This window comes from Mustelus asterias, chromosome 10 (genome assembly GCF_964213995.1).
Source record: "Mustelus asterias chromosome 10, sMusAst1.hap1.1, whole genome shotgun sequence".
Taxonomy (NCBI): domain Eukaryota; kingdom Metazoa; phylum Chordata; class Chondrichthyes; order Carcharhiniformes; family Triakidae; genus Mustelus; species Mustelus asterias.
The window spans coordinates 53,517,040-53,661,218 of record NC_135810.1 but is presented as its reverse complement, the minus strand read 5'-3'; the positions used below and the strand labels follow the sequence as shown (position 1 = coordinate 53,661,218).

The window sequence follows — 144,179 nt, the reverse complement described above, 5'->3', positions numbered from 1 at the left end:
ACGTCACCAGACCTCTCCAGTTCAGAGTTTATGATGAAGGAAGGTCATTAATGAAGCAGTTGTTAATAGTTGGGTCTTGGACATTACCCTGAAGAACTCGATGACTCCTGCAGTCTCTTTCTGACACACATCAAAAGGGGACGGCTCCAATTGCAGGTTCTCAAGGAAATCTTTCTCCCAGCTCGAGCATCATTTCAATGTTGAGTACCAATGCAGTTCGAGGGTGCCCCCTGAAAGCAACCCAGTCCTGGGCTCCTTCCACACTTCTCAGACCCATGCTGTGCAGGCTTTGATTTCAAACTGTAACAACTTCAGGCTATGGTGCTGCAACCTTTTTGTTTAAAGACGAGCTGCAAACCTCTCCTTGTCACTTTTCGGGTTCCTCCAAATTTCCTGCAACTCCACAATTGTAGGAAAATGTCCTTCTGGTTATTCTTATAAGGAAAGGTTCGGTAGAGATGTGCGGGGGAAATGTTTTACACAGAGTGGTGGGGGTCTGGAATGCACTGCCAAGTGAGATGGTTGAGGCAGACATGTTAGCGACATTTAAGACTTATCTGGATAAACATATGAACAGCTGGGGAATAGAGGGATACAGACGGTTGGTCAAGATAGAACAACGTGATCAGCCCAGGCTTTGAGAGCCAAAGGGCCTGTTCCTGTGCTGTACTGTTCTTTATTCTCCAGCTTCCGAGTAACCCGAGATCCCATTGTAATTGTAATGAACATTTCAGCCACCTGAACTCATCAATACCATAGGTCATGTCCCATGTAGACCTCACCCCTCCCAATCTTGAGGATCTGTACACTATCATATACCGAGGACAACGCGCCACACACACACACACACAAAGTTTGACTATTCCTCTTTATCATGTTTTCCTGATTTACAAGCTCCCCTAACCGTACCATCTGCAACTCAGTACTGAGCCAGACAAGCCTATGGCCACTGATGGTAAGACCATGTTCATGCCCTGCATACTAAGCCGTACCTTATCCAAATTGAGCACTTAAACTTTGTCCCTCCCTGGGATAGTACAGTAATGTACATGTCTTGCATAGTGCTGTAGCCTGGTCCTGGAAGCCTCAAGACTGTCTTTAACATCTCACCGAATGTGAGGTCGACTCAGCCCAACAACTGTTTTTCATTTCTCACCTTGATCCCCTCGCCCTGACTAGTGATTATGACTTTCTTTCAAGGAGCTCTCCACTTCCTCTTTATACTCTCCCAGCCCCCACCTCCATTTGTCACTGTGCGATCTATCTCACCAGCCGCAGCAAACCTTGTATCGACCAATCTAATTTCTCACTAAGGTGATGCAAGATTAGAAGGTGGAACCAGCAAATAGACTTATATTGAGTATTCATGACATGGTAATGTACCCAAATGGCATTCCTGTCATGGATCAGTGGGAAACCCAACTCGCCATTTGTCTACCATGAATGTGGTGAGGGGAAAATTCCAAATTAATTTCCTGCCAGAAATCTGATTTTCGGCTTCTCTCTGTATTTTCTGCTCCTGCCCAACATGAAACCCGCCACAGGCAGGACCAGAAAATTCAGCCCTATGAAACAGAGTGACAATCTACTAAATCTTGTACTTGTTCTTTAAAATGTACATTTGTGAGAAGTTGCCTGTATAACATTGTTCTGTTAATATATATTGATGAGATAATTTGAATTATTTTTAATGTGTTGACTTGTATGTATTGCAACTAAACAGAAAACAACGTAATGCAAGAGAAGAATTTGACAAGTCAAAGTTTGAAGAAGGTGAAGGAGCACTAAATGAAAAAGCATTACATCAAAGCTCCAATGAGATACCTTTACGTGATCATCATCGCCATTGCGGCAAGGATACATCCCTTCATTCATTTGGCTCAGTTACATCTGAAAAATTAAATTACAAAAAGTCCAGCTCAGTTTCTGATACCTCTTCTCTTAACAATGCTTTAAACGGTGGTGGAAAGAGCTGTATCGCCTCATCAGACTTGAAACAAAAATGCTCAGAACAGAATTTGTTCGAAAACTACACCTCGATTGGAACAAACACATCTGACCAGTTCTCTTCTGAAGAAATATGGAGGATGACTCTGAGCATTACATGGCGAAGTACTGATGAGCAGTGCACAGTTACGAGTAATACTGTGTATGAAACCTTGAGTGAAATAGAAACATCAGGATGCATGCCATCCTCCTGTCTAACATCCCCACCAGGCCAGACCTTGCTTGCCTCCACAGCAATAATTGACAAAATAAAAAGCGTGCCAGTACAGAATGATTTTATAAACAATAATTACACTAATGGTCTTCATGTAACAGTCTTCCCAGACTCAGAGACAAAACAGATGGAATCATTAGAAGTTTCTAACTTAAAGAACCAGCTACCTTTGCCTGAAATTTACCATTTGGGAGAACATGAAAAATATGCATTGGCAAGCAATACTAATTTTCATGTTTATCCACGCATTCAGAAAGTTGCTTTGCTGACCAAAGAAAATGTTGAAAAATTTGAGTTACTTCAGCTCAGAAGAAAACTTCATTCTGTTTCAACACCAGTTACTGAAGAGTTGGAAATTGACAAAAAAATTCAGGGAGTGAATGGAGAAGTTCAGCAAATGGAAAATGCGAATGATCAACCAATACCTTCAGTTCCTCCAAGCTTACCTAATAACCGGGTTGGTACTCTTGAGCTGAATGTTGCTCAGATGGCATTAGAAGGTCAGTGGGGATTGCCATTTATGCATAAGAAGTCACTTTCACTGATACTGCTTCCACTGTTATCCTTACCTAAGAAATCATGTATTGAACTCATCGGAAAGGATTTGAAAATGCCAGCCCTTCTGGAACCTGACATTTATGACTTGGAATTTAATTTGCAAAGGAGGATTGGAATTCATCAGTGGAGACCAATATTAATCAAGGGGGTTAACCTCATAGATTCTGTTAATGTGAACATAATGAAGTCACTTCCAGAACCATTCAATGAAAGCCATGTATTGATTATTCCACCAGTCTCCATTTTTAGCACTCAGACATTGGTTAATTTAAAACCTCAATCTCTTGATAAGAAACAGGCTCCACCATCTGTGACCCAAGCAATGGATTCTAAACAAATTAATTGTTTTGATGAGATCAAAACAGACAGAGCTGAATTTAGAACACAACAAAAAGCAAGTAACAGCCATTCATCATTTCAGTTTAGTAAATCTTGCAGCACTGACATAGCCATGCCGATAGAGAAGGTTCAGAACATTACAAATGAATCTGAAATGTACGTTGCTGAGGAACAGTTTGAAATTCCATCTGATATTCAAGAATCAGTCAGCAGTGTTCACCCAAATGAAATACCTTTAATTAACTTTACTCCTCTTGATAGAAGAAGTCAGAGGCCAAGGCCGCGATGTGTATCATTTATTGAGCAAGATGCTGTTGATTGCTTGGAGATGAAATTAAAGCAAAGACTTATTTCCCATCTCTGGCAATATCCAATTTCCTTTGAAAATTCAGTGAGAAAGGTGACTCCTAAAGAAACATTCACAACCAAGGCAAATGATGCCCAAATAAAGCCAGTTCATGTGGAATCAGTTTTCATTGATGACAAAACAAGGGACAGTCTTGAATGGCATGTTACACAGGGACAGCTCGAACACAACTGGGATTTATCCACAGATTTCCAGAAGCCAGCAGAAGCATCCCTTTCTTCAGTTAATTTGATTTCTTCACCGCTAAGTCTAATTGATACGGTTACTACCACCGAATTACCATTCGTAACTCCAGAACATAAAAAAATTGAAAGAAATGTGAATAGAAGAATTACAAGTAATAGGTGGAGTTCCTCCAGGTTTGTCCAGCAAACCTTAAATGGTTATAACGTTCCTGCACCGCTACAATCAAAAAGCACTGATAGAAATAATTCAGTGTTCAATAACACTGATATATCATATTCTTCTAAAATCATTCCCTATCAGGAAAACATGCTTCAGAATGAAAGCAAAAGCATGCTTCTGTCACTTGAACGTAATCGTAGGAATGGAGAAACAAAAAACTTAAAAGAGGGATTTGCTGTTACCAGCTTCAGGCCAGAATATGAAAATAAATTAATTATGTGCTTAACAAAACAAAAGGTTGAAATGAAGCTAAATTGTTTACCAAATCCGGTATTGGAATCGTATAATGATTCCTATTTTCTAACGTCAAAGAAACGTTTACCAGTATTGATTAGAGTTGGAAAAGGATATAAAAAGTCAAGGCCATTGTATATATCTTTTATGGAACATGATGCCGTTGCTCGATTGGAGGTAAACTTAAGCCAAAAGCTTATTTCAAGTTTGTTGGGATTCCCAACTTCATATGAAAAGTCCTTGGAAATAATGATCCCTAAAGCACCACCATTACCTCCACAACTTAAGACACGTGCAACTAAAATAGAACCCACCAGTACAGAAACTACTTTCCTTGAAGATAAGGTCAGAAACTATCTGGAAAGGCACGTTATACAGATAAAACTTCAGTTTAATTGGGGTCTACCAACAGAAATTCAGAGATCAAGAGATGCACTCATTCCACCTGCACCAAAGTTGATTTCTTCCCAGCTAAATCCACTGCCTTGTTCACAGTTAGCTGTTGTCCTAACTGAACTGACAGTTATAAGTGATAATCATAAGAAAATGTTGGACTGCAATATGAAGAAAAAGATCATTAATAATAGACGGGGTCTCCTTCCCAATGTTGTGCAGAGATCGTCAATTAATTTCTTTGATTTTAGTTTAATAAAAGATCTCATTGCCCATTCAGCCATTATAAAAAGAAAAGCAATGTCTGTCAGCAGTGAACATCGTAAGGAGATACTGCAATACACCCCACAATTGCCATTTCTAAAGAATAAAAGTAGGAGGAAAAACATAGATCTCAAGAAGATAGAACTTAAAGAAGTGTTCATGTGCATAGCAAAACAATGTTTAGCCATTAAAATGGATTATCTTCCTAATATAGTAAAAGAGATGTACAAAGTCACATATCCTTTAGAATCAAGAAAAGATTTACCAAAATTAATTACATTTGGCAAAGGTAATAAGAAACTACGGCCATGTTATATAGCTTTTTTTGAGCAGGAGGCAGTCGATCGCTTGGAGCTGAACCTAAAGCACAAACGGATTTGCCATCTCTGGGGGCTTGAGACATTACATGCAAAGTCATTACGGATGATGATTTCTAAGGTACTACCTGTTCCTCCAGTAATCAAGGCAACTGACGCTACAATACTACCTACGGCTGTAAAGACTTCTTTTATTACTAATAAAGCCAGGTTGATTTTAGAGTGGCACGTTACACAAAAAAAACTTGGAAGTAACGGGAGTTTTCCGTTACATATTCAAAGATCACAAGAAGCATTCATTCCACCTGCTCCAAAACTAATTAATTCACAGATCAACCCATGTCCTAATTTTGATGTGAATGTTGTTACAATTGATCCTGCATTTCTCGACGTTGGAAATAAGAAACGAATGGAACTGAATGTAAAAAAACGGATCATAAATCATCATTGGGGTCTCCCGAAGCTTGTTCATTTGTCTTTAGAGAGTTTTATGTCTCATGCACCATCAGTAAAGGGTATCAAGTCACAGTCAGAAATATCAGAAGAAAGTGAGGTTTTGTTAAAGAGTAAGTTTAAAACAAGTTGTTTGCAAAGCAAGTTGATACAACTCAAGAGAGAAAAAACGTCTGCACCATTCTGTGACCAAGCTATCAAATTAATGAAAGTGAAGAGAAAACCAATGTTATCTGTGATTGCTACCCTGGAATCGCAGCATAAAGATCAGTTAGATATGTGTTTAATAAAACAATGTCTCGAAATAAAACTGGACAATTTACCAGCAATTGTACAAGAATGCTACAAAAATACATACCCCCCAACACCAAAAAAAACTTTAACAAAATCTTTTCCACCTGGTGAAGGTTGTAAGAAAACAAGGCCGTGGTATATACCATTTTTTGAACAGAATGCTGTTGATCACTTGGAAATGAATTTGAAGATCAAACACATTTCCTACCTATGGGGATTTCAAACTCCACATGAAGAGTCAATAGAAATGATGATTCCCGAAGCTCCATCTGCACTTCCAGCACTCAAAGCAAATCGAGGCCAAGTACTGCCTGTGTCCATGGGAACCACTTTTATTAGCAAAGAAGTCAGAGATAAATTTGAATGGCATGTTACTCGAAAGAAACTTCAACACAATTGGGGCAAGCCATCATATTATCAGAAGTCAGTAGAAGCATTCATTCCAGTTGCTCCAAAGTTGGTTCCATCTCGGCTGAGCCCAAAAGCTGATTCTGTTTTGGTCATTACTCTATGTGAGTTGCCATTTGTAGATGTTGAAATTAATAAAATGTTGGAGCTGAACACCAGAAAAAAAACCATCAATCAAAGGCGGGGTCTCCCTAATTTTTTTCAGTCATCTTTAAGAAAATTTGTTGCTTCTGCACCATCAATGAATGATATTATGGAGTCAAAAAACATGGCAAGAAAGAAACCAAAAGCCAATAACATTGAAATAGAGAATAATGAAATGAGCTTTCAACAGAAAATGTTTGTACAACCACAAAGAGAAAAGACGTTCTCAGTACAATACAGAACAGGTAAAAGGAATTCAAAAACAGCTAAATTAGGTGAGCAGTTTGTCTTTGCTCATCTGAAACAAAAAGTTAAAAATAAACTGGATGTATGCTTGATGAAGCAATGTCTAGAAATGCGCATGGACTGCTTGCCAGAAAGAGTGAAGCAGTTTTATAAAGTCACCTATTATCCGACCTCAAAGACATCATTACCACAGCTAATTGTACCCAGAAATGGATTCAAAAAGCCAAGAGCAATGTATATATCTTTTATGGAACAGGATGTTATCGATCACTTAGAACTTAATTTAAAACACAAACAGATGACCAATTCTTTGGGACTTGCAACTCTGTATGAGGAATCAGTGGAAATGATGATTCCTAAAGCACCACCTATGCCACCACCTTTCAAGATGAATGGAGCTCAAATAGAGCCTGTGGGCGTGGAAATTAATTTCTCCAATGATGAAGTTCGAAAAGACCTTGAAAGGCATATTACACAGAAAAAGCTTCAGCAAAAGTGGGGTTTACCACTACATATTCAGAGATCACAAGAAGCTTTAATTCCACCTGCTCCAAAACTAATATTATCTGAGTTAAATCCCCAGCCTAATTTTGTGACTGTCTTTGCCCCGCCTGAGCCAACATTCCTTCACAATGAACATAAAAAAAGACTGGAGTTCAGTCTAATGAAGAGAGCTGTAAATCAGAAATTAGGCCTACCCAAGCTCATTATGTCATCTTTAAGTAATTTTATGGCTCCTGCTCCATCAGTGAAGGACTTCATGCTACAAACTGAAATAATTAAAGACAAGAAAAAATTGAGCAACACTCCCATTGAAAAGGTAAAGAGTGATCTGTTTCCTCGAGGCATATTTCCACTGCGCATTCGAAGAAAGATTTTGTTGCCACAATCTAAAAGAAGTAGTAATAACAAGACATCAAACAAAATAGATGATTTTGCTGGTCTGAAATCAGCACAGAAAGATAAACTATGTATATGCTTAACAAAGCAAAGCCTACAAATCAAAATGCACAGTGTTCCAGAACTCGTAAAACGTTTGTATAAAGATACCTATCCTGTGCAATTAAAGAAATGTCTTCCAAGGCTAATTACACCTGGTGAAGGATTCAAAAAGCCAAGATCGTTGTATATATCTTTTATCGAACAGGAGTCTGTTGATCGTTTAGAATTCAACTTCAAGCACAAACAGATTATTCATCTCTGGGCACAGGACACACTGTATGAAAAGTCAGTCAAAATGCTGGTTGCTAAAGGACCAAATGTGTCGCCAATACGTAAATCAAATGGAGTTCAAATTGTAACTGTAGGTATGGAAACATCTTTCATTAACAATGATGTTAGAGACAAAATGGAATGGCATATTACGAGAAAAAAACTAGAGAATAATTGGGGCTTTCCATTCCATATTCAGAAATCAATGGATACATTTATTCCATCGGCTCCGAAATTGGTTTCCTCTGAGCTAAAGCCACATTGTATTCATGATATAATTGTGACATCAACTGAACCACTTATTATAAGTGCTGAAGATGGAAATAGATTGGAAATGAATACAAAGAAAAAGATCATAAATCAAAAATGGGGTCTCCCAAATCTTATTCAGACATCCTTGAAGGACTTAATTACTCCAACGCCATCACTACAAAGTGACACATTACAGTCAGGAAGCATAAAAGGAAGTAAAACATTCACTCACAATGTCATAGATCTTAATTCAAAAATTACTGCAGGGCACAAGAAGGAAAAGTTCCCTTCACTGCTTTGCCAGAAAGTTTATAAAAGAGCAAACTTTAAGAAGATAAGTGCATTCCCAGATTCTTCCAATCTCAAATCAGAATGTAAAGATAAACTAAATATGTGTTTATTAAAGCAAACTCTTGATATTAAAACACATAATTTACCTGACATTGTACAGGGATTTTATGAACGTACTTACCCTACAGCAGCAAAAAAAGAATTACCAAAACTTATTGTTTCCAATGAAGGTTGCAAAAAACAAAGACCATGGTGCCTACCATTTATTGAACAAGATGTTATTGATCATTTAGAGCTGAACTTAAAGCACAAGCAGATTATCCACCTTTGGAGACTTGAAACTGTATATGATAAATCAATCAAAATGATGATTCCGAAAGGACCACCTATGCCTCCTGCAATCAAAGCAAGTGAAACTAAAGTAGAACCTGTGGGTATGGAAAGCACTTTCATTGAATATGATGTTAGGAGCAGAATAGAATGGCACATTACACAGCAGAAACTTCAACAGAACTGGGGCTTACCGTTGCATATTCAATTGTCAGCAGAAACCTTTATTCCACCTGCTCCAAAACTGATTCCATCCCATCTATATCTACAGTTTAGCTTTGAAGTAATTGTTGCTCCAACTGAAATGACATTTCTAAGTAAAGGACTTAGGAAATTATTAGAACTTAATACAAAGAAGAAGATAATAAATCACAAATGGGGTCTTCCAATACTTATTCAGTCTTCATTAAGAAAGTTCATAGCCCTTTCTACATCAAGAAAAGATTTAGTGTTACAGTCAGGAATAGTCGAAGCCAACAAAACAGAACCCAGCAATATTGATAGAAGAAGTAGGATGAGAATTCCTTCGCAAATGCACAAAAGTAAAGATGGTAGCAAAGACACAACACCGAGCAAAACAGCTGAAGTGGCCATTTTGTTCAACTTCAAACAAGAGTATACAGATAAACTTAATATGTGCTTCGGAAAAATGTGTCTAGAAATTAACATGCATTGTTTACCAGAAATAGTAAAAGAATCTTATAAAAAAAATTATCCTTCCATGTCAAAGAAGCTATTAAGGAAGATTATTGCACCTGGTGATGTATATAAAAAGCCACGTTCATTATATATAGCGTTTATTGAGCAGAGTGCAGTTGATCGTTTGGAGCTGAACCTAAAGCATAAACGCATTTGCTATCTCTGGGGACTTGTAACCCTAAATGATAAATCATTGGAAATGATGATCGCTGAAGTGCCACCTATGCCTCCAGCAATCGAGTCAAGTGGAGCTAAAATAGAACAAGTGGGTAGGGAAACAACATTCATTGATCGCAAAGTGAGAGACAACTTTGAAAGATATGTTATGCAGAAAAAACTCCAGAAAACCTGGGGATTACCATTAGATGTTCAGATATCAGAAGAAGCATTTATTCCACTTGCTCCAAAGCTAATCCCATCCCAGTTAAAACAAGAGCCTGCTTTTTCAGTCGTAGTTATTTCACCCGAGCTGCCATTTCTTCGTAATGAGCATAAGAAAATATTGGAGATGAATACAAAGAAAAAGATGATCAATTACAGATGGGGTCTTCCTAATCTTATCCAATCCTCTTTGAATAAGTTTATAACTACTGCTCCAGATGCATGCTGCAACATTAATGTGGGCAATAAAGAAAACAAAATGTTTCTTCACAACACATTGACAGCAATCAGAAGGGGGAAATCATCAGCGCTACAATATGAAAAGAATAACAAAAGCAAGAAAACTAAAAAAATGGATGAGAAATTTTCACTTGCGAACTTCAAACCAGAATTGAAAGACAAACTTGAAATTTGTTTAACAAAGCTGTCTCTAGAGATTAAGACCGGGTGCTTACCTAAAATGTTAAAGGAATTTTATAAAAATAGCTATCCTTCGCAATCGAGGCAATCTTTGCCAAAGCTCATAGCACTTGGTAAAGGACTAAAAAAGCCAAGACCGCATTGTTTACCATTTATTGAACAGAATGCTGTTAATCACTTGGAGATGAATTTAAAGCACAAACTGATTACCCATCTATGTAAATTTCCAAATCTTTATCAAGAATCAATTGAAATAATGATGTCTAAAGGTCCATCTGAACCTCTAATCATCAAGAGAAGTACAGCTCTAGTATACCCTGTTGGTAAAGAAACAAGGTTCGTTGATGATAAAGTTAGAGACAGACTGGAATGGCACATTACACAGAAGAAACTTCAAAATGGTAATTGGGGATTACCATTACTTATTCAGAAATCACAAGAAACATTTATTCCACCTGCTCCAAAGCTAATTCCTTCGGAGCTAAAACCACCGCCTGGTTTTCCTTTGGTTTTTGTTTCACCTGAAATGGTTTTCTTAATCTCAGAACATAGAAAAAGACTTGAGCTGAATACAAGAAAAAGAATCCTAAATTACAAGTGGGGCCTCCCCAGTGCTATTCAATCGTCTTTAAGTAATTTCCTAGCTTCTCCTATGCTGCAATCTGAAGTGTTGGAAAAAAGCAAAATATCTTCCAGCAGTAGTCAAATGGAAGATGTACAAGTCGATGCCTCAATTAACACATTTTTACAGACGAAGAACATAAAACTGTCTTCAAAACAGAGTCAGAAATATAGCAGTAATCTGAAACCTTGCAATGTAGAAGAGATACGGCTTTCCCCTATACTCAACCAAGAAAGTAAGAACAAGGTAGAAATATGTTTGATAAAACAGTGCCTTGAAATTAAAAATAGTGGTCTTCCAGAAATAGTGAATGAGATGTATAAAGCCACCTACCCTTCACTGTCAAAAAAGCCTTTTTCAAAACCAGTTGCCCCTGGCAAAAGATTTAGAAAGCCAAGATTGTCATACATATCTTTTATTGAACAGGATGCTGTTAATCATTTAGAACTGAACTTAAAGCACAAATTGCTTACCCATCTCTGGGGATATACAACCCAATATGAACAATCAATGGCAATTATGATTCCAAAAGTACCACCGGAGCCTCCAGTGATCAAAGCAAATGGAGTCCAAATAGAATTTGTGGGTCAGGAAACAACCTTCATTGACAATAAAACTAAGGACTTAATAGAATGGCACATAACACAGAAGAAACTTCAGCACAACTGGGATTTTCCACTCCATGTTCGAAGATCACAAGAAAACTTTATTCCACCTGCCCCAAAATTAATTCCATCACAGTTAAAACAAGAGGTTTTTTTGGTGAAGATCTGTGTGCCGGTTGAACTCCCCTTCCTTAGTAATGGACACCGGAAAATACTAGAAAGGAATACAAGGAAAAGAATTATAAGTTGCACATGCGACATTCCGAAGATCATTCAGTTATCTGTAAAGAATTTTATACCTGTTGTCCCAAAAACAGAAGATTTAATTCTACAGCCACAAGATGCGGCAATGCCCATTTTCATTGTGCCTACTTCAGACAGTATTATCCAATTAAGAAAATTGCCTTTATCAAAGTATCAAAAAAGCACAGAAGTGGAAAAAAATATCGAGGTATTTTCTTCTGATAATCACGGCGTTACATGTAGAGGTTCTATAGATTTCTGCTTAATAAAGCAGTGTTTAGAAATTAAAACAGAGCACCTACCTGAACTGGTAATGAATACCTACAGTGCTCTCAATGCTCAGACATCAAAGAAGATTTTGCCTAAAGCTATTTTACCTGGCATAGGTTTTAAAAAACAAAGATCAACATATATGCCTTTTATTGAACAAAAAGCAATTGATCGTTTGGAATTGAATTTAATGCACAAACAGATTACACATCAGTGGGGATTTCCAACTCCCTATAAAGGATCATTGGAAATGATGATTCCAGTGGTACCAGCATTGCCTCCAATAATCAAAGCCAGTGGAGCTCAAATAGAGCCTGTGGGTATGGAAAACAACTTCCTTTACAAGAAAATAAGAGACAAGCTCGAACTGCACATAACACAGAAGAAACTTCAGTACAATTGGGGCTTACCTTTGCACATTCAAAGATCGCTAGAAGTCTTAATTCCACCTGCTCCAAAACTTATTCTAACCCAGTTAAATTCCCAGCTTGATAGTGCAATAGCTGTTGCTCCTTTTGAACCGGCATTTGTTACTGACGAACATAGGCAAACCCTGAATCAAAATATAAAGAAAAGGATCATAAATCAAAATTGGGGTCTTCCAAAAGTTATTAACTCATCTTTAAAGCAGTTTATGGGTCCTACTCCATATGATGAAAGCTTCGTCCAACAATCAGAAAATGTTAAAGAAAGCAGCACAGTATTCAATAGTGCCAATTTGGGTAGAAGTTATGAAATATTTTCTCGGGGCACAACCTTGCGACTGAAAGGAGGAAAATTAGGTTCACAATTTGGAACAGACGAAATGCACATAAATAAAGTGAAAGAGATAGCTGCCAATGTTATCCTTAGATTGAAGTCTGACAAAAACCTTGATATGAGTGTGCTAAGGCAGTGTCTGGAAATTAAAACTGAATGCTTGCCTAAACTGGTAGAAGAGTTCTACAAATGTACCTATCCTTCAGTGTCAAAGAAATCTTTACCAAAGCTTATTGCACCTGGGAAGGGAATTAAAAAATCAAGAATCAGGTATATACCTTTTACTGAACAAGATGATATTGATCAGATAGAAATGAACTTGAAGCACAGGCAACTTTTATATCTCTGGGGACTTGAAACACAGTATGAAAAGTCAGTAGAAATGATGATTCCCAAGGGACCACCCATTCCTCCATCAATTAAGGCTAGTAGATTTCAAATTAAATCTGTACCTGGACAAACTTCTTTTTCTGATGAAACCAGCAACTTTCTAGAATGGCATATTTTGCAGAAAAAGCTTCAGTGTCCTTGGGGTTTCCCATCACATGTTCAAAGATCAGCAGAAGCATTTATTCCACCAGCTCCGAAGCTGATTTTAGCCCGGCTCAATCCAGGGTTTAATGTTGAAATAGTTATTGTTCCAATCGAGTTAGAATTCATGAATGATCAGCTGAAAAAGGCACTAGAAGTTAATATAAAGAAAAGGATTGTAAATCACGTATGGGGCATTCCCAGGCTTGTTGAGGCATCTTTAAATGAATTTATGGCACCTCCTCCACCTATAAGGGATTTTGTAGAACAATTTAAAATTAAAAAACAGCATAGAATGAAGTCCAGAAAGAAAGGCTTATCAAATGCTGATAAAACAGTTTCTTCTTCGTGCACATCTCTTCTGAACAAAGAACAAAATAATACTTCATACTATGGAAGTTTGAAGGGAAGTGTCCAAATGAAAAAGAGAGAAAGGAGGAAGTCTACTCTTACTGAACTTGTACCAGAATGTAGTAATAAGTTAAATATGTGTGTGATAAAACAAAGTCTATCTATTAAACTGGATTGTCTTCCTGAACTGGTGAAGGAATTGTACAAACAAAGTTATCCTCCAGCATTGAAGAAATCATTACCAAAGCTGAGAACACATGTTGAAGGATTTAAAAGAACAAGATTACCATATATTCTGTTTGCTGAACAGGATATCATTCATCACTTAGGTACAAACTTAAAGCACAAACAGATTAATAACCTTTGGGGCATTGCAACTACATTTGACAAGTCAGTAGAAATGATGATTCCTAAAGCACCATCTTTGCTTCCAGCAATCAAACCAAGTGAAGCTAAAATAGAGCACATAGGTATGGAATTAGCCTTTCAGTCTACTGAAACCATTGAAATCCTGGAATGGCACATCACAGCAAAAAGATTTCAATCCCATTGGGGCATACCATTGCATATCCAAAGATCAATAGACAAGTTCATTCCATCACCTCCAAAACTGGTTCTGTCCCAATTTAGCCAGTATCTTGATATTGATATTGCTGTTTCTGTAAATGAGCTAATATTCCTAAGTGAGGAATTTAAGGAAGCATTGGAAATAAATACAAACAACCGGATCATAAATCACACACAGGGTCTTCCCAATATTATCCAGGCCTCATTTAAGAGCTTTATAACTCCTTTTCCATCAGTAAAGGATTTCATGCCACTGGTACAGACTGGAGAAGGAAGTACAACAGCACTGAATAGATCTGAACTGAGCAAAATTGATACAGATGTATCTGCTAAACAGAGGTTATGTGCAAGCACAGTTTCTTCACCAAATTGTAAAGATGGTAAAGGCAGTGTAAGTAGCATGGAAACATTTCCAGTCAATCCAAACTTGGAACCTAAAGATGAAGTGGATACAGATATGACAAAGCAATCTTTGGAACTGCAATCAGTGCACAGATGTTCTTACACAAGTAAATGTTTGCTGAAGCTAAATACCCCTTATAGAAGATTCAAAAAACAAAACCGAAAGAGTAAATGGAGTGATGATTGTCTTGAATTAGAGTGTTCCATAGCCTCACCCAGTTATAGGCCAAAATGCATGAAAACTGTGGGCTCTTCAACTTGGACAACAGATCCAAAATTGGCTGATTTGACATATAAACCAGTGACTATTGTGGGACTGTCTTTAGGTCCAACAATGATGGGAGCAAATGCACCTTTATCCCCCATGACTGTGCAGGAGGATTTCAACATTTATCTGAAACAAAACATGGGTTCCGTTTTATTGCCACGTCTCATTCCTTCTGCTGATTGTGAAGAAACCTCATCAAAAAGTGCAAGAGAGATTGGGAATGATGTGTCCTGTTCAGAACAATTGACTGAGGAAGCAAAAAGTCATATTCAACAAGGTGAAGAACATGGATATGTTAAAATAATTGCAGGAGCTATTGTTAAAAATCAGAATGAAGAAGAAAAGGTGCAAGTTGATCTATCGGAAATAATTTGTGCACAGCGATCACCTACAAGACCTTGTGACACCTTGCAAGAGAGAATAATGATTACATCTCAAGATCCTGATGATGGAAACTACTTGTGTGTTTCTGATGAGGAAGTCTATGATGATTATTATGAAAACTTCAATAAATCATACCATACTTCCAGAACCCATGTTGCGAAGAAAAAGTCCAAGAAAACTTTTCAAAGTCGGTATTCAAATCAAACAAAGCTAGATAAAACTTTGGTGAATTCAAAGAGTAAATTTTCCAAGCCAGACTGTCAGAGATCAAGAATATTTAAACATGAAGAAGGGAGAAAACCTGAGTTATGTAACCAAAGCACTCTTTTTGTTAGCCCAACTGAAGAACTGTGTTGGTCAGACACAGACCAAAAGGAGAAATGTTCCTCTTACTCCTCATATTGTGACCAACCAGAAAGTCCAATGTCAACAAGAGAAATTTCTCACAGTTGTAGACATGATGAAAGGTCCCCACAAAGTTCCACATCTCATAATCCAGGATGTCAGCAAGTATTGTCGCATGAGGATTCTCCATTTGCAACAAATGAAGACTGTGAAGGTACAGTGTAAGATGATGTTTTTGTCAGACAGTTGAATGATATAAACATGTACAATTGACTTATTTTTTTTACTTTCAAAGTTTGTATAAGTAAAATGTAATTTAAGATATTTAGTTGTGAGCATCCTAAATTAACTAAAATTGGTAGACATTTTATGTTGTCCTAATTTGGAACTATGATATGGATAGCTTTATGTTGTAAGTGTTAAGAATTGGGGAAAATTAAGATTAACAGATGAAATTGGAATATAATACAAGGGAATTGATAAAGGCACCTGTTTGAAGGGATGTTTTGATGGGGAAATTAGCATCAACTATGTGACTGGGGGAAACAATGGGGTGTAGAAGAGGTGACTTCACAGTGGAAAGATAAGGGAATTGGCACTGTCAGAGGGTAAGAATGACACATCCATAACACAATAACTGGAGAAAGGCAGCAGTTACTGTTCACAGCCACACCCTTTAAAAACAGAGATGAGGAGGAATTTCTTCAGCCAGAGAGTGGTGAATCTGTGGAACTCTTTGCCGCAGAGGGCTGTGGAGGTCAGGTCATTGAGTGTCTTTAAGACAGCGATAGATAGGTTCTTGATTAATAAGGGGATCGGGGTTATGGGGAAAAGGCAGGAGAATGGGGATGAGAAAAAAATCGGCCATGATTGAATGGCGGAGCAGACTCGATGGGCCGAGTGGCCTAATTCTGCTCCTATGTCTTATTCTATCTTCATTAGAATAGTTAATACAGCTTGCACCGATTTCTGGTGTGGAGCTGAGAGGTCCGGAAATCTGGCGGCCGGACACTCGTAGAGGCCATGGCACCCAGCGGGGAACCTGCTAAATGGCCTCCACGTGAGTCTCTCGGCAGCGCAGCGGGCTGGGAGAATTGCCCACCCCTTCTCCTGGAGTCCTGTGTACACTTTTGGTCTCCTTACCAAAGAAAGGGAATACTGCCCCAGAGGGATTGCAGTGATGATTCGATCGGCTGATTCCTGGGAATCAGGATTGTCCTATAGGAAAGATTAAGTAGCCTATATTCCCTTACAGTTTCGAAAAGTGAGAGATGATCTCATTGAAACATGTAAAATTCTTAAAGGGCTTGAAAGGTCATTGCTGGGAAGATGTTTCTCTGGCTGGAGAGCATAGAACAAGAGGTCACAGTCTTAGAATAAGGGAATGGCAATTTTGGACAAAGATGAAAAATATTTACTCAAAGAGTTTGTATCTTTAGAAACTCCACCTGAGAAGGCTGTGGATGATTGTTGGTTGAGTAAATTCAAGTGAGAGATCTTGGATACCAAAGAGTTAAGGGGTATGGGTTACTCACTGAAGTTGTTTAAAATCTCTCCTGTTAAACTTCCAGGTCATATACAATCAATGCATGATTACACTAATAAGGAAGAACTAAATAAATGTCTGTATCACTTCAACTAATAGGTAGACATTGATCTTACCAGTACTTAAGTGATGAGGATGACTTTCATAGTTTGCATGCGTATCAGATTTCTTATCACACACCACCCTCTTTGGTATTTAGTTGCTGTCTCTTCATTATAACCTTTAGGTCTCCTGTACCAGTGGGTCTCCTTCTGGGTCTCTCTCAAAGGCACTGATCATGTTCCCATTCTCTGCCTTGGGAAACCACAGTTCCGATGATTTCCATATTGTCTCCTTTTACCATCGAATTTCAGTGCTAATTTTCACATTCTAAGATATTCTATTCTCTATTGGTACACTAGCTCTCTGGAGAGACATTTGTTTGTGTTACTTCACTTCTTACAGCACTCAATGTCCGAGTGAATCTATGCAAGTCTATCACGCCACATATGTTAATTTACTGGAGCAGGCATTGCCACACCTGCATTGCATTCTTTTATTATGTCAATGAATTTCTAACTCTTCAGGACTTACTTTCTAAATTATCAATCTGATGTATCATTGCTGCATATTTTATTTATTTTACGATCTAAGGCACCCAATCTAAATTTATTTCTTATCCTGTAGTGTACTTTCAGGATAATAAAAAATGCCCCCAATGACTGTATGCATGTACTGATGTTGTATTCTTGAGCCTTACTTTCGAGAAAGGTCGCAGATAACATCACTGAATTGTATTGAATCAATACATCTCAGTTTAACATCTCATCCGAAAGACGATTGAGTAATTACTTGCACCATATTTATAGTGTTTGCATCTTAACCCCTTAACCTCACTTTAAGCCATTGAATGTAATGTCGAACAGAATTAATTTGATGGCATCAATAACATGAATGAAAACTATAGCACCTTTAGAAACTAAGTCATGCAGACTGTACATTATTTTGAATGGCACAGAACTTGATAACAGATACAGATTGCATCATAGATTTGAGTTCATACTTAATTTATATTTTTCTGTTTTAGTCTATTACCGATGTGAGAGTCCAGTGGTATTTCACACAGTACACGAGGAAGAATAAAACAAGAAAACGTGAAACGGGTAATGTATGTGTAATATTCAGTTTTTAATAGCCATTTATTACTTGCCAGAGTGACATCCTAATAACATGGAAAATTGTTTTCTTGAATTGCAGGTTCATCAGCAGGATTTCACAAGACAGGACATCGATGAAGTAAATGAATATCTTTTTGCCTGCTGATATGATTTCATATCATCACGTGTAACATTTCACTTGCTTCAATAAACATCAAAATGGCAAAGTGAATCATTCCTGATCGCCTTGTAGATCATTGCAAAAATAATTTGAAAAGAGATTGTGAATGCGAAATAGTGACAGTCAGTCTTGAAACATTCACATACCAGCAACTTAAATTTTCACATAGGGTGGAATTTTACACTCTTGCTGACAAATTTGGAAGGGGACGTTGATGATGGGGGTTGTTAAATCCAACTTGTAGTCTGCCTACATGGTCCCTCGTAATCATAATTATGTGAGGAGAGTGGGGGTTGATATATATGCTGGATCATGCCCCTTTAAGAGAATGGGTCAGGTGACCTGGAACTCAAGCTCCACCCTGGATGGTGCTTGCCTAGGCAGAATGTGCTACGATGAAGATTATTGTCATAAACTGTTCCACTCACTCCCACTCACCTGACGAAGGAGTAGCGCTCCGAAAGCTAGTGGCGTTTGCTCCCAAATAAACCTGTTGGACTTTAACCTGGTGATGTTAGACTCCTTACTGTGTTCTTCCATTGAGCCAATGTCTAATCCAATTTACTACCTCTCCATGTATCCCGAGCGACTGAACCTTCCTGACTAAACTCCCATGCGGGGCCTTGTCAAAGGCCTTACTGAAGTCCATGTCGACGACATCCACTGCCTTCCCTTCATCTACTTTCCTCGTAGTCTCCTTGAAAAACTCTAATAGATTGGTTAAACATGACCTACCGCGCACAAAGCCATGTTGACTCTCCCTAATAAGTCCCTGTCTATCCAAATATTTGTAGATCCTATCTCTTAATACTCCTTCCAATAATTTACCTACTACTGACGTCAAACTTACCGGCCTATAATTTCCCGCATTACTTTTTGATCCTTTTTTAAAGAACGGAACAACATGAGCTATTCTCCAATCATCCGGCACCTCACCCGTAGATACCGACATTTTAAATATATCTGCCAGGGCCACTGCAATTTCAACACTAGTCTCGTTGAAGGTCCGAGGGAATACCCTGTGCGGTCCTGGGGATTTATAGAACATAGAAAAGCTACAGCACAAACAGGCCCTTCAGCCCACAAGTTGCGCCGAACAATTTCCTTACCTTCGAGACTCATCTATATCCCTCTATCTTACTAACCTCCATGAACCTATCCAAAAGTCTCTTAAAAGACTCAATCGAATCCGCTTTCACCACCACTACCGGCAGCCGATTCCACGCACCCACCACCCTCTGAGTGAAAAACTTACCCCTAACATCTCCTCTATACCTACTCCCCAGCACCCTAAACCTGTGGCCTCTCGTGACAACCATTTCAGCACTGGGTAAAAGCCTGTGAGAATCCACTCTATCAATACCTCTCAACATCTTATACACCTCTATCAGGTCACCTCTCATCCTTTGCCTCTCCAAGGAGAATAGACCTAGCTCTCTCAACCTATCCTCATAAGGCATAACACTTAATCCCGGCAACATCCTCGTAAATCTCCTCTGCACCCGTTCTATGGCTTCCACATCCTCTCTGTAATGAGGCGACCAGAACTGGGCACAGTACTCCAGGTGGGGTCTGACCAGGATCCTATACAGCTGCAGCATTATCTCCCGATTTCTAAACTCAATTCCTCTTGATGAAGGCCAGTATTCCATACGCCTTCTTAACCACAGCCTCTACCTGCGACGCCGCTTTGAGCGTCCTATGAACCCAGACCCAAGATCCCCCTGTTCTTCCACACTGCCAAGCGTCTTACCCTTAATATATTCTTCCATCCTATTCGACCTGCCAAAATGAACCACCACACACTTATCTGGGTTGAAGTCCATCTGCCACTTCTCCGCCCAGTCTTGCATCTTATCTATGTGTCGTTGCAACTGCTGGCATCTCTCTGCACTATCCACAACACCTCCAACCTTTGTGTCATCAGCAAACTTGCCAACCCACTTCCACTTCCTCATCCAAGCCATTTATAAAAATCACAAAGAGCAAGGGTCCCTTAACAGATCCCTGGGGCACCCCACTGGTGATCGATCTCCACTCTGAAAAAGACCCATCTACAACCACGCTTTGCCTTCTGTGGGCAAGCCAGTTCTGAATCCACAAAGCAACGTCCCCTTGTATCCCATGCCCCTTCACTTTCTCCATAAGCCTTGCATGAGGCACCTTATCAAACGCCTTACTGAAATCCATATAAACCACTTCTACCGCTCTTCCCCCGTCTAAGTGTCCAGTCACATCTTCAAAAAGCTCAAATCAGACTCGTAAGGCATGATCTACCTCGGACAAAGCCGTGCTGGCTACTTCTGATCATACTATTTCTTTCCAAATGTTCATAAATCCTGCCTCTCAGGATCTTCTCCATCAACTTACCTGCCACTGAGGTTAGACTCACTGGTCTATAATTTCCTGGGCTATCTCTTCTCCCTTTCTTGAATAACGGAACCACATCCGCCATCCTCCAATCCCCTGGAACCTCTCCCGTCTCCATTGACGATGCAAAGATCATCGCCTGAGGATCAGCAATCTCTTCCCTCGCCTCCCACAGTAACCTGGGGTACATCCCATCCGGTCCTGGCGATTTATCTAACTTGATGCTTTTCAACAGCTCCAACACATCCTCTTTCCTAATGCCCACATGCTCAATCTTCTCAGTCCACTGCAAGTCTGCGCTGCAACTACCAAGATCCTTTTCCACTGTGAATACTGAAGCAAAGTATTCATTGAGTACCTCTGCTATTTCAACCGGTTCAATACAGACTTTCCCACCGTCACATTTGATATGTCCTACTCCTTCACATCTTATCCTCTTACTCTTCACATACTTGCAGAATGCCTTGGGGTTTTCCTTTATCCTGTCTGCCAAGGCCTTCTCATGTCCCCTCCTGGCTCTTCTAATTTCCCTCTTTAGTTCCTTCCTACTCGTCGTATACTCTTCTAGATTTCGAACATTACCTAGCTCCCTGAACCTTTTGTAGGCTTTTCTTTTCTTCCTGGCTAAATCCGTTACAGCTTTCGTGCACCGCGGTTCCTGTAACCTCCCATAACTCCCCTGTCGCACTGGAACATTGCCGTGCAGAGCTCCAGACAAATTTTCCTTGAAAATTTGCCACATTTCTTCCCTACATTTCCCTGAGAAAACCTCCTTCCAATTTATGCCTCTAATTTCCTGCCTAATCGCATCATAGTTGCCCTTACTCCAGATGAACACTTTCCTAGCTCGGCTGATCCTATCTCCCTCCAATGCGAGTGTAAAGGAGATAGAGTTATGATCACTATCCCCAAAATGCTCTCCCATTGATAGATCTGACACCTGCCCAGGTTCATTCCCTAATATCAAATCAAGCACAGCCTCTCCTCTTGTAGGCTTATCCACTTACAGTGTCAGGAAGCTCTCCTGAACACACCTAACAAACTCCTCTCCATCTAAACCCCTTACCCTAGGGATATTCCAATCGATATTTGGGAAATTAAAATCTCCCATCACAACCACTCTGTTATTATCACATCTCTCCAGAATCTGCTTCCCAATCTGCTCCTCCACATCTCTGCTACTATTGGGCGGCCTATAGAAAACACCCAGTAAAGTTACCGACCCCTTCCTGTTCCTAACCTCCACCCACAGAGATTCCGTAGACAGTCCTTCCGTGGCATCCATCTTTTCTACAGCTGTGACACTATCCCTGATCAACATTGCCACTCCCCCACCTTTTTTGCATCCTTCCCTGTCCCTCCTGAAACATCTGAAACCCGGCACTTGAAGTACCCAGTCCTGACCCTGAGATAACCAAGTCTCTGTAATGGCCACCACATCACACTTCCAAGCAGCGATCCACGCTCTGAGTTCATCCATTTTGTTCACTATACTCCTTGTGTTAAAATAAACACACGTCAACCCTTCGGTCTGAGAGCTCCCCTTCCCCTTCACCTGCCTATCCTCCCTCTCACACTGCCGACCAGCCCCTCTTACTTTTACTCTAACCTCCTCTCTCCCAGTCACCACATTTTGATTCCCACCCCCCAACCATTCTAGTTTAAACCGTCCCCAGTAACCTTAGCAAACCTTCCCGCCAGAATATTGGTCCCCCTGGGATTGAAGTGAAACCCGTCCTTTTTGTACAGGTCGCACCTGCCCCTAAAGAGGTCCCAATGATCCAGGAACCTGAATCCCTGCCCCCTGCTCCAATCCCTCAGCCACTCATTCATCCGCCACCTTATTCCGTTCCTTCCCTCACTGTCTCGTGGCACAGGTAGCAATCCTGAGATTACGACCTTCGTGTTCCGTTTACTTAACTTCCCACCTAACTCCCGATATTCTCTTTTCATAACCCCTTCCCCTTTCCTGCCTATGTCGGCAGTACCAGTATGCACCACAACCTCTGGCTCCTCTCCCTCCCACTTAAGGATTTCTTGAACCCTGTCGGAAACATCCTTGATCCCGGCTCCAGGGAGGCAAACCATCATCTGCGTTTCTCGACTTCTTCCACAGAAACGCCTGTCTGACCCCCTCACTGTGGAGTCCCCACTCGCCTTCCGACTCCTTTCCTTTCCTTTTTTTGCTACAGGGCTGGACTCCGCACAGGAGGCACGACCACTGCTGCTTCTCCCAAGTGGGCTGTCGCCCCCAACAGTACTCAAACAAGAGTACTTATTCTTAAGGGGCACAACCACTGGGGTACTCTGATCCACCTGACTCTTCTCTTTCCTAACTGTGACCCACTCGCCTGACCCTTGTGGCCCCGGTGTTACCACCTGTATATAACTCCTATCTATCACCTCCTTGTTTTCCATGACCAGATGAATGTCCTCGAGCTGCAGCTCCAGTTCCCTAACTCGGTCCCTTAGGAGCCACAGCTCAATACACCTCGCGCAGATATGTACCTCTGGGAGGTTAGGCGACTCCACGACCTCCCACATCCGGCACTGAGCACAGCAAGCTGGCTTCACATTCATATTTCCCTTTTTCCTCAGAATCCGCAGGGGAAGAAATAAGAGTTAAATGTTGCAGGGGGGGGACCTACCCTGCCTCTGCCTGTTTACGCTGAAGCCCGCTGAGCCAAAGCCTTTCAGCTCTCACTCTGCTCCCTTCTCACTCCACTGCCCGCTCTCAACGTTGCCCACTGTATACTGCAGCTTGCTTTTTAAACCTCCTGCACGCTTAAAAAAAAACTAAATTCCTTCCCAGGTCGCCCCGCGGGCGGCCTACTTCCGCTTTTCAAATCTAAACTCCTAAAACGACAAACCCCGCGAAAAGGTAAGTAAAAATAATCAATTTCTTACCCCTTTAGCTGAACACACAAATCGCTCCTCTCTTCTTTGCTCCTGTCGAACTCCTCCCCTTTAATCTGTATAGGTTCCATGACTTGTTTGCCTTATTTCCGTAGATTCCATGCCAGTTTCCTTAGTAAATACAGATGCAAAAAACCCATTTAATATCTCCCCCATTTCTTTTGGTTCCATACATAGCCGACCACTCTGATCTTCAAGAGCACCAATTTTATCCCTTACTATCCTTTTGCTCTTAAAATACCTGTAGAAGCTCTCAGGATTATCCTTCACCTTATCTGCCAAAACAACCTCATGTCTTCTTTTAGTCCTCCTGATTTCTTTTTTAAGTAGTTTCTTGCCCTTTTTATACTCCTCAAGCACCTTATTTGCTCCCTATTGCCTTTACATGTCATACATCTCTCTCTTCTTTATCAGAGTTCCAAATCCCTCGAGAACCAAGGTTCCTTATTCTTATTCACTTTGCCAGATTGGCATTGCCCAGGTGCCAGGGTGGCACTGCTCAAGGGGCACATCCCCTTGCCCTTGGCCTCCCTGGGGAGCTCTGTGGCCTCCAGTTCCAATGGCGAGGCGAAGTTGACTGCTCCCCTTTCATGGGGAGCATGTCTATTCCTCGCCGACACGAACCTTTCCTGGCGAGGTCATAATGGCAGTAGAACCCGGACGATTGAGCACTGGACTCGATAAGCAGATGTTGAACAGCATTTAAATAAATTTAAATACATTAACTTGCTTCTCCTCCATTTCTGGCGAGAGGTTGACCGCGCCAGAAATCCGGCGCTCGTAAAATGGCACCGGGCGCGCAAACTAGTGGCAATCGCACTAATCACTTTACCCCCCACTGTACCGCGTCCAAAAACGGGCACAACGGGTAAAATCACCCCGTCAGGAACAACCTGGAGCCCCAGTTCTCCCTCCACCTTTTGCACTTTCTTCAACAGCATCTCCAGAGAGCACCTTCGACTGACAGCCAAGCAGCACAGCATCTCCAGCTCCTTGTATCTCGTGACACGTACCATCGGACTGACCAGACCCACCAGATCACCCGGTGAGATGACCCGAAGTCCAGAACCAGCCCTAGACAAGAGGGGAAGCTCAAATGGACAAACTGCAGATCCTGAAACATCAGCCAAAAAGACGGAGGAACAGCCTTATTGAACAGGTATTACCAGTCTTTTCAGACAAATAGTTTAAATGTAGTAATAGGGATCTTTGGATAGGGTGCAGCACACTGTTTACTCAGAGATTTAAGACTATTTACTGAAGAGTCCTGTAAAAAGAGTGATAGTTTTATAATTTAATTAAGTACAATAGTAGAGTCTGATAAATATTGGGCGGTATTTTACCATTTTTTGTGCAAGTGCTGGGCGGACTTGAAACATGGAGAATTTCAGATCTGTCTTTTGAGCTCGTTGTTCGCGTCCAATCCTCGTTGCAGAAGCCTGTGGGCAGGGATTAACATGCCCAAAACCCTGCAGCTTCAATCAGAGTCTCCAACTGCGCACGCACAAAAAACAAATAATGCTGCTCCCCTGCCAGATCCCTCCCGGGCTGGATAATGCCTCCCCCGGCCCACACGGACATTGGAACCCCCCCCAACATTACTGACCCCCTTACTGCCCGCCACCCAGACAGATCACGCCCATCCCCCCAGTGATCGCAGACAGAGTGGCAGTGGACCCTCTCATCCCCCCACCGATCACAGGCAGAGTGACAGCGACTCCTCCCACCTCCCCCCCCCCCCTACCTTGGACCCTCCTGCACAAGGCCCCCATCTCCCCATGATCCCCATGACTCCGATCACTGTATGCCACCTCCCTCTCATCATAGAGGCACAGACCAACACGCACATCAGCACACCTGCAAGTGCTCACTTGCTTTCCCATCAAGCGAACAAGCAAACTGAATTTAACTTGCTGGAATACTCTCCCAAACTGTCTGCAGCTGATCTGCCCTAACAAGGCTCCAAAAAACCCCAAGGATGGACAGGCAGGCAGACAGTGCAGGAACAAGTGGCAAAGTCAGCGCCCAAATTCACTGAGGGCGACCTCAGCAGGTTGCTGAATGCTGCAGTGGCAAGGCAGGGCGCACTCTTCCCCCCAGCAGGAGGCAAACCCAGGGGAGCTGACGGGAAAGCAGCCTGGGAGGCAGTTTCTGCCTCAGTGCCATGGCACTGGTCCCCAGAACTGCGAAGCAGTGTCACAAAAAGGTCAATGACCTCATCCGGGCAGCAAGGGTGAGTGGTTAACCCCACCTAACATCTTTCCCCAAATTGCCCCCAGATCCTCCTATCCCCAGCACCCTGCATGCTTCCAGCCCCTGACCCCAAAGCATCTCCTCCCTCCCCCCACTCCTAAGAGTACCACTGCGCTTGCCCTCTGAGGACCACCACTTGATACTCTGCAGGAGTCACACCATCATTTATTTCATGGCTCCTATCTCCACAGGAGAAGAATGCCCATAACACTCATGAAAGGGCGGACAGGGAGTGGTGATTCTGATCTCCGGGTCCTCACCTCCTTCCTTCGAGGAGTGCGTGCTGGTGCTATCCAGAGAGGAGGACATCCGAGTTGCCAGTGTCAGCATGGACGGGCTGGAGTCGAGAAGTGAACACCTGCCAATCTTCCATTCAATTTAAGTCAATTATAGGGGGCATAGGTTTTGGGTGCAAGGGGCAAGATTTAAAGGAGCTGCATGAAGTATTTTTATTTACACAGAGGGAGGTGGGTGCCTGGGACTCGCTGCCGGGAGAGGTCGTGGAAGCAGATATGATCGTGACCTTTAAGAAATTTTGAAAAAAGTTTGACAAATACTTGAATGGGATGGGTATAGAGGCATATGGTCCCCGGAAGTGTTGGGAGTTACAATTCAGATGGCAACATGGTCGCTGCAGGCTTGGAGGGCCAAAGGGCTTGTTTCTATGCTGTAATTTTCTTTATGCTTTGTTCTCCGTTCAATGGAGAAATGTGAATCAAGTTTTTTGAATCCCGGATTCCTCTCCTTCCCTTGCACTTACCTTGTGTACAGTATTGCAGGAGCAGATCCGGATGCTGCAGAGCCATCTGGAATTGAGGCCCCTACTACAGCTCCAGCCCATCCTGAGACTGACAGCTCCAAAGACTCCTTGGAGGAAGCGGGTGAAGGGACCTCCGAGGGTGGCACCTTTTTGGTGTAGCTTCCACTTCACAACTCACGATTCCAGATACTCTCACATCGGTGGGTCCAGTTAGTGTTGAAGTTTCTGGGTCACTCTCTGGTGAGCACGACACATCTGATAAGGTAAATCGGGTGAAAGAGGGAACGTTCAAGACCTCTGGCATGTGGGGGCCTGCTGGAAGTGAGGACTCAGCTGGCCCCAGGCTTCTCTCTCAGCTGCTGGAGATGCAGCAACAGAGCCAGGGAATGCAGGAGGCGCTGACAGCCACACTGGATGGACTGCGAGGCTGTTGGGAGGAATCTCAAAGCTTTCAGACGGACTAGCTATTGCCTGTCTTGCGTGGTCCCCAGGCCAACGCTGCAAGGGTGGCATCTGCGGTGGAAAGCCAAGGGCAGGGATTCCTCACCATGAGTGGCAGGCTCCAAGTGATGGCCGAGTTAGAACAGATTCCCAGAGGGCCACAGCTGAGGGATTCAATAGGCTTCTCGAGGTTCTGCGGCCCATGGCTGAGAGGTTCGAGAGCTTGCACAAGACCCAGCGGGACAGCACTGAGACACAGAGGGCAATGGCAGCAGCCCTTGAGAATGTGGCCCAGTCACAGAGGGTCATGGCTGAGGGACTGCAGAGCATGGCCCACTCTCAGAGGGCACTTGCTGCAGCCATTGACAGGTGGGCCCTCGACTCAGGTGGCCATCACAGAGAGCTCGACCACCATGGGCAGAACGTAGGTGGACTCCAGGTCTGGTAGGGCCAAGTGACGCCAGAGCTTCTGGAGCTCACTGCAGAAGCACCATTATCCCATGGAGTGACCCAGGGGCCCACAGGAACCCCAAGGGAGGAGGAAGGGCTGGAGCCTATTCCGGAGCCTTCCAGCCACGAGGCTGTGGCTGCACCTTCTGACTCCCCCCTTCCTGACACCGGGGCATCTCAGGGGCAGCGGGATGAAGAGGGTGTCACGGGTACATCCCAGACACCTGGAAGCCGGCCAGGCCTTCAAGGTCCAGGCCCTCCAGAGGATGCCCACCAAGCACATCACAGGCCATGGGGCAAGGTAGGCAGCTGGCCCCCTCCACTTCGGATGTACATTCTGGGGAGACACAAATACATCGTGGTAAGCCACGTAAGGTTAGGAAGTTGTAGTTGCACTGAGATGGCACAGGTGAAGAGCTGCACTGGTTACATAGATTTTTAAGCACCTTACAGTTTTCTGTTCACATGTTTTTCTGTTGGCACTTTTTATTTAGACACTTATTGTAAACAATAAATGTTTTTTCACCACCCACCTGTGACTAATTTGTCTCAGATTTGCTTTGAATGGGGATGCAGTTACCCTGACAGTCGCCGGTGGGATCCTTCATGTTGATGTCAACTGGGGAGGCCCCTCAATGCTGTGTCACTGAGAAAATGAAGCCATTGGTTCCCCAGAACCCACGAGCGATTCCCTCCCCTCCCCCACTCCACCCGCCCCGAGACTCCTGTATGGGGGTTCACTGATCCCTTACTCACTACACAGACGTGGGCCCAGGTGCCAGCATGCATATGGAGCTCAGGTAGGAGTCAGACTAATTTGCACCAGGGCATCATCATCATGGTGCTGAGCGAGTTGATGTCAACCTCCTGCCTGCCAAAGAAACTTGCTAACACAGCATACCCAGGCTCACCACTCTGGTGTTACAATGTTTCAGGAAACAGTAGGATTTGGGGGTGGGGGCAGAATGGAACCCACGAGCAGAAACACAGGCCCCTTGTAAGCGAAGCACCTGGTGATCAGGTCCTCCCTCATCGCCCTCGCATGTCTGAATCTTGCTGCCAGCCCTCCAGCGTCTGGGTGATGTTACTCGGTGTGGTCCTCCTCCTCTTCCTCCTCCTCTTCCTGCTGGGCAGCCTCCTCCCCAGCGACGCCCGGCGGGTCAGCCTCCACGTCTTCTTCTTCCAATAAGTCAACTCTCTGCTGCGCCAGGTTGTGAAGGACACAGCACACCACCACGATGGTGGAAGAAATCAGGGGGGCGCTGTATTGTAGGGCCCCGCCAGAGTGGTCCAGGCACTGGAACCGCATTTTCAGGAGCGCGATGCACCTCTATTATAGAGCGGGTGACAACATGGGCCTCATTACAGCAAGTGTCCACCTCAGTCTCAGGCCTCCGCACCAGTCATCAGTCAAGTCCAAAGCGGGTTACCAATGTCACCCATGAGCCATCCCTGCACCCTGGGCTCCTTCTCAAAGGCCTCCAGTATGTCTGAGCTCCTCAGAATAAAACTGTCATGCACGCTGCCGGGGTTTTTCGTGCAGACGTGCGTGATTTCATCTCGTCACAAACCAACTTAGGAAGTGGAACCCCTTTCTGTTGATGAATCGTCGTGGATTCCTGACCAGGGCCTTGAGGGGAACGTGGGTGCAGTCTATAGCCCCCTGCATATTGGGCATACCTGCAATGGCCACGAATCCTGCAGCCCAGGGTTCCCGCTGAGCCTGATCCAGGTGAAATTTGACATATTGGCCAACCCGGGCATAAGGGCATTCATGACCTCATTGACACAGGTATGGAGAGCTGATGGTGAAATGCTACATACAACTCCGCTGGGAGTCTGGAAGGAGCCCGTGGCACAACAGTTTAAAGCGGCTGTCAATTTGACAGCCACCGAGAGTGGATGTCCACCCTGCCCCAAGGTACCAGATCCTGCAACAAGTGGCACAGGTGTTGCACTGTCTCCTTTCAGAGCTGGAACGGTCGGTGGCACATGGTGTGCAACATTTGTTCAAACGACACTCATGTGCGGAATTACTGGGATCTTTGAAAGCTATCCCGTTCGTTTCAGGCTGGGTCCTGATGTTCCTGGCTCCACAGTAGTAAAATAAAAATAATATTTGGTCCCTTTTGTGTAGGTGTTACCAATACGTTTTTGGTTAGTCTGCACTGCATGATGTAAATAGGGAGAGCATTGTCAGAGCATACTCCCAACTTAAGTTAAAATTTGCAACCAGAGTCTTGCAGCAGCGCACCATTCCTATTTTCATATTTGAACATACTTCGACTTCAAATTATTGGGCATGCTGTTTTCCCATTTACAGGTAGCTTAAAAATTGCATTCCGGAGAAAGGAGCAGTGATTGCCCCCATAATGTGAAGGAGATGCTGAAGCATATTATTAAAAACAAATGTACTTTCAATGAAATATTGCTTTTAATGAAAGTGTCCACTGTCTGATACATCTGTATAAAATCCACTTGTAAGACATGAAAGTTGAATTATTTTATGCTTGAATTTTATTTCTCAAAAAAAGGATTGTAGAAAAATCTGTAAAGGTCTGCTTTTATACTTTGCTAGAAATATGCACTTTTAGAGTGAACTTCTATGAATATTACAGTTGTTACTCTTAACGTTGCTTTTGAACAGCAAAGCACTAGCCTGGTAAACATTTACAATTATGTGCTGATTAAGAAGCAGTTTTAAATTAACTTATAAATTGACCACAGGAAGATAACTTCTATTTCTAATTCTTGGTAATCACACTGTTGCATAATCACAAAGACTTAATGTAATCACATATAAATTACAACACCGAAACAGGCTATTTGGCCCAACTTTAGAATATGGCATGGCCGATAGCAAAGGTGTCATTTACTGCCATCCCTCGTTCTGAGAAAGTGGTGATGGGTTTTCTTCCTGAACTGTTGCAGTCCCTGTAGTAAAGGGACTCCTCGGTGCTATTAAGTAGGAACAGGAAGTTTCGAGGATTTGGATCTAGTGACAATGAAAGAACGGTAATTCATATTTTCAAATGGTAGGTAAAATAACATTATAAAAGATATAGCGAGATTAACATGTAATTTAAAGGACCTTATCAGAGTAAAGGTAGAGAGCTTTTAATTTTAGAAAGCATGAACTTTGAGGAGATCTTTAAAATAATGACAGCATTAGTCTTGGCCCATATGAACAATAATTTGAGGTTGGTAGACTTTGGAGGACCAGATCACATAAATATTATTTGGGGAAGAAGTAGTTTAGATATCAAGAGGTATTTTTCCCACTTATTGACCAATAGAACAAGTTATAATCCAGAAGACCAGGTGAAGGATAGAACTGAAGCCAATCGTTTATAAGCATTAATTTACAGAGATATACGTTATACAGTTACCTCCTCAGCCAAAAACCACAGTTTCCGTCTGTTTCTTTCTATAGAGGCACAAATGAATTCCCCAGTTAATGTATACAGTGACATACAATTAATATACAAGCTATTGTATGCTCCAATTGTTCAAAAAGGAATTGAAAGATTTTTTACTGTGGTCAAGTCTATATATCGGTGAATCTGTCACCCAACCATAGATTGCTATTAAGATTTGAAGAGGTGGCATAATTGTTGATACATTAGTCATGATTCACGATAGTCCAAAACCATCTTGATTCATGAACTGACCCCTTAGATTGGAAAACTTCCAATTTCACTCCATTATTTAGGAGAGTTAAACTAGGAAATTATAGGTCATCAGCCTAACGCTGTTTTAGAGAAGCTACTAAAATAGAATGAACAGAATCCCGACAGTCGAGTCTGCACCGACCACAATCCCACCCAGGACCTGTTCCCGTAACCCCACGTATTTACCCTGCTAGTCCCCCTGACACTAAGTGTCAATTTAGCATGGCCAATCCACCTAATCTGCACATCTTTGGACTGTGGGAGGAAACTGGAGCACCCGGAGGAAACCCACACAGACACGAGGAGAATGTGCAAACTCCACACAGAGTGTGGAGGCCGGAATTGAACCCGGGTCCTTGGCTCTGTGAAGCAACAATGCTAACCGCTGTGCCATCCCCATCTGTTAATGGGGTAAGATGACAGAACATCTGGACAAATATCGATCTGATCAGGAAGGGCCAGCATGGAACTGCAAATGTTGAACAAACCTCGCAAATTTTTGAGAAGGTAACTGTCATGATAATTGAGTGATTGTTGTCGTGGACTCTAATATTAGGTACAATATGGTACACTCTGCTTCACAGGGTTCCCTGACCTGGGGTTTGAAAGTCAGAAAGTACAGGTAAGAAAAGTTGTAACAAGGCTTCAGATGCTTTGCAGTTGTGTGTTCATGTCTTGAAAATTAGTTCGTTTACAGCAATGATGTCGGTCATCCTGCATCATAAAAACAAGACGGGGGGTGTAATTTACCCGGCCCGCTGTGCTGCTGGAGTAGCGCGGTGTGATGGGAAAAACCGGCGAGAAGATGCCGGTCACGACTTTCCAAGACTGTTTTGTATGGCACAATCAGTCTCGCGCCAGGATACGATGCGAAGCTGATTACCCGATTGAAATTGACATTTGAATCGCATTAGTGAGCCCGTGGCGGCATTGTCTGGGCTTGCTCATGTTTCTGACTCTGCCGGGGGATGTTCCCATCAGTGGGGATTAAAGCTCGGGGCGGATCCAGTCTGCAGGCAGACCGATCGGGGGCGGGGGCAGGAGGCGGGGGCAGTGGCGGGGGAGGTGGGGAGAACCGCTGCTCTGTGATCAGTGGGGTGAGAGGGGGATGATCAGGGCTGGCCATGGTGGGCGGAGCGGGGGGGGGGTTGCGATCAGGGCTGGTCATTGGGGAGGAGGTGTCGGGGCCGGCTATTGGGGGTGTTCTGGAAGCTAATGGGAGGCTGGCAGTTTGGGGGGCAGTGCGCATGTGCCAATCTCCCTACCGGGCCGCAATCCCCCGCCCCAGGCAGACTCTGTGAAGCATGGAGTGCTGGAAATTCAAACAACTAACTTTGCCCAAAAAACAGATGGGAAAATCTCCCGATTTTACGCCCGTCGGGCATGTAGTTTTCTTTTGGGAAAATCGCCCCATGGTGTTGGAAGTGAACTAAAGACAAAATGGACGCTCTGAAAAGACAGACAGAGCTCAGTTTGGAGGGTAATCTTGCCGACAACTGGAGGAGATTCGAGGAGTGCTTCGACCTGTACCTCACAGCGACAGGCAGTAATATGAAACACTCGCAGGTACAGTTTTTTTCCTTTCTTCATGTAGTAGGGAAGAAGCCCTAGAAGTTTATAACACATTCACATTTGAAAGTAATAGAAAATGAAATTACTTGAAAGAAGGAATGGAAAAATTTAAAGCTTACTGCAGTCCTCAGAAAAACATCAGATGTGAAAGATACAATTTTTTTGTGTGCATGCACGGCAGTACGTAACGGAGTTGAGAAGACTAGCTAAATCCTGTGAATTTGGAGAGCTTGAACAATCACTCGTCTGAGATTAAAACATTTAAATGGAGTTGATGTGGAACAGACCATTATGTACATAGTTGTCCAGCCTACGGAAAGCAGTCCAAGAACTGTGATAAACGAAATCACTCTGCGAAGATGTGTAACTCAAAGAAAGTGCACTCGAGTGCAACTGATGTCACAGACACTGAAACTGAACCTTTGGTTCAGTAACAGCAAATTCTATAGACAAATGGAAGGTTGGTTTAAAAATTGTCAAAAATTTAACATAGAAGCAGCTGCTCCTCATAGTTGAAGGGTCAATAACAAAGGGGCATAATTTTAATATGTGGGCAGGAGATTTAGAGGAAATTTGCGAAAAGCTTTTTCACTCAGAGGGTGGTGGGAGTTTGGAATGCACAGCCTCGGAGGGTAGGAGAGGTGGGAAACTTCATAACCTTTAAAAAGTATGTGGATGAGCACTTGAAACGTCATAACATTCAAGGCTATGGGCCAAGCCCTGGAAAGTGGGATTAGTGTAGATTTAGTGTAGTTTCGTTGGTGCAAAGTTGGTGGGCTGAAGGGCCCCTTCTATACTGTATGACTCCCAACAGGATGGTGAATTTCAAGCTTGACACAGGTGCACAAGCAAATACCATTACCATAAGCTTTCATTGTAAGATAAGTAAAAAAACAGCTAACTAAAACAAAAGTGAAGTTGTCTACCTACACAGGTGCAAAAGTTGCTGCAGAAGGCGAATGCACACTTCAAGTGAACTACACAAAATGGTCACAAGCACTTCCATTTATCGTAGTAAAAAATTATTCTTCGAATCAAAGCTGGTGAAAATCTGAAGCCAATCAAGAGAATAATGACTGCCATGTCTGCTGACACCCTGAGTAAGTTCAAAGTGTGTTCAAGGCGATTGGTTGCCTAAAGGGAGAACACACCATCAAGGTTGATTAAACTGTGATACCCAAAATACATCCCCTCAGGAAAGTACCAGTAATGCTGAGAGTTGGACAGAATGGAGAAGCTTCCCATCGTAAAGAAAATTGAAGAACCAACGAAGTGGGTAACCCACTTGTTGGGATTCAGCAGGTCTGTCTGGATCCCAGAGACCTAAATTGGGCAGTAGAAAGAGAGCATTATCAGTGCCCACAGTAGAAGAGATCATGTTTAAGCTTGCTGATGCTAAATACTGTTCAGTCTTGGATGCAAGTTCAGGGTTCTGGCTGGATGAACGCAGTTCCTTTCTCTGTTTGTTCAATACACCCATACAGGCTACAGATTTTTATGTTTACCTTTTGGTGTTAATTCAGCTCCTGAGGTGTTCCATGGGACAGTGAAGCAGCTGTTTGAAGGGTTAGAGTGTGTAGAAACCTACACTGACAAATGTGCTGGTCTGGGGAGCTATACAAGAAGAACATAACCACAGAATGAGGTGGAGCTGAGAAGAGCAAGAGAAAGGAACTTCAAGTGGAAGAAGCAAAAGTGTGAAATAGCTCCCTTGGGACATGTGCTAACAAGTTAGGAACTGAAACCAGAGCAAAATTGAAGCAGTTGTGAAGTTCCCACCCACAACATGTAAGAAAGACTTGGAGAGGTTTTTAGACATGTTGATCTGTCTTGGAAAATACATTCCATAAATGTCAGACCTGACAGCACCTCACAGAGTTTCCACAAAATTATGTGGAGTGGCATGGGGAACAATGTCACCAAGAAGCTTTGATCAGTCTAAAGAAAACACTGACCCAGATACCAGTGTTAAAATATTACAATGTCAATCAACCAGTCAAGATATCAGCGGATATCTTGACAGGCTGATTGAAAATGTTCTGGGAGCTGCCCTCTTGCAAAATAAGACAGAAGTGGTGGTATGCTTCAAAGGCAATGACTGAAACAACAACATTATGCCCAAATAGAGAAATAAATACGAGCAATTGTGTTTGGCACGGATCGTTTCCACCAGTTTATCCATGACAAAGACCTGGAGGTAGAGTCTGATCATAGGCCTTTGAAAACTATACTTAAAAGCTCCTGAACTGAAGCAAGAATCCAAAGGTTAATGCTGCATCTGCAGAAGCACCAGGTCTGATTTAAATACAAACCAGGCAAAGAAATGTACATCGCAGACAACCTGTCACATGCATATCTATCCATCACGGAAGAAAAGGACAAAGAAACGGAAGCGCATGTTCACATGCTGACAAAACACTGACCTGCGACTATAACCAAACTGGATGAGATCAGGGAGCGACCAAGAATTACGCCATCCTTTGAAGATGGCAGTGACTTGTACAAATTGGCTGACTCACAAGCCAGAGAAGAACCTCTTCTTCTGTACAAGAACTTTTGCGAGGAACTTCATGGAGCAGAAAAGATAGTAATTCCTGTCACACTGAGGAAAGAAATGGTGCAACACATACATGAAAGTTACCTCAGCATAGAAACATGCAAGAAAAGAACTCAACATGTAATGTATTGGCCTGGAATGGGAACACAAATTGGGGAAATGGTGAACCCTTGTGCCGTGTGCCAAAAGTACGCTAAATGACAACAAAAAGAACCACTTCAACCAAACACTGTTCGAGAAAGACCATGGCTGAAAATTGGAATGGACCTGTTCACATTAGACAACAGTTGAGTCCCTACTAGCTGTTGAGTATTACTGAGTTTTTAATTTATGTTGTTAAGAGGATAGTAAGAGCATCACTTTTTTTTTGCTCACCATGGCATACCTGAGGTGCTCATCTCATGTAACAGTGCACAATTCTCAGGCACTGAATTTTGCAAATTTGCACAGGATTCAGAGTTTTGGCACAATACATCAAGTCCCAAATATCTACAATCCAATGAAATGGTGGAACATATCATGCAGACCTTAAAACATCTGTTGAAGAAGGCAAAGGTAGACAAAAGAGACCTCGACCTATTGAATTGAACATGGGAGAGACACTGAGGATTCTGCAGGAAGGGATCTGGAATCCTGCCGTTGTCACAGGAATCACAGACCAAGGTCTTGCATAGCGGAGACTCCAAATGGACAGCAGTATAGGAGAAACTGGAAATTCCTATGGACAACAAAAGAAATGTGACCCTGCTCTGAACCAGTACATGTAGCGAAAGATCAAGAAGCAGAATCCACCGGTGAAGCAATAGATAACCAGACAAAGCCTGAGACTCCTGAATAATACCTCAGAACATCCAGTGAAAGAACTGTGTAAAAACCACAGAGATATTGAGATGAATAAAAGATCAAACAGACTGATCAAAACAGTGTGAAAGAGTAAATAAGAGATTCTGTGTACACGAGTCGGCAGTATTCACAATCTATTTTGTTTTAACAGAGACTCGCCAGAAGTGCTTCTGGTTTATAAAAAGGAAATATTATGATAATATGTGGATTATGGTTGTGGACTCAAGTATTAGGTACAATATGGTCCACTCTACAGATCAGGTAACATATGTGAGGGAAGGTTGCAACAAGGCTGTAAATGCCTTGTCATTGTGTGTTCATGTTCTGAAAATGTTATTAATAAAATTGGTATCAGTCATCCTGCGTCATAAAAACAAGACAGTAACAAATGTAAGAATGGAATACCAGTGGATTTTATTTATTTCAAAAAGTTTGCAACAAGATCCTCATAAAAAGATCATTAACAAAACTGAGAAAGCATGGATTGGCAACAATTTATTGGCTTGAATAGGGAGTTTGTTGGGAGTAGGAGACAGGGATAGGGATAACGGCTATGTATTCTGATTGGGAGGATGTGATCAGAGGGGCTGGATTTTACGACCCCGCCAATAATATGCTCATCCATCACACACTCTGAATAAAGAGTTACACACATCACCCTATTTTGCAGTCCCAGCAGCACTCACTACTGAGCACTCAGCACTAGAGCTGTCGGCCAAGATTGGACTGCAGCGGAAGCTCTCATGGAGGCAACTTATTTCTACTGAGGAGCAGAAGTCCGACTCTCATCTTGTTGAGGATGCTCAGAGTGAGTTGTGGCTGTGGAACAAGCCTGGTTTAAAGTTGGTAGATTTGCAGGGAACAACTTCCAGAGTGATGAACTAAACACCCTCCCCCCACTGTAAAATCCAGTCCATGGTGGGGGATTTGTGCTGGGGCCTCAGATTTTCAATGGGAACTGAAAATGTAGATTTGCTGGCAGTACTGAATTAGATGAAACATTAGATTATGTAAATAGGAGCAGAAAATTGCAAGAATACATTGATACATTTCGTGAAAAAAATTGTGGTTGGTGGCGCTTCTACTCTCGACCGAAGAAATATTGTTGTACTTGCTAAGAGGCAAAAAACTAGAAACTGTAGATGAGCAGAAATGTTTACATGTCCAATTTAAGAAACAATGAAACCCTGGAGCACGGGTACAAAAGAATTCAAAGGCCTGATAAAATGTCGGCCCTTACTTTTAAGAGGGTTGCAATACAAATGGATGGCAGAGCTCTGGTCAGACACAATTTGTCACAATCAGGCACTGTTTTAAGACCTGGGCTGAAAGGCCCTCAAGAAGGAAATATTGGCCTTGGATGGAATGCAATGCAGATTCACCCAAATTATTTAGGATCTAAAAGGATTAAAATATGAACATAGATTGCAAAAATTAAGATTGTATGTCCTTGACTATAGAAGATTAAGGGCTGATCCAATTTGGGTGTTTAAGAGGACCAAGTATATTTAAATAATCAAATAAATCGGTAGGATTCCCTGTTCTGGATTCCCCCATCAACTCCTCTGATGGGGGAATCCAGAACAATGCTGCATAATCTTAAAATCAGAGCGAGATCATTCAAACATGGTATCAGAAAGCGTTAATTTTTTCCACAAAAAGCTGTTGAGACTAGGTCAATTAAAATTCTGAAACTGTGATTTGTAGATCTCTGTTAGGCAAAATTATAAAAGTTACAGAATCAAGGTGAGAAGATGGAATGAAGAAATGGAAGAACCAAGACCTACTGGAATGACAGAGCAGGCTCAAGAAACTGAATGGGCTACTGTTCTTATGTTTAAAATTATTCACAAAACATTTTTCCTCTTCTGAGTGGCCCAACAATTTCCAATTATTACATGCTTTTTCTTTGTCACTATGTTTGCAGCACATTTTGTTTTAAGTAATATAAGTAAGCCGATCATTGCTGTTTGTTTCTTCTTCAGTCATTGATTGCAGCCTTAGTATTGGGATAAAAGTCTTCTGTCAGTTGTGAAGTTGCTGCCTGATGTGGGATAATAAGAGTAGTGAGATTTTTTTAAATCAGTACACATTAAGGCACTGACAGAATTAGCAACATTCAGTTAAATGACTTGAAAATAAGCTGGCAAGAAACAATTTCCACTTATGGGATGCAGTGATTGATTCAAATAAGTGATTATGATTGTAAAATATTTAATGCTGATAATTTAAATATTATTGTTGATTTTGAGGAATATTGTTCACTTTGGTCAAAAAGCATTTTACACCAGAGAGCAATGTGGAAGGAGGATTATGCAAGGGGTGGGGGACGGGCAAACACTAAGGGACTATGTGGAAAGAGGGTTGTGCAAGGAGTGGGGTGGGTTAAGGGTAAGGGAACCTGAACCAAAATGGGACCAGCGTCCTCGCAGGGAGATTTGCTAATACCGTTGGGGAGGGTTTAAACTAATTTGGCAAGGGGGTACGATCGAGAGAGAAGATTCAGCCTTTTGGAGGTGTACCTCCAAAATTAGAAGAGACAGCAAGTGAATCAGGAAGGCATAGAAGTTATGGACCACTTAAGGAACAAGGGAGTTTGGCAAGATTTGATGGTATCTTAATGCAAGAAGTCTGACAACAAGGCAGATGAGTTAAGGGCATATAAATTAAACATGGGGGTATGATGTCACTAAAACAGAGGTAGGATTGACAACTCAATATTCTATATCGGATCTTCAGGCGAGCAGTGAAGGAGGTGAAAAAGGAGGGGGTGTCATAATTTTGATAAGGAAGTCAGTTACAGCAGTAAAGAGTTAGTGTCTTCAAATGAAGCCATATGGGTAGAACTTAAAAATCAAGAAGAAGCAATCAGATTGCTGGGAATGTTCCATAGGCCCCCTAATAGTCTGAGAGAAATAGAAAGCAGATATGTAGGCAAATTTCAGAGAAGTGTAAAAATAATAGGGAGTGATAGTGAGGGATTTCAACTTCACCAACGTTAACTGGGGTAGTCATAGTGTGAAAGATTTAGAGGGAGCGGAATTTTTAAAGTGCACCCAGGAAAACCTTTTAAGCCAGAATGTAGAAGATCCTACAAGAGAGGGGACGATGCTGGACTTCAATTTATGTAAGTGGTTGAAGTATCAGTAGGAGGATATTTTGCAGACATCGATAATAATTCTGTTAGATTCAAGATTGTTATGGAAAAAGACAAATGGGCCTGAAATCTAAGTTCTAAACTGGAGAAAGGCCAATTTTAATAAGATCAGATATGATTTGAGCATAGTGGAGTAGTAGCAGACACTTTTAAGTAAATCTGTGACAGAAAGGTGGGACGCATTCAAGAAGGAAACAGAGAGCATATAGGGCCAATATGTTCTAAGAAAGAAAAACAGTGGGACCAATAAATCCAGTGAGTCCTGGATATCGAGGGACATAATACAGCATTGGATAATGAGAAAAAGAGAGGCTTTTGGTAGATATCAAGGTCTCAAAACAGCAGAAGCCCTCGGGTATAGTATGTGGAAGAGGGAACTTAAAAAGGAAGTTGGGAGAACAAAAAGGGGACATGAAAGGATACTGGCAGATAAAATAAAGGAAAATCATAAGTTGTTTTACAAGTACATTCATAGTAAAAGGATAACTATGGAAAGAACAGGGCCCATTAAAGACCACAGTGGTAATTTGTGTGTGGAGCCGGAGGATGTAGGTAAGGTTCTAAATAAATACTTTGTGTCAGTATTCATGAGTGAAAGGGACATTGCGGGTATAGAAATCATGGAAAAGGACTGTGATACAATTAAAGTAGCCCCATCCCCAAGCACAGCACCCGCCATTTTCGCAAGGTGGAAGGCGGGGGGGGGGGGGGGGGGGGGGCAGGCGGGGGGGGGGGGGGGGCAGTTTTGGGGGTGGATTCCAAGTTGCACATCTGTGGCTCACTGAGGTTGCTGCCCATATTAAACAACAGCTGTCTCCAGTCATGTCTGATTTTTGTTAGCCAAGAGAGAAAAATAGCAGGCAGATCTGATAGGAGCCGGTCTAAGCTTTGTTGAGTTGCTTGAATAGGTAGGACATTCTTTTGGTTATGGTCACAGGACACCTTGGTGGTCAGGTATCCTTTTGTGTTGTTAAAAGTAGGTATGAATATATGCAAAAAACAAACTCATTGGAACTATCAAGCAGATTTGAACTGTCAAAACCAACTGTCTAAAGGAGCTGTTGAGGTATTTAAAACTCCCATCCTTTATTTGTGAATAAAACTGGAGTGTTAAAAAAAATCAATGCTTGCTATATCACTATCTTGACTTAAGCCTGAGGATTATCATTACTGGATTAGTGCTGCATGAATGATTTAATAAACTTCCATTATCACAGTGGAGTGTCTGCCATTTCAGTCATTTGACAGTCCTGAGTAGTTATCACCTCTTTGAAGTGGGACTAGGAATACTTGATTTTATAAGTAATTAAAGGAAATTAAATGTTTTTTAAAATCAGCATTTTCTTTTCAAATAGTGAATTCTTCAGTAGACCCATAAGAACTTTATTTGATCTCATCTTAACACAAATCCTGAGGTCTTTCTATGACAGATACTGGATGGATTGGCATAGTGTAAAGAAAAAGGATGGTGGGTGGGGAATGGAATGCTATGAGTTGGCATAAAGGGGCTATAAAGGGCCATGTAGAGTGGATGGAGGAAATAGCTTTCCAGAGATGCTCTAAGGAGCCATGGGAGGTGGGTAAATGACATGGGGAGTGTGAAGGTTGGAGGGATGTTATTGTTTTCATTTAAAATGTCAACGCAGTGCTGGAACACTGAGGCAAGCCATCCACCCAGCCCACATCCACACCCAGCAGCCTCTGCATAGTTTCCAAAAATTATGGCCTGAATGTTTGCTCTCAGGTCAGGTTGAAAGTGCACTGAATTCCCATCCCCCTTCTATTAAGTCCTGAGTCAGAATGCTTGTAGGCTACCTTCCCACCTAAAAGCTCCAAATCTTGTTGGGTTTGCCTGCGGCTCTCTGAAGTGGAGAGGTGGTCCCTCGTTCAAAGACACTATGTGCCCTACTGAGGTACCTGGAATCAGGAAGGTGGGGCCTCAGAGTGAGCCATCCTTGCTGGTGATCCCACACCTCCCTCCCACCATCTCCAATGACCAGCATTCCCCTTCCAGGGAACCCCACTTACCTGATTCCAGAGGATTAATTGTTGATTCCCAGTGCATTACTGGGAGTGGGCAGCTCTCCTCCTGGTGCTGCCGAACGACAAAGCTGCCAGCCTCAAGAATGGGATTTCTGCCCGACGTGAGCCTTACTTCAGTGGGAGCCCTGATGGTTTCGGAATAGTATCAAGCCTCCTGTGTAGAGGTAATGTGGAGCTCCCATTGGTTCTCCATTGGGTGGTTTCCATGTCCCTGCTATTAAATTTCACCCATAGCTTTGTAAAAGGTACTGATCTATTGAAGATTAAATAATCACTCATCAGGTTTATAAATCAACCGTCCATCCATATTAGTTCAGGTTTTAAGAATAGCAACACATGATTTTTATAACAAATTGCTTGGATTAAAGGGTTTCTCTCGATTTGAAATTAATGTTCTGCCTTGTGGTGCCCAGAAGTCCGAAATGACCATGCTATTTTAGACAAATGCAGTAGCTTTCATCCAATGTGTTGCAAATCAATGTTATTGTTGCCATGGTGCAGGTTGTAGTGCAGAGTGAGTGATGTGGTATTTGACAATATAGTTCCTAAATCATTTTAGAGTAATATAACAATATAACAGTACAGTTGGCATGAGTGTGAATTGATCCCCGGAACTCTTTGTATTAAAATTCTCATCGGGAACTACATTGATTTGAGGAATTTGCAAATACAGAATGACCAATTTTCTATGCAACCATTCCCAGACAATACAAGCCAAATATTATCTCGCTCCTGTTAGTGTATTTGTTTCAGAAATTGTGAAGCAAATAGGTTAAAAGTACACTTCCATTGATGTTTGACTCTGTATTTCTTAAATCAGTTTGTCGCATAACATGTTTTCAGGTTCCTATTCTTTTGAAATAACTTCCTCTTGAAAGAAATTTGAACCCTAAACGTGTCTCTCAGAATATGGTGCAAGTCCTGTAGGTGTCCTGTTCCTCTGACCCTGACATACTGTTTACCCCTGACCTTGCCAGCGCACAATGCTGTGCCTCACTCACTCCCTCTTGGTGTGTGTGATCCCTGTGCTCGCTGGAAGGATCAGCGCGGGAAGGCGAGCAGCTGAGATCAAGCTGCACATTGGGCTCCAGCGGGCGGGGGTAATGGCGCTTCATCTGGACGACTCCTTCCCTTACCAGAGTCTGCTGCCGAAGAAGGCGACGGGCGCCGCGTCTTTCCTCGCCCGGTACCCGGAGTACGACGGCAGGGGGGTTCTGATCGCTGTCTTGGACACGGGAGTGGATCAGGGAGCACAAGGACTGCAGGTAAAGGCAGGCGATCGCAAGCTAGGCCTCGTGAAGCCTCGGCCTCTCGTACACAACACAGCCACGTAGACTTTTAGAAGCAGCATTAAATCGACCACCATTCATCTTGGAAACAAGATATTATTATCTTACACCACATTTAATACATGTAAAATAGCATTTGATTACAACCCGGATGTGTTAATAAATTATTGGATGGTGGTGATGAAGACTTAACTGGCCTCTTTCAAATGTGCAGTTTTAACACTTTGCTCCTCTCATCACTGTGAGGTTATTAATTCGTGCATATTTATTCACTCATTTTGATATTCCCACTTAATTAGTATAGTATATTAGATAACTGGCTGGACCAAGTATACTGGATATTGAGTTCACTCTTTGAGACCAATTTCCTCTGTGCCATGAATAGTATAAGTTTATTATGACTGTTAGAAGATTGTGGAGAGATGTGTGTATGCATATATATACATACACACACACACGCCCTTGGTCAGCTGGCATTTGGGGAAGGGATGTGTATTATAACAGTACTTGTGCTCAATTTCCAGTGACCGGAAACTACAGGCTTTCCTCTTGACAGTGCTATGACAATGCACAAGCCGAATTTCATGTTTGATCTCGAGTGGAATTTTGCGATATAAATAATTTTTCCAGTCACCCTTTTATTTCTTAGCAAGGTACCAAGGTTACACTTTAATGTACGGTTAAAAAGTTGTATGAATTATTTCATCCTTCATTGCATATTGTTTATAATTGCCCGTGGAAGCAATTGATCTATTATATCATTTTGGAATAAACAGACAATGCAGTTTCCAATATGACCTCAAGAAAAATAAAGTTTTTTTTCAGGTTCCAAAGAATATTATGTCACCCTCTCCCCTCCACCCCTCTGCAAAAAAAACCAAACTTCCCTGCCTGCTGATAAGTCAGAAAATGAAGGGAGAGTGACAGCTTCCAAAAATTAGGATACCTTTTAAATGTGTTAATTAGGAACCCAGTTGTGTACTACATACAGCAAAATGAAGAACTGGATGTAGTTTGATCCTAAATTTCTAAAATTAGATTGGTAAGTTATTAAAGTGAAGTTGAGGTCATCATAGACTTTTGACCTTTTCATTTCACTCATTTAAGCACATTTTAAAGTGTAATTAAATTAGAAGGCCAAAATCTTGTTTTTAAATATTTTTACATGTATTGAACTGGAAATAATGCCTCATACACAATTATGGTTGATCATTCCAGTTACTTTCATGTAACTGTCACAGGACATAATGGATGTGAAAACTTAGAAACATTTTTGCTGCGGAAAGAGCTCATTTGGTCATCTTGGCCATGCCAATTGGGAAAATTGTCACCCAGTCCAATCTCTCCTTCCAGCTCTTGGTCTCGAGCCCTGTAAGTTAAGACGTTTAAAGTGCATATCCAGATTTTTCTTAAATGTGATGTTGCCTCTACTATGCTTCCAGGTGGTTAGTTCCAGAATCCCATCACACTCTGGTTGGCAAAATTGTATTGCCACTTTCTCTAATCTATAGAATGTATAGAACGTTGGTTCGGCCGCATTTGGAATACTGCGTGCAGTTCTGGTCGCCACACTACCAGAAGGACGTGGAGGCTTTGGAGAGAGTACAGAGGAGGTTTACCAGGATGTTGCCTGGTATGGAGGGGCTTGGTTATGAGGAGAGATTGGGGAAACTGGGGTTGTTCTCCTTGGAAAGACGGAGGATGAGGGGAGACTTAATAGAGGTGTATAAAATTATGAAAGGCATAGATAGGGTGAACGGTGGGAAGCTTTTCCCCGGGTGGGTGGTGACGTTCACGAGGGGTCATAGGTTCAAGGTGAAGGGGGGGAGGTTTAACACAGATATCAGAAGGACATATTTTACACAGAGGGTCGTGGGGGCCTGGAATGTGTTGCTGGGCAAGGTGGTGGAGGCGGACACACTGGGAACGTTTAAGACTTATCTAGACAGCTATATGAACGGAGTGGGAATGGAGGGATACAAAAGAGTGGTCTAGTTTGGACCAGGGAGCGGCGCGGGCTAATTGTTCTTTGTTTCTCGTTTCAAGGCTTCATTCTATGATCATCTTGCTGGTGCCAGTACAGAGCGAGACTGCGGATAGTTGGGAACCTGTCTCGGGGGCAGGGAATTCATATGGTGTTCGTGGAAGTGGAAATGAATAGGGTTGGGAAGCATTTTCCGATCAGGGCCAGTGTGATCTCCTGGACTCGTTTCGATCGCCTCAGGGGGTCGGAGAGGAATTTCCCAGATTTCTTTTCCCCATATTGGCCCTGGGGTTTTCACTCTGGGTTTTCGCCTCTCCCTGGAGATCACATGGTCTGGAATGGGGGGGTGGGGGTGAGTTAATAGGTTGTGATGAACAAAGCATCGTAGCTGTGAGGGACAGCTCGGTGGATAGGATATTAGTATGTAGATAGGCTGGAAAATTGGTCGGGGATCCTGGATTCAGGATTCAATCCTGGACCGGGGAGCGGCGCGGGCTTGGAGGGCCGAAGGGCCTGTTCCTGTGCTGTATTGTTCTTTGTTCTTTGTTCTAATCCTTCTGCCAATTTATGCCCCCTGGTTATTTCTGCAAACAGAAATTGGTCATTCCTATTGTTGGAGTAAAATTGAGACTGTTCAAGCCATTATTGTGACTTATAAAACTTTTTAAGCCATCATTGTGAATGTAAAACTTTTTAAGACAAGAAAAGTTGTGTATGTAACTTTTGCACTCTGTGGTTAAGCACAAACACTCGAGCCTTGACTAGTGACAAGCTGGGGTGAGCCATGTCTCATTTTTAGTGTAAAGGTGCAAAGCAAGCAGGAATAGTCAGACAGCAAAGGACAAGAATAGTTAGGTCGCTCAGGGGCAGATGGCCTGAAATTGGCCTAGAACAGTGAGGTATTTTCAACGAAATGTTATTGATAACTAACTATTGTCAAGGGGCACACTTGGCCAAAGTATGTAACCGCCGACGGCTGGATGCAAAACTGCTGATGTTTGCGATGTTTTAACGGATGTAAATGCACTTGCTGCCAAGCCAGATTGAGGAACTCTGCCCAGAGATCCTCCCAAAGCTTCGATTCAATAAACTGCATGTTGAATCTCAAGTCTGATCTCCGAGTGGTGACTTTTCCCACAACACCTATCGACGCCATCTAGGCTCTTCATACTTTTATACAATTGAGTTAAATCTGCCCTTAGGTCCTATTTTCCAAAGAAAACAACTCTAGCTTATCTCAAGGAGCTAATTACATAAGCTGATGTAAGCCTGCTATTCAAAAAGGGAGTTAGAGAGAAAACAGGGAACTATAGACCGGAGAGTCGAACTCTAGTTGCTAGAGTCTATTATCAAGGATTTCATAACTCGGCATTTAGAAGGCAGTGGTATAATCAGACAAAGTCAGCATGGATTTACAAAAGGGAAATCCTGCTTGACGAATCTATTGAAATTCTTTGAGGATATAACTAGTAGAGTTGACCAAGGAGAAGCAGTGGATGTGGTTTATTTGGACTTTCAGAAGGCTTTTGACAAGGCCTCACATAACAGACTACCATGTAAAGTTAAAGCACATGAGATTGTAGGTAATGTCTTGAGATGGATAGAAAACTGGTTAGCAGCAAGGAAGCAAAGAGTAATAAATGGGTCTTTTTCCGATTGGCAGTCAGTGACTCGTGGGGTTCTGCAGGGATCTGTGCTAGGACCCCAACTGTTCACATATATTAATGATTTGGAAGAGGGAACTGAGTGTATTATCCCCAAATTTGCAGATGATACAAAGTTGGGTGGGAGAGTGAGCTGTGAAGAGGATCCAGAAGTGGGGATCAGGATATTGAATTTGATGACCAGCCGTGATCAAAGTGAATGGTGGAGCAGGCTCGAAGGGCCGAATGGCCCATTCCTGTTTCTATGTTAATCTTCACTTGTAGCTAAAATTTCCTGTTCTTGGACTACATCAAATACTCTACCCTAGTTGACTCTCCTTGTTATTTCCTGAACAAGTTGAATCATATTAGTCTGAAATGAGACCTATCTTTAACAAATCCACGCTGACTGCCCCTGGCTGATGAGTACCTCGAAATGACAATTTATTCGGTTTCTCAGAATTCTTTCACTTGCCCACCATTGAGGTTTGGCTGACTGGTCTGTAATTACTTGTACTATCCTGTGTCCCTTTTAATACAGCAGTATAACATTAGCAGTCCTCCAGTAATACCCCTGCAGCAAGAGAGGATTGGAATAAGATGGTCAGAACCACTGCTATTTCTTCCCTTGCTTTAGCAGTCAAAGCAAAAATTGAAAAGTTTGACTGGTCCATTGGTGATGGTATTATTTGATGTCAAACAATTTTATATGTCTCTATGTGTATCATATCAGTTGTCAGGTACCTTTATATTTTTTAATTGTTATATGATGCAAAAAGGTTAAGTTAATTTTAGGTGAACTGAGCTGGATGGAATCTAAGCTTTATAACAACCGACAAAACTTAATACTTTTAAAGTAATTTTGATAGATGAAAATACGTGTCGGGGGATATGTAAATAAAAAGTCTTGTGTATGGTACACATTTCCTGTGCACAAATCTTTTAGGATTTTACCTCAACATTTATAATAACAGTTGGTTAAAAAAACACTGTAATTGGTTTCCTGTCAGGGTGTAATTGGTTTCCTGTCAGGGTGTAGATGCAAGTTCCTGCCTTTTGTGGTGCAAATTGATGAGCAGAGGCATTCTACCAATTTTCACTCAATGTGAAGGTAACTTTGATTTTTAATCAATCTTATCTCATTTAAATTTTTTAAAAATTATTTTCTTTTATTATTCTCTCCCTTGCCACCGTCTGAAATTCTTCACAATTCCTATCCATGATGCAGCCTCAAGTCATGGGCCAATTTTTTTCCGCCTTATTCAGCTTTGCATTGCAACTCTCGTGTCAGACGTAGACCAGGTTCAAGTTCCGTTCCTGTCCTCTTCCTCATAGACACTGTACTGTTCCCTTCTAACACTTGCCTCAGCTTTCTGCACATAATCAGCTGGGCAGCAATATGCACATTTTAAAAACATAATATTTCATAAACTTAGATCAACTTTTTTGATGAAATAACTTTTGTATGTATATAGACAGAGACAATCATTTACAGAGCATTTTTTAACCAGTTGCCCATTATAAATGTTGATGTAAAATCCTGGAAGTGTGTACCATACCCAAACTTTTGAATTATATGTCTCCCCAACATGTTTTTCATGCATCAGAATTACATCCAAAGCATTTAGTTTTATTGCTTATTATAAATAATTTAGATTCCATCCAGTGCCATTGTTTTTCATGTTTATTACTGACCATAGAACCATTGAAAATTACAGCTCAGAAACAGGCCTTTTGGCCCTTCTTGTCTGTGCCGAACCATTTTTTGCCTAGTCCCACTGACCTGCACTTGGACCATATCCCTCCACACCCCTCTCATCCATGAAACCGTCCAAGTTTTTCTTAAATGTTAAAAGCATTTACCACTTTATCCGGCAGCTTATTCCACACTCCCACCACTCTCTGCGTGAAGAAGCCCCCCTAATATTCCCTTTAATCTTTTCTCCTTTCACCCTTAACCCATGCCCTCTGGCTTTTTTCTCCCCTCGCCTCAGTGGAAAAAGCCTGCTTGCATTCACTCTATCTATACCCATCAAAATCTTATACACCTCTATCAAATTTCCCCTCATTCTTCTGCGCTCCAGGGAATAAAGTCCCAACCTATTCAATCTCTCTCTGTAACTCAGCTTCTCAAGTCCCGGCAACATCCTTGTGAACCTTCTCTGCACTCTTTCAACCTTATTTACATCCTTCCTGTAACTAGGTGACCAAAACTGTACACAATATTCGAAATTCGGCCTCACCAATGCCTTAGATAACCTGACCATAACACTCCAACCTTTATACTCGATACTCCGATTTATAAAGGCCAATGTACCAAAGGCACTCTTTACGACCCTATCCACCTGTGACGTCACTTTTAGGGAATTCTGTACCTGTATTCCCAGATCCCTCTGTTCAACTGCACTCTTCAGAGTCCTACCATTTACCCTGTACGTTCTACTTTGGTTTGTCCTTCCAAAGTGCAATATCTCACACTTGTCTGCGTTAAATTGCATTTGCCATTTTTCAGCTCATTTTTCGAGATGGTCCAAATCCCTCTATAAGCTTTGAAAACCTTCCTCACTGTCCACTACACGTCCAATCTTTGTATCATCAGCAAATTTGCTGATCCAATTTACCACATTATCATCCAGATCATTGATATAGATGACAAACAACAATGGACCCAACACTGATCCCTGCGGCACACCACTAGTCACAGGCCTCCACTCAGAGAAGCAATCCTCCACAACCACTCTCTGGCTTCTTCCATTGAGCCAGTGTCTAATCCAATTTACTACCTCCCCATGTATACCCAGCGACTGAACCTTCCTAACTAACCTCCCATGAGGGACCTTGTCAAAGGCCTTGCTGAAATCTAGGTAGACAACATCCACTGCCTTCCCTTCATCCACTTTCCTGGTAACCTCCTCGAAAAACTCTTAATAGATTGGTCAAACATGACCTACCACCCACAAAGTCATGTTTACTCTCCCTAATAAGTCCCTGTCTATCCAAATATTTGTAGATCCTATCCCTTATCACACCTTCCAATAACTTGCCCACCACCGACGTCAAACTTACTGTTCTATAATTTCCCGGATTTCTTTTGGAACTTTTTTGGAACAACGGAACAACATGAGCCACCCTCCAATCATCCGGCACCTCCCCCGTGAATACTGACATTTTAAATATGTCTGCCACGGCCCCTGCAAGTTAAACACTACCTTCCCTCAAGGTCCGTGGGAATATCCTATCCGGTCCTGGGGATTTATCCACTCTGATTTGCCTCAAGACAGCAAGCACCTCCTCCCCTTTAATCTGTAAAGGTTCCGTGACCTCCCTACCTGTTTGCCCTATTTCCGTAGACTCCATGCCCGTTTCCTCAGTCACTACGGATGCAAAAAACCATTTAGTATCTCCCCCATCTCTTTTGGTTCCATACACAGTCTACCATTCTGATCTTCAAGAGGACCAATTAAAATTCTCCTGAACACATTTTACAAACTCTACCCCGTCTAACCCTTTAACAGTATGCAAGTCCCAATCTACATGTGGAAAATTAAAATCCCCTACTATCACAACTTTGTGTTTCTTGCAGTTGTCAGCTATCTCTCTGCTGATTTGCTCCTCCAATTCTCGCTGACTATTGGATGGTCTATAATACAACCCCATTAATGTGGTCATACCATTCCTGTTTCTCAGCTCCACCCATAGGGCCTCTGTAGACAAGTTCCCTAATCTATCCTGCCTGAGTACCGCTGTAACATTTTCCCAGACCGACAATGCCCCCCCCCCACCTTTTATCCCTCTGCCTCTATCCCGCCTGAAACATTGGAACCCTGGAACATTGAGCTGCCAGTTCTGCCCCTTCTGTAGCCAAGTTTTACTAATGGCTGTAATGTCATATTCCATGTGTCTATCCACGCCTTTAGCTCATCTGCCTTCCCCACAATACTCCTGGCATTGAAATAGACACACCTCAAAAGGTTATTTCCACCACACTCAACCCTTCCATTTGTGATTTTGCTTGAACTAACCTGTCTTTTTACCCCTGCTCCACTATCTGCTCTGGTGCTCTGGTTCTTATCCCCCTGCAAATCTAGTTTAAACACTCCCCAATAACACTAGCAAACCTCCCTTCAAGTATATTGTGCATAATTTCAAAGTTTGTGCATGATAGAAAATTTGGAACTGTAGAAAACAGGAGGGCAGTACCAGACTTAAAGAGGGACATGCAAAACCAAAGAACAGTGCATGCTGGAAACCTGAAATACAAATACACGATGCTAGCCAAGTCAGGCAGCGTCTGTAGAGGAAGAAGCAGAGTTGGCATTTCAGAACTGTTATGTTTCATCAAGTCACTGACCTAAACTGTTAACTTCACAGATGCCTGACCGGCTGAGTCTAGCATTTTTGTTTTTATATTTCAGAGGAACACAGTCATTCTGATAAAATAGGCAGGAACATAGCAGATGAAAATTAGCAGAGGTATGAGACGATGCATTTTTGAATGAAGAATGAGAGGGCAGTATAAAAATAAATGGTATCAATTTAAATGGAATGCAGGAATATACAGACCTGGGCATTCACATACAAATTTCTGGGCAGGTGGCAGGACAGGTTGAGAAGGCTATTTTTTATTAACGATGTGGAGTCCTTATGGTATTTTCAACTCTCAAGGAATGACCAGGAGTTACTTGTAATGATGAATTTCTCCCCCAAGTGCTGCCTCTAGCAACCCGGGAGATCGGTGATTTAAATGTTCCACTGGAGCGGAAACTTTGCCATTGCTCTCAAAGAAGCCTGCAGCTTGATGTGGGACTCTGGAATAGTGGGGAACCTTAGAAATCAGGTGGAGTCTTGAGTGCGGGTAGTGACTAGGGAATGGGAGGAGAGGAAGACTGGGGAATTGGGGTGACAATGAAATCGGAGTATGGGGTGAGAGGGAGACTGCTATGGCAGATTCTGGCAGGGCTGGGAGAGGGGAGCGGAGCATCGAAATGAGTGAGCAAGCGGGGGAGCAAGTGGGGGAGGGGCTGAGACATGAGCGGGCTGGGCAAATGGAGCGAGTGAGCAGGTGGGCTGGGGGGACTTCGGCTTTGAAGTGAGAAAGTACCATGGATTTGACAGACTGTGGAGAGCAAGTAGGCCTGGGGAGGGCGAGGGCCCGGGGAGGGTGAAATCCTGGTGGGCCCGGGGGGTGGGGAGGGTGAGGTCCTGGAAGGCCCACGGAAGGTGAGGTCGTGGTGGGCTGGGAGGAGTCAATGTCGTGGTGAGGATGTGGGAGAGAGAAACGAACAAAGTGTGTTTGTGTGTGGGAGCGAGAGTGAGATACTGACTGAGTGGCAGCACGGTGGCACAGTGGTTCACACTGCTGCCTCACAGCGCCAGGGACCGGGGTTCAATTCCAGTCTCAGGTCACTGTCTGTGCGGAGTTTGAACATTCTCCCCTTGTCTGCATGGCTTTCCTTCGGGTGCTCTGGTTTCCTCCCACAGTCTGAAAGACATGCTGGTTTGGTGCATTGACCATGCTAAATTCTCTCTGTGTACCCAAACAGGCGCCTGTGTGTGACAACCAGGGGATTTTGACAGTAACTTCATTGCAGTGTTAATGTAAGCCGACTTGTGACGAATAAACTTAAACTTGATATGAAGGGTGAAGGCGAGAGACTGAGTGAGTGAGTGCGAGTGTGTGCAAGAGACTGAGTGATTGTGAGGCTGAGTGTGAGAGAGAGGGAGTATGAGTGTGAGTGATCGCGAGATACTAAGTGTGAGTGAGTGTGAAATACTGAGTGGGGCGAAGTTTCCTGTTCCGCCCACCATGAGAACCGGAGCGGACGAGAGGCTGACCATGGAAAAGTCCGTTGACCTCGGGCGGGATTTTCCAGTTTCGGGGCGAGCACAGCCAGAAAATCCCCCCTAGTGAGTGAGCTAGTGAGTGAGTGTGGATGAGTGCGGGAGAGTGAGTGAGTGCGGGAGAGTGAGTGAGTGCGGGAGAGTGAGTGAGTGCGGGAGAGTGAGTGAGTGCGGGAGAGTGAGTGAGTGCGGGAGAGTGAGTGAGTGCGGATGAGTGCGGGAGAGTGAGTGAGTGAGTGCGGGAGAGTGAGTGAGTGAGTGCGGGAGAGTGAGTGAGTGAGTGCGGGAGAGTGAGTGAGTGCGGGAGAGTGAGTGAGTGCGGATGAGTGCGGGAGAGTGAGTGAGTGAGTGCAGGAGAGTGAGTGAGTGAGTGCGGGAGAGTGAGTGAGTGCGGGAGAGTGAGTGAGTGCGGGAGAGTGAGTGAGTGAGTGCGGGAGAGTGAGTGAGTGAGTGCGGGAGAGTGAGTGAGTGAGTGCGGGAGAGTGAGTGAGTGAGTGCGGGAGAGTGAGTGAGTGAGTGCGGGAGAGTGAGTGAGTGAGTGCGGGAGAGTGAGTGAGTGAGTGCGGGAGAGTGAGTGAGTGAGTGCGGGAGAGTGAGTGAGTGCGGGAGAGTGAGTGAGTGCGGGAGAATGAGTGAGTGAGTGAGTGCGGGAGAGTGAGTGAGTGCGGGAGAGTGAGTGAGTACGGGAGAGTGAGTGAGTGAGTACGGGAGAGTGAGTGCGGGAGAGTGAGTGAGTGAGTCCGGGAGTGAGTGAGTGAGTGCGGGAGAGAGTGAGTGAGTGTGGGAGAGAGTGAGTGAGCGGGTGAGTGAGTGCAGGAGAGAGTGAGCGAGCGAGTGAGTAAGCGAGTGAGTGAGTGCGGGAGAGAGTGAGCGAGTGCGGGAGAGAGGGAGGGAGAGAGATATGACTTTTTTTTAATTTAATTTATTGTTAGGACATTGCTGTACTTTTCCTCACCAATTCTTTTCCCTTAAAACCTCGACATGTTTTTGAAATTGAGTTTATTGCTGTGCCAGAGCTTTTCTGTGTGAAATTTGTTCCTGAACCCCCGAGTGAGAAAAATATGCAAATCTCCCATCCCAGCCACACACCGCCGCCCCCCCCCCCGACCCACCCCGGCCACCCCACCCCCCCCCCCCCAACCACCCGAGCTACACCCCCCCATCCCAGCCACCCCCGCCCCCTCCCCCCCTTGCCCCTTCCAACCCCAGCCACTCCCACCCCGGCCAGCCCCCCCTCCACCCTGGCCACCCCCACCCATCACCATCACCACCCCAGCCACACCCCCCACACCGGCCAATGCACCCCCCCCCTGCCTGGCCACCCTGTCCCCACCTCCACGCCGACCACTCCCCCCCCGCCCCCACTCCCCCAGCCACCACCACCTCCCCACCCCTGACAAGAGAAAAGATTGGACAAGTCAGGTCTCACACGTTGCTAACCTTCATCATTAGATGGTATCATTGTCCTTGTTATAGCCATCTTTTTTCTGATTTTTGAGATGTGTCACAGACAAGGCTGGGATTTATTGCCATCCGTACCTACCCTGTGAAGGTGACAGTGGGCTTGCTTCTTTAATCATTCGTAGCAGTCAGATAAAACTAAATGACTTGCTCAGCCACTTCAGCAGCAGTTAAGCATGAACCACAGTGGCGGGGAACTGGTGTCACGGACTGAGCTGAATGGGTGAGAATAGGAAGTATGCTTTCCTCAAGAGCATAACTGAACCAGTTAGGTGTTTAAGACAATCTGCCAGTTTCATGGTCACTTCCACTTGTATCATTTTCTTAAAAATGGCCATTAAATTCTCAAAATGCCACAGTGAGATTTGAACTCACATTTGCCAGATTATTAATCTTCAGATGAAATCAAACAAGCTCGCCAGCTGTATCAAATTGCTACAGAGGTTCAAGGGAAAGGCCTAGCATCACTCTCAGGGCAATAAAGGCTGATCTTGTCAGAGATACTTATGTTCCAAAATGGTTAAAGACAAAACAAAGCAGATTAGATTTTTTCAACACCTCAGTTATCTCCATGATTAATTTCTTTCAGTGCAGCCAACAGCCTTTTCAAGGCATATTTAATATTGTGAGCATATGGAACATAAAATGGCCACATTTTTGCTTAATGGCTGTAATTCCAATAGCCAGATTAATCCTTCTGTTTGAAAGGTTGTAAGTAAGCCATTACACATTTTTAAAGAACGTAAATCCATTACCTCACTAGTTGTGCAATTTCTTACTTTTATTTCATTAACACAGGAGTACTTTCAAGTTCCAGTGTGCCTCAGATGGATTTTCCAATCTTGTGAATTTTACTTTGAAATTATACCTCTTTTGAGGCATCTAAAAGCAAATTAATAACTGTGTCATTCCTTAAACTTCATGTACCTGGACCCTGGTACTAAACAGGAAATCAATCATTCGGGAATAAGATAAAGAATTTATTCGCGTGGGCACAGTAGTTTCCAGAGGTCGCTTTGACAGTGCAATTTGCCCAGAATCGGCAAAAGCAGTATAAAATGGAATTTCAAATCAAGTTTCAATGATTTTTTTGTACTAGTTTATAAACATAGTGCTGGAATCCAACCTGGCCAACAAAACTGACCTACATAGAGAGCAAATTAACACCATGGTATGTTTCCACTAATTCTTTTTTAGCTTACTTGGTGGATATGGGCATTACTCACAAGACGAGAATTTGTTATCCATCCCTAATTGCCCTTAAATTGAGTGGCTTACTATGTCATTTCAGAAGGTAGTTAACCATATTGCTGTGGATGGAAGTTATGTAGGCCACATTAGGGAAGGATAGTAGATTTCCTTTCCTAAAGGACATTCGTGAACTAGATTTTTTTTCTTATTCATTCATGGGACATGCACATTGCTGGCTGGCAAGCATTTGTTGCCCAAATGCTAGGCAAATCGTAATTACCCTTGGGAAGGTAGTGGTGAGCTGCCTTCTTGAAACGCTGCAGTCCACTGGCTGTGAGGTGACCCACAACGCCATTAGGGAGGGAATTCCAGGATTTTGACCCAGCGACTGCGAAGGAACGGTGATATATTTCCAAGTCAAGATGGTGAGTGGCTTGGAGGGGAACTTGCAGGTGGTGATGTTCCCATGTATCTGCTGCCCTTGTCCTTCTAGGTGGAAGTGGTCGTGGGTTTGGAAGCTGCTGATCTTTGGTGAATTTCTGTAGTGCATCTTGTAGTTAGTACACTACGGTCAAATGTGGCCTTGATGTCAAGGGCTGTCACTCTCACCTCACCTCACCTCTGGAAATCAGCTCTTTTGTCTGTGTTTGAACCAAGGCTGTAATGAGGTCAGGAGCTGAGTGACCCTGGTGAAATTTAAACTGGGTACTGAGCAGGTTATTACTGAGCGAGGACTGCTTGATAGCACCGTTGATGACTCTTCCATCGCTTCACTGATGATTGAGAGCAGACTGATGGGGCGGTAATTGGCCAGGTTGGATTTGTCCTGCTTTTTGTGAAGTGGACAATATGGCACTTGGTGTGAGTTAGAGTAAGAGCAGAAGAGATTTGGATGATCATGTATCAGGGTTTCAAGAGTAGGCAGGCGTGTGGATGGGTGATTGTTATGCAGGTTGAAGTAAGCAGTCTTTATCCTTAAAAGGATGTGGCGTCAGAAGCTCAGCCCAAAGTCAAGTAAGATAGAAAGAATTGTATTAGCTTTATTGATTGCTGCTCTGTTTCATGTTGGACATGTTTAGCATCAAGTCTATTAAGACTCCTGGTTTTGTTGCAGTTTTAGCTTTGCTATTTAAACACTTTTCACTGAGTATGTGTAGCATCTATTTTTCCTTCCTCAGCTTTGGTCAGAGTCCATCTAAAGAAAGGATATACTGGCCTTGGAGAGGATGCAGTGCAGTTTCACCCAATTCATATCAGGTTCAAAGGTTTACATTATGAAGACAGGGTTCATAAAATTGGGTTTTACTCCATTGAGTTTAAAATATTGAAGAGCGATGTAATTGAAGTGTTTAAAATGATAAAACAATTTGATAAAATAGATTTGCTCTTTCCTTTGGCAGGTGTATCCAGAATGTGAGGCCAACTCTAAAATTAAAACTAAGCCATTCAGTCATGAGCTCAGGAGACAATTTTTAATACAAAGGGTATTGAATATCTGGAACTCCCGGCCCCATGAGGCTGTAGTTGCTGGCACAGTTGAAACTTCCAGGACCAAGATCCATAGATTTTTATTCAGCAAGGAAATTGGTGAATGGAGTTCAGGTACAAATCAGCCATGATCTAACTCTCGTCAACAATCCTTTGAGAAATTTCCCACTCCTCCAATGACTCCCCTTGTCAGACCCAATATAGACTGAGACCTAACTTAAATAATTCGACCATCCCTGGAACTTCCTTTCGAATCAACGTTAAACCAATTTCACGAGTACCATGCACACTTCTGCTGATTCTGTGCATTGACATGAGATTCAGGGTCACTAAATGATCTGAATTAAAATACCTATGAAGTATAAAAGCTCTTCATCAAGGCCTCATTTTTCTTACTTTTTGCTAATGCTCTTTTTGGGGGAATCAGAACCTTCACATCAGCGCTAAAAATGGAGAAGCAGCAGATTCATCTGATATTTCTACATTGTCCTGCCATTCATGAGGTATTCTTCCTCGCTAAAATTAGGAGAATCCCAGAACTGGTTAAGGGATCACTTTTTACTCTAACTGGTTTCACCTTCTTTGATAAACTCTCAAGAGGACACGAGATTGTTGTGGCTATGAGATCCTAAAGGAACATTTCTCATCAGTATTTACTGTTGAGAAAAGCATAGATGATAGGGAACTTGGGGAAATAAATAGTGATGTCTTGAGGAGTGTACATATTACAGAGAAGGAGGTACTGGAAGTCTTAAAGTACAACAAGGTAGATAAATCCCCGGGACCTGACGAAGTGTATCCCAGGACATTGCGGGAGGCTAGGGAGGAAATTGCGGGTCCCTTAGCAGAGATATTTGAATCATCGATAGTCACAGGTGAGGTGCCTAAAGACTGGAGGGTGGCAAGTGTGGTAACTTTGTTTAAGAAGGCCTGCAGGGAAAAGCCTGGGAACTACAGGCTGGTGAGCCTCACATCTGTAGTAGGTCAAGTTGTTAGAAAGTATTTTGAGAGACAGGATCTACAGGCATTTAGAGAGGCAAGGACTGATTAGGGATAGTCAGCATGGCTTTGTGAGTGGAAAATCATGTCTCACAAATTTGATTGCGTTTTTTGAAGGGGTAACGGAGAAGGTAGATAAGGGTAGTGCAGTTGATGTTGTCTACATGGACTTTATCGAGGCCTTTGACAAGGGACCGCATCGTAGTTTGTTGCATAAGATTAAATCTCACGGGATCCAGGGTAAGGTAGCCAAATGGATACAAAATTGGCTTGATGATAGAAGCCAGAGGCTGGTTGCAGAGGGTTGTTTTTCCAACTGGAGGCCTGTGACCAATGGTGTGCCTCAGGGATTAGTGCTGTTATTTGTCATTTATATTAATGATTTGGATGAGAATAAAAGAGGCATGGTTAGTAAGTTTGCAGATGACACCAAGATTGGTGGCATAGTAGACAATGAAGAAGGTTATCGAGGATTGCAACGGGATCTTGATCAATTGTGCTAATGGGCTGACGAATGGCAGATGGAGTTTAATTTAGATAAATGCGAGGTGATGCATTTTGGTAGATTGAACCAGGGCAGGACTTATTCAGTTAATGGTAGGGCGATGGGGAGAGTTACAGAACAAAGAGATCTAAGGGTACATGTTCATAGCTTCTTGAAAGTGGAGTCACAGATGGACAGAGTGGTGAAGAAGGCATTCGGCATGCTTGGTTTCATTTGTCAGAACATTGAATACAGGAGTTGGGATGTCTTGTTGAAGTTGTACAAGACTCTGGCAAGGCTACACTTGGAATACTGTGTATAGTTCTGGTCACCCTATCATAGAAAGGACATGATTAAACTAGAAAGAATGCAGAAAAAATTTACTACCATGCGACCGGGACTTGATGGCTTGAGTTATAAGGAGAGGTTGGATAGACTGGGACTTTTTTCTCTGGAGTGTAGAAGGCTGAGGGGTGATCTTATAAAGGTCTATAAAATAATGAGGGGCATAGATCAACCCAAAGGAAGGGAAGTCTAAAATTAGAGGGCATAAGTTTAAGGTGAGAGAGAAGAGATACAAAAGGGTCCAAAGGGGCAATTTTTTTCACACAGAGGATGGTGAGTGTCTGGAACAAGCTGCCAGAGGCAGTAGTAGAGGCGGGTACAATTTTGTCTTTTAGAAAGCATTTAGACAGTTACATGGGCAAGATGGGTACAGAGGAATATGGGCCAAATGCGGGCAATTAGGAATTAATTGGGAGTTGGCAATTAGGGGTTTAAAGAAAAGGGGCAGCATGGACAAGTTGGGCTGAAGGGCCTGTTTCCATGCTGTAACCATCTATGACTCTCTGGGCCCGATTTTACCATTGCATCGCGCCCATTTTTGGGTGCAAAAACTTGGTAAAGTCGGGCGTGAGGCAATTAGCACGATCCGCGCCTGCGTCTGCACAGATGCCCACTTTACCAAGGCCACTTTATCAAATGCATGCATTTGAATGAATGGGCTGCCTGGCCAACTTCACCAGCATTTCTCCCTTTACCATCACGTTCGCCCATCCAGATTCGGCACAAAACAGACATGCTTGGCAAAGGTCTGTTTCGGGTGCTCCAACCTCTGAAGAGGTAAGTTTAGAGCTTCCAGCGGCTCTCTAACTCAGATCGATTGTTGGGAGTGGTCGGGGGGAGGGGCAGGCGGAGGGAGACGATCCAGATCATTCTCTGGTTGGTTGGGTGGGGGGGGGGGAGGGGGGGTGGGGGGAGACCAGAATCGCTGGCTCCTTAGTTTGGCTGATGTCAAAACAGAGCCAGCATTTTTGGGTGTTCAGGGGAGGTGAGTATTATCACGGTTACAGGAGGAAGTATTGTTGAAAGGGTCGGATGGGTGAACATTTTGGGGGCTACGGGAGACGGTGAATATTGTCAGGGAGGTGAGGGACAGTGAGCATTGTTGGGAGGGTGTTGGAGGTGTGAGCATTGTTGGCATGAGGGAGGGATGAGCATGGTTAAGGTTGCAGGGGTGTGACCAGTGTCGTGTGCTAGTGGTGGGGGGGGGGGGGGGGGGGCTTTGTTGAAGATGCAATGTGGGTGAGGAACATTGTCAGGTTTGTGCAGGGACATTGTTGGGGGCTGCGCAGTGGTGATTATTTACAAAGGGGTGGGGGGTTGCAGAGTGGTGAGCATTGTTGTGCGGTGCAGGGAGCGAGCATTATCAGAAGGGTTGGGGGGGAGTGAGCAATGCCAGGAATAATTGAGAGAGGTGAGCATTGTTGGGGGTGCAGGGTAGATGAATGTTGGGGAGTTAGAATAGAATAGAACAGTACAGCACAGAACAGGCCCTTCGGCCCACGATGTTGTGCCGAGCTTTGTCTGAAACCCAGATCAAGCTATTTCCTCCCTATCATCCCGAAGTACTCCATGTGCCTATCCAATAGCTTCTTAAATGTTCCTAAAGTTTCTGACTCCACTATCCCTGCAGGCAGTCCATTCCACACCCCAACCACTCTCTGAGTAAAAAACCTACCTCGGACATCCTTCCTATATCTCCCACCATGAACCCTATCGTTATGCCCCCTAGTTACCGCTCCATTCACCCGAGGAAATAGTCTTTGAACAGGTGAGTGGGAATTCTGTTCACAAACAGAGTTTATAAAGACACAGACTCAATTTACATGAATAATGGTTGGAATGCGAATACTTACAACTAATCAAGTCTTTAAGAAACAAAACAATGGAGAGAGCATCAAGACAGGCTAAAAAGATGTGTATTGTCTCCAGACAAGACAGCCACTTAGAGCTTCGAAAGCTTGTGTGGCTTTTGCTATCAAATAAACCTGTTGGACTTTAACCTGGTGTTGTTAAACTTCTTACTAACAAAAATCAGACGTGAATGGAGACAGCTGTTGTTTAATATGGGCAGCAGCCTCAGTGAGCCACAGATGTGCAACTTGGAACCCACCCCCAAAACTGCCCCCCCCGCCTGCCGCCTCCCCCCCCCCCCCCCCCCCCCCCACATCCCGTCCCGCCTTCCACCTTGCGAAAATGGTAGGTGCTGTGCTTGGGGATGGGACTACTTTAATTGTATCACAGTCCTTTTCCATGATTTCTATACCCGCAATGTCCCTTTCACTCATGAATACTGACACAAAGTATTTATTTCGAACCTTACCGACATCCTCCGGCTCCACACACAAATTACCACTGTGGTCTTTAATGGGCCCTGTTCTTTCCACAGTTCTCCTTTTACTATGAATGTACTTGTAAAACAACTTATGATTTTCCTTTATTTTATCTGCCAGTATCCTTTCATGTCCCCTTTTTGTTCTCCCAACTTCCTTTTTAAGTTCCCTCTTCCACATTCTATACTCGAGGGCTTCTGCTGTTTTGAGACCTTGATATCAACCAAAAGCCTCTCTTTTTCTCTTTGTCCAATGCTGTATTATGTCCCTCGATATCCAGGACTCACTGGATTTATTGGTCCCACTGTTTTTCTTTCTTAGAACATATTGGCCCTATATGCTCCCTGTTTCCTTCTTGAATGCGTCCCACCTTTCTGTCACAGATTTACTTAAAAGTGTCTGCTACTACTCCACTATGCTCAAATCATATCTGATCTTATTAAAATTGGCCTTTCTCCAGTTTAGAACTTAGATTTCAGGCCCATCTTTGTCCTTTTCCATAACAATCTTGAATCTAACAGAATTATTATCGATGTCTGCAAAATATCCTCCGACTGATACTTCAACCACTTACATAAATTGAAGTCCAGCATCATCCCCTCTCTTGTAAGATCTTCTACATACTGGCTTAAAAGATTTTCCTGGGTGCACTTTAAAAATTCCGCTCCCTCTAAATCTTTCACACTATGACTATCCCAGTTAACGTTGGTGAAGTTGAAATCCGTCACTATCACTCCCTATTATTTTTACACTTCTCTGAAATTTGCCGACATATCTGCTTTCTATTTCTCTCAGACGATTAGGGGACCTATGGAACATTCCCAGCAATCTGATTGCTTCTTCTTGATTTTTAAGTTCTACCCATATGGCTTCATTTGAAGACACTAACTCTTTACTGCTCTAACTGATTTCCTTATCAAAATTGTGACACCCCCTCCTTTTTCACCTCCTTCACTGCTCGACTGAAGATCCGATATAGAATATTGAGTTGTCAATCCTACCTCTGTTTTAGTGACATCATACCCCCATGTTTAATTTATATGCCCTTAACTCATCTGCCTTGTTGTCAGACTTCTTGCATTAAGATACCATCAAATCTTGCCAAACTCCCTTGTTCCTTAAGTGGTCCATAACTTCTATGCCTTCCTGATTCACTTGCTGTCTCTTCTAATTTTGGAGGTACACCTCCAAAAGGCTGAACCTTCTCTCTCGATCGTACCCCCTTGCCAAATTAGTTTAAACCCTCCCCAACGGTATTAGCAAATCTCCCTGCGAGGACGCTGGTCCCATTTTGGTTCAGGTTCCCTTACCCTTAACCCACCCCACTCCTTGCACAACCCTCTTTCCACATAGTCCCTTAGTGTTTGCCCTTCCCCCACCCCTTGCACAATCCTCCTTCCACATTGCTCTCTGGTGTAAAATGCTTTTTGACCAAAGTGAACAATATTCCTCAAAATCAACAATAATATTTAAATTATCAGAATTAAATATTTTACAATCATAATCACTTATTTGAATCAATCACTGCATCCCATAAGTGGAAATTGCTTCTTGCCAGCTTATTTTCAAGTCTTTTATCTGAATGTTGCTAATTCTGTCAGTGCCTTAATGTGTACTGATTTAAAAAAATCTCACTATTATTATCCCACATCAGGCAGCAACTTCACAACTGACAGAAGACTTTTATCCCAATATTTAGGCTGCAATCAATGACTGAAGAAGAAACAAACAGCAATGGTCGGCTTACTTATATTGCTTAAAACAAAATGTGCTGCAAACATAGTGACAAAGAAAAAGCATGTAATAATTGGAAATTGTTGGGCCACTCAGAAGAGGAAAAATGTTTTGTGAATAATTTTAAACATAAGAACAGTAGCCCATTCAGTTTCTTGAGCCTGCTCTGTCATTCCAGTAGGTCTTGGTTCTTCCATTTCTTCATTCCATCTTCTCACCTTGATTCTGTAACTTTTATAATTTTGCCTAACAGAGATCTACAAATCACAGTTTCAGAATTTTAATTGACCGAGCCTCAACAGCATTTTGTGGAAACAATTAACGCTTTCTGATACCATGTTTGAATGATCTAGCTCTGATTTTAAGATTATGCGGCATTGTTCTGGATTCCCCCATCAGAGGAGTTGATGGGGGAATCCAGAACAGGGAATCCGACCGATTTATTTGATTATTTAAATATACTTGGTCCTCTTAAACACCCAAATTGGATCAGCCCTTAATCTTCTATAGTCAAGGACATACAATCTTAATTTTTGCAATCTAAGTTCATATTTTAATCCTTTTAGATCCTAAATAATTTTGGTGAATCTGCATTGCATTGCATTCCATCCAAGGCCAATATTTCCTTCTTGAGGGCCTTTCAGCCCAGGTCTTAAAACAGTGCCTGATTGTGACAAATTGTGTCTGACCAGAGCTCTGCCATCCATTTGTATTGCAACCCTCTTAAAAGTAAGGGCCGACATTTTATCAAGCCTTTGAATTCTTTTGTACCCGTGCTCCAGGTTTTCATTGCTTCTTAAGTTGGACACCTAAACATTTCTGCTCATCTACAGTTTCTAGTTTTTTGCCTCTTAGCAAGTATAACAATATTTCTTAGGTCGAGAGTAGAAGCGCCACCAACTACAATTTTTTTCACTAAATGTATCAATGTATTCTTGCAACTTTCTGCTCCTATTTACATAATCTAATGTTTCATCTAACTCAGTACTGCCAGCAAATCTACATTTTCAGTTCCCATTGAAAATCTGAGGCCCCAGCACAAATCCCCCACCATGGACTGGATTTTACAGTGGGGGGAGGGTGTTTAGTTCATCACTCTGGAAGTTGTTCCCTGCAAATCTACCAACTTTAAACCAGGCTTGTTCCACAGCCACAACTCACTCTGAGCATCCTCAACAAGATGAGAGTCGGACTTCCGCTCCTCAGTACAAATAAGTTGCCTCCATGAGAGCTTCCGCTGCAGTCCAATCTTGGCCGACAGCTCTAGTGCTGAGTGCTCAGTAGTGAGTGCTGCTGGGACTGCAAAATAGGGTGATGTGTGTAACTCTTTATTCAGAGTGTGTGATGGATGAGCATATTATTGGCGGGGTCATAAAATCCAGCCCCTCTGATCACATCCTCCCAATCAGAATACATAGCCGTTATCCCTATCCCTGTCTCCTACTCCCAACAAACTCCCTATTCAAGCCAATAAATTGTTACCAATCCATGCTTTCTCAGTTTTGTTAATGATCTTTTTATGAGGATCTTGTTGCAAACTTGTTGAAATAAATAAAATCCACTGGTATTCCATTCTTACATTTGTTACTGTCTTGTTTTTATGACGCAGGATGACTGATACCAATTTTATTAATAACATTTTCAGAACATGAACACACAATGACAAGGCATTTACAGCCTTGTTGCAACCTTCCCTCACATATGTTACCTGATCTGTAGAGTGTACCATATTGTACCTAATACTTGAGTCCACAACCATAATCCACATATTATCATAATATTTCCTTTTTATAAACCAGAAGCACTTCTGGCGAGTCTCTGTTAAAACAAAATAGATTGTGAATACTGCCGACTCGTGTACACAGAATCTCTTATTTATTCTTTCACAGTGTTTTGATCAGTCTGTTTGATCTTTTATTCATCTCAATATCTCTGTGGTACACAATTCTTTCACTGGATGTTCTGAGGTATTTTTCAGGAGTCTCAGGCTTTGTCTGGTTATCTATTGCTTCACCGGTGGATTCTGCTTCTTGATCTTTCGCTACACTTACTGGTTCAGAGCAGGGTCACATTTCTTTTGTTGTCCATCGGAATTTCCAGTTTCTCCTATACTGCTGTCCATTTGGAGTCTCCGCTGTGCAAGACCTTGGTCTGTGATTCCTGTGACAACGGCAGGATTCCAGATCCCTTCCTGCAGAATCCTCAGTGTCTCTCCCATGTTCAATTCAATAGGTAGAGGTCTCTTTTGTCTACCTTTGCCTTCTTCAACAGATGTTTTAAGGTCTGCATGATAGGTTCCACCATTTCATTGGATTGTAGATATTTGGGACTTGATGTATTGTGCCAAAACTCTGAATCCTGTGCAAATTTGCAAAACTCAGTGCCTGAGAATTGTGCACTGTTACATGAGATGAGCACTTCAGGTATGCCATGGTGAGCAAAAAAAAAGTGATGCTCTTACTATCCTCTTAACAGCATAAATTAAAAACTCAGTAATACTCAACAGCTAGTAGGGACTCAACTGTTGTCAAATGTGAACAGGTCCATTCCAATTTTCAGCCATGGTCTTTCTCGAACAGTGTTTGGTTGAAGTGGTTCTTTTTGTTGTCATTTAGCGTACTTTTGGCACACGGCACAAGGGTTCACCATTTCCCCAATTTGTGTTCCCATTCCAGGCCAATACATTACATGTTGAGTTCTTTTCTTGCATGTTTCTATGCTGAGGTAACTTTCATGTATGTGTTGCACCATTTCTTTCCTCAGTGTGACAGGAATTACTATCTTTTCTGCTACATGAAGTTCCTCGCAAAAGTTCTTGTACAGAAGAAGAGGTTCTTCTCTGGCTTGTGAGTCAACCAATTTGGACAAGTCACTGCCATCTTCAAAGGGTGACGTAATTCTTGGTCGCTTCCCTGATCTCATCCAGTTTGGTTATAGTCGCAGGTCAGTGTTTTGTCAGCATGTGAACATGCGCTTCCGTTTCTTTGTCCTTTTCTTCCGTGATGGATAGATATGCATGTGACAGGTTGTCTGCGATGTACATTTCTTTGCCTGGTTTGTATTTAAATCAGACCTGGTGCTTCTGCAGATGCAGCATTAACCTTTGGATTCTTGCTTCAGTTCAGGAGCTTTTAAGTATAGTTTTCAAAGGCCTATGATCAGACTCTACCTCCAGGTCTTTGTCATGGATAAACTGGTGGAAACGTTCCGAGCCAAACACAATTGCTCGTATTTATTTCTCTATTTGGGCATCATGTTGTTGTTTCAGTCATTGCCTTTGAACCATACCACCACTTCTGTCTTATTTTGCAAGAGGACAGCTCCCAGAACATTTTCAATCAGCCTGTCAAGATATCCGCTGATATCTTGACTGGTTGATTGACATTGTAATATTTTAACACTGGTATCTGGGTCAGTGTTTTCTTTAGACTGATCAAAGCTTCTTGGTGACATTGTTCCCCATGCCACTCCACATAATTTTGTGGAAACTCTGTGAGGTGCTGTCAGGTCTGACATTTATGGAATGTATTTTCCAAGACAGATCAACATGTCTAAAAACCTCTCCAAGTCTTTCTTACATGTTGTGGGTGGGAACTTCACAACTGCTTCAATTTTGCTCTGGTTTCAGTTCCTAACTTGTTAGCACATGTCCCAAGGGAGCTATTTCACACTTTTGCTTCTTCCACTTGAAGTTCCTTTCTCTTGCTCTTCTCAGCTCCACCTCATTCTGTGGTTATGTTCTTCTTGTATAGCTCCCCAGACCAGCACATTTGTCAGTGTAGGTTTCTACACACTCTAACCCTTCAAACAGCTGCTTCACTGTCCCATGGAACACCTCAGGAGCTGAATTAACACCAAAAGGTAAACATAAAAATCTGTAGCCTGTATGGGTGTATTGAACATACAGAGAAAGGAACTGCGTTCATCCAGCCAGAACCCTGAACTTGCATCCAAGACTGAACAGTATTTAGCATCAGCAAGCTTAAACATGATCTCTTCTACTGTGGGCACTGATAATGCTCTCTTTCTACTGCCCAATTTAGGTCTCTGGGATCCAGACAGACCTGCTGAATCCCAACAAGTGGGTTACCCACTTCGTTGGTTCTTCAATTTTCTTTACGATGGGAAGCTTCTCCATTCTGTCCAACTCTCAGCATTACTGGTACTTTCCTGAGGGGATGTATTTTGGGTATCACGGTTTAATCAACCTTGATGGTGTGTTCTCCCTTAAGGCAACCAATCGCCTTGAACACACTTTGAACTTACTCAGGGTGTCAGCAGACGTGGCAGTCATTATTCTCTTGATTGGCTTCAGATTTTCACCAGCTTTGATTCGAAGAATAATTTTTTACTACGATAAATGGAAGTGCTTGTGACCATTTTGTGTAGTTCACTTGAAGTGTGCATTCGGCTTCTGCAGCAACTTTTGCACCTGTGTAGGTAGACAACTTCACTTTTGTTTTAGTTAGCTGTTTTTTTTACTTATCTTACAATGAAAGCTTATGGTAATGGTACTTGCTTGTGCACCTGTGTCAAGCTTGAAATTCACCATCCTGTTGGGAGTCATGCAGTATAGAAGGGGCCCTTCAGCCCATCAACTTTGCACCAACGAAACTACACTAAATCTACACTAATCCCACTTTCCAGGGCTTGGCCCATAGCCTTGAATGTTATGACGTTTCAAGTGCTCATCCACATACTTTTTAAAGGTTATGAAGTTTCCCACCTCTCCTACCCTCCTAGGCTGTGCACTCCAAACTCCTACCACCCTCTGAGTGAAAAAGCTTTTCGCAAATTTCCTCTAAATCTCCTGCCCACACATTAAAATTATGCCCCTTTGTTATTGACCCTTCAACTATGAGGAGCAGCTGCTTCTATGTTAAATTTTTGACAATTTTTAAACCCACCTTCCATTTGTCTATAGAATTTGCTGTTACTGAACCAAAGGTTCAGTTTCAGTGTCTGTGACATCAGTTGCACTCGAGTGCACTTTCTTTGAGTTACACATCTTCGCAGAGTGATTTCGTTTATCACAGTTCTTGGACTGCTTTCCGTAGGCTGGACAACTATGTACATAATGGTCTGTTCCACATCAACTCCATTTAAATGTTTTAATCTCAGACGAGTGATTGTTCAAGCTCTCCAAATTCACAGGATTTAGCTCGTCTTCTCAACTCCGTTACGTACTGCCGTGCATGCACACAAAAAAATTGTATCTTTCACATCTGATGTTTTTCTTAGGACTGCAGTAAGCTTTAAATTTTTCCATTACTTCTTTCAAGTAATTTCATTTTCTATTACTTTCAAATGTGAATGTGTTATAAACTTCTAGGGCTTCTTCCCAACGACATGAAGAAAGGAAAAAAACTGTACCTGCGAGTGTTTCATATTACTGCCTGTCGCTGTGAGGTACAGGTCGAAGCGCTGCTAGAATCTCCTCCAGTTGTCGGCAAGATTACCCTCCAAACTGAGCTCTGTCTGTCTTTTCAGAGCGTCCATTTTGTCTTTAGTTCACTTCCAACACCATGGGGCGATTTTCCCAAAAGAAAACTACATGCCCGACGGGCGTAAAAACGGGAGATTTTCCCATCTGTTTTTTGGGCTAAGTTAGTTGTTTGAATTTCCAGCACTCCATGCTTCACAGAGTCTGCCTGGGGCGGGGGATTGCGGCCCGGTAGGGAGATTGGCACATGCGCACTGCCCCCCAAACTGCCAGCCTCCCATTAGCTTCCAGAACACCCCCAATAGCCGGCCCCGACACCTCCTCCCCAATGACCAGCCCTGATCGCACCCCCCCAGCCCCGCCCACCATGGCCAGCCCTGATCATCCCCCTCTCACCCCACTGATCACAGAGCAGCGGTTCTCCCCACCTCCCCCGCCACTGCCCCCGCCTCCTGCCCCCGCCCCCGATCGGTCTGCCTGCAGACTGGATCCGCCCTGAGCTTTAATCCCCACTGATGGGAACATCCCCCGGCAGAGTCAGAAACATGAGCAAGCCCAGACAATGTCGTCACGGGCTCACTAATGCGATTCAAATGTCAATTTCAATTGGGTAATCAGCTTCGCACCGTATCCTGGCGCGAGACTGATTGTGCCATACAAAACAGTCTTGGAAAGTCGTGACCGGCATCTTCTCGCCGGTTTTTCCCATCACACTGCGCTACTCGAGCAGCATTGCGGGCCGGGTAAATTACACCCCCCGTCTTGTTTTTATGATGCAGGATGACCGACATCATTGCTGTAAACGAACTAATTTTCAAGACATGAACACACAACTGCAAAGCATCTGAAGCCTTGTTACAACTTTTCTTACCTGTACTTTCTGACTTTCAAACCCCAGGTCAGGGAACCCTGTGAAGCAGAGTGTACCATATTGTACCTAATATTAGAGTCCACGACAACAATCACTCAATTATCATGACAGTTACCTTCTCAAAAATTTGCGAGGTTTGTTCAACATTTGCAGTTCCATGCTGGCCCTTCCTGATCAGATCGATATTTGTCCAGATGTTCTGTCATCTTACCCCATTAACAGATGGGGATGGCACAGCGGTTAGCATTGTTGCTTCACAGAGCCAAGGACCCGGGTTCAATTCCGGCCTCCACACTCTGTGTGGAGTTTGCACATTCTCCTCGTGTCTGTGTGGGTTTCCTCCGGGTGCTCCAGTTTCCTCCCACAGTCCAAAGATGTGCAGATTAGGTGGATTGGCCATGCTAAATTGACACTCAGTGTCAGGGGGACTAGCAGGGTAAATACGTGGGGTTACGGGAATAGGTCCTGGGTGGGATTGTGGTCGGTGCAGACTCGACTGTCAGGATTCTGTTCATTCTATTTTAGTAGCTTCTCTAAAACAGCGTTAGGCTGATGACCTATAATTTCCTAGTTTAACTCTCCTAAATAATGGAGTGAAATTGGAAGTTTTCCAATCTAAGGGGTCAGTTCATGAATCAAGATGGTTTTGGACTATCGTGAGCCATGACTAATGTATCAACAATTATGCCACCTCTTCAAATCTTAATAGCAATCTATGGTTGGGAGACAAATTCACCGAAATACAGACTTGACCACAGTAAAAAATCTTTCAATTCCTTTTTGAACAATTGGAGCATACAATAGCTTGTATATTAATTGTATTTAACTGTATACATTAACTGGGGAATTCATTTGTGCCTCTATAGAAAGAAACAGACTGAAACTGTGGTTTTTGGCTGAGGAGGTAACTGTATAACGTTTATCTCTGTAAATTAATGCTTGTAAAAGATTGGCTTCAGTTCTATCCTTCACCTGGTCTTCTGGATTATAACTTGTTCTATTGGTCAATAAGTGGGAAAAATACCTCTTGACATCTAAACTACTTCTTACCCAAATAATATTTATGTGATCTGGTCCTCCAAAGTCTACCAACCTCAAATTATTGTTCATATGGGCCAAGACTAATGCTGTCATTATTTTAAAGATCTCCTCAAAGTTCATGCTTTCTAAAATTAAAAGCTCTCTACCTTTACTCTGATAAGGTCCTTTAAATTACATGTTAATCTCGCTATATCTTTTATAATGTTATTTTACCTACCATTTGAAAATATGAATTACCGTTCTTTCATTGTCACTAGATCCAAATCCTCGAAACTTCCTGTTCCTACTTAATAGCACCGAGGAGTCCCTTTACTACAGGGACTGCAACAGTTCAGGAAGAAAACCCATCACCACTTTCTCAGAACGAGGGATGGCAGTAAATGACACCTTTGATATCGGCCATGCCATATTCTAAAGTTGGGCCAAATAGCCTGTTTCGGTGTTGTAATTTATATGTGATTACATTAAGTCTTTGTGATTATGCAACAAGAATTAGAAATAGAAGTTATCTTCCTGTGGTCAATTTATAAGTTAATTTAAAACTGCTTCTTAATCAGCACATAATTGTAAATGTTTACCAGGCTAGTGCTTTGCTGTTAAAAAGCAACGTTAAGAGTAACAACTGTAATATTCATAGAAGTTCACTCTAAAAGTGCATATTTCTAGCAAAGTATAAAAGCAGACCATTACAGATTTTTCTACAATACGTTTTCCTGAGAAATTAAATTCAAGCATAAAATAATTCAACTTTCATTTCTTACAAGTGGATTTTATACAGATGTATCAGACAGTGGACACTTTCATTAAAAGCAATATTTCATTGAAAGTACATTTGTTTTTAATAATATGCTTCAGCATCTCCTTCACATTATGGGGGCAATCACTGCTCCTTTCTCCGGAATGCAATTTTTAAGCTACCTGTAAATGGGAAAACAGCATGCCCAATAATTTGAAGTCGAAGTATGTTCAAATATGAAAATAGGAATGGTGCGCTGCTGCAAGACTCTGGTTGCAAATTTTAACTTAAGTTGGGAGTATGCTCTGACAATGCTCTCCCTATTTACATCATGCAATGCAGACTAACCAAAAACGTATTGGTAACACCTACACAAAAGGGACCAAATATTATTTTTATTTTACTACTGTGGAGCCAGGAACATCAGGACCCAGCCTGAAACGAACGGGATAGCTTTCAAAGACCCCAGTAATTCCGCACATGAGTGTCGTTTGAACAAATGTTGCACACCATGTGCCACCGACCGTTCCAGCTCTGAAAGGAGACAGTGCAACACCTGTGCCACTTGTTGCAGGATCTGGTACCTTGGGGCAGGGTGGACATCCACTCTCGGTGGCTGTCAAATTGACAGCCGCTTTAAACTGTTGTGCCACGGGCTCCTTCCAGACTCCCAGCGGAGTTGTATGTAGCATTTCACCATCAGCTCTCCATACCTGTGTCAATGAGGTCATGAATGCCCTTATGCCCGGGTTGGCCAATATGTCAAATTTCACCTGGATCAGGCTCAGCGGGAACCCTGGGCTGCAGGATTCGTGGCCATTGCAGGTATGCCCAATATGCAGGGGGCTATAGACTGCACCCACGTTGCCCTCAAGGCCCTGGTCAGGAATCCACGACGATTCATCAACAGAAAGGGGTTCCACTCCCTAAGTTGGTTTGTGACGAGATGAAATCACGCACGTCTGCACGAAAAACCCCGGCAGCGTGCATGACAGTTTTATTCTGAGGAGCTCAGACATACTGGAGGCCTTTGAGAAGGAGCCCAGGGTGCAGGGATGGCTCATGGGTGACATTGGTAACCCGCTTTGGACTTGACTGATGACTGGTGCGGAGGCCTGAGACTGAGGTGGACACTTGCTGTAATGAGGCCCATGTTGTCACCCGCTCTATAATAGAGGTGCATCGCGCTCCTGAAAATGCGGTTCCAGTGCCTGGACCACTCTGGCGGGGCCCTACAATACAGCGCCCCCCTGATTTCTTCCACCATCGTGGTGGTGTGCTGTGTCCTTCACAACCTGGCGCAGCAGAGAGTTGACTTATTGGAAGAAGAAGACGTGGAGGCTGACCCGCCGGGCGTCGCTGGGGAGGAGGCTGCCCAGCAGGAAGAGGAGGAGGAAGAGGAGGAGGAAGAGGAGGAGGACCACACCGAGTAACATCACCCAGACGCTGGAGGGCTGGCAGCAAGATTCAGACATGCGAGGGCGATGAGGGAGGACCTGATCACCAGGTGCTTCGCTTACAAGGGGCCTGTGTTTCTGCTCGTGGGTTCCATTCTGCCCCCACCCCCAAATCCTACTGTTTCCTGAAACATTGTAACACCAGAGTGGTGAGCCTGGGTATGCTGTGTTAGCAAGTTTCTTTGGCAGGCAGGAGGTTGACATCAACTCGCTCAGCACCATGATGATGATGCCCTGGTGCAAATTAGTCTGACTCCTACCTGAGCTCCATATGCATGCTGGCACCTGGGCCCACGTCTGTGTAGTGAGTAAGGGATCAGTGAACCCCCATACAGGAGTCTCGGGGCGGGTGGAGTGGGGGAGGGGAGGGAATCGCTCGTGGGTTCTGGGGAACCAATGGCTTCATTTTCTCAGTGACACAGCATTGAGGGGCCTCCCCAGTTGACATCAACATGAAGGATCCCACCGGCGACTGTCAGGGTAACTGCATCCCCATTCAAAGCAAATCTGAGACAAATTAGTCACAGGTGGGTGGTGAAAAAACATTTATTGTTTACAATAAGTGTCTAAATAAAAAGTGCCAACAGAAAAACATGTGAACAGAAAACTGTAAGGTACTTAAAAATCTATGTAACCAGTGCAGCTCTTCACCTGTGCCATCTCAGTGCAACTACAACTTCCTAACCTTACGTGGCTTACCACGATGTATTTGTGTCTCCCCAGAATGTACATCCGAAGTGGAGGGGGCCAGCTGCCTACCTTGCCCCATGGCCTGTGATGTGCTTGGTGGGCATCCTCTGGAGGGCCTGGACCTTGAAGGCCTGGCCGGCTTCCAGGTGTCTGGGATGTACCCGTGACACCCTCTTCATCCCGCTGCCCCTGAGATGCCCCGGTGTCAGGAAGGGGGGAGTCAGAAGGTGCAGCCACAGCCTCGTGGCTGGAAGGCTCCGGAATAGGCTCCAGCCCTTCCTCCTCCCTTGGGGTTCCTGTGGGCCCCTGGGTCACTCCATGGGATAATGGTGCTTCTGCAGTGAGCTCCAGAAGCTCTGGCGTCACTTGGCCCTACCAGACCTGGAGTCCACCTACGTTCTGCCCATGGTGGTCGAGCTCTCTGTGATGGCCACCTGAGTCGAGGGCCCACCTGTCAATGGCTGCAGCAAGTGCCCTCTGAGAGTGGGCCATGCTCTGCAGTCCCTCAACCATGACCCTCTGTGACTGGGCCACATTCTCAAGGGCTGCTGCCATTGCCCTCTGTGTCTCAGTGCTGTCCCGCTGGGTCTTGTGCAAGCTCTCGAACCTCTCAGCCATGGGCCGCAGAACCTCGAGAAGCCTATTGAATCCCTCAGCTGTGGCCCTCTGGGAATCTGTTCTAACTCGGCCATCACTTGGAGCCTGCCACTCATGGTGAGGAATCCCTGCCCTTGGCTTTCCACCGCAGATGCCACCCTTGCAGCGTTGGCCTGGGGACCACGCAAGACAGGCAATAGCTGGTCCGTCTGAAAGCTTTGAGATTCCTCCCAACAGCCTCGCAGTCCATCCAGTGTGGCTGTCAGCGCCTCCTGCATTCCCTGGCTCTGTTGCTGCATCTCCAGCAGCTGAGAGAGAAGCCTGGGGCCAGCTGAGTCCTCACTTCCAGCAGGCCCCCACATGCCAGAGGTCTTGAACGTTCCCTCTTTCACCCGATTTACCTTATCAGATGTGTCGTGCTCACCAGAGAGTGACCCAGAAACTTCAACACTAACTGGACCCACCGATGTGAGAGTATCTGGAATCGTGAGTTGTGAAGTGGAAGCTACACCAAAAAGGTGCCACCCTCGGAGGTCCCTTCACCCGCTTCCTCCAAGGAGTCTTTGGAGCTGTCAGTCTCAGGATGGGCTGGAGCTGTAGTAGGGGCCTCAATTCCAGATGGCTCTGCAGCATCCGGATCTGCTCCTGCAATACTGTACACAAGGTAAGTGCAAGGGAAGGAGAGGAATCCGGGATTCAAAAAACTTGATTCACATTTCTCCATTGAACGGAGAACAAAGCATAAAGAAAATTACAGCACAGAAACAAGCCCTTTGGCCCTCCAAGCCTGCAGCGACCATGTTGCCATCTGAATTGTAACTCCCAACACTTCCGGGGACCATATGCCTCTATACCCATCCCATTCAAGTATTTGTCAAACTTTTTTCAAAATTTCTTAAAGGTCACGATCATATCTGCTTCCACGACCTCTCCCGGCAGCGAGTCCCAGGCACCCACCTCCCTCTGTGTAAATAAAAATACTTCATGCAGCTCCTTTAAATCTTGCCCCTTGCACCCAAAACCTATGCCCCCTATAATTGACTTAAATTGAATGGAAGATTGGCAGGTGTTCACTTCTCGACTCCAGCCCGTCCATGCTGACACTGGCAACTCGGATGTCCTCCTCTCTGGATAGCACCAGCACGCACTCCTCGAAGGAAGGAGGTGAGGACCCGGAGATCAGGATCACCACTCCCTGTCCGCCCTTTCATGAGTGTTATGGGCATTCTTCTCCTGTGGAGATAGGAGCCATGAAATAAATGATGGTGTGACTCCTGCAGAGTATCAAGTGGTGGTCCTCAGAGGGCAAGCGCAGTGGTACTCTTAGGAGTGGGGGGGAGGGAGGAGATGCTTTGGGGTCAGGGGCTGGAAGCATGCAGGGTGCTGGGGATAGGAGGATCTGGGGGCGATTTGGGGAAAGATGTTAGATGGGGTTAACCACTCACCCTTGCTGCCCGGATGAGGTCATTGACCTTTTTGTGACACTGCTTCGCAGTTCTGGGGACCAGTGCCATGGCACTGAGGCAGAAACTGCCTCCCAGGCTGCTTTCCCGTCAGCTCCCCTGGGTTTGCGTCCTGCTGGGGGGAAGAGTGCGCCCTGCCTTGCCACTGCAGCATTCAGCAACCTGCTGAGGTCGCCCTCAGTGAATCTGGGCGCTGACTTTGCCACTTGTTCCTGCACTGTCTGCCTGCCTGTCCATCCTTGGGGTTTTTTGGAGCCTTGTTAGGGCAGATCAGCTGCAGACAGTTTGGGAGAGTATTCCAGCAAGTTAAATTCAGTTTGCTTGTTCGCTTGATGGGAAAGCAAGTGAGCACTTGCAGGTGTGCTGATGTGCGTGTTGGTCTGTGCCTCTATGATGAGAGGGAGGTGGCATACAGTGATCGGAGTCATGGGGATCATGGGGAGATGGGGGCCTTGTGCAGGAGGGTCCAAGGTAGGAGGGGGGGGGGGGGAGGAGTCGCTGCCACTCTGTCTGCGATCACTGGGGGGATGGGCGTGATCTGTCTGGGTGGCGGGCAGTAAGGGGGTCAGTAATGTTGGGGGGGGTTCCAATGTCCGTGAGGGCCGGGGGAGGCATTATCCGGCCCGGGAGGGATCTGGCAGGGGAGCAGCATTATTTGTTTTTTGTGCGTGCGCAGTTGGAGACTCTGATTGAAGCTGCAGGGTTTTGGGCATGTTAATCCCTGCCCACAGGCTTCTGCAACGAGGATTGGACGCGAACAACGAGCTCAAAAGACAGATCTGAAATTCTCCATGTTTCAAGTCCGCCCAGCACTTGCACAAAAAATGGTAAAATACCGCCCAATATTTATCAGACTCTACTATTGTACTTAATTAAATTATAAAACTATCACTCTTTTTACAGGACTCTTCAGTAAATAGTCTTAAATCTCTGAGTAAACAGTGTGCTGCACCCTATCCAAAGATCCCTATTACTACATTTAAACTATTTGTCTGAAAAGACTGGTAATACCTGTTCAATAAGGCTGTTCCTCGGTCTTTTTGGCTGATGTTTCAGGATCTGCAGTTTGTCCATTTGGGCTTCCCCTCTCGTCTAGGGCTGGTTCTGGACTTCGGGTCATCTCACCGGGTGATCTGGTGGGTCTGGTCAGTCCGATGGTACGTGTCACGAGATACAAGGAGCTGGAGATGCTGTGCTGCTTGGCTGTCAGTCGAAGGTGCTCTCTGGAGATGCTGTTGAAGAAAGTGCAAAAGGTGGAGGGAGAACTGGGGCTCCAGGTTGTTCCTGACGGGGTGATTTTACCCGTTGTGCCCGTTTTTGGACGCGGTACAGTGGGGGGTAAAGTGATTAGTGCGATTGCCACCAGTTTGCGCGCCCGGTGCCATTTTACGAGCGCCGGATTTCCGGCGCGGTCAACCTCTCGCCAGAAATGGAGGAGAAGCAAGTTAATGTATTTAAATTTATTTAAATGCTGTTCAACATCTGCTTAGCGAGTCCAGTGCTCAATCGTCCGGGTTCTACTGCCATTATGACCTCGCCAGGAAAGGTTCGTGTCGGCGAGGAATAGACATGCTCCCCATGAAAGGGGAGCAGTCAACTTCGCCTCGCCATTGGAACTGGAGGCCACAGAGCTCCCCAGGGAGGCCAAGGGCAAGGGATGTGCCCCTTGAGCAGTGCCACCCTGGCACCTGGGCAATGCCAATCTGGCAAAGTGAATAAGAATAAGGAACCTTGGTTCTCGAGGGATATTGGAACTCTGATAAAGAAGAGAGAGATGTATGACATGTAAAGGCAATAGGGAGCAAATAAGATGCTTGAGGAGTATAAAAAGGGCAAGAAACTACTTAAAAAAGAAATCAGGAGGACTAAAAGAAGACATGAGGTTGTTTTGGCAGATAAGGTGAAGGATAATCCTGAGAGCTTCTACAGGTATTTTAAGAGCAAAAGGATAGTAAGGGATAAAATTGGTGCTCTTGAAGATCAGAGTGGTCGGCTATGTATGGAACCAAAAGAAATGGGGGAGATATTAAATGGGTTTTTTGCATCTGTATTTACTAAGGAAACTGGCATGGAATCTACGGAAATAAGGCAAACAAGTCATGGAACCTATACAGATTAAAGGGGAGGAGTTCGACAGGAGCAAAGAAGAGAGGAGCGATTTGTGTGTTCAGCTAAAGGGGTAAGAAATTGATTATTTTTACTGACTTTTTCGCGGGGTTTGTCGTTTTAGGAGTTTAGATTTGAAAAGCGGAAGTAGGCTGCCCGCGGGGCGACCTGGGAAGGAATTTAGTTTTTTTTTAAGCGTGCAGGAGGTTTAAAAAGCAAGCTGCAGTATACAGTGGGCAACGTTGAGAGCGGGCAGTGGAGTGAGAAGGGAGCAGAGTGAGAGCTGAAAGGCTTTGGCTCAGCGGGCTTCAGCGTAAACAGGCAGAGGCAGGGTAGGTCCCCCCCTGCAACGTTTAACTCTTATTTCTTCCCCTGCGGATTCTGAGGAAAAAGGGAAATATGAATGTGAAGCCAGCTTGCTGTGCTCAGTGCCGGATGTGGGAGGTCGTGGAGTCGCCTAACCTCCCAGAGGTACATATCTGCGCGAGGTGTATTGAGCTGTGGCTCCTAAGGGACCGAGTTAGGGAACTGGAGCTGCAGCTCGAGGACATTCATCTGGTCATGGAAAACAAGGAGGTGATAGATAGGAGTTATATACAGGTGGTAACACCGGGGCCACAAGGATCAGGCGAGTGGGTCACAGTTAGGAAAGAGAAGAGTCAGGTGGATCAGAGTACCCCAGTGGTTGTGCCCCTTAAGAATAAGTACTCTTGTTTGAGTACTGTTGGGGGCGACAGCCCACTTGGGAGAAGCAGCAGTGGTCGTGCCTCCTGTGCGGAGTCCAGCCCTGTAGCAAAAAAAGGAAAGGAAAGGAGTCGGAAGGCGAGTGGGGACTCCACAGTGAGGGGGTCAGACAGGCGTTTCTGTGGAAGAAGTCGAGAAACGCAGATGATGGTTTGCCTCCCTGGAGCCGGGATCAAGGATGTTTCCGACAGGGTTCAAGAAATCCTTAAGTGGGAGGGAGAGGAGCCAGAGGTTGTGGTGCATACTGGTACTGCCGACATAGGCAGGAAAGGGGAAGGGGTTATGAAAAGAGAATATCGGGAGTTAGGTGGGAAGTTAAGTAAACGGAACACGAAGGTCGTAATCTCAGGATTGCTACCTGTGCCACGAGACAGTGAGGGAAGGAACGGAATAAGGTGGAAGATGAATGAGTGGCTGAGGGATTGGAGCAGGGGGCAGGGATTCAGGTTCCTGGATCATTGGGACCTCTTGAGGGGCAGGTGCGACCTGTACAAAACGGACGGGTTTCACTTCAATCCCAGGGGGACCAATATTCTGGCGGGAAGGTTTGCTAAGGTTACTGGGGACGGTTTAAACTAGAATGGTTGGGGGGTGGGAATCAAAATGTGGTGACTGGGAGAGAGGAGGTTAGAGTAAAAGTAAGAGGGGCTGGTCGGCAGTGTGAGAGGGAGGATAGGCAGGTGAAGGGGAAGGGGAGCTCTCAGACCGAAGGGTTGACGTGTGTTTATTTTAACACAAGGAGTATAGTGAACAAAATGGATGAACTCAGAGCGTGGATCGCTGCTTGGAAGTGTGATGTGGTGGCCATTACAGAGACTTGGTTATCTCAGGGTCAGGACTGGGTACTTCAAGTGCCGGGTTTCAGATGTTTCAGGAGGGACAGGGAAGGATGCAAAAAAGGTGGGGGAGTGGCAATGTTGATCAGGGATAGTGTCACAGCTGTAGAAAAGATGGATGCCACGGAAGGACTGTCTACGGAATCTCTGTGAGTGGAGGTTAGGAACAGGAAGGGGTCGGTAACTTTACTGGGTGTTTTCTATAGGCCGCCCAATAGTAGCAGAGATGTGGAGGAGCAGATTGGGAAGCAGATTCTGGAGAGATGTGATAATAACAGAGTGGTTGTGATGGGAGATTTTAATTTCCCAAATATCGATTGGAATATCCCTAGGGTAAGGGGTTTAGATGGAGAGGATTTTGTTAGGTGTGTTCAGGAGAGCTCCCTGACACTGTAAGTGGATAAGCCTACAAGAGGAGAGGCTGTGCTTGATTTGATATTAGGGAATGAACCTGGGCAGGTGTCAGATCTATCAGTGGGAGAGCATTTTGGGGATAGTGATCATAACTCTATCTCCTTTACACTCGCATTGGAGGGAGATAGGATCAGCCGAGCTAGGAAAGTGTTTATCTGGAGTAAGGGCAACTATGATGCGATTAGGCAGGAAATTAGAGGCATAAATTGGAAGGAGGTTTTCTCAGGGAAATGTACGGAAGAAATGTGGCAAATTTTCAAGGAAAATTTGTCTGGAGCTCTGCACGGCAATGTTCCAGTGCGACAGGGGAGTTATGGGAGGTTACAGGAACCGCGGTGCACGAAAGCTGTAACGGATTTAGCCAGGAAGAAAAGAAAAGCCTACAAAAGGTTCAGGGAGCTAGGTAATGTTCGAAATCTAGAAGAGTATACGACGAGTAGGAAGGAACTAAAGAGGGAAATTAGAAGAGCCAGGAGGGGACATGAGAAGGCCTTGGCAGACAGGATAAAGGAAAACCCCAAGGCATTCTGCAAGTATGTGAAGAGTAAGAGGATAAGATGTGAAGGAGTAGGACATATCGAATGTGACGGTGGGAAAGTCTGTATTGAACCGGTTGAAATAGCAGAGGTACTCAATGAATACTTTGCTTCAGTATTCACAGTGGAAAAGGATCTTGGTAGTTGCAGCGCAGACTTGCAGTGGACTGAGAAGATTGAGCATGTGGGCATTAGGAAAGAGGATGTGTTGGAGCTGTTGAAAAGCATCAAGTTCGATAAATCGCCAGGACCGGATGGGATGTACCCCAGGTTACTGTGGGAGGCGAGGGAAGAGATTGCTGATCCTCAGGCGATGATCTTTGCATCGTCAATGGAGACGGGAGAGGTTCCAGAGGATTGGAGGATGGCGGATGTGGTTCCGTTATTCAAGAAAGGGAGAAGAGATAGCCCAGGAAATTATAGACCGGTGAGTCTAACCTCAGTGGCAGGTAAGTTGATGGAGAAGATCCTGAGAGGCAGGATTTATGAACATTTGGAAAGAAATAGTATGATCAGAAGTAGCCAGCACGGCTTTGTCCGAGGCAGATCATGCCTTACGAGTCTGATTTGAGCTTTTTGAAGATGTGACTGGACACTTAGACGGGGGAAGAGCGGTAGAAGTGGTTTATATGGATTTCAGTAAGGCGTTTGATAAGGTGCCTCATGCAAGGCTTATGGAGAAAGTGAAGGGGCATGGGATACAAGGGGACGTTGCTTTGTGGATTCAGAACTGGCTTGCCCACAGAAGGCAAAGCGTGGTTGTAGATGGGTCTTTTTCAGAGTGGAGATCGATCACCAGTGGGGTGCCCCAGGGATCTGTTAAGGGACCCTTGCTCTTTGTGATTTTTATAAATGGCCTGGATGAGGAAGTGGAAGCGGGTTGGCAAGTTTGCTGATGACACAAAGGTTGGAGGTGTTGTGGATAGTGCAGAGAGATGCCAGCAGTTGCAACGACACATAGATAAGATGCAAGACTGGGCGGAGAAGTGGCAGATGGACTTCAACCCAGATAAGTGTGTGGTGGTTCATTTTGGCAGGTCGAATAGGATGGAAGAATATATTAAGGGTAAGACGCTTGGCAGTGTGGAAGAACAGGGGGATCTTGGGGTCTGGGTTCATAGGACGCTCAAAGCGGCGTCGCAGGTAGAGGCTGTGGTTAAGAAGGCGTATGGAATACTGGCCTTCATCAAGAGGAATTGAGTTTAGAAATCGGGAGATAATGCTGCAGCTGTATAGGATCCTGGTCAGACCCCACCTGGAGTACTGTGCCCAGTTCTGGTCGCCTCATTACAGAGAGGATGTGGAAGCCATAGAACGGGTGCAGAGGAGATTTACGAGGATGTTGCCGGGATTAAGTGGTATGCCTTATAAGGATAGGTTGAGAGAGCTAGGTCTATTCTCCTTGGAGAGGCAAAGGATGAGAGGTGACCTGATAGAGGTGTATAAGATGTTGAGAGGTATTGATAGAGTGGATTCTCACAGGCTTTTACCCAGTGCTGAAATGGTTGTCACGAGAGGCCACAGGTTTAGGGTGCTGGGGAGTAGGTATAGAGGAGATGTTAGGGGTACGTTTTTCACTCAGAGGGTGGTGGGTGCGTGGAATCGGCTGCCGGTAGTGGTGGTGAAAGCGGATTCGATTGAGTCTTTTAAGAGACTTTTGGATAGGTTCATGGAGGTTAGTAAGATAGAGGGATATAGATGAGCCTCGAAGGTAAGGAAATTGTTCGGCGCAACTTGTGGGCTGAAGGGCCTGTTTGTGCTGTAGCTTTTCTATGTTCTATAAATCCCCAGGACCGCACAGGGTATTCCCTCGGACCTTCAACGAGACTAGTGTTGAAATTGCAGTGGCCCTGGCAGATATATTTAAAATGTCGGTATCCACGGGTGAGGTGCCGGATGATTGCAGAATAGCTCATGTTGTTCCGTTCTTTAAAAAAGGATCAAAAAGTAATGCGGGAAATTATAGGCCGGTAAGTTTGACGTCAGTAGTAGGTAAATTATTGGAAGGAGTATTAAGAGATAGGATCTACAAATATTTGGATAGACAGGGACTTATTAGGGAGAGTCAACATGGCTTTGTGCGCGGTAGGTCATGTTTAACCAATCTATTAGAGTTTTTCAAGGAGACTACGAGGAAAGTAGATGAAGGGAAGGCAGTGGATGTCGTCGACATGGACTTCAGTAAGGCCTTGTCAAAGGCCTTACTGAAGTCCATGTCGACGACATCCACTGCCTTCCCTTCAACAACATGAGCTATGGGAGTTTAGTCAGGAAGGTTCAGTCGCTAGGGATACATGGAGAGGTAGTAAATTGGATTAGACATTGGCTCAATGGAAGAACACAGTAAGGAGTCTAACATCACCAGGTTAAAGTCCAACAGGTTTATTTGGTAGCAAACGCCACTAGCTTTCGGAGCGCTGCTCCTTCGTCAGGTGAGTGGGAGTGAGTGGAACAGTTTATGACAATAATCTTCATCGTAGCACATTCTGCCTAGGCAAGCACCATCCAGGGTGGAGCTTGAGTTCCAGGTCACCTGACCCATTCTCTTAAAGGGGCATGATCCAGCATATATATCAACCCCCACTCTCCTCACATAATTATGATTACGAGGGACCATGTAGGCAGACTACAAGTTGGATTTAACAACCCCCATCATCAACGTCCCCTTCCAAATTTGTCAGCAAGAGTGTAAAATTCCACCCTATGTGAAATTTAAAGTTGCTGGTATGTGAATGTTTCAAGACTGACTGTCACTATTTCGCATTCACAATCTCTTTTCAAATTATTTTTGCAATGATCTACAAGGCGATCAGGAATTATTCACTTTGCCATTTTGATGTTTATTGAAGCAAGTGAAATGTTACACGTGATGATATGAAATCATATCAGCAGGCAAAAAGATATTCATTTACTTCATCGATGTCCTGTCTTGTGAAATCCTGCTGATGAACCTGCAATTCAAGAAAACAATTTTCCATGTTATTAGGATTTCACTCTGGCAAGTAATAAATGGCTATTAAAAACTGAATATTACACATACATTACCCGTTTCACGTTTTCTTGTTTTATTCTTCCTCGTGTACTGTGTGAAATACCACTGGACTCTCACATCGGTAATAGACTAAAACAGAAAAATATAAATTAAGTATGAACTCAAATCTATGATGCAATCTGTATCTGTTATCAAGTTCTGTGCCATTCAAAATAATGTACAGTCTGCATGACTTGGTTTCTAAAGGTGCTATAGTTTTCATTCATGTTATTGATGCCATCAAATTACTTCTGTTCGACATTACATTCAATGGCTTAAAGTGAGGTTAAGGGGTTAAGATGCAAACACTATAAATATGGTGCAAGTAATTACTCAATCGTCTTTTGGATGAGATGTTAAACTGAGATGTATTGATTCAATACAATTCAGTGATGTTATCTGCGACCTTTCTCGAATGTAAGGCTCAAGAATACAGCATCAGTACATGCATACAGTCATTGGGGGCATTTTTTATTATCCTGAAAGTACACTACAGGATAAGAAATAAATTTAGATTGGGTGCCTTAGATCGTAAAATAAATAAAATATGCAGCAATGATACATCAGATTGATAATTTAGAAAGTAAGTCCTGAAGAGTTAGAAATTCATTGACATAATAAAAGAATGCAATGCAGGTGTGGCAATGCCTGCTCCTGTAAATTAACATATGTGGCGTGATAGACTTGCATAGATTCACTCGGACATTGAGTGCTGTAAGAAGTGATGTAACACAAACAAATGTCTCTCCAGAGAGCTAGTGTACCAATAGAGAATAGAATATCTTAGAATGTGAAAATTAGCACTGAAATTCGATGGTAAAAGGAGACAATATGGAAATCATCGGAACTGTGGTTTCCCAAGGCAGAGAATGGTAACATGATCAGTGCCTTTGAGAGAGACCCAGAAGGAGACCCAGTGGTACAGGAGACCTAAAGGTTATAATGAAGAGACAGCAACTAAATACCAAAGAGGGTGGTGTGTGATATGAAATCTGATACGCATGCCAACTATGAAAGTCATCCTCATCACTTAAGTACTGGTAAGATCAATGTCTACCTATTAGTTGAAGTTATACAGACATTTATTTAGTTCTTCCTTATTAGTGTAATCATGCATTGATTGTATATGACCTGGAAGTTTAACAGGAGAGATTTTAAACAACTTCAGTGAGTATCCCATATCCCTTAACTCTTTGGTATCCAAGATCTCTCACTTGAATTTACTCAACCAACAATCATCCACAGCCTTCTCAGGTGGAGTTTCTAAAGATACAAACTCTTTGAGTAAATATTTTTCATCTTTGTCCAAAATTGCCATTCCCTTATTCTAAGACTGTGACCTCTTGTTCTATGCTCTCCAGCCAGAGAAACATCTTCCCAGCAATGACCTTTCAAGCCCTTTAAGAATTTTACATGTTTCAATGAGATCATCTCTCACTTTTCTAAACTGTAAGGGAATATAGGCTACTTAATTTTTCCTATAGGACAATCCTGATTCCCAGGAATCAGCCGATCGAATCATCACTGCAATCCCTCTGGGGCAGTATTCCCTTTCTTTGGTAAGGAGACCAAAAGTGTACACAGGACTCCAGGAGAAGGGGTGGGCAATTCTCCCAGCCCGCTGCGCTGCCGAGAGACTCACGTGGAGGCCATTTAGCAGGTTCCCCGCTGGGTGCCATGGCCTCTACGAGTGTCCGGCCGCCAGATTTCCGGACCTCTCAGCTCCACACCAGAAATCGGTGCAAGCTGTATTAACTATTCTAATGAAGATAGAATAAGACATAGGAGCAGAATTAGGCCACTCGGCCCATCGAGTCTGCTCCGCCATTCAATCATGGCCGATTTTTTTCTCATCCCCATTCTCCTGCCTTTTCCCCATAACCCCGATCCCCTTATTAATCAAGAACCTATCTATCGCTGTCTTAAAGACACTCAATGACCTGACCTCCACAGCCCTCTGCGGCAAAGAGTTCCACAGATTCACCACTCTCTGGCTGAAGAAATTCCTCCTCATCTCTGTTTTTAAAGGGTGTGGCTGTGAACAGTAACTGCTGCCTTTCTCCAGTTATTGTGTTATGGATGTGTCATTCTTACCCTCTGACAGTGCCAATTCCCTTATCTTTCCACTGTGAAGTCACCTCTTCTACACCCCATTGTTTCCCCCAGTCACATAGTTGATGCTAATTTCCCCATCAAAACATCCCTTCAAACAGGTGCCTTTATCAATTCCCTTTTATTATATTCCAATTTCATCTGTTAATCTTAATTTTCCCCAATTCTTAACACTTACAACATAAAGCTATCCATATCATAGTTCCAAATTAGGACAACATAAAATGTCTACCAATTTTAGTTAATTTAGGATGCTCACAACTAAATATCTTAAATTACATTTTACTTATACAAACTTTGAAAGTAAAGAAAATAAGTCAATTGTACATGTTTATATCATTCAACTGTCTGACAAAAACATCATCTTACACTGTACCTTCACAGTCTTCATTTGTTGCAAATGGAGAATCCTCATGCGACAATACTTGCTGACATCCTGGATTATGAGATGTGGAACTTTGTGGGGACCTTTCATCATGTCTACAACTGTGAGAAATTTCTCTTGTTGACATTGGACTTTCTGGTTGGTCACAATATGAGGAGTAAGAGGAACATTTCTCCTTTTGGTCTGTGTCTGACCAACACAGTTCTTCAGTTGGGCTAACAAAAAGAGTGCTTTCGTTACATAACTCAGGTTTTCTCCCTTCTTCATGTTTAAATATTCTTGATCTCTGACAGTCTGGCTTGGAAAATTTACTCTTTGAATTCACCAAAGTTTTATCTGGCTTTGTTTGATTTGAATACCGACTTTGAAAAGTTTTCTTGGACTTTTTCTTCGCAACATGGGTTCTGGAAGTATGGTATGATTTATTGAAGTTTTCATAATAATCATCATAGACTTCCTCATCAGAAACACACAAGTAGTTTCCATCATCAGGATCTTGAGATGTAATCATTATTCTCTCTTGCAAGGTGTCACAAGGTCTTGTAGGTGATCGCTGTGCACAAATTATTTCCGATAGATCAACTTGCACCTTTTCTTCTTCATTCTGATTTTTAACAATAGCTCCTGCAATTATTTTAACATATCCATGTTCTTCACCTTGTTGAATATGACTTTTTGCTTCCTCAGTCAATTGTTCTGAACAGGACACATCATTCCCAATCTCTCTTGCACTTTTTGATGAGGTTTCTTCACAATCAGCAGAAGGAATGAGACGTGGCAATAAAACGGAACCCATGTTTTGTTTCAGATAAATGTTGAAATCCTCCTGCACAGTCATGGGGGATAAAGGTGCATTTGCTCCCATCATTGTTGGACCTAAAGACAGTCCCACAATAGTCACTGGTTTATATGTCAAATCAGCCAATTTCGGATCTGTTGTCCAAGTTGAAGAGCCCACAGTTTTCATGCATTTTGGCCTATAACTGGGTGAGGCTATGGAACACTCTAATTCAAGACAATCATCACTCCATTTACTCTTTCGGTTTTGTTTTTTGAATCTTCTATAAGGGGTATTTAACTTCAGCAAACGTTTACTTGCGTAAGAACATCTGTGCACTGATTGCAGTTCCAAAGATTGCTTTGTCATATCTGTATCCACTTCATCTTTAGGTTCCAAGTTTGGATTGACTGGAAATGTTTCCATGCTATTTACACTGCCTTTACCATCTTTACAATTTGGTGAAGAAACTTTGCTTGCACATAACCTCTGTTTAGCAGATACATCTGTATCAATTTTGCTCAGTTCAGATCTATTCAGTGCTGTTGTACTTCCTTCTCCAGTCTGTACCAGTGGCATGAAATCCTTTACTGATGGAAAAGGAGTTATAAAGCTCTTAAATGAGGCCTGGATAATATTGGGAAGACCCTGTGTGTGATTTATGATCCGGTTGTTTGTATTTATTTCCAATGCTTCCTTAAATTCCTCACTTAGGAATATTAGCTCATTTACAGAAACAGCAATATCAATATCAAGATACTGGCTAAATTGGGACAGAACCAGTTTTGGAGGTGATGGAATGAACTTGTCTATTGATCTTTGGATATGCAATGGTATGCCCCAATGGGATTGAAATCTTTTTGCTGTGATGTGCCATTCCAGGATTTCAATGGTTTCAGTAGACTGAAAGGCTAATTCCATACCTATGTGCTCTATTTTAGCTTCACTTGGTTTGATTGCTGGAAGCAAAGATGGTGCTTTAGGAATCATCATTTCTACTGACTTGTCAAATGTAGTTGCAATGCCCCAAAGGTTATTAATCTGTTTGTGCTTTAAGTTTGTACCTAAGTGATGAATGATATCCTGTTCAGCAAACAGAATATATGGTAATCTTGTTCTCTTAAATCCTTCAACATGTGTTCTCAGCTTTGGTAATGATTTCTTCAATGCTGGAGGATAACTTTGTTTGTACAATTCCTTCACCAGTTCAGGAAGACAATCCAGTTTAATAGATAGACTTTGTTTTATCACACACATATTTAACTTATTACTACATTCTGGTACAAGTTCAGTAAGAGTAGACTTCCTCCTTTCTCTCTTTTTCATTTGGACACTTCCCTTCAAACTTCCATAGTATGAAGTATTATTTTGTTCTTTGTTCAGAAGAGATGTGCACGAAGAAGAAACTGTTTTATCAGCATTTGATAAGCCTTTCTTTCTGGACTTCATTCTATGCTGTTTTTTAATTTTAAATTGTTCTACAAAATCCCTTATAGGTGGAGGAGGTGCCATAAATTCATTTAAAGATGCCTCAACAAGCCTGGGAATGCCCCATACGTGATTTACAATCCTTTTCTTTATATTAACTTCTAGTGCCTTTTTCAGCTGATCATTCATGAATTCTAACTCGATTGGAACAATAACTATTTCAACATTAAACCCTGGATTGAGCCGGGCTAAAATCAGCTTCGGAGCTGGTGGAATAAATGCTTCTGCTGATCTTTGAACATGTGATGGGAAACCCCAAGGACACTGAAGCTTTTTCTGCAAAATATGCCATTCTAGAAAGTTGCTGGTTTCATCAGAAAAAGAAGTTTGTCCAGGTACAGATTTAATTTGAAATCTACTAGCCTTAATTGATGGAGGAATGGGTGGTCCCTTGGGAATCATCATTTCTACTGACTTTTCATACTGTGTTTCAAGTCCCCAGAGATATAAAAGTTGCCTGTGCTTCAAGTTCATTTCTATCTGATCAATATCATCTTGTTCAGTAAAAGGTATATACCTGATTCTTGATTTTTTAATTCCCTTCCCAGGTGCAATAAGCTTTGGTAAAGATTTCTTTGACACTGAAGGATAGGTACATTTGTAGAACTCTTCTACCAGTTTAGGCAAGCATTCAGTTTTAATTTCCAGACACTGCCTTAGCACACTCATATCAAGGTTTTTGTCAGACTTCAATCTAAGGATAACATTGGCAGCTATCTCTTTCACTTTATTTATGTGCATTTCGTCTGTTCCAAATTGTGAACCTAATTTTCCTCCTTTCAGTCGCAAGGTTGTGCCCCGAGAAAATATTTCATAACTTCTACCCAAATTGGCACTATTGAATACTGTGCTGCTTTCTTTAACATTTTCTGATTGTTGGACGAAGCTTTCATCATATGGAGTAGGACCCATAAACTGCTTTAAAGATGAGTTAATAACTTTTGGAAGACCCCAATTTTGATTTATGATCCTTTTCTTTATATTTTGATTCAGGGTTTGCCTATGTTCGTCAGTAACAAATGCCGGTTCAAAAGGAGCAACAGCTATTGCACTATCAAGCTGGGAATTTAACTGGGTTAGAATAAGTTTTGGAGCAGGTGGAATTAAGACTTCTAGCGATCTTTGAATGTGCAAAGGTAAGCCCCAATTGTACTGAAGTTTCTTCTGTGTTATGTGCAGTTCGAGCTTGTCTCTTATTTTCTTGTAAAGGAAGTTGTTTTCCATACCCACAGGCTCTATTTGAGCTCCACTGGCTTTGATTATTGGAGGCAATGCTGGTACCACTGGAATCATCATTTCCAATGATCCTTTATAGGGAGTTGGAAATCCCCACTGATGTGTAATCTGTTTGTGCATTAAATTCAATTCCAAACGATCAATTGCTTTTTGTTCAATAAAAGGCATATATGTTGATCTTTGTTTTTTAAAACCTATGCCAGGTAAAATAGCTTTAGGCAAAATCTTCTTTGATGTCTGAGCATTGAGAGCACTGTAGGTATTCATTACCAGTTCAGGTAGGTGCTCTGTTTTAATTTCTAAACACTGCTTTATTAAGCAGAAATCTATAGAACCTCTACATGTAACGCCGTGATTATCAGAAGAAAATACCTCGATATTTTTTTCCACTTCTGTGCTTTTTTGATACTTTGATAAAGGCAATTTTCTTAATTGGATAATACTGTCTGAAGTAGGCACAATGAAAATGGGCATTGCCGCATCTTGTGGCTGTAGAATTAAATCTTCTGTTTTTGGGACAACAGGTATAAAATTCTTTACAGATAACTGAATGATCTTCGGAATGTCGCATGTGCAACTTATAATTCTTTTTCTTGTATTCCTTTCTAGTATTTTCCGGTGTCCATTACTAAGGAAGGGCAGTTCAACCGGCACACAGATCTTCACCAAAAAAACCTCTTGTTTTAACTGTGATGGAATTAATTTGGGGGCAGGTGGAATAAAGTTTTCTTGTGATCTTCGAACATGGAGTGGAAAATCCCAGTTGTGCTGAAGTTTCTTCTGTGTTATGTGCCATTCTATTAAGTCCTTAGTTTTATTGTCAATGAAGGTTGTTTCCTGACCCACAAATTCTATTTGGACTCCATTTGCTTTGATCACTGGAGGCTCCGGTGGTACTTTTGGAATCATAATTGCCATCGATTGTTCATATTGGGTTGTATATCCCCAGAGATGGGTAAGCAATTTGTGCTTTAAGTTCAGTTCTAAATGATTAACAGCATCCTGTTCAATAAAAGATATGTATGACAATCTTGGCTTTCTAATATGCCATTCCATTTTGTCTCTAACATCATTGTTAATGAAAGATGTTTCCATACCTACAGTTACAATTTGAACTCCATTTGATTTACGTATTGGCGACACATTTGGTCCTTTAGCAACCAGCATTTTGACTGACTTTTCATACAGTGTGTCCTGTGCCCAGAGATGAATAATCTGTTTGTGCTTGAAGTTGAATTCTAAACGATCAACAGACTCCTGTTCGATAAAAGATATATACAACGATCTTGGCTTTTTGAATCCTTCACCAGGTGTAATTAGCCTTGGAAGACATTTCTTTAATTGCACAGGATAGGTATCTTTGTTCAAACGTTTTACGAGTTCTGGAACACTGTGCATTTTGATTTGTAGGCTTTGCTTTGTGATGCACGACAATCGAGCACGAGACACAAGGCTTCAGTAATTGAAGGCTTTTATTGTCTAACAATGGAACTATTTAAACACGAGTACACCATTCCAGACTGGAGGGGTCCCGCCCGAGCAGAGGGTCTTATCCCTCTCCCAGGAGGCGGGGCCCGACTGGGATGTGCCACAACAGCAACCACCACAGGTATATTAATCCCACAGTGTAAACACCCTAGCCCAACAACAACATTATAACAACCCCACAGTGTGAACGCCCTAGCCCAACAACAACATTAGAATAACCCCACAGTGGTAACCAACGATGGTTCACCACATTCACCCCTCCTTTGAGAACAAAGGCCGGCGGGGTGCGAAAACAGGCTACATATATACAAAAAAAAATCTACAAGTCCAGACAGTCTGGAGGACCGCACCGTCGTTGTGACCTCCTCAATACCGGCTGTGACACCGGAGCAGGTGCTTGCAGTGGCGTTCTCTCCAAAACAGCGTCCGGCTGTCCCCTCGAGGACTCACGGGCCGGTTGACCCTGATGAAGCGGTAGTGCAGGGGATCCCGGTACCTTCTGTGATGGCGCCGATCTCCGAGTCTCAGGCAAGCTGTACAGTGGAGTATAACTGTTATGCACTGGTCCCGGTGCTGACCGCGCCACGTCCGGGGGAGAAATAAGAGATAGGGGATTCGTGACTGGGGGTATGGGAGCGACAGGAGTTGCTACGTCCCCTGCGGGCGCCAGGTCTCGGATCGAGACTGTGTCCTCTCGCCCGTCAGGATATGCCACATAGGCATACTGAGGGTTGGCGTGGAGGAGGTGGACCGGTTCGACCAAGGGGTCGGACTTGCGGGCCCTTACATGTCGCCGCAGAAGGACGGGTCCTGGGTACGTCAACCAGGCTGGTAAAGATATCCCCGAGGACGACTTCCGAGGGAATGAGAACATCCTCTCGTGGGGAGTTGCATTGGTTGCCGTACACAGGAGGGAGCGAATGGAGTGAAGCGCATTTGGGAGGAACTCCTGCCAATGGGAGACTGGAAGGCCTTTGGACTTCAGCGCCAATAGGACAGCCTTCCAGACTGTAGCATTCTCCCTCTCCACCTGTCCGTTGCCCCTAGGGTTGTAACTCGTGGTTCTACTAGAGGCAATCCCGTATGAGAGCAGGAATTGCCTCAAGTCGTTACTCATGAACGACGAGCCCCTGTCGCTATGTATATAGCAGGGGTACCCGAACAGGGTAAAAAGATCACGGAAGGCCTTGATCACCGTGGCAGTCGACGTGCCTGCACAGGGGACAACAAACGGGAACCGGGAGTACTCGTCTATGATGTTAAGAAAGTACACCTTCCGGTCTGTTGAGGGAAGGGGGCCCTTAAAATCCACACTCAGCCTCTCGAAGGGGCGAGTGGCCTTGACCAAATGTGCCCGGTCAGGTCGGTAAAAGTGCGGTTTGCATTCCGCGCAAATCCGACAGCTCCTTGTTACTGACCTGACATCCTCCACCGAGTAGGGCAGGTTGTGGGCTTTGATGAAGTGGTAGAGCCGAGTGACCCCAGGATGGCACAGGTCATTATGGAGGGCGCTACTCCTGCATAGTAGCGCATGTTCCGCGTGAGAGGGCATCCGAGGGCTCATTGAGTTTCCCTGGACGATACATAATATCGTAATTATAGGTGGAGAGCTCAATTCTCCACCGCAAGACCTTGTCATTCTTGATCTTGCCCCTCTGCGTATTATTGAACATAAACGCCACGGACCGCTGGTCCGTGATCAGGGTGAACCGCTTCCCCGCCAGGTAATGGCGCCAGTGTCTGACGGCCTCCACAATAGCCTGGGCCTCCTTTTCCACCGCTGAATGCCGAATTTCGGGACCTTGAAGGGTGCGGGAAAAAAACGCGACGGGCCTGCCTGCCTGGTTTAGTGTGGCGGCCAGGGCGAAATCAGATGCATCACTTTCCACCTGAAAAGGGATGGATTCATCCACCGCGTGCATCGTGGCTTTCGCAATGTCGCTTTTCAATGCCTTGAAGGCCAATTGGGCCTCTGGCGTGAGTGGAAAAGTCGTGGACTTAATAAGCGGACGGGCTTTGTCCGCAGAGTTGCGGACCCACTGCGCATAATAGGAGAAGAAGCCTAGGCATCTCCTCAGTGCTTTTGCGCTAGCGGGCAAAGGAAGTTCAGCAAGGGGGCGCATACGGTCGGGATCGGGGCCAATGACCCCGTTTTCCACTACGTATCCCAGGATGGCTAACCGGCGCGTACGGAATACACACTTCTCCCTGTTGTAGGTCAGATTCAGGCGAGATGCAGTGCGCAAAAAGTTCTGGAGATTTGTGTCATGGTCCTGCTGATCATGGCCGCAGATGGTGACATTATCCAGGTACGGGAAGGTAGCCCGCAGCCCGTTCTGGTCCACCATTCGGTCCATAGCACGCTGGAAGACCGAGACCCCATTGGTGACACCAAATGGAACCCTAAGAAACTGATACAGACGACCATCCGCCTCAAAGGCCGTGTAATGTCGGTCCTCTGGGCGGATGGGGTGTTGGTGGTAGGCGGACTTAAGGTCTATGGTGGAGAACACCCGGTACTGCGCAATCTGATTGACCATATCAGATATGCGCGGGAGAGGATACGCATCCAGCTGCGTATATCGATTAATGGTCTGACTGTAGTCAATGACCATCCGGGGTTTGTTCCCGCTCTTAACCACCACGACCTGTGCTCTCCACGGACTAACGCTGGGCTGTATGATCCCTTCTTTGAGGAGCCGCTGAACCTCAGATCTGATGAAGATCCGATCTTCAGCACTGTAACGCCTACTTTTAGTAGCGATGGGCTTGCAGCCTGGTACCAGATTCTTAAATAAAGAGGGAGTGGTGATCTTTAGTGTGGAAAGATTGCATGCGGGGCGCTTTGGACAATTTGGAGGCTGCGGCTGATCCCCTACTGTCAGCGAAGGGAGTGGCCCACCGTACTGTAGGATCACACTCTTCATGTGGACCATAAAGTTTAGTCCGAGGAGAATTGGCGCGCAAAGATGCGGCAACACAAGGAGCCTGTATCGCTCGTAAATTGTGCCCTGCACTTCTAGAGTTACCACACAACGTCCTTGGATCGGTACAGACCGGGACCGTGATGCCATAGAAATTGTCTGTTTGGCAGGTAGAACCCGGAGTCCACACCTCTTTGCAGTGTCAGGGTGAATAAAGCTCTCAGTGCTCCCGCTGTCAAACAGACAATAAACAGTACGACCATTTACCTTAATGTTCATAATTGAACAGTCAAGCCTGTGGTGCTTAGCCTGGTCCAGGGTGATCGACGCCACCGTTGGCCCTTGGACGTCACTGCAGGCAGCCGAGGTTGATGCTGAGGACCCCTGCTGGTCGCTCCTGGTCGTCGTCAACCAAGATGGCCGCCCCCATGAATCGCACATGGTTGAGGGCGCCAAGCGTAGCGACTCCTGGTGGTCATCCTCCTCCGACTCCGCCAACCACAATGGCGTCATCCTGGGCTCGCACGTGGACGGACCTCGTGGGTACTGCGACGTCGATGGAGATGATCGCCGTTCTGGAGGGTCACAGGCTGCACTGCCGTTCTTGGGCTTCGATCTGCAGACTTTCGCGTAGTGCCCCTTTTTACCGCATTGATTACAGACCACCGCTTTAGCAGGACACTGTTGCCGTGGATGCTTGGCTCCTCCGCAGAAATAGCACCGCGGGCCGCCTGGGGCTGCCGCCATCGTCGGGTCGATATGGGAGCGTGAGCCCGTGGGGCGAGGAGGGATTTGTGACTGCTCCTGCCACGTTGTCTCCACGTGGTCCTCCGGATACAGGGCCAAGCTCTTCGACGCCGCCTCCAGCATTTCAGCCATCTCCATAGCTTGGGTCAGGTTGAGATTCCCTTTCTCCAACAGCTTGAGCCGGATGTACGAGGACCCTACTCCTGCCACAAACGCATCTCAGGCGAGGTCGTACATGTACTGCTCAGCCGACACAGCTTTGCAGTCGCAGCCCCTGGCAAGCTGCAAGAGCTCATTGACGTAATCCTCCATGGTTTCGCCCGACTGCCGACGTCATGTAGCGAGGAGGTAACGAGCGTGGATCTCGTTGGGAGGTCTCGTGTAGCGCTTTTTCAAAAGCTCGAGGGCCCTCGGGTAAGTGGTGGCCGCACGAATCGCGAGGTAGACAGTGTCGCTTACCCTCGCATGGAGGACCTGGAGTCTGTCGTTATCCGTGGTGACTGCTGCAGAGGCTGCCAGGTAGTCCTCGAAACACTTCAGCCAGTGGTCGAACGTGTTAGAGGCGCCGACCGCACGTGGATCCAGCGTCAGACGCTTTGGCTTTAGCATTTGTTCCATACTCTCCTTTCTGTCGAGAGTTTCGTGTTAGACAATAAAATTGATGCACGACAATCGAGCACGAGACACAAGGCTTCAGTAATTGAAGGCTTTTATTGTCTAACAATGGAACTATTTAAACACGAGTACACCATTCCAGACTGGAGGGGTCCCGCCCGAGCAGAGGGTCTTATCCCTCTCCCAGGAGGCGGGGCCCGACTGGGATGTGCCACAACAGCAACCACCACAGGTATATTAATCCCACAGTGTAAACACCCTAGCCCAACAACAACATTATAACAACCCCACAGTGTGAACACCCTAGCCCAACAACAACATTAGAATAACCCCACAGTGGTAACCAACGATTGTTCACCACACTTTGTTAAGCATATACATAGTTTATCTTTCTGTGCTGGTTTCAGACCAGCAAAACCATCTATTTTGTTTGATGTCTTGTTATTACTACTTCTTTTAGATTGTGGCAACAAAATCTTTCTTTGAATGCGCAGTGGAAATATGCCTCGAGGAAACAGATCACTCTTTACCTTTTCAATGGGAGTGTTGCTCAATTTTTTCTTGTCTTTAATTATTTCAGTTTGTAGCATGAAGTCCTTCACTGATGGAGCAGGAGCCATAAAATTACTTAAAGATGACATAATGAGCTTGGGTAGGCCTAATTTCTGATTTACAGCTCTCTTCATTAGACTGAACTCCAGTCTTTTTTTATGTTCATTGTGAAGGAATGTTGGCTCAGGCGGGGCAAAGACAGTCACAGAATTAGGCTGGGGATTTAACTCAGATAATATTAGTTTTGGAGCAGGTGGAATTAAAGCTTCTTGTGATCTCTGAATATGTAGTGGTAAACCCCACTTTTGCTGAAGCTTTTTCTGTGTAATATGCCTTTCAAGGTCTTTTCGAACTTCATCATTGGAGAAATTAATTTCCACGCCCACAGGCTCGATTTGAGCTCCATTCATCTTGAAAGGTGGTGGCATAGGTGGTGCTTTAGGAATCATCATTTCCACTGATTCCTCATACAGAGTTGCAAGTCCCAAAGAATTGGTCATCTGTTTGTGTTTTAAATTAAGTTCTAAGTGATCGATAACATCCTGTTCCATAAAAGATATATACATTGCTCTTGGCTTTTTGAATCCATTTCTGGGTACAATTAGCTGTGGTAATGATGTCTTTGAGGTCGGATAATAGGTGACTTTATAAAACTGCTTCACTCTTTCTGGCAAGCAGTCCATGCGCATTTCTAGACATTGCTTCATCAAGCATACATCCAGTTTATTTTTAACTTTTTGTTTCAGATGAGCAAAGACAAACTGCTCACCTAATTTAGCTGTTTTTGAATTCCTTTTACCTGTTCTGTATTGTACTGAGAACGTCTTTTCTCTTTGTGGTTGTACAAACATTTTCTGTTGAAAGCTCATTTCATTATTCTCTATTTCAATGTTATTGGCTTTTGGTTTCTTTCTTGCCATGTTTTTTGACTCCATAATATCATTCATTGATGGTGCAGAAGCAACAAAGTTTCTTAAAGATGACTGAAAAAAATTAGGGAGACCCCGCCTTTGATTGATGGTTTTTTTTCTGGTGTTCAGCTCCAACATTTTATTAATTTCAACATCTACAAATGGCAACTCACATAGAGTAATGACCAAAACAGAATCAGCTTTTGGGCTCAGCCGAAATGGAACCAACTTTGGAGCAACTGGAATGAATGCTTCTCCTGACTTCTGATAATATGATGGCTTGTCCCAATTGTGTTGAAGTTTCTTTCGAGTAACATGCCATTCAAATTTATCTCTGACTTCTTTGCTAATAAAAGTGGTTCCCATGGACACAGGCAGTACTTGGCCTCGATTTGCTTTGAGTGCTGGAAGTGCAGATGGAGCTTCGGGAATCATCATTTCTATTGACTCTTCATGTGGAGTTTGAAATCCCCATTGGTAGGAAATGTGTTTCATCTTCAAATTCATTTCCAAGTGATCAACAGCATTCTGTTCAAAAAATGGTATATACCACGGCCTTGTTTTCTTACAACCTTCACCAGGTGGAAAAGATTTTGTTAAAGTTTTTTTTGGTGTTGGGGGGTATGTATTTTTGTAGCATTCTTGTACAATTTTATTTCGAGACATTGTTTTATTAAACACGTATCTAACTGATCTTTATGCTGCGATTCCAGGGTAGCAATCACAGATAACATTGGTTTTCTCTTCACTTTCATTAATTTGATAGCTTGGTCACAGAATGGTGCAGACGTTTTTTCTCTCTTGAGTTGTATCAACTTGCTTTGCAAACAACTTGTTTTAAACTTACTATTTAACAAAACCTCACTTTCTTCTGATATTTCTGACTGTGACTTGATACCCTTTACTGATGGTGCATGAGACATAAAACTCTCGAAAGACAAATGAACAAGCTTCGGGAGACCCCAATGATGATTTATGATCCGTTTTTTTACATTCAGTTCCATTCGTTTCTTATTTCCAACGTCGAGAAATGCAGGATCAATTGTAACAACATTCACATCAAAATTAGGACATGGGTTGATCTGTGAATTAATTAGTTTTGGAGCAGGTGGAATGAATGCTTCTTGTGATCTTTGAATATGTAACGGAAAACTCCCGTTACTTCCAAGTTTTTTTTGTGTAAGGTGCCACTCTAAAATCAACCTGGCTTTATTAGTAATAAAAGAAGTCTTTACAGCCGTAGGTAGTTTTGTAGCGTCAGTTGCCTTGATTACTGGAGGAACAGGTAGTACCTTAGAAATCATCATCCGTAATGACTTTGCATGTAATGTCTCAAGCCCCCAGAGATGGCAAATCCGTTTGTGCTTTAGGTTCAGCTCCAAGCGATCGACTGCCTCCTGCTCAAAAAAAGGTATATAACATGGCCGTAGTTTCTTATTACCTTTGCCAAATGTAATTAATTTTGGTAAATCTTTTCTTGATTCGAAAGGATATGTGACTTTGTACATCTCTTTTACTATATTAGGAAGATAATCCATTTTAATGGCTAAACATTGTTTTGTTATGCACATGAACACTTCTTTAAGTTCTATCTTCTTGAGATCTATGTTTTTCCTCCTACTTTTATTCTTTAGGAATGGCAATTTTGGGGTGTATTGCAGTATCTCCTTACGATGTTCACTGCTGACAGACATTGCTTTTCTTTTTATAATGTCTGAATGGGCAATGAGATCTTTTATTAAACTAAAATCCATGAAATTAATTAACGATCTCTGCACAACATTGGGAAGGAGACCCCGTCTATTATTAATAATCTTTTTCTTCATATTGGAGTCCAACATTTTCTTCTGATTATCACTTATAACTGTCAGTTCAGTTAGGACAACAGCTAACTGTGAACAAGGCAGTGGATTTAGCTGGGAAGAAATCAATTTTGGTGCAGGTGGAATGAGTGCATCTCTTGATCTCTGAATTTCTGTTGGTAGACCCCAATTAAACTGAAGTTTTATCTGTATAACGTGCCTTTCCAGATAGTTTCTGACCTTATCTTCAAGGAAAGTAGTTTCTGTACTGGTGGGTTCTATTTTAGTTGCACGTGTCTTAAGTTGTGGAGGTAATGGTGGTGCTTTAGGGATCATTATTTCCAAGGACTTTTCATATGAAGTTGGGAATCCCAACAAACTTGAAATAAACTTTTGGCTTAAGTTTACCTCCAATCGATCAACGGCATCATGTTCCATAAAAGATATATACAATGGCCTTGACTTTTTATATCCTTTTCCAACTCTAATCAATACTGGTAAACGTTTCTTTGACGTTAGAAAATAGGAATCATTATACGATTCCAATACCGGATTTGGTAAACAATTTAGCTTCATTTCAACCTTTTGTTTTGTTAAGCACATAATTAATTTATTTTCATATTCTGGCCTGAAGCTGGTAACAGCAAATCCCTCTTTTAAGTTTTTTGTTTCTCCATTCCTACGATTACGTTCAAGTGACAGAAGCATGCTTTTGCTTTCATTCTGAAGCATGTTTTCCTGATAGGGAATGATTTTAGAAGAATATGATATATCAGTGTTATTGAACACTGAATTATTTCTATCAGTGCTTTTTGATTGTAGCGGTGCAGGAACGTTATAACCATTTAAGGTTTGCTGGACAAACCTGGAGGAACTCCACCTATTACTTGTAATTCTTCTATTCACATTTCTTTCAATTTTTTTATGTTCTGGAGTTACGAATGGTAATTCGGTGGTAGTAACCGTATCAATTAGACTTAGCGGTGAAGAAATCAAATTAACTGAAGAAGAAAGGGATGCTTCTGCTGGCTTCTGGAAATCTGTGGATAAATCCCAGTTGTGTTCGAGCTGTCCCTGTGTAACATGCCATTCAAGATTGTCCCTTGTTTTGTCATCAATGAAAACTGATTCCACACGAACTGGCTTTATTTGGGCATCATTTGCCTTGGTTGTGAATGTTTCTTTAGGAGTCACCTTTCTCACTGAATTTTCAAAGGAAATTGGATATTGCCAGAGATGGGAAATAAGTCTTTGCTTTAATTTCATCTCCAAGCAATCAACAGCATCTTGCTCAATAAATGATACACATCGCGGCCTTGGCCTCTGACTTCTTCTATCAAGAGGAGTAAAGTTAATTAAAGGTATTTCATTTGGGTGAACACTGCTGACTGATTCTTGAATATCAGATGGAATTTCAAACTGTTCCTCAGCAACGTACATTTCAGATTCATTTGTAATGTTCTGAACCTTCTCTATCGGCATGGCTATGTCAGTGCTGCAAGATTTACGAAACTGAATTGATGAATGGCTGTTACTTGCTTTTTGTTGTGTTCTAAATTCAGCTCTGTCTGTTTTGATCTCATCAAAACAATTAATTTGTTTAGAATCCATTGCTTGGGTCACAGATGGTGGAGCCTGTTTCTTATCAAGAGATTGAGGTTTTAAATTAACCAATGTCTGAGTGCTAAAAATGGAGACTGGTGGAATAATCAATACATGGCTTTCATTGAATGGTTCTGGAAGTGACTTCATTATGTTCACATTAACAGAATCTATGAGGTTAACCCCCTTGATTAATATTGGTCTCCACTGATGAATTCCAATCCTCCTTTGCAAATTAAATTCCAAGTCATAAATGTCAGGTTCCAGAAGGGCTGGCATTTTCAAATCCTTTCCAATGAGTTCAATACATGATTTCTTAGGTAAGGATAACAGTGGAAGCAGTATCAGTGAAAGTGACTTCTTATGCATAAATGGCAATCCCCACTGACCTTCTAATGCCATCTGAGCAACATTCAGCTCAAGAGTACCAACCCGGTTATTAGGTAAGCTTGGAGGAACTGAAGGTATTGGTTGATCATTCGCATTTTCCATTTGCTGAACTTCTCCATTCACTCCCTGAATTTTTTTGTCAATTTCCAACTCTTCAGTAACTGATGTTGAAAAAGAGAATGAAGTTTTCTTCTGAGCTGAAGTAACTCAAATTTTTCAACATTTTCTTTGGTCAGCAAAGCAACTTTCTGACTGCGTGGATAATCATGAAAATTAGTATTGCTTGCCAATGCATATTTTTCATGTTCTCCCAAATGGTAAATTTCAGACAAAGGTAGCTGGTTCTTTATGTTAGAAACTTCTAATGATTCCATCTGTTTTGTCTCTGAGTCTGGGAAGACTGTTCCATGAAGACCATTAGTGTAATTATTGTTTATAAAATCATTCTGTACTGGCTCGCTTTTTATTTTGTCAATTATTGCTGTGGAGGCAAGCAAGGTCTGGCCTGGTGGGGATGTTGGACAGGAGGATGGCATGCATTCTGATGTTTCTATTTCACTGAAGGTTTCATACACAGTAACATGTGCATTTCCTGTTTCAGTATTCATGCTAATACTTGTAGACCTAGATGATTCAGAAGGCCACTGAATATCTGAACAACGGGCAAAAGAGAAACAACCGTCACGACTGCAGAATGGAATGGTTCCAAAACCAGGAGTTGGCACTGGAGAAAGTGGGTCGCAAACTTGGCTTTGTAATGTAAAGTAAGGTGCCAAATTATTTATATTGACGGATGGTATTTTTCTCATTGATGTTTCAGTATTGTAAGAACTTTTGATTGTTTGTGTACTGTAATTAAGAGATGACTCAGGACTTGATAATCGTGAACGTGCCATTTTGACATCCTCACCACCTGTTATCTTTGACATAAGTGCTTCATCCTTTCTAAATTGTGACGGTGATACAGAATATTTCTCACTCTCGTAACTCCTGGAATCAGCTTCTTTCAGTGCTGTCTTACTTCTTGGTCCGGAACAATTTTTCTCCATTGTGTTACTAGTAACTGTGCAATGCTCATCAGTACTTCGCCATGTAATGCTCGGAGTCATCCTCCATATTTCTTCAGAAGAGAACTGGTCAGATGTGTTTGTTCCAATCGAGGTGTAGTTTTCGAACAAATTCTGTTCTGAGCATTTTTGTTTCAAGTCTGATGAGGCGATACAGCTCTTTCCACCACCGTTTAAAGCACTGTTAAGAGAAGAGGTATCAGAAACTGAGCTGGACTTTTTGTAATTTAATTTTTCAGATGTCACTGAGCCAAATGAATGAAGGGATGTATCCTTGCCGCAATGGCGATGATGATCACGTAAAGGTATCTCATTGGAGCTTTGATGTAATGCTTTTTCATTTAGTGCTCCTTCACCTTCTTCAAACTTTTGACTTGTCAAATTCTTCTCTTGCATTACGTTGTTTTCTGTTTAGTTGCAATACATACAAGTCAACACATTAAAAATAATTCAAATTATCTCATCAATATATATTAACAGAACAATGTTATACAGGCAACTTCTCACAAATGTACATTTTAAAGAACAAGTACAAGATTTAGTAGATTGTCACTCTGTTTCATAGGGCTGAATTTTCTGGTCCTGCCTGTGGCGGGTTTCATGTTGGGCAGGAGCAGAAAATACAGAGAGAAGCCGAAAATCAGATTTCTGGCAGGAAATTAATTTGGAATCTTCCCCTCACCACATTCATGGTAGACAAATGGCGAGTTGGGTTTCCCACTGATCCATGACAGGAATGCCATTTGGGTACATTACCATGTCATGAATACTCAATATAAGTCTATTTGCTGGTTCCACCTTCTAATCTTGCATCACCTTAGTGAGAAATTAGATTGGTCGATACAAGGTTTGCTGCGGCTGGTGAGATAGATCGCACAGTGACAAATGGAGGTGGGGGCTGGGAGAGTATAAAGAGGAAGTGGAGAGCTCCTTGAAAGAAAGTCATAATCACGAGTCAGGGCTAGGGGATCAAGGTGAGAAATGAAAAACAGTTGTTGGGCTGAGTCGACCTCACATTCGGTGAGATGTTAAAGACAGACTTGAGGCTTCCAGGACCAGGCTACAGCACTATGCAAGACATGTACATTACTGTACTATCCCAGGGAGGGACAAAGTTTAAGTGCTCAATTTGGATAAGGTACGGCTTAGTATGCAGGGCATGAACATGGTCTTACCATCAGTGGCCATAGGCTTGTCTGGCTCAGTACTGAGTTGCAGATGGTATGGTTAGGGGAGCTTGTAAATCAGGAAAACATGATAAAGAGGGGTAGTCAAAGTTTGTGTGTGTGTGTGTGGGGCGTTGTCCTCGGTATATGATAGTGTAGAGATCCTCAAGATTGGGAGGGGTGAGGTCTACATGGGACATGACCTATGGTATTGATGAGTTCAGGTGGCTGAAATGTTCATTACAATTACAATGGGATCTCGGGTTACTCGGAAGCTGGAGAATAAAGAACAGTACAGCACAGGAACAGGCCCTTTGGCTCTCGAAGCCTGGGCTGATCACGTTGTTCTATCTTGACCAACCGTCTGTATCCCTCTATTCCCCAGCTGTTCATATGTTTATCCAGATAAGTCTTAAATGTCGCTAACATGTCTGCCTCAACCATCTCACTTGGCAGTGCATTCCAGACCCCCACCACTCTGTGTAAAACATTTCCCCCGCACATCTCTACCGAACCTTTCCTTATAAGAATAACCAGAAGGACATTTTCCTACAATTGTGGAGTTGCAGGAAATTTGGAGGAACCCGAAAAGTGACAAGGAGAGGTTTGCAGCTCGTCTTTAAACAAAAAGGTTGCTGCACCATAGCCTGAAGTTTTTACAGTTTGAAATCAAAGCCTGCACAGCATGGGTCTGAGAAGTGTGGGAGGAGCCCAGGACTGGGTTGCTTTCAGGGGGCACCCTCGAACTGCATTGGTACTCAACATTGAAATGATGCTCGAGCTGGGAGAAAGATTTCCTTGAGAACCTGCAATTGGAGCCGTCCCCTTTTGATGTGTGTCAGAAAGAGACTGCAGGAGTCATCGAGTTCTTCAGGGTAATGTCCAAGACCCAACTATTAACAACTGCTTCATTAATGACCTTCCTTCATCATAAACTCTGAACTGGAGAGGTCTGGTGACGTTTACACAATGTTCAGCACCATTCATGATTCCTCAGATGAGAAAGCAATCCATGTCCATATGAACACCGCTCGACAATCACCAGGCAAGACTGTTCTCTTCCTGTTGGGGAGCATTTCAGCGGTCACGGGCATTCGGCCTCTGATATTCGGGTAAGCGTTCTCCAAGGCAGCCTTCACGACACACGACGGCGCAGAGTCGCTGAGCAGAAACTGATAGCCAAGTTCTGCACACACGAGGACGGCCTCAACCGGGATATTGCGTTCATATCACACGATTTGTAATCCCCACAGCTTGACTGGACCTGCAGAGTCTCACTGGCTGTCCTGTCTGGAGACAATACACGTCTCTTTAGCCTTTCTTGATGCTCTCTCCACTCATATTTGTATCTTAAAGACTTGATTAGCTGTAAGCATTCGCATTCCAACCATTATTCATGTAAATTGAGTTTGTGTCTTTATATGCCCTGTTTGTGAACAGAATTCCCACTCACCTGAAGAAGGGGCTTAAGGCTCTGAAAGCTTGTGTGGCTTTTGCTACCAAATAAACCTGTCGGACTTTAACCTGATGTTGTGAAACTTCTTACTGTGTTTACCCCAGTCCAACGCCAGCATCTCCACATCATGACTACCATCGACACCGCAAACTGCCACCTCCAAGTGGAGAGGATCTCCAAGAAGATCGCGCATATCGACACAGACATCAAGTTTCTACAAAGATGCAAGAAAGCAGACAAGATACCGAAAGGACTACAGATCACGAACCCACTCAGGTCAAACTAGAACAGACTACGCTGAGAGACTTTGCCGTCGCACCTCTCTCAAACACTCCTCAAACACCTCGTACACCAGCTCAACAGCAAACGCCGCAGCCTGGAAACCAAGATAGAGTCCACATTCTCAACTTGCGCTCAGGATGCAGACCAGCTGCGAAACTCTGCCAAGCAGACGAGACAAAGGAACTACACCATCTACATGCACACCAAGAACAGGAAACTTGAGAAACTCGGCATCACCACCAGCAGCAACCAAGCCTCCCCCGGTACCACAGTAGAAAACAGTACCACTGCAGGGAAGTCCATTGTCAACTTGTCTGACTACACACTTCAACCAGATGAAATCGAAGTTCTCAGCTGAAGGCTTAATTTTTGCCCCACCACCAAAATAGACCACATCAGTCTCGCAGCAGACACAGGAATTCATCAGGCGAATGAGGCTGCGGGAGTTCTTCCACAAACCCCAAGAGGACAACAGCAAACACAATGAGACAGACAATGAACCGGAACAGCCGACAGAGAGATCCGCAGTGCATCCGAAGAGGAAAGAGTCGAATTGGACTACTCCGGAAGGCCGCTGCCCTCGACTTGACATGTATGCCCAAGCCCTCAGGAGGTGCATCAACACCAAATTCATCAGCCGCACTCACAAGACAGCCCCGAACATCACCCAAGTACAACGCAACGCCATCCACGCTCTCAAGACCAACCGCAACATTGTCATCAAACCAGCAAAGGAGGGGCCATCATCATACTGAACAGAACGGATGACTGCAAAGAAGTGTACCGACAACTAAACAACGAGGAACACTACAGACAGTTACCCGCAGATCCGACCAAAGAACACACCCGTCAACTCAACACTCTGATCAAGACCTTTGATCCGGACCTTCAGAGCACCCTCCGTGCTCTCATCCCACATACTCCCCGCATTGGAGAACTCTACTGCCTCCCGAACATACACAAGGCAAACACACCCGGCCGTCCCATCGAATCGGGCAATGGGATCCTGTGCGAGAACCTCTCCCGCTATGTCGAGGGCATCCCGAAACCCATTGTACAAAGAACCCCCAGCTTTTGTCGCGACACTACGGACTTCCTACAGAAACTCGGCACACATGGAGCAGTTGAACCAGGAGCGTTCCTCGTCACAATGGATGTCTCGGCACTCTACAACAGCATCCCCCACGACGATGGCATTGCTGCAACGGCCTCAGTGCTCAGCGCCGACAACTGCCAGTGTCCAGATGCAATTTTACAACTCATCCGCTTCATCCTGGACCACAATATCTTCACCTTCAACAACCAGTTCGTCATCCAGACACACGGAACAGCCATGGGGACCAAATTCGCACCTCAATATGCCAACATCTTCATGCACAGGTTCAAACAAGACTTCTTCACCGCACAGGACCTTCAACCGATGCCATACACTAGATACATTGATGACATTTTCTTCCTTGGGACTCATGGTGAACAATCACCGAAACAACGATATAATGAAATTCAATAAGTTCCATCCCACCATCAGACTCACCATGGACTACTCTCCGGAATCGGTTGCATTCTTGGACACACGCATCTCCATTAAGGACGGTCACCTCAGCACCTCACTGTACCGCAAGCCCACGGATAACCTCACGATGCTCCACTTCTCCAACTTCCACCCTAAACACGTTAAAGAAGCCATCCGTATACACAGGATCTGCTCGGATGAGGAGGATCGCAACAGACACCTCCAGACGCTGAAAGATGCCCTCATAAGAACAGGATATGGAGCTCGACTCATCAATCGACAGTTCCGACGCGCCACAGCGAAAAACCGCACCGACCTCCTCAGAAAACAAACACGGGACACGGTGGACAGAGTACCCTTCGCCTTCCAGTACTTCCCCGGAGCAGAGAAGCTACGGCATCTCCTCCGGAGCCTTCAACATGTCATTGATGAAGACGAACATCTCGCCAAGGCCATCCCCACACCCCCACTTCTTGCCTTCAAACAACCGCACAACCTCAAACAGACCATTGTCCGCAGCAAACTACCCAGCCTTCAGGAGAACAGTGACCACGACACCACACAACCCTGCCACAGCAACCTCTGCAAGACGTGCCGGATCATCGACACCGAGGCCATCATCTCACGTGAGAACACCATCCACCAGGTACACGGTACATAGTCTTGCAACTCGGCCAACGTTGTCTACCTGATACGCTGCAGGAAAGGATGTCCCGAGGCATGGTACATTGGGGAAACCATGCAGACGCTGCGACAACGGATGAATGAACACCGCTCGACAATCACCAGGCAAGACTGTTCTCTTCCTGTTGGGGAGCACTTCAGCGGTCATGGGCATTCGGCCTCTGATATTCAGGTAAGCGTTCTCTAAGGCGGCCTTCACGACACACGATGGCGCAGAGTCGCTGAACAGAAACTGATAGCCAAGTTCCACACACATGAGGACGGCCTCAACCGGGATATTGGGTTCATGTCACACTATTTGTAACCCCCACAGCTTGCCTGGACCTACAGAGTCTCACTGGCTGTCCTGTCTGGAGGCAATACACATCTCTTTAGCCTCTCTTGATGCTCTCTCCACTCACATTGTTTGTATCTCAAAGACTTGATTAGCTGTAAGTATTTGCATTCCAACCATTATTCATGTAAATTGAGTTTGTGTCTTTATATGCCCTGTTTGTGAACAGAATTCCCACTCACCTGAAGAAGGGGCTTAAGGCTCCGAAAGCTTGTGTGGCTTTTGCTTCCAAATAAAACTGTTGGACTTTAACCTGCTGTTGTTAAACTTCTTGCATATGCAGCAAGACAATGGACAATATCCAGGCTTGGGCCGACAAGTGGCAAGTAACATTCATGCCAATAACCATCTCCCCATGACATTCAATGGCACTACCATCGCTGAATCCCCCACCATCGACATCCAGGGATTTAACAATGATCAAAGCCTGAACTGGATTCGCCATATAAACATAATGACTATAAGAACAGGTCAGGAGCTGGGAATACTGTGGCAATTCACCTTTTGACTTCCTTCCCCAAGGCCTGTCCACAATCTACAAGGCATAAGTCAGGAGCGTTATAGAATATTCTCCCCTTATTTGGACTGCCAATACCTTCTTCAAGAAGCTCAACACCATCCAGGGCAAAACAACCCTCTTCATTGACACTTCTTCCACAAACATTAATTCCCTTCATCAGTGAGGCACAACGGCAACAGTACATACCATATGAAAGGTGCATTGCTGGAACTCACCAAGGCTCCATTGACAGCACCTACCTAACCCACAACCACTATCATCTATAAAAAAAAAGGGCAGCAGATACATAAGAACACTAAAGTTTATCTCAAACTACCGCCACATCCTGACTTGAAAGTATACTTTGTTCATTCACATCTAACAGTCCCAGGGTGGAGGAGTATTGAATAATGGAACCTGGTGCTCATTGCTGCCTTCTTGATGGCAGTGATTCAATTGAGGGGAGAAGGGCCCCGCACCGTCTAGCCCATCTTCCAGAGGAGGCCTCGCCTGAGGTCCAGGGTTCAGGGGAGCCCCAGTGCCACCCAGAGGATGAGGAGTTTAGACCCATCTAATGGAGGCCACCTGCACAACCAAGGGTATATCGAAAAGTCTCTCCTTTCTGGAGATGAGCAAAGACAATGTCACATATATCTGCATCTGTCAAGGTATGTAGTGGATCAGAATTGCCACATAGTGTGGGAGGATCTAACACCCCATGATCTGGGAGGACATCTCCTGCCAATCAAACTGAAGATCACTGGTGCACTCAATTTCTTTGTCTGAGGATCATTGCAAGCATCCAGAGGGAACCTATGCAGCATCTCAGTCCTTGGCACATAAATGTATCGAGCAGGTGACATATGCCCTCTACTGAAATTCACATGTGATGAAGCTATTCAGGCTGTTCGATTTCTGGGGTTTGCAGCGATCTCAGGATATGCTCGAGTTCAAGGTGCAGATTGCACACATATAGCTTTGAGAGCTCCATGGCAGCAGCTCTTGATGTTCATCAACAGGAAAAGGTTTCACTCACTGACCATTGGTGTGCAATCATCGGAAGGACATAGAACATGTTTGTAACAGGTACCCTGGGAGTTCCCATGATTCACATACATCCTGAGTCACTCCCAGATACTTTGCATCGAAGGGACTCAGTAATTACAGGGCTGGCTGCTTGGGGATAAGTGGTAACGAATCAAACAATGTCTCTAGACACCCACGTGTCGTCCTCAGAGTTCCTCAGTGGAGAAGTGTATCTGGCGCATAGATTGACACAATCCATCATCGAGCAGACCATTAGCACCTTAATCCAAAAACATCACTTTGAATGTTTGGACCGCTCAGGTGGGGATGGGGCTCTGCAAGAACCTGTAGAAGGTACCCCACATAATCATAGTCTACTGTGCTCTTCAAAACCTGGCGCTTCAAGGGGGGTCCCTGGCCAGAGGAAGATATGGAGAAAGTTGATAGCTTCTTAGATGATGAAGGACAGGAAGGGCTAAAATCTAAAGACAGAGATGAGAGTCAGCACCATGTGAAGATACAACCGAAGAAGTATGATGTGGAAGATGATGTAATTAAGTTGCTTGCGAGACCATTTCATGCATGGATGTCAGATTTCCTTCCCTAAAGTGGATATTAGGGAACTGGATAAATCTTTAAAACAATCAAGTGGTCACCATTACATGACTATCTTTTTATTCCAGATTTACTAACTGAACTTGTTAGTAATTTCACCAGCTGTTGTGGTGGAAAATGGACTCCTGTTCTGGTATCTGGATTACTAATTCTGTGACATTACAACGATGCTAATTTACTTTGATTGGAGGATAAATACATAACAAATTACATTCAAAATAATGTGATGGGATCTTTTACTTTCACTTGAGAGCAGATGGGACCTTGGTTTAACATCTTATCCTGAATCTGACACCTCCGTCAATGTACTCATGCAATGCAGCATCCAGGAGTTTCAAACCAGATTTTAAGTCTAAAGTGGAATAATACGAGCTGAGTGACAGCCAAATCTATAGTCAAATCCACATAGATGTCAGTCAATCAGGCTTTGGCGAAACCATCACCTTTTCCTTGGACTTGGTTGATGGTGACTTCCTATATCAGAAGTTCAGTTATAGATTTCCAGCATCAGTCAGAATGCTGATTTAGACTCTCTCTATTACAGGGGTGTAAGTATCACAGATGTGGTTGGCATATGCTGCTCTCTCTCTCAATAAAACAACGTGTTTGATCGTTCAAATACCCCTGATTGATGTGCACAACATCTGGGCTGAAACACTGCAATCTGCAGTCGATCTCGGAGTTCTCAATTCCTCGAGATTACTAATCATGAACATATTTACAGCCTTCTTCTGAGCAGCAGCATTTTTACATTTTCCTTGCTAAAACCACTGCAATACAACTTGTAGAAGCATAGCGTAGCCAGAAGTAAAATTTAGGAATATTATGAACTCGCACCGCTGAGAATATTACGTTATGGCATCATAGTAAGCCATTAAAATGTGAAAGCATTTCCAATTATTAGCTGGTCTACGGAGCATTTTTATAGTGGCTGCTGATCCTGCAATGCCACATACCATTTATATTATTGTTAATTAATTAGCAGAGCTTTATTGAAGTGGAAGGATTATAAGAAGTGATTTTGGAATGGGAATGCAGAGAAGTGGGGATCAGGAATAGCTCAGGTTAAGGGTTGTTCAATGAACCCAAGAACACAGGAGCAGGCAATTTGGCCCCTCCAGCCTGCTCTGCCATTTAACTGCATCATGGCTGACCGTCTACCTCAATCTCATCTTCCCACACTATCCCCATATTCCTTGATGTGATTGGTATCTAGAAATCTATAAACCTCAGTCTTGAACATACTCAAATGACTGAGCTTCCACAGCACTCTGAAGTACAGGGAACCAAAGGTTCACCACCCTCTGATTGAAGTAATTCCTTATTTCAACCCGAAATGGTCTACCCCTTATTCTGAGACAGTGCCGCCTGATACAGATACTAGATATCCCCTCAACCAGGAAATATATCCTTCCTGCATCTACCTTTCAAGCCCTGTAAGAATTTCATGCACTTCCATGAGATCAAGGGCCCTATTTTACCATTTTGATTCTAAGTGCTGAATCTGGGAGTGTTTCAGATCCGACTTTTAGACCTGTTCTCAGGCACTCCCATACACATACTGCCCGAAAAAATATCAACGATTCCGAATCACGCTGCACAAGCCTGTGAGCAGGGCTCAATGCGCCCACAACCCTGCAGCTCCGATCGGCGCCTCCAACTACTGACAGAATGTAGACTTTTAGCCACATCCCTCCAGGCCCCCCCCCACCACCCCACAGACAATGTCCCACCACCCCCCCAACATTACTGACCCCCTTATCCCCCAACCCCCTGCCACCCAGACCAATCGTGGGCCCCTCCTCTCCCACTCTCCCCCCCCATCGATCTCAAGCAGAGTGGCAGCGGACCCACTTTCCCCCCACCACCGATCTCAAGCAGAAGGGCAGCGAACCTCCACTCCCCCCCGACCAATCTCAGGCAGTGATCCACCCTCCCCCTTCGATCTCGGGCGGAGTGACAGCGGACCCCTCCTTACCCCCCGCCACTGATCTCAGGCAGAGTGGCAGCAGACCACCACCCCCCCCACACCACCGATCTCAAGCAGAGTGACAGTGGACCCACCATCCCCCCGCCCCACCAATCTCAAGCAAAGAGCTGTTAGACGCCAGGCACTTATCTCCTCACGAACCCTCACTGATGGAGCGTCCAAATCGGACTTCCATAGAGCATGTCTATTTCACGCCAATTCCAGATGGACGAACGTAGTGGTAAAGGGAGAAATGCTGGTAAAGTTCGGCATGCAGCCCATTAAGTCAACTGAAATGCATGCAAACGCATTTAAATGGCCGTCGCGCCCGGTCCCAATCGCGGCCATTTTTGGGCCTTGGTAAAGGGGGAGGCGGGGCACGGATCATACTACCTGCCTCACGCCCGACTTTACCAAGTTTTCACGCCCGGAAACGGGCGCAATGTGATGGTAAAATCAGGCTCCAACTCTCATTCTTCTAAACTCTAGAGTACAGGCCCAGTTTCCTCAATCTTTCCTCAAAACAATCCCACCATCTCAGGAATTTGCCTGGTCAGCCTTTGTTGCACTCTCTCTATGTTAGGTATATCCTTCCTTGATAAGGAGACCAAAGCTATACATAATACTCCAGGTTTCGTCCCACCAAGGCTGTGGAAGAATTCAGGCTCCAGGCTCATCTTGGTGCCTTCCTGTTCCTGTGCTATTCTCACTACCAGGATCTGCTGTAGGATGTATAGGTGCTATATTGGTCCCAGTTACATGGCAATGATGTGGATATTGCAACTATACCACCCACCATCAACACTGAGCAGAAATTTAATTAGGTCAGCCATATAAATGCCATGGCTACTAAACCAATTCAGAGGCTGAGTATTTTGCAGTGAACCACTGACTTCCTGGCTCCCCAAAGCCTAAAAAGACACAAGTCACAAGTGTAATGAAAAATATTTGACTTGCCTGGATGGGTGCAGGGACAACAAGATTCAAATCTCAATACCATCCAAGACAAAGTAGTCCATGTGACAAATAGTCTCATCCATCACTCTAAATATCCATTCCACTATTGATACCGCCAGTCCAAAGATGCGCAGGTTAAAAGGATTGGCTGAGCTAAATTGCCCCTTAGTGTCCCAAGATGTGTAGGTAAGGGGGATTAGCAGGGTAAATGTGTGGGGGTTACAGGGATAGGGTGGGGGGTGGGCCTTGATAAGATATTCTGTCAGAGTCAGTGCAGACTTGATGGGCCAAATGGCTTTTCTACACTGCAGGGATTTTATTATTCTATGAATAGGCTTCACTAAACAACTTTCCAAAATTTATTCGACAGCTCCTCTCAAACTCCCAGAAGAACAAGAGCACACGGCGCATGGGACCACCATCTTTGAACTACACACCAATCTGACTTGCAGCTATATTACCGATCCTTCATTCTTGCTACATCAAAAACTTTGGCCCTACCTAACAATACTGTGAAAGTATACGTTCATTGCATAGACTAGTCATTTAAGGCAAGGTGAGGAAAGGGCTGGGACCTGAATATTCAAGGGTGACCTTTCTTTTGGGCAGCAAGTTAAGAAAATGTGGAGGAGTAGCTCTTAAGTATGACATGAGTACAATGTCATAGAGGGAAAGATGAGCTCAGATCAAGATGGAGAATCAGTCTGGCTACAGGTAAGAAATAGTAAAAGGCAGAAATGAAGCTTGAGGGAGTAGTTTACAGGCCTCCTCTATGCCCTAAAAGTGAAAGGGAGAATTAATGGGGGCTTGAAAGAAGGCTGCAGCAATAGTCATGAATGATTTTAATCTACATATAGGTTGGGTGCATCAGATGGGCAGAGGTAGCAGAAGATGAGTCCATGAAGGTTTTTTTGAGAGAGTTTCTGAGAACCAACCAGGCAGCAGGCTATCTAGATCTGGTAATATGAAATAATGATGTGGAGATGCCGGCGTTGGACTGGGGTAAACACAGTAAGAAGTTTAACAACACCAGGGATCAAGTGGATCACTTGAAGAGCATAGAGGGTATACAAGTAGAGTTAAGAAAGAAATCAGGAGGGCAAAAAGGGGACATGATTGCTTTGGCAGATAAGGCAAAGGAGAATCCAAATAGAGATTTTACAGATACATGAAGGGCAAAAGAGTAATAAGGGAGAGAGTAGGGCCTCTTAAGGATCAACAAGGTCATCTATGTGCGGATCTACAAGAGATGGGTGAGATCCGAAATGAATATTTCTCATCAGTATTTACTGTTGAGAAAGGCGTGGATGCTCGGGAACTTGGGGAAATAATGATGTCTTGAGGACTGTACATATAAAGAGAAGGAAGCGCTGGAAGTCTTAAAGAGCATCAAGGTAGATAAATCCCCGGGATCTGATGAAGTGTATTCCAGGACGTTGTGGGAGGCTCGGGAGGAAATTGCGGGTCCCCGAGCAGAGATATTTGAATCATTGACAGCCACAGGTGAGGTGCCTGAAGATTGCAGGGTGGTAAATGTCGTGCCTTTGTTTAAAAAGCGCTGCAGGGAAATGCCTGGGAACTACAGGCTGGTGAGCCTCACATCTGTAGTGAGTAAGTTGTTGGAAGGTATTCTGAGAGACAGGATCTATAGGCATTGAGAGATTAGGGACAGTCAGCATGGCTTTGTGAGTGGAAAATCATGTCTCACAAATTTGATTGAGTTTTTTGAAGAGGTAACCAAGGTGGATGAGGAGAGGGCAGTGCAGTTGATGTTGTCTACATGAACTTTAGCAAGGCCTTTGACAAGGTACCGCACGGTAGGTTGTTGCATAAGGTTAAACCTCATGGGATCCAGGGTGAGGTAGCTGTGATGGCTTCAGCCAGGGTAATGAGGTTGGCTTGCTCGAGTATGAACTACCTGATGAGTCCTCGCCCCTTCGCTTTGGGAGAGGAGTACGGCAGGGCTGCCCCCTGTCCGACCAACTTTATTCTGTGTGCGTGGTGCCATTCCTGCGCCTCTTGCGGAGGAGGTTGTTGGGTTTGACTCTGCGCGGCCCGGATGTAGGGGTGGTCCTGTCGGCCTACGCCGATGACGTGCTCCTTACGTTCACGGACCCGGCTGACCTGCGGAGGATGCGAGAATGCCAGGTGGTGTACTCCGCCGCGTCCTCTGCCAGGATCAACTGGGCCAAGTGCTCCGGACTCCTGGTTGGTCCGTGGGAGACGGACCCCCTTCCGGAGGAGCTCAGGCCTTTCACCTGGAGCAGGACCAACCTCCTCTACCTGGGGGTCCATCTCTGCCCAGCCGAGGAATCCTGGCCGGCAAACTGGCAGGAGCTGGAGGCCAAAGTCTCCGCCCGCCTGGGTCGCTGGACAGGACTGCTCCGAGTGCTGTCCTACAGGGCACGAGTTCTCATCATAAACCAGCTGGTCGCCTCCATGCTGTGGCACTGGCTGGTCACTTTGACCCCTCCCCCTGGCTTTGTCACCGAAATGCAGTAAGCCGTCGTGCGGTTCTTCTGGGACAACCGACTGCACTGGGTCTCTGCCGAGCTTCTGCATCTCCCGCTTGAGGAGGGCGGACAAGGTCTGGTGTGCCTCCGCACATAGGTAGCGACCTTCCCCCTCCAGACCCTGCAGAGATACCTTTACGTCGAGCCTCCTCCACGATGGCGACGTATTTTTTCCGCCAGTTGCATGGCCTCAACTACGACATGCAGCTCCTGCATATCAACCTGGGGCGTATTCCGACCTCCTTGCGGGAGTTGCCCGTCTTTTACCAGGACCTCCTTAAGGTCTGGAACGCGGTCGCCTCGCGACGCAGCTCTCCCCCGTCAGGAGTAGCGGCTCTTGTGCGAGAGCCGTTGCTCAGGAATCCGCACCTCCAGCCTTACAACTTCAGGTGGCTGGCGGAGAGGAGGGCCGCGGACGGCGGGGTGACCAGGATCGGGGACGTGCTGGATGGCGGAGGAGCGGGCTGGATGAGCCCCCACATGCTGGCTGAGCGCGCGGGGGTGGCCGTCTGGCGCGCGGCCAAAGCCATCCAAGACCTTAAGATGGTCGTGCTCGGCCCTGAGTGCGCACGCGGTCTGGAGGCGGCGCAGGCGTGCGGTGGGATCCCGCCCAAGCGTTCCCCTGCTCGGACGGAATTTCACATTGGTCCAAAGCCTAAACCTCCCCCCCCCGGGTCAGGTGCCCCACTGCATGTGCTGCCTCGCGGAAATGTCCTCCGTGCCCTTTTCCACCACGCAGAGGCGTTTCCTGTACGGGCTGCTGCTGCACACCTTTCATTACCGCGTCCTCGCCTGTCGCCCGGATACATCTTGGCGGGCCTTGTTGCCGCCGGGCGGCGGAGGTCCCCAGTGGAGGTCCCTCTACGGAGGGATCTCCCCCAATTATCTTGGGGACCTGGGGTGGAGGGTGCTGCACGCAGCAGTGCTGTACAACTGTAGGTTTTTCTGGTTCACGGGCTCCCAAGACTGCCCTTTTTGTGGCCTTGTGGAGTCCGTGGACCATGTCTATGTTCTGTGTTTGAGACTGCACACCCTTTTTGGTTTCCTCAAACACCTTTTACTGATGTTTTGTTTACACTTCAGTCCCACGCTCCTGATCTACGGGCACCTGGTGCAGAGAGGGGCGGATCGGGATGCCGACCTCCTCGTGAACCTACTCCTGGGCCTGGCGAGATGCGCCATCAATAGGTCCACGCAGCGAGCGATCAACGGGCCCGTCCATCCTGACTGTCTGCCCCTCTACCGCGGCTCATTCGCGGCCAGGTGTCTCTGGAGAGGGAGCATGCGGTGTCCACCGGCGCAGTTGACGCCTTCCGCGACCGCTGGGCACCGCAGGGGCTGGGGTGTATTATTGACCCTGATAATCACCTTTTGGGTTGATGTTTTAAGTTTCCTTTCGACTTTGTTTTTGGTTCGGGCTGTTCCCCCTTCTTTTTGGGGAGCTGTCCCTTTTAATTTGTCCCTAAGTTAGTTTGAGTTTGTTTATTTGGTTGGTATCGAAAGAAATACCTGATGAGTCCTCGCCCCTTCGTTTTGGGAGAGGAGTACGGCAGGGCTGCCCCTTGTCCGGCCAACTGTATTCGATTTGCGCCGAGCCATTCCTGCGCCTCTTGCGGAGGAGGTTGTCGGGTCTGACTCTGCGCGGCCCGGACGTAGGGGTGGTCCTGTCGGCTTACGCCGATGACGTGCTCCTCATGTTCACGGACCCGGCTGACCTGCGGAGGATGCGAGAATGCCAGGCGGTGTACTCCGCCGCATCCTCCGCCAGGATCAACTGGGCCAAGTGCTCCGGACTCCTGGTCGGTCCATGGGAGACGGACACCCTTCCAGAGGAGCTCAGGCTTTTCACCTGGAGCAGGACCCCGAGCGTTCCCCTAGTCTAAGTCATGGTGACCATGAAACGATAATTGATTGTTACAGAAATCCATCTGGTTCACTAACATCCTTGCGGGAAGGAAAGTTGCCTATAGGTGACTCCAGACCCACAGCATTGTTTTGGTCGCCGCACTACCAGAAGGACGTGGAGGCGTTAGAGAGAGTGCAGAGAAGGTTTACCAGGATGTTGCCTGGTATGGAGGGTCTTAGCTACGAGGAGAGATTGGGTAAACTGGGGTTGTTCTCCCTGGAAAGATGGAGAATATGGGGAGATCGAATAGAGGTGTACAAGATTATGAAGGGGATAGATAGGGTGAATGGTGGGAAGCTTTTTCCCAGATCAGAAGTGACGATCACGAGGGGTCACGGGCTCAAGGTGAGAGGGGCGAAGTATAACTCCGATATTAGAGGGATGTTTTTTACACATAGGGTGGTGGGGGCCTGGAATGCGCTGCCAAGTAGGGTGGTGGAGGCAGACATGCTAACATCGTTTAAGACTTACCTGGATAGTCACATGAGCAGCCTGGGAATGGAGGGATACAAACGATTGGTCTAGTTGGACCAATGAGCAGCTCAGGCTTTGGGGGCCAAAGGGCCTGTTTCCTGTGCTGTACTGTTCTTTGGAGGGATATGTCGCCATGTCACCAGCGCATTAGCCTGGGCCTCCGGATTACTACTATATCACCATGTTTGATAAGGTTTCCATTATCTTTCTTACTGCTGAAGTTAACCTATTTGGCCTATTGTTCCCTGAACTTGTTCTTAAACAAGTTTTCAAATCTAGGCATCACGTTAACTGTTAAACTTATGGCACTATTCCATCTTCTAATGATATTTAATAGTGCTTCTGCTAGCTCTTCCTTAACTCTGCCCCAACTTCTCTTAATGTGTGGGGATAGAATCCATCGGCCCAGGGGTTTTATCCTGTCTTGTGTCTGGTTCATCCATTATCGCACCAATTCCTATTTAACAGAGATCAGAGTGGCTGAAAACAAGTAGCTAAATTGCTGTCATTCTGAAATCTATATAGTTCCTCTTGCGATTTGTTACATCCTTTGTTTTTGTATCAACAAATTTCAAAATTATGTCCTTTTTGACCAAATCAAAATCATTTATCTACAACAAAAATACAAGTAGAGCCAGCACTGTTCCCTGTAACATCAATTCCAAATGTTCTCTCATCAAAGCAATATTCATTTGCCTTAAATTACTTCTCCATCAACTAACTTTCTCATTATTGGAGGACTTCAAATTATTCTGGGATTTAAAACACCAATAAAGACTATTAGAACAGAGTGGATTAACTTAAGATAAGAATCACAGACTGCTTCATATATATGTTACAGAGGTACTGTCTGCATAGTAACACATATAACCACAGTTAGATAATTCAAACATGTATTTTTGAAAGTATTATTGAACAGGCATGGATCTTGGCTAAAGGCACAGGGTTCGAAGGCATTGTGGGAAATAGGCCAGTAAAGTGTACCACATTCCTGATAACAATACACCCATAGAAGCATAGCCCTTATCAGCATGGGTACCAGACAGCTCAGTGAATGAGATATTCATTGAACAAGGACAGACTACTGATTCCAGACAGCTAATGAATAAGCCAGAGAAGAATCCAGGAAGGTGGCCATGGGAAAGTCAGGCAGAAACCACTAGAACCTATTGTTTCCATGCTGTCAGAGAATAACTGTGATTGGCCAAGGTATATGGCATTTACTAATCATGACTGATTAGTAAATGCCATTACTAATGATGATGAGCCAGAAGGCGAGTAAAATGTCTTTTGGAAGTTGTATAATTGTACTGCCGCTGTGATGTAACTTCAGAGAAGAGTTGGACTGCCCAACCCTTCTTTTCCCAGCTTGCGTTGGTCAATAAAGAAACTTCCTTCGCCAGGATACTGTGTTGCGAGTCTTTGTATTAGCTAAAGTTAAGCTCAATACTTAGCCTCTGAAAAACCCCCGAAACTAATCACTTATTTTCTCTTGTATATAACATACTTATATTTTTCTGACAAGCTTCTTTTGAGATACTTGACTGAATACCTCTGAAAATCCATACACACTTCGTTTTTCAAAAAACTAGTAAAATTTGCCAATACAATGTGCCTTTAACAAACCATGCTAATTCCTGAACTAATAATACGTTCTAAATCCTCATTAATTTTCCCTTGAAGTAAGGAATCGAAAGGGAGAAAAGTTTGATAAATTTGCTTTCTTGTTTACATATTGCTAGTTTGGACAAAAACCTGGCTCCTGCCAGCAACAGAAACATTACACACAACGTGCACTTTATAATCATTTTTTCAACACTATTTCTTGAGGAAGGTACAATATATTTTTGATGCTCAACATATTGCTTTCCTGACAGCTACATATGCTTCATAGTGCTCTATGAAAGTTATTCATCATTGCTCTGCTACCATTATTACATGGACATCTGAAAGTGATTGTCCTTTGTCTGAAGTCACCAAAATAACTACTATAGTTTCATTGAGATGTCTGATTTTAGCAAATGAATAGGAAAAATGGCATGTACTTGTTGATGCTTTTCTGGAACATCTTTTGAAATTTAAAACTTACTTTTTCATGCGATGTAAACCTCGTTTATATTTACGTAAGGGCACACATTTGTCAATTTCCAGCTCTTGCTCTATTTCAGTTGACTCTAAGTCAAAGAGTAGAGAAATGTCAGAATTATCAATAACTACACAATTAATATGTTTTAATCTCCAAAATTGGTTGCAAACTTTACAAATTTTCATTAATTCCAACATTACCATTAATTGGATTTTTCCACGTTTCAGCCTTCTTTAATCTCTTCCGCATTTTACGAAAATAACGCTAAAAATAAACAAACATTTCATTTTTATTCGGACAGAATAGTAAACTAAATTCGTAATTCAGTAGTATTAATTGCCAAAGAGTGCAATTTTCATTTTGGAAAACATATTTATGAAAATATGATGATGTAGTATAAGTACACAATTTACATCTGCTGTAAAAATGCCACAATGTACCTGCAGCTGTCGATTACACATGGAAGAGCATGAGGGCTGTTATGTTAAAATGCCATGTAGAATTAGCTGATGTGGCTCTTATATGTTGCCTCGGTTAATAACTTATCGTTGCTATACCCAATGTTACGACGTGGATACAGATCAGCATTATTCCAATGACATAACAATGACATATATATGAAGAAGATCTTGAAACCTTTGATGATATAACAAGGCAATTTATTATACCAAATAATTTTGCATGGATTTTTAAAAAAAAATTAGCTTCTTGCGTCCCATCAGATCTGAGTGCGTGTATCTGAATTTGAAGAGCTCATTTGCCAAAAGATCATTCGGTGCAGCCTTTCTGGTCACTGAAGAGTAACTCTCATTCTGCCATATGCTGTTCCTGGGCTGAATTTTCCCATTTCTTTTCCAGGTGTTGTCTCAGGCAGGAAAAACGGAGGATAGCCCACCAGCTGCCTCGCCAGGTCTTCCCACTGTATTTTCCAATAAATTAAGGGTTTTAAGAAAGTTAAGAGGCAGGATGTCATGCAAGGAGAGGTGAACCAGCAATCTCAGGTGCCGAGATCAGGGGGCCCTACACTGATCAAAAATTGGACGGTTCTCTGGCTTTCCCTTCCATCCCCTCCCTGGAAACCTTTGCCCCAGGCTTCCCTTCATATCCCTCTCTTCAGGCTTGCATTGAAGCACCGGCACCACAAAGCCGCCAAGAAAGCTGCCTGTGCCCCCACCACCCCAAAACGAAGATGTAGAGCCGATTCACAGGTGCCAGCTTGAATTCACTCAACTCCAAGTTGGCCTCGGAGGTCTGGTCTGCTTGTGTCTCTTGAAACCATTCTGAGTTTAATTTGACGTGGGGGCATGATTCCAACTTATGGGCCCGATAATGATATGCAAATATATTACATTGAGATTCTGCTGTTGAACACAGGAAATGTGACCAGCCACCAATGGGAGGAGGGGCAATCGCGCCCTAAATCTATGTCATTTATCACGCCTAAAGACTTCTCGCAACTCTCACCACCAAACCTGCCCAATGCAAAAGGGAGCAGAAAATCTCAGCCATCATCTTTACTACAAGCCCCAAGGGTTTCTTGTTTATTCCTCTGTCCAGTGGTGCAACTATTGTTAGGAGGCCTATAAACTACTCCCACCAGTATTTACTCACCCTTGCTATTCCTAATTTCCACCCATACTGATTCTTCTTGATCTTCCGAGCCAAGATCCTTCCTCACAACTGTCCTTATATCATCCTTTACTGTCCAGGTTACTCCTCTTTATCCGTTCTGTCTGTCTTTTCGAAGGGTTCTGTTCTACTGGAATATTTATTTTCCCACTTAGCTCATCTTGACTCTGGGGTGAATTTTCCCGTTCCACCCACCACGGGAATCGCGAGTGGCGGACCATGGAAAGATCTGTTGACCTCGGGCAGGATTTTCCAGTTTTGGGGAGAGTGTGGCCAGAAAATCTCACCCTCTGTCTCTATAACGGTGATTAGATCAAAATCATTTATCTCTGTTATGCCACAACTTCACCTATAGCAATTAGGCTTCACAGAACTTGAGCACTGCTGAAAGAAGAAATTTTGTCCAAGTTTTTTGTCTTGCCAGAGTCCACTTGCTAACCAATCCATACACTCTTCTCAAAGTCTAACTTTTGTTTCCCCTGACATTGGTATTCTTGTGATTATCGCCAAGCATTGTTTGAAAACTTAAACCAGACAGCTTAACTTTGATTGATAATGGCATTACTCCAAGGAATGAACCAGCAAACTTATTCTGTTTAGCTGCAACAAGCACAAATGTGTGCATATGTTTTTTCTCTCTGCAATGAACAGGGCCCCGTGTATTTCTGTGTGTAACTTCCAGTGCATGCAAAGGTGCTCCACTGTGAGCTTGACTGACACCATCAGTTTTACTTTTAGCATAATGAGGATTATTTCGCAAATGTTGTCAAATCGCAGAATCACATCTAATGCTGGACGCTGTTCTGAGGTTTTGCAAGCACCAGCTGGTTAAGTACAATCTATACCTGGCCTGTCACGAACAGCAGAAGCGACATGCCGATTGATGCATTCTGCCAGTCTTTGGAACTATGGACTACTTCATTTATCTCACTGCAGATGTTTTGCACGTTCAGATAGAGCCTTTAATTTTTTTACTACCATTCTCTGCATAGATCTTACTGTCCGATGTACTATTACAGTTAAACTCTGCAAACCTTCTTGTTCCACTCCATCATTACTGAAAATCATTACACTGTTTTAAGTGAGCAAGCATGAAAACAGCAGCTGATCACTGATTGCAGCGGCACGGTAGCACAGTGGTTAGCACTGCTGCTTCACAGCTCCAGGGTCCCGGGTTTGGTTCCCGGCTCGGGTCACTGTCTGTGTGGAGTTTGCACATTCTCCTCGTGTCTGCGTGGGTTTCCTCCGGGTGCTCCGGTTTCCTCCCACAGTCCAAAGATGTACGGGTTAGGTTGATTGGCCAGGTTAAAAATTGCCCCTTAGAGTCCTGAGATGCATAGGTTAGAGGGATTAGTGAGCAAAATATGTGGGGATAGGGCCTGGTGGGATTGTGGTCGGTGCAGACTCGATGGGCAGCAGCTATGAGACCGAGAACTCATGGATAGCACATTTAAGGTGGTGATCGATCACACTACAGGTTAAAAGAGTACAGAGACGCAATAGTCAATCTAGAAGCATCAGGTAGAAGCATCAGGCAGATAGCCTAATGCAGGAGTCCCCCGAGTCCATCCCATAAACAATTGAGTTCTCTGTTCTGGACATTGTAGAGGGTGATAGTTCCTCAAGAGGCTTGCAGCTCGAGTCAAGGCCAAGATCCTGGTTGAGGCCGTTCTCATGTGTGCGGAACTTGGCTATCAGTTTTTGGGCTCGGCAATTCTGCATTGTCGTGTGTCGTGAAGGCCACCTTGGAGAACGCTTACCCGAAGATCAGAGGCTGAATGCCCGTGACTGCTGAAGTGTTCCCCGACAGGAAGAGAACACTCCTGCCTGGTGATTGTCGAGCAGTCTTCATTCATCCATTGAGGATGGCCTCAACCGGGATCTTGGGTTCATATCACACTACCAGTAACCCCCACAACTTGCCTGGGCTTGCAAAATATCACTGACTGTCCTGGCTGAGACAGTTCGCATCTCTTTAACCTGTGCTTAACCCTCTCTCCACTCACATTGTCTGTACCTGTAAAGACTCGCATTCCAACCATTATCTTGTAAATTGAATCTGTGTCTATGCATGCCCTGTTTGTGAACACAACTCTTCAGTCACCTGAAGAAGGAGCGACACTCTGAAAGCTTGTGCTACCAAATAAATCTGTTGGACTTTAACCTGATGTTGTAAGTGGGCCAATCCATGGCTTATAAAGGAAATTAGAGAGCATACCTGCTCTAAGGAAGAAGCATACAGATTGGCCAAGAAAAATAATAGGTCTGAGGATTGGGAGCAGTTTAGATTTCAGCAAAGAAGGACCAAGGGATTGATTAAGATGGGGAAAATACAGTACGGAAGTAAGTTTGCAGGGAACATAAAGACTGACACTAAGAGTTTCTATAGATATGTAAAGAGAAAGAGGTTGGTGAAGACAAATGTAGGTCCTCTGCAGACAAAAACGGGGAAATGTATAAGAGGGGACAAAGAAATGGCCGAGCAACTGAATATATACTTTGGTTCTGTTTTTACAAAAGAGGACACAAATCAGATACCAGAAATGTTGGCGTTTGCAAGATTGAGTGAGAGGGAAGAACTGAGGGAGATCAATATTAGTAGAGCAGTGGTACTGGGAAAGCTGATGAGATTGAAGGCAGATAAATCCCCAGGGCCTGATAATCTACATCCCAGAGTACGGAAGGAAGTGGCTCTAGAAATAGTAGATGCATTGGTGATCATCTTCCAGGATTCTATAGACTCTGGAACAGTCCCTGCAGATTGGAGGGGAGCGAATGTCACTCCAATATTCAAAAAGGGAGGAAGAGAGAAAACAGGGAATTATAGACCAGTAAGCTTAACACCGGTAGTGGGGAAAAGTCTCGAATCCACGATCAAGGATTTTATAGCATTTAGAAAGCAGTGGCAGGATCAGACAGTCAGCGTGGATTTGACAAATCTGTTGGAATTCTTTGAAGATGTAACGAGTAGAGTTGACAAGGGGGAACCAGTAGATGTGGTATATTTGGACTTTCAGAATGCGTTTGACAAACATCCGCGCAAGAGATTATTGTGCAAGATTAAAGTGCATGGGATTGGAGGAAGTGTATTGAGATGGATAGAAAACTGATTGGCAGAGAGGAAACAACGAATAGGAGTTAATGGGTGCTTTTCAAATTGGCAGGCAGTAACTAGTAGGGTGCCACAGGGATCAGTGCTGGGACCCCAGTTATTCACAATATAAAATCATGATTTGGATGAGGGAACAAAATGTAACATCTCAAAGTTTGCAGACGATACCAAGTTGGGTGGGAGGGTGAACTGCGACCAGGATGCAGAGATCCTTCAGAATGATCTGGACAGGTTGGGTGAGTGGGCTAATCAATGGCAGATGCAGTATAATTAGGATAAGTGTGAGGTTATTCACTTTGGAAGCAAAAACAAGGCGGAGATTACTACCTGAATGGCTGTAAATTGGGAGAGGGGAGTGTGCAGCGGGACCTGGGTGTCCTTGTGCACCAGTCACTTCAGGTAAGCATGCAGGTGTAGCAGGCGGTAAAGGCGGCAAATGGCATGATGGCCTTCATCGCGAGAGTTTTTGAGTACAGCAGCAGGGATGTGTTGTAGCAACTATACAGGGCCTCGGTGAGGCCACACCTAAAGTATTGTGTGCAGTTTTGGTCTCCTTTTCTGAGGAAGGACGTTCTTGCTCTCGAGGGAGTGCAGCGAAGGTTCACCCGGCGGATTCCAGGTATGGCGGGATTGATGTATGAGGAGAGATTGACTCGGTTAGGATTGTTTTCGCTGGAGTTCAGATGAATGAGGGGGGATTTCATAGAGAATTATAAAATTCTAACAGGCCTAGACAGGATAGATGCAGGGCGGATGTTCCCGACGGTGGGGGAGTCCAGAACCAGGGATCACAATCTGAGGATTCAAGATAGACCATTTAGGACGGAGATGAGGAGACATTTCTTCACCCAAAGAGTGGTAAACCTGTGAAATTCATTACCACAGAAAGTAGTTGATGCCAAAACATTGAATGCATTCAAGAGGCGGCTGGATATAGCACTTGGGGCAAATAGGATCAAAGGTTATGGGGAAAAAGCAGGATTAAGCTATTGAGTTGGATGACCAGCCATGATCTTAGTGAATGGCGGAGCAGGCTCGAAGAGCCAAATGGCCTCCTCTTGCTCCGATCTTCTATGTTTCTATGTGGGCAGCATGGTGGCACAGTGGTTAGCACTGCTGCCTCACAGCACCAGGGACCTGGGTTTAATTCCAGCCTTGGGTAACTGTCTTTGTGGAGTTTGCGCATTCTTCCCGTGTCTGTGCAATTTCCTCCCACAGTCCAAAGATGTGCAGGTTACATGCGCAATTGTCCCTTGAGTGTCAAGGAATTTGGCAATGGGGCTGACAGGAATAGGGCCTGGGTGGGATGTTGCCAGTGCAAGCTCAATGGGCTGAATGACCTCTTTCTGCACTGTATGGATTCTATGATTCCATGAACCATGGGTACTGGCTATAGTCTGGAATCTGCAGAATCTGTGCAGGAACTCAGGCTAAAATATATTAATTTTTAAAAAGAACACAAGAACTCAGAGCAGGAGTAGGCCATTTGGCCCTTCAACCCTGCTCCGCCATTCAATTAGATCATGGCTGATCTTTTCATGGACTCAGCTCCACTTACCCACCCGCTCACCACAGCCCTTAATTCCTTTACTGTTCAAAAATCCATCTATCTTTGCCTTAAAAACTCTCAATAAGGTAGTCCCAACTGCTTCACTGGACAGGGAATTCCACAAAGTCACAACCCTTTGGGTGAAGAAGTTCCTCCTCAACTCAATCCTGAATCTGCTCCCCCTTATTTTCAGGTTTCGCCCCCCAGTGGAAACAACCTCCCTACTTCTATCTTATCTATTCCCTTCATAATTTTATATGTTTCCATAACACCCCCCTCATTCTTCTCAATTCCAAAGAGTATAATCTCAGTCTACTCAGTCTCTTCTCATAAGCCAACCTTCTCAACTCGGAATCTCCCCAGCACCTTATGTAGCTGCAACATAACCTCCCTGTTTTTAAACTCCATCCCACTAGCTTTCGAGGACAAAATTCCATTTGCCTTCTTAATTACCTGCTGCACCTGCAAACCAACTTTTTGTGATTCATGTACAAGGACACCCAGGTCCCTCTGCAAGCTGCAATTTTTTACCATTTAAATAATAGTCCACTTTGCTGTTATTCCTATCAAAATGGATGGCCTCACATTTACCAACATTGTATTCTATCTGCCAGACCCTTGCCTACTCACTTAAACTCTCTATATCTCTTTGCAGACTTTTATAGTGTCCTCTGCACACTTTGCTCTACCACTCATCTCAGTGTCATCTGCGAACTTTGACACACTACACTTTGTCCCCAATCATCTATGTAAATTGTAAATAATTGCGGTCCCAACACTGATCCCCGAGGCATACCACTAGTCACTGATCGCCAACCAGGAAAACACACACTTATTCCCACTCTTCGCTTTCTGTTAGTTAACCAATCCTCTATCCATGCTAATACATTACCCGTAATGCCGTGCATCTTTATCTGATGCAAAAGCCTTTTGTGCTGCACTTCGTCAAATGCCTTCTGTGCGGCACCTCGTCAAATGCCTTCTGGAAATCCAGATACACCACATCTACCAGTTCCCCATTGTCCACTATGCTCATAATGTCCTCAAAGAATTTCATTCAATTAGTTAAGTGTGACCTGCCTTTCATGAACCCATCGTGTGTTTTCCCAATGGGACAATTTCTATTCAGATGTCTCACTATTTCTTCCTTGATGATAGCTTCAAGCATTTTCCCCACTACAGAAGTTAAGCTAACTGGCCTATAGTTACCCACCATTTTTCTATCTCCTCTTTTAAACAGTGGCGTCACATTTGCTGCCTTCCAATCTACTGGAACCGCCCCAGAGTCCAGCGAATTTTGATAAATTACCACGAGTGCATTTGCTATTTCCCCCACCGTCTCTTTTAGTATCCTGGGATGCATTCCTTCAAGGCCAGGAGACTTGTCTACTGTGATGCTAGTGTACCTTAAAGAAAGTTTTTTTAAAAACATGACTTCTGCAGCTTTCACAGCTTCAGTGGTTTCTGAGCTCACAGCTTCAGTGACGTCACTGTTGCCGGCTTGACTGGAAATGTCCTTTTATTGCTCAAGTGTCTTAAATGGGGTTGTTTGTGGTGTTTGCTTTGGAATTAGCTTTGCAATCCTGCATTGTTATGAGGATGGTCATGTGTTTTTGGACGGTTTTTTACTTTTCAGTTCAGAGCTGCAGGTTTGAGTTTTAGTTTTAGAAGAGACAGCAAGATAAAAGGAATTGTTTTCTCTCTCTCCCGGTTCTGTTTTCTTTGGAAATTCTCCTGTTTTCCTGAAGGGTGAATATCTGCTGTTGATGGGGCTGGACCAGAGTCTCTCTGGTGCGTTGGGAAGCTGCCTGGTCTTCAAACTGTGCAGAATAAATCCAGAGAGCTGCAGACTTCAACCAAAGGACTCAATCTCCCTTATCACGTGAGCAGTAGACTTTGCTGAACATGTTTAAAGGGTTTTCTCTATGGCAAGGGTTTTGGTTTGATTGGAACACATTAGATATCTTTGTTAAGGGTTTTATACATTATAGCGGTTGTTTTGTTTCTTGTTTGCAATTGAAAAAATTCTTGCTAATTTTCTTACTATACATGTTAACTATGTTCTTAAATAAACTTTGTTCCACAAAAGCTTCCTTGGGTCTTTTGAATCACACCTGAAGTGGAATATATCATGTTTATCCTAGCCAAATTCAAGATACAACATTTATGATTCAGATGGGCTTCATAAAATACATTAGAGTTTCTAACCTCAACCATAACACTACCTTTAGCCCCATTAACTTACCTAACACTGCTTCTTTAGTGATAATGATCGTTTCTAGATTCTCACCTGTCATTGCCTTCTCATCATCAATTTGGGGCATGTTATTTGTGTTTTCCACTGTGAAGTCCGACACAAAATACCTGTTCAATGCCTCGGCCACTTCCTCATTTCCCATTATTAAATCCCCCTGCTTAGCTTCTATGTTTACCTTCGCCGCTCTTTTTCTTTTTATATATCTGTAGAAACCTTTGCTGTCTGTTTTTGTATTATGAACTAGTTTACTCTCATAGTCTATCTCACTTTTCTTTTAGTTTTTTTGCAGCTCTCTGTTGGCCTTTAAAGATTTCCCAACCCTCTCGTTTTCCACTAATCTTTGCGATTTTGTATGCAAGGCCAGAATTTATTACCCATGACAATTAAAGAATGGTGATATAGTGCGAAGGCGTGATTTTGCTTGACGAAGTTGAACTTGTAGATTGTAGTGTTCCCCTGCATCTTCTGCCCTTGTTATTCTTGGTGCTGGAGGTTGAGAATTTGGAAGGTGCTGACTAAGAAACCTTGATGATTCTGCAGTGCATTTTGTAGATGGTACACATTGTGCATGTAGTGGTGCGAATAAAGTTTAATGTGCTGAATGGGATATAGAAATTTACCAGGAGGATACAAGCTGGTAGACTGAAAAATGTTCCAAATAATTACGTTGTTTGCCGCCTCCCTAAATCAAGAAAATTACGACCTGTTAAAAGGTAGAGGTAAATTTGGACAAATTGTACGTTGCAGTGATTAAGCACATGAACAAAATATTTTCCAACAGCAGATGATGGTGATAATGGGAGGTGGACAATACAAGACTCCCAAACACCCAATTAACTCCCTGTCACACACAAACACGGGGTATTCCAATACTCAGTAACAGGACAACCCCGGGCACGTACCTTGCAGCGCGGATAGTGTGCAGTCGTCGATTTTAAAGACTTCAGTAAGCTCTTCTTCTTCTCCTTCTCCTTCTCCCGTTGGATGAACTTGCCCACGAATTTCATGATCAAGACCACGAGGCCCCAGACTATTAGCAAAATCGCGATCACCAAGATGACGATGCCCAGGTTCGTGGTCCACAGGAACGACAGCAAGTTGTACATGAAATCGTAGAGGATGGCGAACCGAGACCGGGGGGTCAGTTTGTAGCCGCACCATATCGCCAAAGTTTCAATCACCGTTTTCAGCCCCGACCTCTCGAACAGAGTCTGCAACATGGCGGCTCGGCAGGTCGGCCAACGCGCCTGCGCACGCCCGCACACACGCGAAGCTCCCGATTCAACCTCGATGTCACCGAGAAACTGGAGCCGAGAAACGGAGAGTCAGGATGAGGAACACGAACCGATTCCTCAAAACTGTTTTTCTTTCTAAAAAAAATACAGTGCAAAAAATTGTTCAGCCACAACGTGTCAGGTCAGCGCCGACACTGAACTGGATGGTCCCAGCTCCCCGTCACCGCCTGCCCAGCGCCATTGCTCGGTCACAATGGCTCAGCCCATCACCCACACTTGTGGGGGGGGCGGGGGGCGGTGTGGGAGGGAGACCAGAAAATATAACAGTATTCACACACAGGAGGAAATAAGTAAACAATTCAAATACAATTACTATTACTTATTTTGTACTTCAGACGTGCTGGTGTTTCTGCTTCTACTTTTGCCCTCACTTTTAAAGAATAAAGTAAAATCTCCCCCCCCCCCCATCTATTGGATAGGCGACGCTATTGTGTGACACTCGTTGCCAGGTGTCACTTGCCGCGGGAAAGAGGCACGTGCCGGTAGGCTGGCTCCTGGGGACCAGCTGCTGCCTGTGAGCAGAGTGCACACACATTCCCGTCAAACCTGGGCATTGCAGTGGTGTTTGCAATGGATAGCGGGTTTGCAGCTGAGGAAGATCGACCAAATGTTTGCTGGCAATTTATTTTTCCTTGTGGGTAACAAAAACTACAGACTTTGGCACAGAATTAGTGTCAGAACTTTAGAGCAGTGGTATCAAACAGAATTCACATTTTGATTTATTATTGGGATAGAGTGAAAAGCATTGTTTCCCGTGCGCAAAACAAACAATGGAGAATTGGAGGTGAGCAAGTATACATACATGACTAACAAGAGGCAAGTTGCACAAGCCTAAAGCAAATGCCTCACTGGAACCTTGCACTGACACCCTTTCTGAATCGTTCATGGAGTACATAGAGTAGAAGGAAAGGAGAGGCTGCAGAATATGGTGTTGCAGATTCCAGACAGGGTGAAGAGAAAGATCAGCAAAGAGAACACTATTAGACAATTTAAAGGTGTTAGAGTTAAGTTTTAAGAGCATAGAACGAGAGTAAAAGATTGAATTAGAGAGTATGCTGGGGACAGCTTGCACAAAGTCACCTCACTCAGCTGCCATCATCTTTTCACATTGTGGGCTTGGTGCAACATTCTGGTACTTGGCATGACCCACTTACAGTAAAAATATTTGCTAGAAGAGAAATTGGTATGTGTCTTCCCCATTTTTGCACATACAAGTATCGTAATTTATCCCAATTTCTGGGTGCAAGGTATTACACCTAAACCGTGTCAACAGCATAGCCACCTTGTTAGTCCTTGCTGTTGTCCTTTTTCAAGCCACCAGAAATCAGCACTGGATCACTTTTAATGTGCCAGGGAAGACTCTGTGCCTGTTTAAAGACCCTTGCACAAAATGGGTACACAGGTTTAGCCTGTTCCGTGCAAGCCCTCACTCGAATCTTCAATCCTGCAGCAGAACCTCGAGGATAGTGGATGCCACTGAAGAAGACATGTAGAATGGCAACACGACAGCATTACAGTAGGTCCTTTCCAGCTTTCCTCAACTCTCTTGTGTCTGTGATACTTCCTCAGCACATTTGGAAACCTCAGTCTCCATCGCCTTGTTTCCTATTGCTCACCAGTGGGACTCTGGGGATCTGTTGATGTATTTGAAGAAAATAGTTCTTACATTTTTGTTAGTGTGCAGTTAATAATCCCTTTGCATACCAGGATTCATGGAATTCTGGAATTCTCTCTTGCAAAAGACTGCAGGGGCTAGGTCAATTGAAAATTTCAGAACTGCAATTAATACATTTTGTTGGGTCATGGAGGTGGATTTTTCTGTTCCGCCCATCACAGAAATCGTAGCGGGCAAGAGGCAGACCATGGAAAGATCCGTTGACCTCATGCAGGATTTTCCAGTTTCAGGGTGAGCGTGGCCAGAAAACCCTGTCCCAAGTATCAAAAAATATGGAGAAAAGGCAAGCAAATGGAGTTCAGTTTTGAGGTGCTGAATATCCTCTTCCTATCGCTATGTTCTGATGCATTTTAATTAACAAGACAACTGAGTATCCAGTCAGAAAGAATGGTGCTGAATTAGACATTAACTTGAAAAGCCTGCAAGCACTTTTAATGAAACTCAGTTTATCAAAGCACCGATGGCTCTAATTCTGAAGAGAGTAAGGGAACTTTTCTGTGTAATGTCCAACCTCACACTGTCAAGATCAGGAAAGAAAGTTGAGACAGATCTGTCGGGTATGATATAATAGCAGCGTTGTTAAGTTTCTGGCAGGACATGCCACAGTTAATCAGAAAGAGGAAACCCAGGAGTTAATCTTAATTTCAGTGCCTGTAACTTTCAGACAGGACGTCAGTACAAGATTCCAGGTGAGGCACATGCCTCAGACTCCTCGCATCTTGTTAGTAATGTATGTATACTTGCCCAGTTCCAATTCTCCATTGTTCGTTACCTTTCTAAATACGTTTTAAAATCCCTCTTTATCTCCCTCCCTGGAGATGTACTCCTGCTCCTATTTCTTGTGTTCAAAAGTCCTCCACTATTCAATACACTCATGTCTTATTTTGGGCTTTAATTCAATTTTCCTGCTCGCTCCCCACTCTTGAAAACAAGAAAATTAATTTTGAAATAAAGGCATTACCAGACTGGGAGCTGATGCAGGTCAGTGTTCAAAGGAGAAATAGATGTGACACTTAACATGCATTAGTAAACGGGCAGTAAAATTTTGGATGAATTCAAGTTCACAGAATTCAAATCGGCCATGGAGACAGCAGAGGCAGCAGTGCCACAGTGGTTAGCACTGCTGCCTCACAGCGCCATGGACCCGGGTTCGATTCCCACCTTGGGTGACCATGTGGAGTCTGCACATTCTCCTCGTGTCTCTGTGGGTTTCCTCCAGTTGCTCCAGTTTCCTCCCACAGTCCAAAAGACATGCTGGTTAGGTACATTGGCCATGCTAAATTCTCCCTCAGCGTACCTGAGTGTGGGTATGAGGGAATTTTCATAGTAACTTCATTGCAGTGTTAATGTAAGCCCACCTGTGACACTAATAAATAAACTTTAACCTTTAGCATTTTAAGCAATAATCTCAAAAGATCTAAAAAGATCTGTGTGAAATGTATGCACTGCATGTTTCAAGCAAGCACTGAAGTTTATGATACACATGCCCAATCCTCAGGACTCTCCAACAGTGGTCTCCAACCTATTGAAGCACAAGATCACTTTCAGAATCTAAATGCAGCACAAGATCTGCTCTTAAAAATTCGACTTTACGAAAACCCCCTAAAATGTATGCCGTGCATAACACTCACCTTTTCTGACTTTCTGGGAGTGCTGTGATGTTTGTGTTGTAGATTGAAATGGCCAGTCTCATACAGCCTATCAGATGGCATCAGTGACATTTTCATCTGGGAAAAAGCCATCTCACAGGTGAACCAAAGTATGCCTTCACCTTGAGTGCACAGAATGTCAGAAAAGGGTACTTGTCTCTGTTTACAAATCCCCAAAAGTCTTTGCCCCTTGACCTAATTTTCAGTTCTATGTCATCTTGCATGGTGATGATTTCCACGTCAAGGCCACTGCTCTGTTCAAACACCTGCCGAAATTTTGCTGTCGGTTCTCCAATGTCCACTTGAAGAAAATGATGTGAGACAAGCATAGTGGTTTGTTTAATCTTGTCTAACTCCTGACATTGTCTGTTGAATTTGTTTTCCAATTTGTTCAGGGGGACAAAGATGTTTGGATGGAACCTTGTCTCCAGATTTGGGAAGTGCTCAGTAATTCCCTCATCACCACACTCCAGTGCCTGTGTCTTTATTTGGGAGGACCACAGGCCCACTTTCAACTTGAACACATTCTCTGTACTGATCATGTGTGACAAGTCTCTGTCCCTCCTAAAAGTCCGTGATTCAGTTCATTCAGTTTTGTACTTATATCCGTAAGAAATATCAAGTCTAGCAACCCATGCATTATCTGACAGCTCGCTGTACACCTCAAATTTAAGAAAGGTGACAATTTCAGGGAGCAGATCCAAAACTCTCTGGAGGACTTTTCCTCAAATTAACCACCTTACCTCTGCATGAAGGATGAGCTCACCATTGGTGGCATGAAGCTCGAGTAACAATTTGAACAAACAAATTTGCAGATGTTTGGCATGAATTGAGTTGACAATCTTGACAACAACTGTCATTACATGAGAAAAGTCAATAACCCAGCTCGCTCCCACTTGTTGATAGATAACACAGTTCTAATTGACAAAGGAGAACTCAGGATCATATGTGCAAAGTGCCACAAAGCCTGCATTGCTACCTCGCTTTCACGGTGTGAAAGAAACCAATTTCTTGATCGGAATGTTTTTCTCAGTCATATGAGTTTTGAATTTGTTGTAAATATCCTCGCTTCTTGTCCTCCCTTTGAGTGGAGTGGCAAAAGAGTGAGAAAGTCCTCTTTTGTTGTTGAGTCTTTGTTTTTGGTCACATTGCATTCAATCAGCTGGACCATATCTGTCATAACTACTGATTCATCAAACTGCAGTGAGAAACATTCACAGCATGATAAGTCTACATTAATTTGCTGAGATGTCCTCGGACAACAATTCCACCCTTCTCTCTTGATAGCTGTCATAATTTCATCTTTATTTTTAAAGTCTTTGGCCAAGGTGTCAGCAGCAACTGTCGAAGCGTCCTTGATAACTTCACCATCGATGAATGATTTATTATGTTTCACCATCTGCTGGCAAATGTGTAAAGTGTATTTTTGCCAGCCTTGTCTTCAGCCACAGGAGAAGTCATCAGTGACTGCAATAAACAGTTGGAGAGCTGGGCGGAACACTACCTTGAGTTGGTACTCTCAGGAGAACATTGTTACATAGGAAGTTGCAGAATCTATAGAAAGCCTACCTGTCATGGGCAGAGCTGGATATTGAGCTATTGACTCGCTTGCCACGGATTAGGCTCCAAGTGCTAATGGCATACTCATCAAGCATGGGAAACCAGTACTCTGCAGCACCTGTATGAGATTCTGTGTCAGCTGAAGGGAGACTGCAGTGCCCCAGGGTATGTGTGATGCAAAGATTGTGACTCTGTACAAGAACAAGGGCAACCACAGCGAATTCATCAACTATTGAGACATTGTGGGAAAAGTATTTTCTCATTTTGTCCGTGTCAGCCTGCAGATCCTGGCTGAACACTATCCTAAATCCCAGTGTGGTTTCAGAACTAGAATGTCGACAATTGACATGATTTTCTCAGTGTGGCAGCTGCAGGACAATTGCCATGAACAAAGGAGACCACTAGGCAGTTGACGCCTTCCGTGCAATAGTATTCCATACCAAGGAACATGTCAGCAGCAAATGAACAGACTCTCTGACATCTGAAAGGGGTTTGGTTTGACCATTGGCATCAGGAAGACAAATGTCAGAGTCCAGGATGTTGCCATCCAAAGATCCTCCACTGTAGATTCAGTATGTAGCTCTCTCCATGACAAGTAGGCTTTCTATGGATTCTGCAACTTCCTATATAACAGCGTTCTCCCGAGAGGCAGTGTTCCACCCCTCTCTCCAACTGTTTACTGTAGTCACCGATGACTTCTCCTGCCTTTTCAATTGAGCTGTTTTCTTTATTGATATGCCTTTTTTTAATCCCTTCATACATGCCGCCACTATGACCTGTGTCAAAAGATATCTGGTTATTGATAGTTTCATATTTCAAGGCTCCACAACCACCTGGAGCATACCAATTCCATTAACATCTGCACATTGGTAAACTAGCAACAATTGCACTGGCTGTTTTATCAGATGGATGACAGTTGTATAGCCAAGGACCATTTGTACCATGAATTGGCCACTGGGTCACGGCCTGTTAGGTGTCCATACCTCCAGTACAAGGACACTCGCACGGAAGATATGATGATGGTGGATATTGTCGCCGATAACTGGGAGACAGTCGCTGACCGCCATGACCTCTGGAAGCTGATTGTTTGGAAGGGCATTGAAAAAGATGAACAGAACCAAAAAGCTCAGCTGGATAAGAGGAGGATCCAGAGAAAACAGAGGCCAGTGAATCGTACAACCTCTCAACCTTCTCGGTCTTCCACTACAGCAATTGCAGCAGAGATTACCATGTCAAATGGGGTTTCGAAGCCACACCAGGAAATACTTAACACAGAGTTGACCACCACGGCTCAAACAATCATCTTACGAGACAGAAAGCTCCTGTAGAGACATTGTCAAAATATTTGAAGTCTACACTTCGTTCTCTGTAATTCCCCATCTACCAAACCTGGAACCTACTCAACAAACTCTGTGAAGTTTGTCAAGCACAATCATTCCTTTTGAAATCAATCCTGGCCCATTCTATTTTCCCTTTATCTGCATTGCTAGTAATTTAATTCTTAATTAGACACTCTAAAAATGTCCCTCTCACAGATGTGATGCTAGCTGGGCTGTAATTACCTGAATTAGTTCTGTTTCCCCTTTAAAAATGAGCTCTCCATTAGCCAATCTTCAGTCCTGCAAGTACTTGAGGATTTCAGTTCCCTTTTCTTTATCTCCTTGTCTCAATTAATAAGTGGGTAATGAAGATCTCCCAGAACAATAATTGTTTTTCCTCTTCATCTCTCTAATCTGACTTCTGATTTTCTCTTCCATTTCCCTCCCACAATTTGGTTGCCAGTGTTCTATCCTACTAATTTAACACGGTTTTTTAAATCTTTGAGCTCCAGCCACTCCAAGAACTGTCTGTGCCCCTTCTTTATCCACATCACCCATCTCTAAACTCTCTTTTATAAATATTGCCAGTTCCATTCTTATAGGGTTGGATATTACCGGCTGTGTTGCAAAACTGATATTGGAATAATTCCTGGGTCCCAACTTCACTCAAGGTTGTTGCATGGCATTCAGCAAAACTTTGCATGAGGCAACCAATTAGTGACTTGTCCTTGTTGATTGCCATCCAATTAGGGGGGGCAGGTATATTCGGGAGGTGGTAGCGAGACATGGCAAGGCTAATTTAAAGGGCATTTGTTAGCCATTAATGTGACTGTAGGCAGACTATCATTACCGAGTATGTAAGAGTAAAGAGCAGCAATACGGAATTCTGTTACGGAAGCGTGGACTCACAATTCATCAAAGCCTTGCTGGATCTTCTGGGGTGTGGTAAGAGTTTGCAGAAATAATTTGATTTCTTCGGAGTGGCAGGTGGCGTCCTGTCTGTCAGACTGAGTGGGACCAGAGTACAATTCAGGAAGGTCTTCAGTGATCTTCTGGGGCCTGGCAAGTTGAAAGGGTTAAAATTATTCAATGCAACAAAGGCTGGGAGACTGCTAGAGCTGCAAGGTACAGCTGCAAAAATAATGAACACAGGGCTCTGAGGGACAACAAAAAAGGCTGTAACTGCATATATCACTGCCTTCTTATAACAGTCATGATGTGGAGATGCCAGCGTTGGACTGGGGTAAGCACAGTAAGAAGTCTCACAACACCAGGTTAAAGTCCAACAGGTTTATTTGGTAGCAAATACCATAAGCTTTCGGAGCACAGCTCCTTCGTCAGATGGAGTGGATATCTGTTCTCAAACAGTGCAAACAGACACAGAAATCAAATTACAGAATACTGATTAGAATGCAAATCTCTACAGCCAGCCAGGTCTTAAATGTACAGACAATGTGGGTGGAGGGAGCATTCAACACAGGTTAAAGAGATGTGTATTGTCTCCAGACAGAACAGCTAGTGGAATTCTGCAAGTCCAGGAGGCACGCTGTGGGGGTTACTGATAATGTGACATAAATCCAACATCCCGGTTTAGGCCGTCCTCATGTGTGCGGAACTTGGCTATCAGTTTCTGCTCAGCGACTCTGCGCTGTCATGTGTCGTGAAGGCCTTGGAGAACGCTTACCTGAAGATCCAAGGCTGAATGCCCGTGACTGCTGAAGTGCTCCCCCACAGGAAGAGAACAGTCTTGCCTGGTGATTGTCGAGCGGTGTTCATTCATCCGTTGTCGTAGCATCTGCATGGTTTCCCCAATGTACCATGCCTCGGGACATCCTTTCCTGCAGCGTATCAGGTAGACAACGTTGGCCGAGTTGCAAGAGTAGGTTACGTGTACCTGGTAGGTGGTGTTCTCACGTGAGATGATGGCATCCGTGTCCATGATCCGGCACGTCTTGCAGAGGTTGCTGTGGCAGGGTTGTGTGGAGTTGTGGTCACTGTTCTCCTGAAGGCTGGGTAGTTTGCTGCGGACAATGGTCTGTTTGAGGTTGCGTGGTTGTTTGAAGGCAAGAAGTGGGGGTGTGGGGATGGCCTTGGCGAGATGTTCGTCTTCATCAATGACATGTTGAAGGCTCCGGAGGAGATGCCGTAGCTTCTCCGCTCTGGGGAAGTACTGGACGACGAAGGGTACTCTGTCCACCGTGCCCGTGTTTGTCTTCTGAGGAGGTCGGTGCGGTTTTTCGCTGTGGCGCGTCGGAACTGTTGATCGATGAGTCGAGCGCCATATCCTGTTCTTATGAGGGCATCTTTCAGCGTCTGGAGGTGCCTGTTGCGATCCTCCTCATCCGAGCAGATCCTGTGTATTCGGAGGACTTGTCCGTAGGGGTTGGCTTCTTTTACGTGTTTAGGGTGGAAGCTGGAGAAGTGGAGCATCATGAGGTTATCCGTGGGCTTGCGGTACAGTGAGGTGCTGAGGTGACCGTCCTTAATGGAGATGCGTGTGTCCAAGAATGCAACCGATTCCGGAGAGTAGTCCATGGTGAGTCTGATGGTGGGATGGAACTTGTTGATGTCATCATATAGTTGTTTCAGTGACCCACACCCCCACCTCTTGCCTTCAAACAACCACGCAACCTCAAACAGACCATTGTCCGCAGCAAACTACCCAGCCTTCAGGAGAACAGTGACCACGGCACCACACAACCCTGCCACAGCAACCTCTGCAAGACGTGCCGGATCATCGACACGGATGCCATCATCTCACGTGAGAACACCATCTACCAGGTACACGGTACCTACTCTTGCAACTCGGCCAACGTTGTCTACCTGATACGCTGCAGGAAAGGATGTCCCGAGGCATGGTACATTGGGGAAACCATGCAGACGGGACGACAACGGATGAATGAACACCGCTCGACAATCACCAGGCAAGACTGTTCTCTTCCTGTGGGGGAGCACTTCAGCAGTCACGGGCATTCAGCCTTGGATCTTCAGGTAAGCGTTCTCCAAGGCGGCCTTCACGACACACGACAGCGCAGAGTCGCTGAGCAGAAACTGACAGCCAAGTTCCGCACACATGAGGACGGCCTAAACCGGGATGTTGGATTTATGTCACATTATCAGTAACCCCCACAGCGTGCCTCCTGGACTTGCAGAATTTCACTAGCTGTTCTGTCTGGAGACAATACACATCTCTTTAACCTGTGTTGAATGCTCCCTCCACCCACATTGTCTGTACATTTAAGACCTGGCTGGCTGTAGAGATTTGCATTCTAATCAGTATTCTGTAATTTGATTTCTGTGTCTGTTTGCACTGTTTGAGAACAGATATCCACTCCATCTGACGAAGGAGCTGTGCTCCGAAAGCTTATGGTATTTGCGACCAAATAAACCTGTTGGACTTTAACCTGGTGTTGTGAGACTTCTTACTGTTCTGATAACAGCCCAGGACTGCAGTGTGTTTTGATATGAATCATAAGTCACTACCCAGGGTGCCAGCCTGGTGCGGAGGGGGGCGGGTCGGGAGGATGACTTCCTCGTGAACCTGCTCCTGGGGGAGCACTTCAGCAGTCACGGGCATTCAGCCTTGGATCTTCAGGTAAGCGTTCTCCAAGGCGGCCTTCACGACACACGACAGCGCAGATGCAAGGCGAGCTATCAATAGGTCCAGGCAGCGGGCGATTGATGGGGTCGTCCATCCCGACTCTCTGCCCCTCTAACACGGCTATATTCATGGCCAGGTGTCCCTGGAGAGGGAACATGCAGTGTCTGCGGGTGCAGTTGACGCCTTCCGTGCAATAGTATTCCATACCAAGGAACATGTCAGCAGCAAATGAACAGACTCTCTGACATCTGAAAGGGGTTTGGTTTGACCATTGGCATCAGGAAGACAAATGTCAGAGTCCAGGATGTTGCCATCCAAAGATCCTCCACTGTAGATACAGTATGTAGCTCTCTCCATGACAAGTAGGCTTTCTATGGATTCTGCAACTTCCTATATAACAGCGTTCTCCCTCGAGGTAGTGTTCCACCCATCTCTCCAACTGTTTACTGTAGTCACCGATGACTTCTCCTGTCTTTTCAATAGAGCTGTTTTCTTTATTGATAGACCTTTTTTTAATCCCTTCATAGATGCCGCCACTATGATCTGTGTCAAAAGATATCTGGTTATTGATAGTTTCATATTTCTCGGCTCCACAACCACCTGGAGCATACCAATTCCATTAACATCTGCACTTTGGTAAACTAGCAACAATTGCACTGGCTGTTTTATCAGATGGATGACAGTTGTATAGCCAAGGACCATTTGTATCATGAATTGGCCACTGGGTCACGGCCTGTTAGGTGTCCATACCTCCAGTACAAGGACACTCGCAAGGAAGATATGATGATGGTGGATATTGTCGCTGATAACTGGGAGACACTCGCTCATCGCCATGACCTCTGGAGGCTGATTGTTTGGAAGGGCATTGAAAAAGATGAACAGAACCAAAAAGCTCAGCTGGATAAGAGGAGGATCCAGAGAAAACAGAGGCCAGTGAATCGTACAACTTCTCAACCTTCTCGGTCTTCCACTACAGCAATTGCAGCAGAGATTACCATGTCAAATGGGGTTTCGAAGCCACACCAGGAAATACTTAACACAGAGTTGACCACCACGGCTCAAACAATCATCTTACGAGACAGAAAGCTCCTGTAGAGACATTGTCAAAATATTTGAAGTCTACACTTCGTTCTCTGTAATTCCCCATCTACCAAACCTGGAACCTACTCAACAAATTCTGTGAAGTTTGTCAAGCACAATCATCCCTTTTGAAATCAATCCTGGCCCATTCTATTTTCCCTTTATCTGCATTGCTAGTAATTTAATTCTGAATTAGACACTCTAAAAATGTCCCTCTCACAGATGTGATGCGAGCTGGGATGTAATTACCTGAATTAGTTCTGTTTCCCCTTTAAAAATGAGCTCTCCATAAGCCAATCTTCAGTCCTGCAAGTACTTGAGGATTTCAGTTCCCTTTTCTTTATCTCCTTGTCTCAATTAATAAGCGGGTAATGAAGATCTCCCAGAACAATAATTGTTTTTCCTCTTCATCTCTCTAATCTGACTTCTGATTTTCTCTTCCATTTCCCTCCCACAATTTGGTTGCCAGTGTTCTATCCTACTAATTTAACACGGTTTTTTAAATCTTTGAGCTCCAGCCACTCCAAGAGCTGTCTGTGCCCCTTCTTTGTCCACATCACCCATCTCTAAACTCTCTTTTATAAATATTGCCAGTTCCATTCTTATAGGGTTGGATATTACCGGCTGTGTTGCAAAACTGATATTGGAATAATTCCTGGGTCCCAACTTCACTCAAGGTTGTTGCATGGCATTCAGCAAAACTTTGCATGAGGCAACCAATTAGTGACTTGTCCTTGTTGATTGCCATCCAATTAGGGGGGGCAGGTATATTCGGGAGGTGGTAGCGAGACATGGCAAGGCTAATTTAAAGGGCATTTGTTAGCCATTAATGTGACTGTAGGCAGACTATCATTACCGAGTATGTAAGAGTAAAGAGCAGCAATACGGAATTCTGTTACGGAAGCGTGGACTCACAATTCATCAAAGCCTTGCTGGATCTTCTGGGGTGCGGTAAGAGTTTGCAGAAATAATTTGATTTCTTCGGAGTGGCAGGTGGCGTCCTGTCTGTCAGACGAAGCGGGACCAGAGTACAATTCAGGAAGGTCTTTAGTGATCTTCTGGGGCCTGGCAAGTTGAAAGGGTTAAAATTATTCAATGCAACAAAGGCTGGGAGACTGCTAGAGCTGCAAGGTACAGCTGCAAAAATAATGAACACAGGGCTCTGAGGGACAACAAAAAAGGCTGTAACTGCATATATCACTGCCTTCTTATAACAGCCCAGGACTGCAGTGTGTTTTGATATGAGTCATAAGTCACTACCCAGGGTGCCAGCCTGGTGCGGAGGGGGGGCGGGTCGGGAGGATGACTTCCTCGTGAACCTGCTCCTGGGCCTGGCAAGGCGAGCTATCAATAGGTCCGGGCAGCGGGCGATTGATGGGGTCGTCCATCCCGACTCTCTGCCCCTCTAACGCGGCTATATTCATGGCCAGGTGTCCCTGGAGAGGGAACATGCAGTGTCTGCGGGTGCAGTTGACTCCTTCCGTGCCCGCTGGGCACCGCAGGGGCTGGGGTGTATAATAGACTCCGGCAATCACATTTTAATTTGATGTTTTCAGTTTTCTTTTGACTTTGTTTTTTGTTCGGGCTGCTCCCCCTCCTTTTCGGGAGCTGCTCCTTTTAATTTTGTCCCTAAGTTAGTTTGAGTTTGTTTATTTGGTTGGTACCAGAAAGAAGTACCCAGGTGCCAGACAGTCCAGGACCATAAGCATGTATTTATTGATAATATAGCTCTGTGTATGTGCCATGTTAATGATTGGATATTGTAATTAGGCAAGTGGAGAGTTGTTGTAATTGGTTAAACACACTGTGGGAAATGAAAGAAGTGATCAGAACTATTAGTTAGGATTGGATATTGATTACTTTCGAATGAGTTTATTTATTGAAGTAGTCAGCTCGTGTGTGGTTTTTTTTGGCCTTTACTTTTGCAGCAGTATTTTAAGTTTAAAGTGAAAACTGGAAGTGGGCTGCTAAGGAGTCTGGGAAGGGTTTTTATTTTAACTTTAAAAGTCAGTTACCTGGGAGGTTCCCCCTCATTGTTCCACTGGAGCAAGCTGAGAGGGAGTGATTGGAGGCAGCAGTGCTGGTCAGAGACTAATTGAATTGTTTATTTATTTAATTAGTCAGCTAGTGTGTGTTTTTTTTTGGCCTTTACTTTTGCAGTAGTATTTTAAGTTTAAAGTGAAAACTGGAAGTGGGCTGCTCAGGAGTCTGGGAAGGTTTTTTTTAGGCGCGTGAAGCATAAAAGGTAGGCTGCAGTATACAGTGGGCAGCGTCAGGAGCGGGCTGTGGAGTGAGTGGGAAGCAGAGTGTGAGCTATAAGGCTTTGGCTCACAGGGCCTAGGCAGAAAGGGCGAGCAGGGGTGAGTTTAATTCATTTTTGCACTTTCTACCTGGTACTGGCAAGGCATCTAGAGGGGATGGGTGTGCAGGCAGTGCTATGTTCCTCTTGCACTATGTTTGAGGTGAGGGACGACGACAGTGTCCCTGCTGATTACACCTGTGGGAAGTGTACCCATCTGCAGCTCCTCCAAAACCGTGCTAGGGAACTGGAGCTGGAGTTGGATGAACTTAGGATCATTAGGGACGCAGAGGTGGCCATAGACAGAAGCTTTAGGAATACAGTTACTCCGAGGAATGAAAACAGATGGGTGACGGTGAGAGGGGCTGGGAGGAAGCAGTCCGTGCAGGGTTCCCCTTAGCAACAAGTATTCCGCTTTGGATACGGTTGAGGGGGATGACATACCAGTGGTGAGCCGCAGTGAGAGGATCTCCAGCACTGTGTCTGTCTCTGTGGCTTGGGAGGGTAAGGGGCAGAGCGAGAGGGCAATAGTTATTGGGGACTCGTTAGTTAGAGGGATAGATAGGAGGTTCTGTGGCAGCAAAAGAGACTCACGGATGGTATGTTGCCTACCGGATGCCAAGGTCCGTGACGTCTCAGACCGTGTTTTCCGGATTCTGAAGGGGGAGGGGAAACAGTCACAAGTCGTGGTACACATTGGTACCAATGACATAGGTAAGAGAAGGGACGGGGATTTAAAGCAGGAATTTCTGGAGCTGGGCTGGAAGCTGAGAGCCAAGACAAAACATGTGGTCATCTCTGGTACGTTGCCGGTGCCAAGTGATAGGGAGTTGAGGAACAGGGAGAGAGTGCAGTTAAACATGTGGTTGCAGGGATGGTGTAGGAGGAAGGGTTTCAGATACTTGGATAATTGGAACACATTCTGGGGAAGGTGGGACCTGTACAAACAGGACAGGGTGCACCTGAACCAGAGGGGCACTGATATCCTAGGAGGGAAATTTGTTACGGCTCTTCAGGGGGCTTTAAACTAATTTGTCAGGGGATTGGGAAAAGGAGTTGTAGTCCAGAAGTCAGTGAGGGTGGTGAGGTATTGGGGAAGGTATCAGGGTCAAGGGTGGGTACCGGTAGACAGGAAGGTGGGTTGAAGTGTGTCTACTTCAATGCAAGGAGCATCCAGAACAAGGTAGATGAACTTGGGGCGTGGATTGGTACTTGGGACTACGATGTTGTGGCCATTACGGAGACGTGGGTAGAACAAGGACAGGAATGGTTGTTGGACGTTCCGGGGTATAGATGTTTCAGTAAGTGTGGGGAAGCGGGTAAAAGAGGTGGAGGAGTGGCACTGTTAATCAGGGATAGTTTAACGGCTGTGGAAAGGCACTTCGAGGGGGATCTGCACACTGAGGTAATATGGGCTGAGGTTAGAAATAGGAAAGGAGCGGTCACGTTGTTAGGAGTTTACTATAGGCCCCCAAATAGCAATAGAGATGTGGAGGAAGAAATTGCTAAGCAGATTATGGATATGTGTGGGGGTCACAGGGTAGTTGTCATGGGGGACTTTAACTTTCCAAATATTGATTGGAACCTTTGTAGGTCAAATAGTTTGGATGGGGCAGTTTTTGTGCAGTGTGTGCAGGAGGGTTTCCTGACACAATATGTGGATAGGCCGACAAGAGGTGAGGCCACATTGGATTTGGTACTGGGAAATGAACTGGGCCAAGTGTTAGATTTGGTTGTGGGAGAGCACTTTGGAGATAGTGACCACAATTCGGTGTCTTTTGTTATTGCAATGGAGAGGGATAGGGCCGTACGGCAGGGCAAGGTTTACAATTGGGGGAGAGGTAATTATGATGCGGTTAGGCAAGAATTAGGGGGCATAAGTTGGGAACAGAAACGGTCAGAGAAAGGAACTAATGAAAAGTGGAACTTTTTCAAGGAACAAATACTGGATGTCCTTGATAGGTGTGTCCCTGTCAGGCAGGGAGGAAATGGCTGAGTGAGGGAACCATGGTTCACGAAAGAGGTGGAAGGTCTTGTGAAAAGGAAGAGGGAAGCTTATGTAGGGATGAGGAAACAAGGTTCAGATGGCTCGATTGAAGGTTACAAGTTAGCAAGGAATGAGCTGAAAAAGGGGCTTAGGAGAGCTAGGAGGGGACACGAGAAGTCCTTGGCGGGTCGGATCAAGGAAAACCCCAAGGCTTTTTACTCTTATGTGAGGAATAAAAGAATGACCAGGGTGAGGTTAGGGCCGGTCAAGGACAGTAGTGGGAACTTGTGTATGGAGTCAGTAGAGATAGGCGAGGTGATGAATGAATACTTTTCTTCAGTGTTTAACTGGAGTGAGACTGGGGGAGAGAGTCTTAGCAGGAGTGCTGAGAGTAAGCTAAGAAGTGATTTAATTATTCATTTATTCATTTAAGGGTATTCCTAGTATATTTCGCGGGCTTTTTTCAGGGTTTTGAATTGAGGAAGTGAGGTCAGCTGAAGGGGATTCTGGGAGGTTGAGTCTTCGTATAAAAGGCAGTTACCTGGGGAGTTCGATCTCTTTGTTTAACTGGAGTGAGACTGGGGGAGAGAGTCTTAGCAGGAGTGCTGAGAGTAAGCTAAGAATAGATTTAATTATTCATTTATTCATTTAAGGGTATTCCTAGTATATTTCGCGGGCTTTTTTCAGGGTTTTGAATTGAGGAAGTGAGGTCAGCTGAAGGGGATTCTGGGAGGTTGAGTCTTAGAATCAAAGGCAGTTACCTGGGGGGTTCGATCTCTTTGTTTAACTGGAGTGAGACTGGGGGAGAGAGTCTTAGCAGGAGTGCTGAGAGTAAGCTCAGAAGTGATTTAATTATTCATTTATTCATTTAAGGGTATTCCTAGTTGATGCGCGACAATCAAGCACGTGGAACAAGGCTTCAGCTATTGGAGGCTTTTATTAGCAAACAATGGAACTAACTAACACGAGTACACCAGTTCAAACTGGAGGGGTCCCGCCGGAGCAGAGGGTCTTATACCTCTCCCCAGGAGGCGGGGCCCGACCGGGATGTGCCACAACAACATCTACCACAGGTAAACACCCTAACCCAACAACATTATACAACCCCTAGAGTGGCAACCCCCTAACCCAACAGTAACATAGGAATAACCCACAGTGGTAACCAACGATGGTTCACCACATTCACCCCTCCTTTAAAAACAAAGGCCGGCGGGGTGCGAAATCAGGTCACATATGTACAAAATTCACAAGTCCAGACGGTCTGGAGGACCGCACCGTCGCTGTGATCTCCTCAACACCGGTTGCGACACCGGAGCAGGTGCTTGCGGTGGCGTTCTCTCCAAAACAGCGTCCGGCTGTCCCCTC

At 44.2% G+C, this 144,179-nt stretch overlaps 1 long non-coding RNA gene across 1 annotated transcript; it reads left to right on the top strand.

Moving 5' to 3' along the window:
• Positions 1-42,431: 42,431 nt before the first annotated feature.
• On the top strand, positions 42,432-89,253 carry LOC144499586 (uncharacterized). The gene is made up of 4 exons (XR_013498868.1): positions 42,432-42,736; positions 76,618-76,737; positions 87,982-88,124; positions 88,834-89,253. It is a non-coding gene; the product is annotated as an uncharacterized LOC144499586 (long non-coding RNA).
• The last annotated feature ends 54,926 nt before the right edge of the window (positions 89,254-144,179 follow it).